Genomic DNA, 125,258 nt, shown 5'->3' on the forward strand with positions numbered 1-125,258 from the left:
AAGTGTTGGTCGCATGTTTCATGAGCTGAAATAAAAGATCCCAGAAATGTTCCATTACGCACAAAAAACTTAATTCTCTCAAATGTTGTGCAGAAATGTGTTTACATCCCTCTTAGTGAGCATTTCTCCTCCCATATAATCCATCCACCTGATAGGTGTGGCATATCAAGATACTGGTCAAACAGCATGATCATTACACAGGTGCACCTTGTTCTGGGGACAATAAAAGGCCACTCTAAAATGTGAAGTTTTGTGTCACATCACAATGCCACAGATGTCTCAAGTTTTGAGGGAGCGTGCAATTGGCATAATGATTGCTGGAATGTCCACCAGAGCTGTTGCCAGATAATTGAATGTTAATTTCTCTTCCCATAACCCCATCACCACCATGGGGCACTCTGTTCACAACATTGTCATCAGCAAACCACTCACCCACACCAAGCCATACATGCTGTCTGCCATCTACCCGGTACAGTTGAAACCGGGATTCATCCGTGAAGAGCACACTTCTCCAGCGTGCGAGTGGCCATCAAAACTGAGCATTTGCCCACTGAAGTCAGTTATGACACCAAACTGCAGTCACGCAGTCACGCAGATGAGCTTCCCTGAAACGGTTTCATCAGCTGTCCAGGTGGCTGGTCTCAGACGATCCCACAGGTGAAGAAGCCGGATGTGGAAGTCCTAGTCTAGCGTGGTTACACATGGTCTGCGGTTGTGAGGCCGGTTGGACGCACTGCCAAATTTTCCAAAACAAGATTGGAGGGGGCTTATGGTATGGGTAGACATAAGCTACCAATACTTTGATGAGATCCTGAGGCCCATTGTCGTGCCATTCATCCGCCGCCATCACCTTATGTTTCAGCATAATACATGGCCCCTTATTGCAAGGAACTGTACACAATTCCTGGAAGCTGACCTCCAGTTCTTCCATGGTCTGCATATTCACCAGACATGTCACCCATTGAGCATGTTTGGGATGCTCTGGATCAACGTGTATGACAGCGTGTTCCAGTTCCCGTCAATATCCAGCAACTCCGCACAGCCATTGAAGAGGAGACAACATTCCACAGATACTGATTGGTTTTCTGATCCACGCCTCTACTTTTTTTTTTTTTAAGGTACAGTATCTGTGACCAACAGATGCATATCCGTACTCCCAGTCATGTGAAATCCATAGATTGGGGCCTAATGGATTTCTATCAATTGACTGATGTCCTTATGTGAACTGTAACTCAGTAAAATCTTAGAAATTGTTGCATGATGCATTTATATTTTTGTTCAGTGTAACTATACTAATGCGTTTACTGCTCATCCACAATACATATGTTATTATGAATACAATTAGGCAATTAGAAGGGGAATGTTGCTTCGTAATCAGTGTCCCCAGATCCTTCTGGTCCCTCAGCCAGTTCTCACTTTTTCATGATTGAAGACAGTTCCAGAATCATGCTCTGAAAGATTGAAACATGCAACATGAGTTAGTCAGTAGTTATTTAATCCGAATCTTAGCCTTAAGAAACACATGATGAGAATCCTACAATGCATCCTCCATTTAAAAAAAATTGTGTTGTGTAATAGTTCTACTTACCATTGACATTCTTCGTCCACTGGCTGGAGGCGGGGTCATAGGTGGGCTCTCTCCTTGGGCGATACGCTTGGCCTCTGTGTCTGTCCCACTCCCGGAGTTCAGGCTATCAGAAGGACTGTCCAGGTTGGTCTGAGAGAGTCCTCGGGACATGAAACTAGCCTTCCTCCCTGTGGGATAGTGACCACTGTCAGGTGAATCACTCATGTCACTGTAATCCTGCAGAGCGCTGACCCGGCTCTGTTTGCGTAGCTGTTTCCACAGGGCTGCTGGTATCTCCATATGGCTGGCCATAAGGGAAGGCCGTGGCTGTGCTCCGCCGTGCCTGGGATGGCCTGAGCCTTTAGGCCCGTTGGAGTCATCACTGCTGCATGAGTGGTTCCTCTGGTCCAGGGTGTAGTGGTGCTCCACAGTCCTCAGCTGTCGCAGGGACTGGAGCTCAGTCTGTCTGAGGTACTGCTCTGAGTCGTTGGTGCCACCAGTATCGTTGTGAGGAGCTACCGAATGCAGGTACAAGGGGATAGCATCCACGTGGCTGTTAGGGACCATTGTGTAGGCCGTCTGAGTGAGTTGCATCATCTTTTGGGGTGATGAGTTTGTGAGGACACACACCTGCTGGACCATGGAGTTTTTCTTGGACCTGAACACTAATAAGCTTTCGTCATCTGTACCTTTATTTCCATACAGACTTTGCTTGACTTTTTTCACTCCCAGGTGGAATATCTCGAGGAGATTCAAGAACAAAGAAACTCCAGCGATGACAAGCATGAAGATCATGAAAATGTTCTTCTCAGTTGGTCTGGACACAAAGCAATCCACACTGTTCGGGCAAGGCAATCTCTCACATTTGTACAAAGGATCCAATCCAACTCCGTACAGCACATATTGTCCCACTATGAAGCCAACCTCCACCACTGACCTCGTCAAGATATGGAAAACATATGTGCGCAGCAAGGAGCCCCTGAGTGGAGCTTTCCTTACTCTCTTCTGTTCCTCCAGCTTCCTCAGCTCCCTCTCTATCCTCTGTCTGTCCTCGTGAACGGGCTCAGCGCCCTCTAGCTCCGCTTTCAGGAAGGCTTTTTTCTTGTGTCTCTCTTTTTCAAGGGCCCTCAAACGGTACAGTGCATGTCCCATGTATACCAGAGAGGGAGAGGACACGAAAATGATTTGTAACACCCAGTATCGGATAAGAGAAATGGGGAATGCATCATCGTAGCACACGTTCTTACACCCAGGCTGGTCCGTGTTGCACACAAACTCACTCTGCTCATCGTCCCAAACATCCTCTGCTGCCACACCAAGAACGAGCATCCGGAATATAAAAAGGATGGTTAGCCAGATTTTTCCCACGATGGTTGAATGAATATGTACCTCTTCTAAGATACTCCCCAACAAGTTCCAATCCCCCATCTTCTGAGTCACATATCCTTATGCTATAAAAAAGATTTTACATACATGAATTTCCACTGGGCCATGGTATTTTATAAATACCTCACAGGATAAGCACATTTTTCATAGTTTAGTGTGTATATTTTTCATCATTCCAATGCAATTGTCCTCTTTCAAATGTAGACTGTTCAAGCATGCAATATCAAAATAAAGGATTTAAGAGTAAGAAACAACTTACATGTCAACTAGGTTGTGTGTTCCACTTGCTTCAGAAATACCTGAATAGTTGGTAGAATGTACGTTTTGTTTCCACCCATTGACGAGATAGGCGACCCATCTCTGAGAATCGCTACAGTGAGTGTATCGCCAAATCTGTTGCAAGCAGGATTCATAGATTGCGAGGATCGATCCACCAAGCGACGGGACAATGGCCTGGGGCTTGTTTTACCACACATTTGTTGATGGCAGGACATGTAACGTTACCAACAGCGCCAATCAGCTCACGGCCTAGCTTTGAATGTCCAATACATGTCAAATGCATGCTATTTTTACTTTCCAAATAGCTCTTGATCTTCACTGTATGCTGGTGTTATGTTTATATGTGATCTAAATCTGCTAACTAAATGTTTTCAAATGACCAAGTCAAAATGAACAATCTATTGGGCCAGACAGAATGCTCAACGAGACATGCCCCATCTCATAGTTCACTACACGGTGGGCTATTTGAGGCACTGGACTAGTCTGGCAACAGACCAATCAGACCTCCCCAAAAGTTCTGTTAATTAAATAAATGAAAACTGTTAACAGATGACACAATTAGAACAACATATTCACATGGTTTCCATTGATATTTAGTAGCCCATTTAGATTCCTAAAAATGAGTTAACAATTTAATCATTGGAAAGAAAAATCAATTATGGAATGTATTGAACACTTACTTTTACATTGCGTGGTACTGTGTGGTTGCAATAGCCACCATTAAAGGGATAGTCCACCCAAATTATAACATGGCATATTGGTTTCCTTACCCTATAAACAGTCGATGGACAAGGTGTGACAGCAATCTATGCTTTGGTTTTGTTTACCTGGCCGTTTCAAAGGCTAACTTTTTAGCATTTGTGGTACAAATCCAACGCAAGTCAACGTTACCTACATTAGCGGCCAGTTAAACAATAACAAAGCCCGGATTGCTGTCATACTTTCTCCCTAGACGGATTACAGGGTAAGGAATCCAAAACATATTTTTGTGAAATATCCCTTTAATACACCCAAATGTGAGTCCCAACCCCATGATCCCATTCCATGACATTCATTTCCCATGAAAGAGAAGGTGTCCTTACAACCACTCTGCTATAACCAACTTCATTCAACTTTGTTTCAGTGAGCTAAGGCAAGTACATCCTTAGGCACTGACCTCAATTCCCATACTTCGTGGCCCAGTTTCTGGATATTCATATTAGAGCATGTATTACCTTGAAACATTGCCCTCCAGAAGGATTAATTATTAATGAACAATATCCCATGACAGCTGTTGCAGCAAAAATAAGTGTGCTGAACTATGACCATGAAGCTTTCATACTTTTGGCCAGAAGATATGCTGCCCGTTGCTAATAAAACCTAAGCAGCAGTTGAGAATGTGCCTAAAATATGCTGTACTCATTTGGGTGGTAAGTAGTCATTGAGTTCAATTTCCATTAATAAATCAAAACCAAGTTAAATAAATACACTTTATTTACAAAACCAAAATATGCACAATATACAGTGTACATTTGTTTAACCAGGTAGTCACTCATCCAAAACCAACCAACCAAAAATCTGACAGGAAATGTTCCCCTTAAAATCCTTAATTTCTATAAACATACCACCTTGAATCGTACATAAAATGGAACGTGTACGCCTTATTTATTCATTTAACTCACCATCTTGAAGTCAGTACAATATATATCCAAAATAGAATACTGTTGACATACCGTACAGTAAAATGTACTTTCTGCCATGTGACCGTACAGCATTAAATAAGATATAAATGTGACCTGAATTGTAGTTCCAATCTTTATTTCCAAACAACCCCCCCCCAGACGTTGTATAAAAAGTAACTTTAGTACATACGACAATGCTCCATAAAAGTATCAGAGACAACTCCCCATTTACTGCTAAAATGTGTCAATTAGTTCAGATTAAATGTATGATTGCAGCAGTGTTTTACTCCACATATGGTATAAACTTGCTGGGGGCATATTAAGAGTTGTGAAGTTGATATGGGATATTGCCCAGGATCAACATGGTAGATTAGATTTAACGCAAACAAAAAGAAAAAAATACTAGTGCAGATGTACCAAAACAGCTTATACGAGCTGTATTCATTTAGGCTGTGGGGAGATGATACATTGAAGCCTGTGTGGATGTTACCTCAAGGATATTCTGATCCTTGCTGACCACCCATCAAACAAACAAAAAACAAAACAAATTCAGTTTGAGATCTAGTTGGTTTGGCCTTCATATGTTCCAGGGCCATCAATTACAGGGATCAAATTCAGATGATCTGCTTCTGCTCATTCGTCAAATGGGAAATTCGAGCCTTGACCTTGCGACATCTGAGTAAAAAAAAAAAAAAAAAAAAGCATAGTACACGAAATCTTCATTGAATGAAGAAAAATTCTACGATTCTGGAAAGTCAACTTGCCATCTTCTTCTTCTTAAAAAGCTTCATCAGCTGGGAAAATCTCTCTGCAATCTAAAAGATATATATATATTTTTTAAATACTCAAATATACAGAACCGACATTAATGCTCAACAATAACTACTAGTCTCAAATCAGAAACATAGCATTCCATTACTATGAAAAAGAAAACTCCAAACACAGCAAATAGGTAAAGACATACCTGAGCGGGTGTCTTGTTCATCTTCTCCGATAGGGAAGAGAAAGTATCTGGAGAGGCACCTTTCATCTTCAGCGCCAGGAGAATATCTCGGTCTTCATCCCTTTAAAAGAAAATGACGGTTTTCAGTGAAAATCATGACACTTGAAGACTCCCCAACAGCTAACATGCAAGATGGTACGTAAACAAAAAGGCATGAATGTTAAAACCCAACTCACCTTGTCCAAGTCACCACCACTGCCCCCTTTCTTATGATGATATTCTTGGCAGACAGGCTGTTGGGTGATGGGGTAGATTGGGGTGGAGTAGTGACTTTACTTCTCTCGCTCTTGGAGCTTCTAGTCTCCTTTCCTTTGGCCCTTTTTGAGGACTTATTTTTATGCTTGATCTTCTCAGGGATCACCTCCTTTTTAGGCCGCTTTGCTTTCATTTCGACGTGGTGCCTTGTCCGCTTTTTCCCCGTCTTACCCTTGCTGTGGTCCCTCTCCGGTGTGTCTTCTATGATGGTGAGGCATGGTGAAGACAGCGCAGATGCTGTTTCGGTGCTTGTGGAAAGGTAGAAAGGAGGACTGGCCTCCGAAAAATGGGTTTTAGAAGGAGTTTTTCCTTGGTCTTTGCCATGTTGTTCTTCTCCTGGTGGTGTTTGAGGGCTTGAGACAGCCCTTGGATTGATGTCTGCACTTATGGGGTAGATAACTGGGTTGGTGCAGTTGACTTGTGGGATTGTGGAGTTGACACATGGGTAGCTTGAGTTTGTGTCTTTGTTGGTAGAGTTATTTCCTGGGTAGGTAGAGTTTACACTTCCTGGGCTTGAAGAGTTGACTCCTTGGCTCGTTGATTTAATTCCTAGGCATGTGGGGTTGACCACTAGGCTGGTGGAGTTGTTGCCTAGGTTGGAGAAGTTGATGCCTGGGTTGGTGCAGTTGATGCCTAGGTTGGTGAAGTTGACACCTGAGTTGTTGGAGTTGATGTCTGGGCTGGTGTTTGCATGCCGTATCCTCACAATGAAATGATCATTTGACTTCTCCATCACTACTGCCTGCATGGGCAAGTGAGGCTTGAAGTGAAACAGGGGGTTAACAGGAGCCTCCCTAGTCCTGCCACCACCGCTTGACGCACCGCTGGAGTTGTCTGTGTCCAGGGCAAGGTGAATGTCCTGCTCTGTAGCATCTTCCCCATCCATAAGAGCATCCTCACTGAAATGTGCACTGATGACACTATCTGGAGCAGACATGGGCTCCACGCTGGCTGGGTGCAAGAAGCTGAGGTGATTGTCAGACTTGAGAGGCGAAGGAATTGTGAGGGAGACAGCCAGATCTTCTGCCAAAATGGAATAAGATCTCTGCGAGAACACACTGGACTGCGATGTCATTTTGTCTTCTGGTAGGCTGGAGGGCACCTCCAACATGCAACTCTCATCCAACAAAGCTGGATTTAGTGGAATTTGGACTTTTGAATTTGGAGAGGAAAACTTGCATGGTGAAATAGAAGACCATGTGGCAATGACTTTAGAGGGAGTACCAACTTTGGTTGTGGTACAAACTTTGCTTGGGGTGGCAACGCCTCGGAAGCGCTCTCCTTTCCGAGGAGTACCAAGAGGCCAGCCGTGATTGTCCCCAGCTGAGACATTCGTTTCTAGCAGATCAGACCCTTGTAACAGACACTTGAAGATCTCTCCCATCTGGGAGTCTGTCACCAGGTTGAATGTTAGGTTGGAGGCTTGCTGTTCTGTGAGGATTTCGAAGTCAGACTTGTCATGGAGTGAGCCATTTTGAGACAGCCGGCGAACATAGGCAGCCGTTTTCTCAGCAGACGAAGGGCTGTTTGATGATAAGATCTCTAACTCGTGTTGCAAAGGAGGTTGCATAAGAGGATGATCTGAGGTTTGAGGCTCTGATTCCTTGTCTTCTTCAAATGACATTTTAATATTTTTGCCTCTTCCAAGACCGGTTTTGCAAGGGGGGAGAGTCTGAGCCCTGGTTCTTTTTATGTTGGGTTCAACACAGTCTGTTAATTCCTCTTGCGGTCTTTTACTTGCAGATGTTCTGGACACACAATTTTCGTTTTTTGTACCGCTCCCTGCGGTCTTTTAAGTTTAGAGGCTGTGGACACCGATGACATCACTGGCTGCTTGGGGAACTTCACTGGCTGCTTGGGGGACTTCACTGGCTGCTTTGGGGACTTCACTGGCTGCTTGGGGGACTTCACTGGCTGCTTGGGGGACTTCACTGGCTGCTTGGGGGACTTCACTGGCTGCTTGGGGGACTTCACTGGCTGCTTGGGGGACTTCACTGGCTGCTTGGAGAGACTCAAGTCCCTTTTTTCAGCTCCTGCAGACTGGTTTCCATTTGAGGATTTGCAAACACTTCTCAGAGCAGTCTGAATTTCCTTGAATAAGAAGTCTAACTGCACATTCACAAATTCCCACAGTTTCGACTTCATATTAAGTGGTTCCTGGTCAAAGATGCGGTTGACAATGCCATTATTTGATAACTTACTCAAAACAGACATTATGTTGTTCTTCAATTTCACTTTGAGGTCATCTTCTTGGCTGCATAGTTTAGTAAAGCTGACACTATCAACAAAGTCTGTAAAAGAGTCAAGGGACATGTCCATAACACCGCAGAAGCGTTCCTTAGAGAAGGTTGAACGAAGCTTCATGTACTTTTTCCTGCACGCATAGCGGATCTTTACAAACATGGCCATAACCTCCTCCACGGTACACAAGGCAGCTTTGGGTAACGGAGGTTGAACCGTTTTATAGCGAGCTTTTGACATGGGGCTTCCAACTGGTGAAATCAAGGTTTTACTTAAGAGTTTAGAATTCCCTTTCTCTTCAAGCGACTTCTTGGAAAGCCTAGGGGATGACTTGGGAATTTGTTGACTTTTAACCGGGCTTGTGGGCCTAACCGTTTTGGCTGGAGAACTTGGCGTGATTGGAGTTTCTTCCCCTTCACTAAGAATTTCACCCTCTTCCAATTCATCCTCAGGGCTAGAAGAACAGACAGAAGCCCGATCCACAGCTTGTTGTGTAGCACTTGCAATGGAGCGGCCAGGATTCTTGTTCTCCATATTCACATCTAACTTCTTTGAATTGGGATCCCCAGCAGCACTGGTAAACTCTGTCAAATACAAGATTTTTGGTTTCATTAGCTAAGTAAAAGGCATAACCTGTAGGCCTATGTTGACAAAGTAAATTCAGTATCATGGAATTAGGCAGATGATTAAAAACATAGGCTATTGCTGCATCTTCTTAACTTTGACAATAATTAAACATTTTCATAAAATTAATAAAATCTTAACCATACCCATGGTGAAATATCTTAAAGAGCAACTCCACCACTTTCCAACATCATTTGATCATCTCCAGGACAATACCATTGTCTACATGTGAAAACAACTTTTGAAAGTTCTACCCGATTACATCATTAAAAATTGCAACAGTTTAAACTGTGATGTGGGGAGCAAGAAAATACTCTTCTCTCTGGCTAGAAACTCGTTGTAGACTTTGAAAAACCAACTTAAAAAAATAAAATAATAATAATCCCACCCTGTTATGTCACAGAGAAGCATTTTTTAGGACCTTTCCCATCTTTTTAACAACATATCATAGAAACGCGCCTTAGATGTATGTACATGTAGACTCTGGTATGGTGCTGTAATGAATACGAGGTTCATTGTCATTTAAGTGATGAATTGTCATCGAAGTGATGCTTACCGTTGCGAAGACTCTTGACGTAAGCAGGTTTGCTGTGACATGGCGGCTGATGGCTTTTTCTCATTGGACGGACTGGGCTTGTGAGTGGGCTGATGGCATCTGGAATACCTTTAAGGCTGCCCAGTGTAAGCATCATCGAGTTCTCATCATGGGCCAATGGAATGGAGCTAGAGGGCTCAACATTCATGTCCTCATTCTCTGTGTGACTTGGCTCAGAATCGAGGGACTTCTTTGGCGTTTGTGACAAGCCACTGTTGTGCTGTGCTGATGGTGCAACCTCTCCCGTTGTGCTGCTCACCTTAGACACTTCAAAACCGCTCAACGGTGAACCTTGTTCCACAACAGTCCTCTCTTTCTCACACTCCAGAGGTATCTCTGTGGCATCTTCAACGATCTCAGATGTAATGCAGATCTCTGGAATTACCTCCATGCTAATCGTACTGGAAACACCATGCTTGGAAATATCTTGCACCTCTGCTGTCACGTCTAGACTAGAGGTTGAAATAACAGAGGCAGGCAGTGGCAATTGCAGAGATTCCGATGGTTCTTTTCCTGAAACACCTTCAACAGCAGGATGTCCCACACAGACAGCAGCGGGTGGAACATGTGTCACAGTTTCAACAGCTTGACTTTCACAGACCAAAGGACTGGGAGTTTTACCGTTTGGCTTACACACCCAATTGTCAGTAATAAGAACTACATTTCCCATTGAATGGTCAGGGGTAAATCCGTTAGACGATAGGCCAGTGTCAGTATTTGAACTGTTTCCACAATTCCCAGCCACAGTAGGAGCAGTGACATCAGCAGCAGTAAAATCCTCAGACTCACTCACTTTATTCGCAGAGGCACATTCTTCAGGTCTGCTTTTCAGTGGAGTTCTCAAAACAATGGCACAGTCTGGAGCTGAAACACAAACCTCCCTGAGAGGTTCTGGTGTGGTGGGTTCAGTCCTCTGATCCACTGTGGCCTCTGGCAGCTCAGGCTTACCTTCAGAGACACCTTGGACAATAGTGTCTTCCACTTCTAACTGGCACTTAGGTTGCTTTTTGGCCACTGTGGCCTCAGTCAGACCTTTGTTAGCATCCTGACAAGGTTCTTTGTCTGTATGTCGAAGGTCAATACTTCCAGGTTCCGAAGGCATTGGGATTTCTGAAGTGGGCTGTACCACTGGGTCCTCAAAGACCTCGTCGGTCTCTACCACACTGCTGTTGATTTCGTCTAAGATGAGTAACTTGTCTAGATCAGGCTGTCCACTGTCTTCCGCTGACTGGTCTTCAGAAACTTCCTCAGGTGGTGTGCCCTCCCGTTCCTTGGTTTCAGCAAGCGGTCTTGGTTTTTTAACTGGTGACAGGGTAAGATTCAGAGTTTCCATGAAACTTAACTTTCTGTTTGGACCAGTTTCCTCTACAGAGCTTTTCGCAGCCACTTTAGCCTCAGATGGAAGAAATTCAGACTTCTCACCTGTCTTTTGCCCCCCGACTTTACTGTCGTCCATTGTCTTGTCCTTACTGACGTCCTTACTGCATCGGCCACTTTCCTTTGTTCTTCTTCTCTCTGTACAAGTGCTTTTTCTTTCTCCTGATTTTTTTGATGTATTCTTTTCTTTTCTGACCTCATCCTCTCTTCTTCTCTCCTCTTTCCTTCGACGGTCCCTTGGAGGACTTGTCCCTCCCTTGCGATTAAAAGATTCACTGGATCGTTCAGTGACACTGGCTTGGTTCAAATAGGCATGCTTTCTGTTAGAGGAAATGTCTTTAGTACCTCTACTATGCCTATTACCATCACCCTTATCACGCCTGAGCTCCTGATAATGCCGACTAGAACCTTTTGATTGATAGGCTGCACAATCTTTAGACAATCCTTCGGAAGTGCGGTCAGAGGAAGCAGTGCAATGCAAAATGTCCGAGGCTGGATTTTTGGCCCGCTCTGATCTCCTGCGTACCTCAACATCTGAGAGACGAGGGCATCTGCTTGACTTGGAGTTATATTTTCGCTGCTCATTTGAGTCGGACAGCCTTGGATTTCCACCTCCGCCTTCTCTGTGCTTGGTTTGTTTCGGCTCGTCTGACGGGTCAAGTTCACGTGTAGGGTGTCTATTCACAGAGTCCTGGCTGGAACTACCAACAGTGCGTTTCACTGGAGTTTCTGAATCTCCTTTAGCGGTCTTTGAAGTGACAGGAAGAGGTGGTCTGAGAACTGTTGCATCAAGAAGAGGTGGTCTGAGAACTGTTGCATCAAGAAGAGGTGGTCTGAGAACTGTTGTATCAGGAAGAGGTGGTCGGAAAACTGTTGTATCAGGAAGAGGTGGTCGGAAAACTGTTGCATCAGAGGGGGTTGGAGGGAGAAGGGGGTGGACCACATCTCTGTCTTTACAGAGGAGCTGGCTAAGATCCTTTACAACACAATCCTGTCTAGGACCCGGGGGTTGGCTTGGTGGAGGCTGCCCTGTAAGATTCTGTCTAGTTGGAACTAGTGGTTGGCTAAGTTGAGACGGCCCCGTAGGATTCAGTCGGGTTGGAACTTGTGGTTGGCTAGGTTGTGACTGCCCCGTAGGATTCAGTCGGTTTGGAACTTGTGGTTGGCTAAGTTGAGACGGCCCCGTAGGATTCAGTCGGGTTGGAACTTGTGGTTGGCTAGGTTGTGACTGCCCCGTAGGATTCAGTCGGTTTGGAACTTGTGGTTGGGTAAGTTGAGACGGCCCCGTAGAATTCAGTTGGTTTGGAACTTGTGGTTGGCTAAGTTGAGACGGCCCCGTAGGATTCAGTCGGTTTGGAACTTGTGGTTGGCTAAGTTGAGACGGCCCCGTAGGATTCAGTCGGGTTGGAATTGGATTTCTCAGGCAGTTCATCTGAGATTGATGGTGAACTACAGGACCCCTCCTCGGCCTGAAACTAAAAGTTGAAACATAATTTACTCACATGCTTAGATTTACAGAGAGTTCATAGAAAGTATACATTTGTGTAAAATGTGTATTTTCTGTTCTTGCCTGTCCCCGTTGGAGATGTACATCCCTAAATAACCGTGAGTACCCTGCCAACTACGAGTTACCACTTCACAGGTGTATATGAAGGTCCAAGACACTTACCTTTGGCTCAACCTATTTATCTCCTCGTCCTTCCGCACAACCTCCATTTTAGCTGTCTTGATGAGCGCACAGATGTTCTTCTTCAGGCGGCTGTTCTCTGTGTTCAGCGTTGTATTCTTCAAAGGGAAAACGCATGTCAAGCACGTAAGTGGTAACACTAACTTACACTAACTGTAATGTAATTAGTTCTGGACAAGAGCGTCTGCTAAATGACTAAAAATGTAAATGGGATAATCAATGTAATAATTTTGCCAATTTAGCCTTTTCATCGCGACAGAATCACATTCATGATTGTCAAGGAACATTTTTATTTGTACAATCCAATTATTTCAAGTACTGGTTATTATTATTTCAAGGGGTACTACTAATACACGAGAGACACTTAAGACTTTCTATTACAAACCTGTGTTTCAGTCTGCTGCAACCTTCTCATTAACTCATCAACTTGGCTTTGTGCTGCATTGAATCTTGTCCTCAACTGTAATGAGATAGGGGGTACTGATGGTTATTCATTTCTAATGGGAAAAGGAGCTGTGTACCAGCATTCCATTTAAGACAAACCCGGGGGTAAAAAAAAAAAATGCATATATGAATTGGATAAGCATTATGGTACACACCTCATTGTAAGAAGACTCTCTATCCTGCTGTTCTTCTGTTATGATTTCTTCATACAAATCCATATATTTCAGATTCTGTGGTGAGAGGAGTGTGTAATTCCTTTCTGTAATAAGATTGCACAAACACAAAGTATGTTATCAGTTCTCATATCAGCAACGTGGGTATCTTTTCGACTTGTAAAAATATATATATATCTGACCATCTCGTAAAGAAACCAATGTGTGCGTTTGAGTGATGTTTACCTGCGTTCGAATTCATCTTTGGACTTTCTAAACCAAAATAAATATCCACAGAGTCTTCATTGAAAGCTGCTGTGGTATCTGTGGGGTAAAAGTATCGCAAAGTTACCCACATATTGCACTTCTGTAATTTCATCAGATGGAATAATATTACTGCAGAAATGCCTTGTGTTATTGGATACAGTACAGATAATATGCTTATGTAGTAAGGGATCCACATAAGATAGGTATGTGTATTTTCTTTGAGTGCATAAATCCGGTATGGCTCGACCCTTACCGAACAATACAAGAGAGAATAGGAGAATTCATACTTTTCCATAAGAGTGCTTTGTGACAGAACAGTTATACAATAAGAATACAGATCAACTCATGGCAGTAACTATACTGAACAACAATATAAAATGCAACATGGGAAGTGTTGGTCTAATGTTTCATGAGCCGAGATAAAAGATCTTTTAAAATGTTCCATATGCACAAAAAGCTTCTCTCAATTTTTGTGCACAATTTTGTTTACTTCTCTCGGCTACAGACAATTTTGTGAGAAGACAGATTTTTAGGGAGCTGACAAACACTGCTCTAGCTCTGTCAACTTTCACCGTAGATGTAGAAGTGCAGATTGAGACGCATCCAATGCAAAAAAACACATCTCTAGCTTAAACTGATTTTTTTATGGGGATTGTTTTTTATTATTATGCTAATTCGATTTTCAACCTTAGGGGGATGTATTAAAGTATATGTGACCAACAACTGCATATCTGTATTCACAGTCATCAGAAATCCACAGATTAGGGACTAATGAATTTATGTAAATTAACTGATTTCCTTATATGAACTGTAACTCAGTAAAATCTTTGCAATTGTTGCATTTATATTTTTCTTCAGTGTACTTTAGGGAAGTTGTACCATGTCTTTCAGCAGCCCATCTGTAAATAACCCACCCAACTACCTCATCCCCATATTGTTATTTATTTTCGCATTTTGCACCCCAGTATCTCTACTTGCACATCATAATCTGCACATCTATCACTCCAGTGTTAATACTAAATTGTAATTGTTTCACCACTATGGCCTATTTATTGCCTTACCTCCCTAATCTTACTACATTTGCACTCACTGTATATAGATTTCTCTATTGTTTTATTGACTGTACGTTTGTTTATCCCATGTGTAACTCTGTGTTGTTGTTTTTGTCGCACTGCTTTGTGTTATCTTGGTCGGGTCGCAGTTGTCAATGAGAACTGGTTCTCAACTGGCCTACCTAGTTAAATAAAGGTGAAATATATATATATATTTTTAAATCCACCATCTATGGACAGTGAAATAGGTTATAGCATTGTACTCACTATGGTGGTCTTGGCTGAGGTCACCATACACTTCATCCATCAAATCCCCCTCCATTCTCCTGATGCTCAATCAATGGCTCAGAGATGTAGCTAAAAGAAACGATGCATAATTTGTGAGGCAAGCCATGCATTACTTGCAAAATAGTCCAGATATCTTGAAATTGGTGAGGTCGATTGGAAAAGTGATCAGCAACACATTTGGACCTTCTAGAGACTAATGCCTGGATTTTAAAAGAAGTAACGTTAAGTTATCTTGTAGCATGATCACACAACTAGCTAGCTCTTATAATTATCAGTAAGCTTTCTAATGTCAACTACTTTAGCTAGTTATTAACAGTAAGTTGCCTAATGTCAAATAGCAAGCTACCTAGGATCTAAGAAGCATAACGTTACAAAACATGTTACTCTGGCTGGAATGGCTAGCACAAGGGCTTCTGCTGGGTTGGTGGTAGCTACTAACTATTACCAATGCCTAGATTGAGTAGCTAGTAAGCTTGTTAGTTAGCCAGTCATTTAGTTAACAACAAAACAATTATGTTTGTAGTTCATTGAGCAAACTTAAAATCAGCTATGTCGGCTCCTTGTAACGTCACATGCACCAAGAGCAAGGATATGATGGAATGACACAGCCACAAAATAGTTACCGTTACAATACTTTAGCTAGCGGACTGACACAAGCCAGCTAACGTTAGCTAGCTATGGGACCCACACAAACGTACCCATCTACAAACTCAAGACACGGAGGAACATTAAATCATGAAAAAACCTTGGAATGTGAATTTACACAAACTATCTACTCACCATATGACAATCGATTCTAAGAATGTTGTTTAGCATGTTATTATTCTTTATCATCTGTTTACAATCACTGTCGCGACGACTCGACAACCTTCTTCAGGGAGCAGGAAATAACGACATTTTCCCGCGGTCTCTGCAAGACACATGCAGCGCCTCTTCCGGGACTTTCAAGCATTCAAAATAAAAATATTAAATAAAAACAGCCTGTTGTTTAGGCCAGACTCAATCAAAGCCAAAGTCAATCAAATACTTTCTAATCATAGGACACCACAGTTTCACACCTCGAACACGTTGTCATTAAATTGTGAATAATCTTTAATTGGAACCTCCCAATAAATGTATTTATAACTATGTCCTTGTTCTATCTGTGCTGTTGGGTGTCTTTTATGAAATTTGTTTAGATTTATCCAAAGCAAAAAGCATCTATCTGAAGTAGGTATGCCTGTCGCTTCCATCGGCGTCATCTAAGCGACATAATTTGGACAATCGCCCGAACCGGAAGTGTTTCTGATTTTCTCACATGTGGACTGGATTTTAACAGTAACGGGAACGTGCTTGCGGTGTTGTGATACAACCTAGATAGACAAGTGATGTACCTCACGATTTGGTCAACGAGTAATATAACAACCTATTACAGTGTTTACCCATTATCGTTCATTTCCCTGTGGATCTCTATGTCCTAAACGACAAATGGTACGATGGAAAATTTAGAATTGAGCCTATCATCACTTGGTACCATTTCCAGACATATTGACAAAAGTCACAACGAACTCAGCAAGTATTTAACTAAACAGGTAAGATACATTTCTCCTTGACTTGTTAAAACCATAGTGTCTGTAATATGTCTCTTTATATGACTTATTGATAGGGGATGCATCCTATCTGCATATTCCACCATCTTATATATGCATAGATTAAACGTCTTATTAACCATCCAAGAAATTGCACCACGCCTACACACCATCTTAATGAATGCAAATGTAACCCAATTACAATTGTCTTTTATCAGGACGCTATTTACATGACATTGATGGATGTCCCTTGAGATTGGAGGGTATAGATTTAGCCAATGCTTGTCTACAGTTGCCTGGAAAGTCCTAATGAATTCAATGTCAATCTTGACTTTCACCTGACATGTCTTTCTGTTTGTCTGTAGATATGGAGCCAGCAGGACAGACAGAGCATCCTGGCATGTTTGTCTCAGCTGCTGTTGGAGAAGGACTACACATTGCTGCTCGCCCGCCACCTCCGGCCGCTGATCCTGGACCTGCTGGAGAGGAACGCGCAGAGGATCAAAGCAGACGGCAGAATCAACCATGATCTCCACGAGCGCCTGTGTGTGGCGCTCAGCAAACTCCTCGGCGTCAGTCCCGATGCACAGGCGTAAGTGAACCCTCTGATCTCCGACGTGACGAACACTTCATAAACACTAGTTATCTTTTCTGTTCTGGTCTAAGTGCTTGAAGTGGCATGAAAAAGCTGCCAATACTCACTTTATTTTTTACCGTACCAGAGTTTGTATTTTAGTGCTGGTATTCTGTATGAGGGGCTTGTACTCAAGCAGTAGAAAATTCACAGTACTACCGGCCCACTTCAACCACTACTTCCACGCTGTTACACTCCCCTCTTTTCTTTCTCAGGTTTGCTGCGAGGTACTTCAACGACGCCCCTCCAGTGTTCCAGAGGCTCTTCTTCACCAGTGAAGAGTCCTCGTCTGTCCAGTATGGCCCCAGGAGGATGAAGCTGCGGGACCTAATGGGTGCTACCCTCCGCTTCCTCCAGAGCGACTGTGCCAAGTTCCGAGTCCTCTGGGACTGGAGTGCGTGTGTTTCTCAACTGCTCACCAGCGACATCATGGTTCGAGGGTGCGTATCTACCTTGTCTACCGTTTTCACCGAGTCTATTCTCTCTCGGGCCTTGCGACAGGCTAGCTTCCTGTCCGGAGGGGGTGTACTTGTACATCAAGCCGCCTCACACCTCAGAAACGGGCTGAATGCTTTGATTGATGCTTTTACAACCGTCTGTTTGTTCAAATGAAGTCAACTTGAAGATGCTAACAGTGGTTGTCTGGGTTCTTTCCTGTGTAGTTACACTGCCCAGTGTCTGGCCCTGGTGTCGCACATGACTGACAATCAGAAAACCATTTTTTTGAGAAAGGTGCTGTCGAGTGACGAGATTCAGCACATGAAGATAAAGTAGGTTAATTTCTGTTTCTATTATTACAATCTGTTGCAAATGCATGAATGACCTTTTCAGTGTATAACCTTTGCTTGTATCGGTTTATAAACATCTAGGTCACTGGAGGAAACTCAGCAGTTTGAGGTAGAGAAGGCCCTTGTCCTGGCTAATCAGGGCACTGTGATGTGGCACCAGGAGAAGGGGAACAAATTCACCCGGGGTCAGGTGGGGTCAGAAGACCTGTCCCAGACTGTGGTGGCTGTCTGTGGGGTGGTGCTACCTAGGATCGCCCCCAAACAGACAGAACAGGTAAGACTTCCTGTTGAAATTAAGGGGCGATTTTTCTGGACACAGATTAAATCTAGTCCTAGACTAAAAGGCAAACTTAATAGGGAATCTCCATCAAATTCTTTATAGTTTTGTTATTTGAAGAAGTGTATTTGATATATGGTTCAAACAACATCGGTAGTGTTGATTTGATTCATGGAAATATATTTCAAAATCTAGGGTAACCTAAAGGATCTGGTGCTGGTGGATTCGACCTGTCGCAACCTGCGGAGACTGGCCATGGCCGTGGCATCCCAGAAGGCTGTCCTTCTGGAAGGGCCCATTGGATGTGGTAAAACTGCCCTGGTGGAGTTCTTGGCTGCTGTGACCGGCCACACCAAAACACCAGAGATTCTCAAAGTTCAACTTGGGGATCAAACTGACAGCAAGGTATAATATGGGCAACCTATGAAATCTTTTTCCAGTATCAGTCCATGTAGAGGGAGAGTCCAATGACACGAGTATGACCTCAACCTCCTGAGAGCTTTCTAAACGTTCTTTGAACGGTAGCAAATAGGAATTGTCTAATCTCTTTTGCTGTCTTTTTTTGTTGTTGCAGATGTTGCTCGGGATGTATCGCTGTACTGATATCCCAGGGAAGTTTGTGTGGCAGCCAGGCACTCTGACACAGGCTGTCTCTAAAGGACACTGGATCCTGTTGGAGGACATTGACCATGCTCCTCTAGATGTGGTGGGTATTTGCACACCTGAATCGCACATGGAATTACATGAAGTGGCCTGTGCGGTTATTGCCGTAGGAGTGGGTTCAAGCCTGCAAGGTATTTTCTAGTATGTCATCCTATGAGTTTGTATGCCTTGCAGATATCTGTACTCCTTCCCTTGATGGAGAATAAAAAGCTGGTGATCCCAGGACGGGAGGACTGCGTCGAAGTGGCCCCAGGATTCCAATTCTTTGCTACCAGAAGGTAAGAATATGATTATATGTGGCCCCACGTGTGACTCTATAAATGTCATCCTCTTTTTAAACACAGAAACTAACTGATGTTTGTGTTTGTTTGTAGGATGTTCCACAGTGCCGGAGGTTGGTACAGACCACAGAACACCCACGCAGCTCTCTTGGACAAGTACTGGACTAAACTGCAGATGGGAAACATGGCACGAGAGGAACTGAAGAAGGTGAGACGACTGAGGACTTGATCGAAACGGAGTCCACATCGATTTCCTGTGGTTTTATATTTTGACCGTTTGTATCAAGCGTAATTTCTGTAGCACGATGTACTACGGTACACATAATGCTCAGTACACTGATTCCGTTTAACCTTACTATACTAAAAGATGTCCCTGAAGCTACCAGTAGTGTTATTCTTTGTCTGTGCAGGTTCTGGTGAACAGGTACCCTAACCTGACGGTTGTTGTGGAGCGCCTCCTGGATATTTACTGCCAGCTGACTGGAGAGAGTGATCCTGACCCGGTGGCACTGGGCCACACAGACAGCCTGCAGCCCCCAGAGGTGTCCCATCACAGGCTGGAAGGCAAGACCACGTCCCTTGAGGGGAGGGGACTGTCCCTGAGGTAATGCCCAGTAACATGCTAACATTTTTAAATCTTAAGATTTTGAGACCTGGTACATGTTGAAGCTGGGGAAAAAAACTGTTAAAGGAATGATTTACCCATTTTTTGTTTTTTTTGTTTTTTTTAATAGTTTTGGTGCGTCTCTGAGTGATGTTCTATTGATACCCAGGGTCATTTCATGTTTTAATGTTTATCTGAGCTTCTTCCCTTCGTATAATGCAAAACGTGTCATACTGGCTGTATTTCTGCCCGCTTAAATGGCTAGCTCAGATACACATGAAAACCTGAAATTAAATTTCCTTTAAGCTTCATTTTATACTTTGTAGCTACTTACATTTATTAAAATGTCTTGTGGAAATGGATTTAACCAATCACCGCTAACAATGCCAACCCTCAAATTCCCACCAAGGGTGTCTACAACAATTTTTTCCCCCTGCTTTGAAAGATGACACAGTCCATCTGTCTATATGCCGCTGTTAGCTCAAGAACTTGTGATAAACTCATTGCCATAATTCCCTAGCTATTCAGCCCATCCCATCATATAGAGAGTCAAACCCAGCAAGCCCCATCCATCCCACCACGTGTCCCAGAGCAGAGGAAGGTTGTGTGGTTTACATTTGGCTCTGTTGCGGCCTATTGGGAGATGAGATGACCAGCCAGCCCTGAGGACTTTAATTAGCTTTCCACTGGGTGCTGCTGCCTGCGCTCCATGGCCCATTGATTGGCCCCATCTTTCTATAGAGCTTGTTTCACTCATGCTAGACGTCACACCAGGACAGCCCTTATCATTAGATAACTAGTTCAAGCCTGACCCTCTCATTTGTAGGAGATCCCTCGTTGTTGGCAGCACGCTTTTCCATATGGCCTCTGTGGCCCTCTTCAATGTGGTATATGGTTTAGCTGCATGGATCAATGCAATTAACTTACAGACTGAATGTATTTTTTCATTTGCAAAACTTAGCCTGGTCCTAGATCTGTATCTCAGCCTGGTCCTAGATCTGTATCTAGCCTGGTCCTAGATCTGTATCTAGCCTGGTCCTAGATCAGTATCTAGCCTGGTCCTAGATCAGTATCTAGCCTGGTCCTAGATCAGTATCTAGCCTGGTCCTAGATCTGTATCTAGCCTGGTCCTAGATATGTATCTAGCCTGGTCCTAGATCAGTATCTAGCCTGGTCCTAGATCAGTATCTAGCCTGGTCCTAGATCAGTATCTAGCCTGGTCCTAGATCTGTATCTAGCCTGCTCCTAGACCTGTATCTAGCCTGCTCCTAGACCTCTATCTAGCCTGCTCCTAGACCTGAATCTAGCCTGCTCCTAGACCTGTATCTAGCCTGCTCCTAGACCTGTATCTAGCCTGCTCCTAGACCTGTATCTAGCCTTCCTCCTAGACCTGTATCTAGCCTTCCTCCTAGACCTGTATCTAGCATGCTCCTAGACCTGAATCTAGCCTGCTCCTAGACCTGTATCTAGCCTGCTCCTAGACCTGTATCTAGCCTGCTCCTAGACCTGTATCTAGCCTGCTCCTAGACCTGTATCTAGCCTGCTCCTAGACCTGTATCTAGCCTGCTCCTAGATCTGTATCTAGCCTGCTCCTAGATCAGCATCTAGCCTGCTCCTAGATCAGCATCTAGCCTGCTCCTAGATCAGCATCTAGCCTGCTCCTAGATCAGCATCTAGCCTGCTCCTAGATCAGCATCTAGCCTGCTCCTAGATCAGCATCTAGCCTGCTCCTAGATCTGTATCTAGCCTGCTCCTAGACCTGTATCTAGCCTGCTCCTAGACCTGTATCTAGCCTGCTCCGAGATCTGAATGTCCTTAAGCCAACTCCTCTGTCTATCATTGTCATATTTATGTAACCTCTGCACTATATTTTACAGAGACCTGCTGAAATGGTGTGATAGGATCAGCAGTAACTTTGACAGCACCTCGTCTGCCACCGCTCAACATGTCTTTCTGGAGGTAAGCCTTGAGTCACCGCACAGGCTGGCATTCCAATGTTATCGCCCGCCTGCCATATTTACTTTGCTAATGAAGCTTTCTGCCTTGAACCGGTTTAAATCAGAGATCATTATGGTTGATGGGTGGTTGAACAAGGCTAGTATAGGATAGACTATGGATAGATTCATTGGCATAGCACAACATATCTTTGAATGGAAAAATCGATGTAGCTGTAACAGTCTCAGAAACATTTAACAGTTTGAATCCCCCGCTCTTCTTTACTGTACTGTTTTGTGGCTTTCCCCCTTTAAGGCCCTAGACTGCTTCACGGCCATGCTATCCCGACCAGAGAGTAGGCTACGCATGGCTGAGGTCATCGGGAGCAAGCTCAACATCTCCAAAGAGAAGGTAAGTGCAGCACCACTGGAAATGTCGGGCAGTGGCCCGTCAAGGTGGGCCATTTGGGACTCAGCCATTGTGACTGTTTGTTGTTGACGTGATGGCCGTGTGCCCCTCAGGCCGCACATTTCTGCCAGATGTACAAGCCTGGCATCTCTGGGACGGAGTTGGAGGCCTTGGTGGGCAGAGTGACCCTGGAACGGAAGCAGAACGAAGTGGTCCGCATCTGCAAGTAAGTCAGCAAACTGTGTGACCTAAAAATAACATTTGGGGGCATCTGATGCATCCCAATTTGTTTAAGCCAGTGAAGTAGCCGGGCGCACAAGGGTTAGTAGTCAGTTATTTGGCTGGCAGCTGGGGTTGATGGAACGCACTGGGTCAGGCTGCCTGTATGTGCACGTAATCTCTCTGTTTTACACAATCTAGTCACTGTGCCAGGCCAAACACTTACCCAACCTGGGGAAACAGCCAAGTAGACTCCCCGCTGGTTGATGGAATAAACTTTTAATCGATCCCTACAGATGTCGGATGTTAACTTGATCCCGCTTTTGTTGCCGAGAATTTTCCTGCTGCATCAGGGAATTCAAGTGAACCTATTGAGTCCCGGGAAAGGTGTCAGTGTGGCTCTGATTCCGACCCACACCCTTCTGGCACAAATAGCTCAATTCCCCTGATTTTACTTGATTTATTTACACCTTTCAAATATGGACATTCCAGGGATATTTTACCCCCCGATCCGGCTAAGAAATGACCACGCCAGACACTTTTGGATAACATAAATAGGACACAAATCAAATGATAACAATAGGCTACACCAACATTAGTTTCCATTCACTCAGTGTCGGGTTAAATTGACACAGTAGAAAACCTAGCGCGTATTGATGTTTTAACAAGCTGGCGATGGTTGCAATAGATCCCTTGTTATTTAATTATATTCTAATAGGTTACATTCTGTAGGCTACCCGTCAGCCCGGGGCTCTCCAACCCCATTCCTGGAGAGCTAACCTCCTGTTGGTTTTCAATCCAACCCCATTCCTGGAGAGCTAACCTCCTGTTGGTTTTTAATCCAACCCCATTCCTGGAGAGCTAACCTCCTGTTGGTTTTCAATCCAACCCCATTCCTGGAGAGCTAACCTCCTGTTGGTTTTCAATCCAACCCCATTCCTGGAGAGCTAACCTCCTGTTGGTTTTTAATCCAACCCCATTCCTGGAGAGCTAACCTCCTGTTGGTTTTCAATCCAACCCCATTCCTGGAGAGCTAACCTCCTGTTGGTTTTCAATCCAACCCCATTCCTGGAGAGCTAACCTTCTGTTGGTTTTTAATCCAACCCCATTCCTGGAGAGCTAACCTCCTGTTGGTTTTCAATCCAACCCCATTCCTGGAGAGCTAACCTCCTGTTGGTTTTCAATCCAACCCCATTCCTGGAGAGCTAACCTCCTGTTGGTTTTAATTCAACCCCATTCCTGGAGAGCTAACCTCCTGTTGGTTTTCAATCCAACCCCATTCCTGGAGAGCTAACCTCCTGTTGGTTTTCAATCCAACCCCATTCCTGGAGAGCTAACCTCCTGTTGGTTTTTAATCCAACCCCATTCCTGGAGAGCTAACCTCCTGTTGGTTTTCAATCCAACCCCATTCCTGGAGAGCTAACCTCCTGTTGGTTTTCAATCCAACCCCATTCCTGGAGAGCTAACCTCCTGTTGGTTTTCAATCCAACCCCATTCCTGGAGAGCTAACCTCCTGTTGGTTTTCAATCCAACCCCATTCCTGGAGAGCTAACCTCCTTTTGGTTTTCAATCCAACCCCATTCCTGGAGAGCTAACCTCCTGTTGGTTTTCAATCCAACCCTATTCCTGGAGAGCTAACCTCCTGTTGGTTTTCAATCCAACCCCATTCCCGGAGATCTAACCTCCTGTTGGTTTTCAATCCAACCCCATTCCTGGAGAGCTAACCTCCTGTTGGTTTTCAATCCAACCCCATTCCTGGAGAGCTAACCTGTTGGTTTTCAATCCAACCCCATTCCTGGAGATCTATCCTGTTGGTTTTCAATCCAACCCCATTCCTGGAGAGCTAACCTCCTGTTGATTTTCAATCAAACCCCATTCCCGGAGAGCTAACCTCCTGTTGGTTTTCAATCCAACCCCAGTTGTAACTAACCTCATTCAGTTGGAGTGAAAACCAACAGGACGGTAGCTCTCCAGGAACATGATTGGAGAGCCCTGCGTTAGCCTGTCCATTGTCACTTATTGAAAGGTGTAAAAAAAAAACAACAACCCGATAATAGGCTAGTTGATGAGCTGATTTGGGCCATCAGTTGATTGACAGGTGTAGTGCTACTGTAGAACGATAACATTCCCTCCCATAGTCTTGTGTATCATTTGTCAATATAGTTTTGGTCTTAGGCGTGGATTGAAGGCCTGTTTTGTGTGAAAGCCTGTATTAATTTTTCGTAACGCTGCCAAGATGTTTATGCATTTGAATCGATCCAAAGACGATTTTGTAGAGCTGAAGTATTTTTCATTGTGTAAATTATTAGAATATTTGTTTTACTTCTTAAATGAATGCTATTTGCTTGCAGGCCTAATGTAAGCTGAGATGACAAGTTTGGTTTCTTTGTTTGTAGGCTATTTTTCGTACATTGCGGATGTAATAGTGAAGAAAACTACACTATATCGCCCAGCGCTGGGCGCGAACTCATGTGGCTCGCAGTTGGAGCGCGCTGCTTAGACCACAATGCTACAGCAGGCACAAGAATACTGATTGAACATAGGCGGGTCGTTTTTTAAAAATGATTTTGTTTTAAGCGTTCCCCAAACCATAGATCCAACCTTAACCACTCGGGATGAATGCCTAAACTGTTAACCTTTTCTGAGTTGTTTTTGTTTTAACCCTGTAACTACGCGGAATGAATGTGTCAAAAATAGACCTTCATCCATGAGTCAAAGGTCAGTGGGCCGGATTTGAGCCTACACCGACTTTTGGCTTATGTGTGCCAGGGTCAGTGTCTGTAACCACTGGACCACACATGCACTGAGGAAACCGTTAATTTATTCTGCCTGTTGCTTGCCTTCAACATGCAGTGCCAGTCAAAAGTTTGGACACAAGTTTGGTTTTTCTTTGTTTGTACTATTTTCTACATTGTAGAGTAATAGTGAAGAAAACTATGAACTAACACATATGGAATCATGTAGTAACCACATTTCTAAATATTTCTTCAGATATTCAAACCCTCCCCCCGAAGGATTACTTTCCTCCGGCACCGAAAGGGGTCAAATTAAGGTCCGACGTCTTCAAATCAAATTTTATTTGTCACATACACATGGTTAGCAGATGTTAATGCGAGTGTAGCGAAATGCTTGTGCTTCTAGTTCCGACAATGCAGAAATGACCAACGAGTAATCTAGCTAACAATTCCAAAACTACTACCTTATACACATGTGTAAAGGGATAAAGAATATGTACATAAAGATATATGAATGAGTGATGGTACAGAACGGCGTAGGCAAGATGCAGTAGATGGTATCGAGTACAGTATATACATATGAGATGAGTAGTGTAGGGTATGTAAACAAAGTGGCATAGTTTAAAGTGGCTAGTGATACATGTATTACATAAAGATGCAGTAGATGATATAGAGTACAGTATATACGTATACATATGAGATAAATAATGTAGGGTATGTAAACATTATATTATGTAGCATTGTTTAAAGTGGCTAGTGATATATTTTACATCAATTCCCATTATTAAAGTGGCTGGAGTTGAGTCAGTGTGTTGGCAGCAGCCACTCAATGTTAGTGGTGGCTGTTTAACAGTCTGATGGCCTTGAGATAGAAGCTGTTTTTCAGTCTCTCGGTCCCAGCTTTGATGCACCTGTACTGACCTCGCCTTCTGGACGATAGCGGGGTGAACAGGTAGTGACTCGGGTGGTTGTTGTCCTTGATGATCTTTATGGCCTTCCTGTGACATCGGGTGGTGTAGGTGTCCTGGAGGGCAGGTAGTTTGCCCCCGGTGATGCGTTGTGCAGACCTCACTACCCCCTGGAGAGCCTTACGGTTGTGGGCGGAGCAGTTGCCGTACCAGGCGGTGATACAGCCCGACAGGATGCTCTCGATTGTGCATCTGTAGAAGTTTGTGAGTGCTTTTGGTGACAAGCCGAACTTCTTCAGCCTCCTGAGGCTTCTTCACGATGCTGTCTGTGTGGGTGGACCAATTCAGTTTGTCTGTGATGTGTATGCCGAGGAACTTAACTTACTACCCTCTCCACTACTGTTCCATCGATGTGGATAGGGGAGTGTTCCCTCTGCTGTTTCCTGAAGTCCACAATCATCTTCTTAGTTTTGTTGACGTTGAGTGTGAGGTTATTTTCCTGACACCACACTCCGAGGGCCCTCACCACCTCCCTGTAGGCCGTCTCATCGTTGTTGGTAATCAAGCCTACCACTGTTGTGTCGTCCGCAAACTTGATGATTGAGTTGGAGGCGTGCGTGGCCACTCAGTCGTGGGTGAACAGGGAGTACAGGAGAGGGCTCAGAACGCACCCTTGTGGGGCCCCAGTGTTGAGGATCAGCGGGGTGGAGATGTTGTTGCGGCCCGTCAGGAAGTCCAGTACCCAGTTGCACAGGGCGGGGTCGAGACCCAGGGTCTCGAGCTTGATGACGAGTTGAGGATCAGCGGGGTGGAGATGTTGCGGCCCGTCAGGAAGTCCAGTACCCAGGCAGCCAGGGTCTCGAGGGTACTATGGTGTTAAATGCTGAGTTGTAGCATTCTCACATAGGTATTCCTCTTGTCCAGATGGGTTAGGGCAGTGTGCAGTGTGGTTGAGATTGCAACGTCTGTGGACCTATTTGGGCGGTAAGCAAATTGGAGTGGGTCTAAGGTGTCAGGTAGGGTGGAGGTGATATGGTCCTTGACTAGTCTCTCAAAGCACTTCATGATGACAGAGGTGAGTGCTACGGGGCGGTAGTCGTTTAGCTCAGTTACCTTAGCTTTCTTGGGAACAGGGACAATGGTGGCCCTCTTGAAGCATGTGGGAACAGCAGACTGGGATATGGATTGATTGAATATGTCCGTAAACGCACCGGCCAGCTGGTCTGCGCGTGCTCTGAGGGCGCGGCTGGGGATGCCATCTGGGCCTGCAGCCTTGCGAGGGTTAACACGTTTAAATGTTTTACTCACCTCGGCTGCAGTGAAGGAGAGTCCGCAGGTTTTGTTTGCGGGCCGTGTCAGTGGCACTGTATTGTCCTCAAAGCGGGAAAAAAAGTTATTTAGTCTGCCTGGGAGCAAGGCATCCTGGTCCGTGACTGGGCTGGTTTTCGTTTTGTAATCCGTGATTGACTGTAGACCCTGCCACATACCTCTTGTGTCTGAGCCGTTGAATTGCGATTCTACCTTGTCTCTATACTGACACTTAGCTTGTTTGATTGCCTTGCGGAGGGAATAGCTACACTGTTTGTATTCAGTCATGTTTCCGGTCACCTTGCCCTGATTAAAAGCAGTGGTTCGCGCTTTCAGTTTCACGCGAATGCTGCCATCAATCCACGGTTTCTGGTTTGGGAATGTTTTAATCGTTGCTATGGGAACGACATCTTCAACGCACGTTCTAATGAACTCGCTCACCGAATCAGCGTATTCGTCAATGTTGTTTGACGCAATACGAAACATATCCCAGGTTTTACCAGCCCTGGTTGCGCAATCGATATGCTGATACAATTTAGGGACTCTTGTTTTCAGATTAGCCTTGTTAAAATCCCCAGATACAATGAATGCAGCCTCAGGATATGTGGATTCCAGTTTGCAAAGAGTCAAATAAAGTTTGTTCAGAGCCATCGATGTGTCTGCTTGGGGGGGAATATATACGGCTGTAATTATAATCGAAGGGAATTCCCTTGGTAGATAATGCGGTCGACATTTGATTGTGAGGAATTCTAAATCAGGTGAACAGAAGGACTTGTGTTCCTGTATGTTGTTGTGACCACACCACGTCTCGTTAACCATAAAGCACACGCCCCCGCCCCTCTTCTTACCAGAAAGATGTTTGTTTCTGTCAGGCGCGCTGCGTGGAGAAACCAGCATCGCGCACCGACTCGAAACCAGATGGCTGCACCGACTCCGATAACGACACACTATGATAAACCAGCAAATATTCCAAGCCTCCGCAATCGACTAAAAACACGTGGATTCTTTCCTTTCCAAACCTATCAGATCTATTGTACCCGGCTCTAAAAACCCGGAAAAAAGCAAATGCCCATTTGTTTTTGCCTCCATGTTTTCAGTGAGAAACAGACATTTGCTGCCACGCGACCCTCTGCGGTGCTTTTGGAACAGCTAGCTGTGTGCGTTACCAAGGGGGAACCCATCCTCCTGGTTGGTGAGACGGGCACGGGCAAGACGTCCACTGTGCAGTACCTGGCTGGACTCACTGGTGAGACACACAACACTGCCAGGAAGCTCCTCTCACAGACAACATGGTACAATACGGAAACCCACTAACCACCACCTCTGTTCACCTCCTGTCCTCGCTCCCTCTCCTCTCTCCAGGACACAGGTTACGGGTGGTGAATATGAACCAGCAGAGCGACACAGCTGACCTGCTAGGAGGGTAAGTGAATTACAATAGAAGACCTAGCAAGTCCTTTTCTTATATGACCGTTTCACCTATACCAGCATATTCAGACTGGGAAAATGCCTGTGTTGGTACTGAGTACGCATATTCTCTTCCCCGATCTGCAGTTATAAACCAGTGGACCACAAGCTGATCCTGCTGCCCCTGCGTGAGGCCTTCGAGGACGTGTTCTCCCAGACGTACTCCCGCAAGCAGAACCTGACCTTCCTGGGCCACGTGCAGACCTGCTTCAGGGGCAAGCGCTGGCCGGACCTGCTCAAGCTCATGGACCACGTCTGCAAGTCGGCCCTCGGCAAGTCGGAGCTGCAGGAGAAGAACAATGGTACCGTCAGACACTTTAGATGCTGTCCTAAGTGGCACCCTATTCCTTTGAGGATCTGGTCGAAAGGAGTGCACTATTTCGAGAATAGGGAGCCATTTGGGGAACAACGACAGAAGTACCTTAAACCCCTGTCATCTTGAATAGCTTAGCATTACTCTCACTGTGACAGCGATGTGAGTGTTGCCTCAGGCTATTCTCAGTGTGTGGTTTTGTTGTCTCCTCCAGCTGCCTTACTGCAGGACCAGTGGGAAGCCCTGGCCGTGAGGCTGGCTCAAACCCAGCAGCAGATCAGAGCCTGTGAGACCACACTGGTCTTTGCCTTTGTGGAGGTAATGGCTTACCTAAAGCCTCTCCTTTCTTATACACACACGCTACACATCCCTGTTGCTCACCAACCTGTTATTATGATGCTAAACTCTGTGTGTGTCTATCTTTCCTCAGGGGACTCTGGCCCAGGCAGTGAAGAAAGGAGAGTGGATCCTGCTGGATGAGATGAACCTGGCTGCAGCAGAGACCCTGGAGTGTCTGAGTGGCCTGCTGGAGGGCACCGCCGGCTCTCTGGTGCTGCTGGACCGCGGAGACACTGGTGAGGCTCCCACTGCTCTCCATAGCATGTTATGACAATTTATCAAATCACATTTTATTGGTCGCATACATGTGCAGTAATATCTAAAAGAAAAATCACAACAACTACCTTACACTTGTGTGTATAAAGGAATGAATAAGAATATGTACATATAAATATATGGATGACCGATGGCCATGCAGCATAGGAAAGACACAGTAGATGGTATAGAGTACAGTATATAAACTCAGCAAAAATGAAACGTCCCTTGTTCAGGACCCTGTCTTTCAAAGATAATTTGTAAAAATCCAAATAACTTCACAGATCTTCATCGTAAAGGGTTTAAAAACTGTTTCCCATGCTTGTTCAATGAACCATAAACAATTAATGAACATGCACCTGTGGAACGGTTGTTAAGCCACTAACAGTTCACAGACAGTAGGCAATTTAAGCTCACAGTTATGAAAACTTAGGACACTTAAGAGGCCTTTCTACTGACTCTGAAAAACACCAAAAGAAAGATTATCGGGGTCCCTGCTTATCTGCGTGAACGTGCCTTAGGCATGCTGCAAGGAGGCATGAGGACTGCAGATGTGACCAGGGCAATAAATTGCAATGTCCGTACTGTGAGACGCCTAAGACAGCACTACAGGGAGACATGACGGACAGCTGATCGTCCTCGCAGTGGCAGACCACGTGTAACAACATCTGCTCAGGATCGGTACATCCGAACATCACACCTACGGGACAGGTACAGAATGGCAAATGGCGGAGTTACACCAGGAACGCACAACCCCTCCATCAGTGCTCAGACTGTCCCCAATAGGCTGAGAGAGGCTGGACTGAGGGCTTGTAGGCCTGTTGTAAGGCAGGTCTCACCAGATATCACCGGCAACAACGTCGCCTATGGGCACAAACCCACCGTCTCTGGACCAGACAGGACTGGCAAAAATGTCTCTTCACTGACGAGTCGTGGTTTTGTCTCACCAGGGGTGATGGTTGGATTTGCGTTTATCACCGAAGGAATGAGCGCTACACCGAGGCCTGTACTCTGGAGTGGGAACGATTTGGAGGTAGAGGGTCCATCATAGTCTGGGGCGGTGTGTCACAGCATCATCGGACTGAGCTTGTTGTCATTGCAGGCAATCTCAACGCTGTGCGTTACAGGAAAGACATCCTCCTCCCTCATGTGGTACCCTTCCTGCAGGCTCATCCTGACATGACCCTCCAGCATGATAATGCCACCAGCCATACTGCTCGTTTTGTGCATGATTTCCTGCAAGACAGGGGTGTCAGTGTTCTGCCATGGCCAGCGAAGAGCCCGGATCTCAATCCCATTGAGCACGTCTGGGACCTGTTGGATCGGAGGGTGAGGGCTAGGGCCTTTCCCCCCAGAAATGTCAGGGAACTTGCAGGTGCCTTGGTGGAAGAGTGGGGTAACATCTCACAGTAAGAACTGGCAAATCTGGTGCAGTCCATGAGGAGGAGATGCACTGCAGTACTTAGTATCTGGTGTGGCCACCAGCTGCATTGACGGTTACTTTTGATTTTGACACCCCCCCCCTTTGTTCAGGGACACATTATTCCATTTCTGTTAGTCACATGTCTGTGGAACTTGCTCAGTTTATGTCTGTTGTTGAATCGTATGTTCATACAAATATTTACACATGTTAAGTTTGCTGAAAATAAACGTGGGTGACAGTGAGAGGACGTTTCTTTTTTTGTTGAGTTTACATATGAGATGAGTAATGTAGGTTATGTAAACATTATGTATATCAAATCAAATGTTATTGGTCACATACACATGGTTAGCAGATGTTAATGCGAGTGTAGTGAAATGCTTGTGCTTCTAGTTCCGACCATGCAGTTATATCTAACAACTAATCGAACAATTTCACAACTACCTTATACACACAAGTGTAAAGGGATGAAACAAAATACTTCATAGTTTCCTAAGAACGCGATGCGGCCATCTCTGTCGGCGCCGGATGTATATGTGGATGTAAAGTGGCATTGTTTAAAGTGACTAGCGATACATTTTATTACATCCTATTTGAAATTATTAAAGTGGCTAGAGATTTGAGTCGGTATGTTGGCAGCAGCCACTTAATGTTAGTGATGGCTGTTTAACAGTCTGATGGCCTTGAGATGGAAGCTGTTTTTCAGTCTCTTGGTCCCAGCTTTGATGCACCTGTACTGACCTTGCCTTCTGGATGATAGCGGGGTGAACAGGCAGTGGCTCGGGTGGTTGTTGTTCTTGATGATCTTTATGGCCTTCCTGTGACATCGGGTGGTGTAGGTGTCATGGAGGGCAGGTAGTTTGCCCCCGGTGATGCGTTGTGCAGACCTTCCTACCCTCTGGAGAGCCTTACGGTTGTGGGCGGAGCAGTTGCCGTACCAGGCGGTGATACAGCCCGACAGGATGCTCTCGATTGTGCATCTGTAAAAGTGTGAGTGTTTTCGGTGACGAGGAAAATTTCTTCAGCCTCCTGAGGTTGAAGAGGCGCTGCTGCGCCTTCTTTACCACGCTGTCTGTATGGGTGGACTATTTTAGTTTGTCCGTGATGTGTATGCCGAGGAACTTAACTTTCCACCTTCTCCACTACTGTCCCGTCGATGTGGATGGGGGGTGCTCCCTCTGCTGTTTCCTGAAGTCCACGATCATCTCCTTTGTTTTGTTGTTATTTTCCTGACACCACACTCCGAGGGCCCTCACCTCCCCCCTGTAGGCTGTCTCGTCGTTGTTGGTAATCAAGCCCACCACTGTAGTGTCGTCTGCAAACTTGATGATTGAGTTGCATGCATGGGGCGTGCATGGGTGAACAGGGAGTACAGGAGAGGGCTGAGAACGCACACTTGTGGGGCCCCAGTGTTGAGGATCAGCGGGGTGGAGATGTTGTTTCCTACCCTCACCACCTGGGGGCGGCCCGTCAGGAAGTCCAGGACCCAGTTGCACAGGGCTGGGTCAAGACCCAGGGTCTCAAGCTTAATGACGAGTTTGGAGGGTACTATAGGGTTAAATGCTAAGCTGTAATCGATGAACAGCATTCTTGCATAGATATTGCTCTTGTCTAGATGAGTTAGGGCAGTGTGATTGCGATTGCTTCGTCTGTGGAGCTTTTGGGGTGGTAAGCAAAATGGAGTGGGTCTAGGGTGTCAGGTAGGGTGGTGATATGATCCTTGACTAGTCTCTCAAAGCACTTCATGATGACGGAAGTGAGTGCTATGGGGCGATAGTCGTTTAGCTCAGTTACCTTAGCTTTCTTATGAAGAGGAACAATGGTGGCCCACTTGAAGCATGTGGGCACAGCAGACTGGGATAGGAATTGATTGAATATGCCTGTAAACACACCAGCCAGCTGGCCTGCGCATGCTCTGAGGATGCGGTTAGGGATGCCGTCTGGATCGGCAGCCTTGCAAGGGTTAAAATGTTTAAATATTTTACTCACGTTGGCCACAGTGAAAGAGAGCCCGCAGGTTTTGGCAGAGGGCCATGTCAGTGGCACTGTATTGTCTTCAAAGCGAGTAAAGAAGTTGTTTAATTTGTCTGGGAGCAAGACGTCGGTGTCCACGACGGGGCTGGTTTTCTTTTTGTAATCCGTGATTGACTGTAGACCCTGTCCTGAGCCGTTGAATTGCGACTCTACTTTGTCTCTATACTGACGCTTAGCTTGTTTGATTGCCTTGCGGAGGGAATAGCTACACTGTTTGTATTCGGTCATGTTTCCGGTTGCCTTGCCATGATTAAAAGCAGTGGTTTGCGCTTTCAGTTTCACGCGAATGCTGCCATCAATCCACGGTTTTTGGTTTGGGGAAAGTTTTAATAGTCACCGTGGGTACAACATCACCGTGCACTTGCTAATAAACTCGCTCACCGAATCAGCGTATACATCAATGTTGTTGTGAGGCTATCCGGAACATATCCCAGTCCACGTGATCGAAGCAGTCTTGAAGCGTGGAATCCGATTGGTCGGACCAGCGTTGAACAGACCTGAGCACGGTCTGTTCAACACTTTATAACACTATTATATTACATGTAATAAATTAATATTCTCAATATTTTGGTCATAAAGTTGTTTGTTGATCATGACCTTGGAAATCTTGGAAACCGTCTGGTGTTCAACCTTCCCAAGTTCTCTCACGTCACCCCGCTCCTCCGCTCTCTCCACTGGCTTCCAGTTGAAGCTCGCATCCGCTACAAGACCATGGTGCTTGCCTACGGAGCTGTGAGGGGAACGGCACCTCAGTACCTCCAGGCTCTGATCAGGCCCTACACCCAAACAAGGGCACTGCGTTCATCCACCTCTGGCCTGCTCGCCTCCCTACCACTGAGGAAGTACAGTTCCCGCGCAGCCCAGTCAAAACTGTTCGCTGCTCTGGCCCCCCAATGGTGGAACAAACTCCCTCACGACGCCAGGACAGCGGAGTCAATCACCACCTTCCGGAGACACCTGAAACCCCACCTCTTTCAGGAATACCTAGGATATGATAAAGTAATCCTTCTCACCCCCCTTAAAAGATTTAGATGTACTATTGTAAAGTGGCTGTTCCACTGGATGTCTTAAGGTGAACGCACCAATTTGTAAGTCGCTCTGGATAAGAGCGTCTGTTAAATGACTTAAATGTAATGTAAATGTAAATCACTTTGATGCTGACAGAATAAAACTTTTTTGCACAGAACCCCTGGTTCGCCATCCAGACTTCCGTCTCTTTGCCTGCATGAACCCAGCGACTGACGTGGGGAAGAGGAACCTGCCCCTGGGCATCAGAAACAGGTGAGAACAAGAGAGAACCAGGCCTGGTGTGGGGCTGAAATGTCTTTAACTTACCAACAACCCTACTAATGGTGGTTTGACTTTGTGACCTTTGTCTTTTCCCAGGTTCACTGAGCTGTATGTGGAAGAGCTGGAGAATGAGGGAGACCTGCTCATCCTGGTGACTGACTACCTGAAAGGATTGAACCCTAATAAAAATGTCATCAACGGCATCATAAGGTCAGGGGTCAGAACACAGACTGTCGTAGCCATCACGTGGCTCACAAAGTCACGTTGAATGTCATGTCATATTGATTGCTGATTTGATTGATTGAATTTATTTTGTTGATGCAGCTTTTATCTGGCGGTGCGTAAGGAGGCTACCTCCAAGCTGGTGGATGGGACAGGACACCATCCCCACTACAGCCTGCGTACCCTCTGCAGGGCGCTGAAGTACGTGGCAGCCAACCCCTGCCACAGCGTCCAGCGCTCTCTCTACGAGGTAGGAGGCCAAAGGCTCTGTCACTGTTGATATCCTTAGTAACATGAACCAGAGGTTCAGACGTCACCAGATTCTCCATTGGTGTCTTTCTCCAGGGCTTCTGTCTGAGTTTCCTCACCCAGCTGGACCGCAGCTCCCATCCCATGGTCCAGAAGCTGGTGTGTCAACACATCATGGGGGGAAACCTCAGGTGTCTAAAGCAGGTAAAACAGCAGTCCCGTACAATGACTAATTAGGTCAGAAGACATTTTATGCGATTTCTGAGAGTTTTTGAACATTTTAAAGGCACAATCTGGGGTCATTTCAAGTGCTTAATGAATCATGATTTCAGGATTGAGCCGTGTCTCCTGATCTGTGTGTTTTCCCCCAGCCCATCCCGGAGCCCACTGGGCGACCCTGCATCCAGATGGAAGGCTACTGGGTTTCCCAGGGGGAGATGGAGCCAGCCCTGGACCCCAGCTACATTCTTACCACCTCCGTCAAGCTCAACCTGCGTGACCTGGCCAGGGTGGTGTCAGCCGGGTAGGAAAACCGACCTGCAGCCGTCAAATAACCGTGGGAGCCCAGAACCATTTATTTAATTGGGCCATTGAAGTTTCTGCATTGTACATGGGAGATATTAAATAAAAGTCCTATAAAACTGATGGCTCTGGAAGAGCCTATTCATAGTGGCCGCTATCTGGCTGCTGTATTCAGGGTTGATTCTGTTTCTTTAAAGGGAAATTGTGTCGTCAACCGGAGCGTCACACGAGCTGTTGTTAGCGGAATATTAGTTGCGTCATCACTCGCTGCTGCCATAAAGACGACGTGGCTGGTTTTCGCACGTTGTCGCGTGTTTCCATGCCCGCGCCACACCGTCCCCACTAAGTACTTGATTGTTTCTCGGCCCTTCATTAATTCCGTCCTCTCTGGGCACGTGGGTTTGCATTCCAAATGGCACCCTGTTCCCTACGTAGTGCGCTACTTCTGACCAAAACCCTGTGCGCCATTTGGGAAACAGCCATGACCGCTACTCTCGAGGCCAGGGGGGGGGGATCAATCAACTCCTCTTCCACGAATTGCACAGTGGGACACCGCTACAAGCAGACGGTGACCAAGCGCCAGTAGAAAGTGTTGTGTTTTATGTATTTCTGTTTGTTCTTCAGGAGCCACCCGGTCCTGATCCAAGGAGAGACATCGGTGGGCAAGACCAGCCTGATCAGGTGGATAGCGGCCGCCACGGGGAACCAGTGTGTGCGGATCAACAACCACGAGCACACAGACATCCAGGAGTACATCGGCTGCTACTCCTCTGACGGCAGGGGCAAGCTGATCTTCAAAGAGGGTACGGCCAGTTCCACGCTGTAGCCCTGCAGTGTCTCACACGGCCTGTAGTAAACACTCTGTTCATGATTACGGTGTAATGTCTTGTGCCTCTGTGTATTCTTCCCCTATAGGCGTTCTGATTGACGCCATGAGAAAAGGCTACTGGATCATTTTAGATGAGTTGAACTTGGCCCCTACAGACGTCCTGGAGGCCCTGAACAGACTGCTGGACGACAACAGGGAGCTGTTTGTTGCAGAGACACAGGAGGTGGTCAAAGCTCACCCCCGATTCATGCTGTTCGCTACCCAGAATCCTCCTGGTTTCTACGGAGGCAGAAAGGTACGCGTCACTCAGGCCATAGTGCGATATTAAGATTCAATTGGAATAGTGTAGTTTGGTTATTTCAAGCAAGCACGCAGATTTTCTCACTGAGTACGATGTGATCTCTCCCTTAAGAGAGCCAAAGCGGGATAGTGATAGTGGTAGCAGTGTTAATTTCATCAACAAAAATGGTGACAAGAATATTCGTCAAACACACTTTTTTTGTGGCAATTGACAAGACTATAACTGAGTAAATAGACCCAGAAAAAAACTATTGACTAAAACAAAATAGATTTTGTAATTTCAGTTGACTAAAATGAGATGAGTCAAAATTGTCTCTACCTAAAATCTGACTACTGAGTAGACTGGACAATAGTTTTTAGAGAGATTGAGAGCTTTTCGGTGATGAGCACAATATTAATATTTGCAGCACTGATGTGCAGCGCAGTTTTGTTCAGCGCTGAGAAGGACAGGCCACACCTGGTACACACAGCCTACTGTACATCAGCTGGTGAGCTGCGGAGGAGCAAGCGAGGAGTGTGGGCAGACAGGCTACGCCTCCGATTATACACATCGCCAGGCGACTGTCTTGCTTCCCCGTAGCTAACCAGTCACCGCCAGCCTTCTAGTTAACTACCCTTTGCCAGGTTAAGAAACACAAGCTGCTTTACAAAATTCAAAACCGATAGCAGCATTGAGTTTAATAGTAAAACAACAGTGTAGCTATGTTTTTCTCTCCCTTGAGTTTAGAAAAGTAGGCGGTCTTTGAATTTGTAGTCTTGTAACCCTCCCACTTTCCCCACTGAATTTCATAGCCAGGATATGCAGCCAAATCTCCCTCTGTTCCTCAGAGAAAACATCTTGATTCTCGTCCTTACCATTCAAAAGATATGACTCATAATAGCGGCGCTACTTTTCTTTTTTAGTCCTTCTATCGTTCATAAAGCATATCGCGGGCCATTCTGAAAACTAGGCTACTAGCGGACTCGGAACGTTAACCATTTGTTTAGGCTACGCCTAGTTCAGTCTTGTTACCTCATTAGCTAGCAATACCTAACAACTCAAGGCGCGTTCAGCAGGACGCAACGTTTTGGAATGTTCAGATAGCATATTTCTTTCTGACATGTTGAATACGGAACAACATTGGCTCTATTCATGGGATTTTGCAAAGAACGTGGCCCTGGTAACATTACCAGTAGCCTACAAAGAACGTGGCCCTGGTAACATTACCAGTAGCCTACAAAGAAAGCAAGGAAAAGGGATAGCAAGCAATTTATTGACTAAATCCTTCTAGCCAATTCACTATATCTGACTGGGTAAATCACTTTATTTTGAGCACTTGGTCCAGGACTCGAGCACTGGGACTTGGACTTCAGCGATGGGGACTCGTGACTCGAACCGACCATTGGTGACTCAGGGGACACACTTGCTCTCACTCTGCGCTTCTGTGTGTCCCTGTTTGTTTTGTATGTGATGTGCGGTATCTACGCTGAATATATCATTCTCATATATGTTAGTCATTATTTCTTCTGTTGGGAAGAGAATAGAATGTTATGCAGAAAAGTATTGGTTGGACAAGGTTATGTATGTTTGTGCACATGGAATAACTAGACTAAATCATTATTGAAACGACATGATATTTTAGTCAGAATGATGTAAGACTGGGTGAAATCTAAAAAAATAAGTGTCAGAAACAAACTCTGCGGTGTAGTTTGACAGGCCGAGTCTCATCGATTGCAATGTAATCTTAACCCCCCGTCAGGTGCTGTCCAGGGCCTTCAGGAATCGTTTTGTGGAGCTTCACTTTGACGAGTTGCCCAGTGACGAGCTAGAGACCATCCTCCAGCAGAGATGTAGTCTTCCTCCGTCCTACTGCTCCAAGCTGGTCAAGGTCATGCAGGATCTCCAGGTGAGTGTCACATATTTGAGCCTCCCTTTCACATGCTAACTCGTTGCTTTTGGCATTAAGGTAATGCTGTGTGTGTGTGTGTGTGTAGTCTCTTCGCAGGGGATCCACAGTGTTTGCTGGGAAACATGGCTTCATCACCCTGAGAGATCTGTTCCGCTGGGCCGACCGCTATCGGCTGGAGGAGCAGACGGACGCCTCTCGCGATTGGCTGCAACATTTAGCTGATGATGGTGAGGCCCAATCGAATCACACCCCTATCTTACGCAAAAGGCACATTTTCGTTTTTTGTCTCTTGCTTTTTCCGTGCTCTTTTTTAAAATATATTTTTTATTTGATTGTGTCGATGACATCCACTTCATATAATGTAATCAAACCCTGTCTCTCTCTCTCTCTCTCTCTCAGGGTTCATGCTGCTGGCTGGGCGAGTGAGGAAGCCAGAGGAGGCCGCTACCATCCAGTCTATCCTGGAGAAACACTTCAAGAGGACGGTGAACCCTGACAACCTGTTCTCAGAGGAGCAGCTCACCACACAGTTTAGTGAGTGGAGCAGAGCCTGGTTCACACAGACAACAATTGAACCACAACCCAACTGAGTGCATGACCCTGTTCGTTCACAGACAATTCCTATTGGAGGAGAGTGTCAACGACACAGGAAAGCATTCAACTAAAGCTATAATGTCAAAAGTGCAGAATGTGGTGTGGAGAATGTTCAATACAATGCACTCACAGGACATTCAATGTCAGAGTAACCACAGATTACCCGCGGTTGTACGTACTCAATATGTACTTCAGATGTTGAGAACACGAGGTGTCACTGTTCTCCATTATTTGGGGACAATAGTGTGTGAACATGAATATTGAGTGTGAAGTGGATGGAATGTGTGTCACGTGGCGTTGTCCGTCTCAACTGGAGTGACTTTACCCACCTCCCTTTGAGTAACGCACTCAAATGATTTCCATCAAGTTTAGCCCGGCCATTTTTATTGGTCAGCGTGTCCGAAGAGTAAATCTGGGTTATTGTGATTGGCAGGTCCGTCCGTGGACAGCATCGCGGGAGTGCCCGAGGAGTTCCGTCACGTGGTGTGGACGCGGGGGATGAGGAGACTGGCCGTGCTGGTGGGACGGGCCCTGCGCTTCGGGGAGTCTGTTCTATTGGTGGGAGACACTGGGTACGATTCATACGGAGTCCCTGATTGTCCATTTGAATTAGAAATATAATTTCCAAAGCGAACATGGTAAAGTGAACGGCTCAGTAGTACCTACAGAACATCTCTGTGTCTAAAGTATTAGCCTCCAGAATGACAGATCAGTTAGAACGTAAGTTCTCCCCCCCCCCTTCAGGTGCGGTAAGACCACCATCTGCCAGCTCTTTGCTGCGCTGGCCGGACAGAAGTTCTTCTCCCTCAACTGTCACCTGCACATGGAGACGTCTGACTTCCTGGGCGGCCTGCGTCCTGTCAGACACACTGGGACACAGCAGGTAGATGGGATACCACACTGATATTGGGCACAATCTAAATGGAACTATGAACGTATAAGTCTTAATGGAGCCGTCATTAAACTCTTCATAAGGCATTTTTATCTTGCCGAGGTCAAAAAATACATTCAGTAAAATGATGCTGTATGGGTAAAGATCATGCAGTCACAAATGATAATGCAACAGATAATGCAGTCCCACTGACCCCCTCCCGTCGTTGTGCGTTTGTACAGGCGGACGCTGAGGACGGCAGGTTGTTTGAGTGGCACGACGGGCCCCTGGTCCTGGCCATGAGAGAGGGAGGGGTGTTCCTCATGGACGAGATCTCCCTGGCTGACGACTCTGTGTTGGAGAGACTCAACAGGTACACACCCGGACTATGCTCCAATATCGGCACTGGTATACGACTTAGGATCCTTCCCCGATACATGACTTCATTCTAAATGGAATGCTAGTGTGGATATGGGAATAGGGCCACTTTTTCACGAGAATTAGCGTATAGCACTTCATTAGACGGCATTGACCTCTAAGCTCTGACCCTGCTCTCTGATTGGCTCAGTGTCCTAGAGACGGAGAAGTCTCTGGTGCTGGCAGAGAAGGGAAGTGGCGATGACGATGACGTGGAGGTGATTGCAGCAGGGCAGAACTTCCGCCTGGTAGCCACAATGAACCCTGGGGGAGACTTCGGGAAGAAGGAGGTGAACCGTCTATATTCTAATCTTTTCTAACTCTGCCTCTGAAGGACCACAAGCACGTTTGTTTGTTAGGTGGATGATCAGTCCAACTTGTTAACATTTCTCTGCGTGTGTCCAGCTCTCACCTGCGCTGAGGAACAGGTTCACGGAGATCTGGTGCCCCCAGAGTAACAGCCGCAGTGACCTGGTGCAGATCATCCAGCACAACCTGAGGACTGGCCTCTCATTGGACGATAGCGACCACCAAGGTACTCCTCTCCTCCACACACCACAGACATAATACAGCTATTCATCTAGGAGTAGCATTTGATAGTCTAGAATAGTCTGACTGCATATTTTATATAGTCTTCTCCAGTTTTTGTTGTGTTTTGCTTCAAATGTGTTGCACCCTCTGTGTTAATTTGGCACCAGTACTTTCAATATCCATTTTACTTCCTTTTTGTGGCCATCTCTCACCGTGACCCTTTGACCCCCAACCCAGGAGGACACATCGCCGAGCTCATGCTGGACTTCATCGACTGGCTGACCAACCAGGACTTTGGGCGGCGCTGCGTGGTCAGTGTCAGGGACATCCTGTTCTGGGTCAACTTCCTCAACCTGGTGTGTGAGCGCGACGCCGACGGCTTCATGACCATGGGGGAAGAGGGCGAGGAGGAGGCCGAGTGGGACCTCCGGCTGGACACGGTCACTGCCTTCATCCACGCAGCGTGCCTGGTCTACGTGGACGGCATCGGCTCAGGTAAGACACTGAGACACAGACTGTTGTTGGTGTGTGGGATTACAACAGCAAATGATCTGTTTTGCTTATGTGTGGCTAGAATACACAGCACGTGGAAGACGCTGGCTGCTGTTGTGAGAGGCTTAGTAACTACTAGAATAGTTTAATCACGCAACCCCTCCTATGGTGTCACAGGGACCACGGCGTCTGCTGCGGAGAACGCCCTGGTGGCGCGCAGGGCCTGTCTGAGCTTCCTGAGTACCAAACTGGCTGGGATCACCAAGCTGGACCAGGAGATGCTAGACGCGCTGAGGGTCTACGACACCAGCCTGTCCAGGGAGCCCCATTGGGGGGACGACTTCTTTGGCATCGACCCCTTCTACATCCCCTCAGGTGTGGGACGCTTTGATCCTAGACGAGAGCATGGGCCCATTGGTCAAAAGTGGTACACTATATAGGGTGCCATAGGAAGCAAGACTAGAGCGTGTGGTTTAATGGATCTGTTTTTGTAAAAAAAAAACATCCTTCAGTTTCTGTGTGTCGTTGGTGTTGAATGTGTTTACCTTTTTTCATAGATTTTTGTTTCCTTTTTCCATCCGCTTTTTTTTTTCGTCCTTTGATTCTGATCAGGCCCGGAGAGGGAAAGCAGGAGCCTGACTGACTATGCCATAGCCGCAGGCACCACAGCGGTCAACGCCCAGAGGCTCCTACGGGCCCTGAAGCTGCAGAGACCCGTGCTGCTGGAGGGCTCCCCTGGAGTGGGCAAGACCAGCCTGGTGGCCGCCCTGGCAAAGGCTTCTGGGAACCACCTGGTCAGGATCAACCTCTCTGAGCAGACTGTAAGACACTGTACACTAACTTTCACTGGGGATCTTGTGTTAATATAGAAGGCTTTACTACTATTATGCCAATTTCAAATGTTACTTGAAGGTTTCTGGATTCATATTTTGTATATGTGTGTACTATATAGTATTATTATGTCATTTCTGAACTTTCAACTTCAGGTACATGTTGTTGTCGTATCGTTGTACTGGTATAAATTCATAAGATTGTGGAATTAAATGAGCAAGGAATTAACAACACAGTAATGGACAAGTGGAAGCACTTTTAAAACCTATGTGTACGATGTCATATCCTTTCCGACAGGATGTGACAGACCTGTTTGGGACCGACCTGCCTGTGGAGGGAGGAAAAGGGGGAGAGTTTGCATGGCGGGATGGCCCTCTCCTGGCTGGACTGAAGTCTGGACACTGGATTGTCCTGGATGAGGTGGGGGGGCTCTCACTGTTTTTTATTTTTATTAACTCCCCAGCAAATAGACATTTGTATAAACTTACTTGAATTTGTGTTGTTTTAGGTGATATAAATGAGATGTTTCGGAGAAGAATGCGATTTTATGAACACGTCTATTTTTCGGTGTTTTTCTGTGTAGTTAAACTTGGCATCACAGTCGGTCCTGGAGGGGTTAAACGCCTGCTTTGACCACCGTGCTGAGATCTACATTCCAGAGCTGGGCATGAGCTTCCAGGTACAACACCAGAAGACCAAGATCTTTGGCTGCCAGAACCCCTTCACTCAAGGAGGTGGGCGCAAGGGCCTGCCCAAATCCTTCCTCAACAGATTCACGCAGGTAAGTGATTAAGAGCCAGTGTTTTAGATATATGTAATGATACGTTGAATAAATATTATGGTTGATTTGAATATATTTTAGTCATTTGGGGAAGAAATCAACAGACATTTCACCCGTTTTCTTCAGGTGTTTGTGGATCAGCTGACCAGTGAGGACATGGAATTCATAGGAGACTCCATCTTCCCAAACATTGACAATCAGATCATCTCTAAAATGGTGCAGTTCAACAACCGGGTAGGTAGAGCAGTCCTGTTACACTGACTCCCCCTTCAGCCCTTTTCAACTCGTTGTTTTTCTGGCTCTCTGTGACCGTTGGGGAGGTGACATGTGTCCATATTTGACCTCACAGCCAAGGACAATGCCCGCCAGCCTGTAGAGCTGCGGCCGATGTTCCTCACATTTAGTGCCATTTAGTGCATGGCAAAGTGACAAAAAAACACATTGTCCTTGTCAAATGGGTCACGATAGTCCCTCTGATTTATGTTGAGGACTTGTTTGATAGAGATTCAATTCTGTTTTTGTCTTTTCCACCTGTAATATCATGAAATGACTGAGGCCCCGCCCCATTTCTTTGTTGGCCACCATATTTCTCCTAATCCTTTTTTGGCTGTCTTAAATGCCATTTTGTCTAGCCACTCATATTCCTTAACTCTGTTCCCCTAAAAAAAGATTTCTGTTTTTAATGGACAAAGTTGTATTGCATTCTTATTTTCTCACAGCTGGTCCATGAGGTGTCTGTGGAGAGGAAGTGGGGTCAGAGAGGAGGCCCCTGGGAGTTCAACCTGCGTGACATGTTTCGCTGGTGTCAGCTGATGCAGGCCGACCAATCGCCAGGGTTCTTCAACCCGGGTCAGCATGTGGGGTTGGTGTACGCTGATAGGATGAGGACCGAGGCAGACAAAGCCCAGGTATGTAGACTACAACTCCTGTACATATGTAGAACCTTTACTCAGTGGGTTTGTGTTCAAACTTCCTTTTTTATTGATTTTTTATCACTTGACGTGTTTTGTGTCTTCAGGTGCTGTCTGTGTTCAGGAAGGTGTTTGGTGAGGACTTTGAGCCCTACACCGGATCAAGACAATTCCACATCACTCCACTCAATCTGCAGGTCAGTCATGTTGCGAACTCCATCCAATTTTCAAAAGATATTAATATTATTATTATTATTGAAAGATATTATCAAGAAATGTTTTGATTGTACTGATAAAATGGTGTCATTCAGAGCTAATTATCGAGACAGTGAATTGGCCCTTCTTCTCTGATCCCCCGCCTCTCTCCCTCTCGTCCAGGTGGGCTTCTCTGTGCTCCAGCGTAGCGGAGGTGCACCTGTGGCCCTGGACCCTCCTCTGTCCATTACCCACCAGGCGCTGCGGCCCCTGGAGTCCCTGATGAAGTGTGTGGAGATGGGCTGGATGGCGATGCTGGTGGGCCCCACGGCCAGCGGGAAGACCAGCCTGGTGCGCCTCCTGGCCCTGCTCACCGGACACCGCCTCCGCGTCATGGCCATGAACAGTGCCATGGATACCACCGAGCTGCTGGGAGGGTTCGAGCAGGTAGACTATCACAGAGAGACTTTTGAGAGGATCCGTTTAAGCAAGGCGATGAGCAGAGTGGTTATGTGATCAAGACACCTAATGAGTAGTAATTAGGAACACAAGGTGATTTGTAGATCAGTGATTCCGTGCAGTCCGACTGCAATTTAGTCGAATACGCACACTATACACACTTCTTTGTAGGGCCAAGTTCTTTGTAGCGTTTGTGAGCTCTTAGTATTGAGTGTTGAGTTATAGTGTTGGTTGAGTTGGGATTGCAGCACGGGTCGGGTCGGCTTCCGTTTTCCTTTCCGGAGTGCCGAGTTGGGTCCGTTCTCTTTCCAGGTGGACATCGTGCGGCCCTGGCAGCAAGTGCTGGAGAACGTGGACTACATCGTCGCCATGGTGACGCGGCGGGGCCTGATGTCGCTGGACGGGGCCGGGGTGCAGGACACCGAGTTCCTGTTGAAGACCTGGAGCCTGTTCTACCGCTGGCTGAAGGAGGAGGGGCTGGAGAGGACCGGGGGGGCGGTGACCTCGGAGGCGCTCAACAAACTGGAGGTCATCATCCTCCTGCTGCAGAAGCTCAACACCAAACTCAAGGTGTTCACAGGTACGGTATATTTGTGCACTTTATTTTGATTGAAGAACACAAACGGGCAGGAAGGTACAAGTGCATCTTCCTCGAGGTCATGTCAGGACCAGGCAGCTCCCTCTGGAACAGACAATCATTATCATGATGACTGTGTCTGAGTAGTGGATTAATGAAATGTTTGACGCAAGTAGTAAAGAAGGACAACACTGGGTCATTGTACACTGGGTCGTTGTACACAGGGGCTGTGGGGAAACTCACCATAGCATTTTGCTCACGGCACATATCGTTGCTCGAGGAAAATATCTACCCGTCTTCATGTGATAAACTCTGGTTGAGTAGTGTAAACTCTGTTCTGTGTCCCCACCCTCTCTCTCCAGACATGTCCAAGCTGCAGATGGACTTCACCCTGCTGAAGGAGCGTCTGGCCCAGCTGCAGGACGGCTGGAGTAACGGAGGCTTCGAGTGGCTGGACGGCATGCTGGTGCAGGCCCTGCAGGCTGGGGATTGGCTGCTCATGGACAACGTCAACTTCTGCAGGTGAGAAATGGCCTGCATCTGAAATGATCACATTGAAGGAAAATATACTGTTATATTTACAGGGAGTTCCTGAACCCCTTGGTTTGAGTTGACCCTTGGTTTGTGTTGACCCTTGGTTTGTGTTGACCCTTGGTTTGAGTTAACCCTTGGTTTGAGTTAACCCTTGGTTTGAGTTAACCCTTGGTTTGAGTTAACCCTTGGTTTGTGTTGACCCTTGGTTTGTGTTGACCCTTGGTTTGAGTTAACCCTTGGTTTAAGTAAACCCTTGGTTTGTGTTGACCCTTGGTTTAAGTAAACCCTTGGTTTGTGTTGACCCTTGGTTTGAGTTAACCCTTGGTCTGATGCAGGATGCCACCAGAGTGTGTTGTAGATGGTAAATGGCTGTTGTGTTTCTGTTTGTGTTAAGTCCCTCTGTGTTGGACCGTCTGAATGCCCTGCTGGAGCCCGGCGGCTGTCTGACCATCAACGAGCGCGGGGTCATCGACGGAACCACCCCCTCCATCACCCCACACCCCAACTTCAGGTACAATACAAAAGGTTACACACACACACACACACACTCTGTTTGGATAGTCCGGTCTCAACTCATCACGTCTCCCCATCTCCTTTAGGTTGTTCCTGACCATGGACCCAGTCCATGGAGCGATCTCCAGAGCCATGAGGAACCGAGGGGTGGAGATCTACATCCAAGGGGAACACGAGGGGGTCTGCTGGGACACGCTGGACCTGAAGACTGTACTCCACACCGCCGGGGTGACCGGAGACTGTGTGTCTGACCTGCTGATCGAGATACACACCGACATCAAAGCTAGCATCTGGGGTAAGCCCTGGGGCACTGCGAGAAACCTCTCCAAAAGATGGAGGATGTCAGTTAGATATCAGCTGGGGTTGGCACGTTGCTTGTTTCTTCCAAATCAAAGGTATCCGTAGGAGGAGTCATCTGATACGAATTTCTCTGTCCACCCAGACTCCCCTGCGTCATGCGTTTCCTCCCTGCTCCACGCTGCAGCCCTGCTGTCCTGCCAGCTGCAGAGAGGGGTGGACCTGCCCAGTGCCCTACAGCACGCCTGTGGTGAGGCTTACTCCCTCTGCCAACGCACCAACGCCAGCCAACAGGTACCAACCAACACCACCGTGTCTATTATAGACCACCGTATGAAACTCTCACCGCTACCCTCAGCCAATCAGCCTCTCCCTGTTACTCTGTGATGTAGGATACCCCGGCGACCAGTCTAGATCTACGTAGTGACATCCCACTGTCCAATACGACTTTTATTCTCCTACATTTATATTCTATCATATTTATAAGCTTTACATGTCTTGTCCCCTGCTCTGTGTTGTTCCAGCAAGCCCAGGAGGTGATTGAGCGTCGCCTGTCCATCCTGGACACAGAGGACTGGGGCAGCGGGCTGCTGTGTGCCGGGGTGTGGCCCGACGGCTTCCCCTCCGCCCTGCTATCCACGGAGGACTCCTGCTTCTCCTCGGTCCTCCGCGACGGACAGGTCCTCTCCTTCTGCCTCAACACGCTCAGCATGCAGGGCAAGAGGTGAGACTCGTAGGTCACAGGTCGGGGTGCCAGGAGTTTTTACTGATCATATGATCAGAGGCCTGGAGAAACCGATTAGAACTAGGCCCCAGAGTTTTACCGGGTCTTATTGTAGCTATAATGCAAACCTTTTGGATTGACGTGTGTCTCTGTGCGTGTGTCACCAGGAGCCGTCCACTCAGCCTGTGTGACCTCCAGAGGGCGCTTCAGAGCGGGACAGCGCTGCACGAGGGTCTGGTGTTCTCCGGCGGCGTGGTGGACCTGGTGGAGGACGGTGACGCCCTACGCCTGCTACCCACCGCCGTCAGGCTGCTCATCGAAAGGGCCTCACACTCCGACTGGATGCTCCGCACCGCCTGGCTCTCCAGCCTAGCCAAGAGCTACAAGCACGCGCCTGGTAGGGGAGCTCCACTCACTGCCATTATTCCTTCGTAAAAAAAAAAAATCCTTTATGGAGCTTTGTTGCTGCCTACCAGGGGTGTGCATTTGGTGTATGTTACTGTTTGTGTCAAGGGGACTACTCTGTGGTCAGTGGAGCTTTGTAGCCGTCTGTCTGTGGTGCAGGTTACTCTGAAGGACGTCTCTGAGATCCGTTTGTTGTTTCAGAGGTGGCACTGGTGCAGCTGGAGGCAGGGAACAGAGCTCTGAAGGCCATGTTCAGCAGCAAGCTGACTGTGAAGGGGAAGTGCCTCACTGAGCTGCTGCAACCACACAGCACAGGTAGGCTAAACAAACTCAATTCCTCAATGTATACGTTAGATACCCTCCAGCTCTTTTGCACAGATCTTACATACCATAACTCCCATCAAAACAATCCCTTTTCACAAATTTTCACAATTGACGTTAATGGTCACGTCTGTTCTTGTTAGATGACTACAGGATTCTGGTGGACATGCGTTGGAACAAGCAGTACCTGGACATTCTGGCCAACACGTGCAACTTTGAGGACGAGGAGAGGTACATGGAGTTCATGGAGGCTCTCAACGCAGTGGCCAACAGGTATGTGTCCGGCTGTGTTCCATATTGGACCCTATTCCCTATGTAGTGCACAGCTTTTTTTTTGACCAGGGCATATTGGGCTCTGGTCAAAACTAGTGCCTTTCACATATAGGGAGCCATTTGGGATTCAACCTCCGTCCGGTCGTCTGGATGTTTAGTGACTGGGTTTACACCGGGGGCTGTGGTTGCTGAGTAACCTGGGTGTGATGTGCGTCCTAACAGGATCATACTGTTGACGGACAGAGAGGAGAGGGCTGCGGTGGGGAGCTGTGCTATCAAGACATCAGCACACAACAGCGCGTTGAGGCTGGCCACTGCTTTCTCCAAAGGTACAGCATTCGTCTGTACAGTTACACCATGTTGAACAAAACCCAGGGGAAGTCCTCGGTCAAGTATATGGTAATTGGGGGGGGGGGGGGACTGTGGAAATATGAGTTTTAATATTGATGGCGTTTTGTTTTGACCGTTAAAGGGACGGTGGACATTGGTCGTCTGCCTCACCCAGTGTTGATGCACCTGCGCTCCTTCTTTGACCTGTGGGACACCTTCACACTGCAGGCCGTGCAGACTGGACAGCCCTACATATCTGACCACCTCATGTTCGAGGTTGGTCGTAATACCGTCGTAGTCATTGCAGTTGCGTTTTAGTTTCTCTCGTTCAGCAACCGTCGTCAACATTTGCGTGCGTGTGTGTGTGTGTGTGTGTGTGTCCACCACGGAATGAAATAGAACGATGGTAATTAACAGGATCTATGGTGTCCACAGATCCTGCAGCTGCTGCAGTGGAGAGACCGGTTCTGGCAGGTGTGTAACTCGCTGCCTGCCGACTCCCAGGGAGTGTCGGTCCTCTCGCTACACTGGCAGTGGGTCCAGAAACACCTCATCCTCCGGCTGCCACAGCTGCTACTGGGAGATGGCACCCATGAGTGAGTGACGTCTTCCTTTCTTTCTTTTTTTTACCCAGGAGTCAGTATTTCGAATCCTCCGACGGACTTTCTGGACATTTAGAATCAAACACTTTGACTTGACAGTAAAAGTTGTCACGTCACCTATTCCCTACATCGTTCACTACACTTGACCGGAGTCAGCGTACTAACATAGGCAATTTGTGGAGGCAGACTTTGTGTTTTCTGGCTGCAATGTAATGACTGACAACTACCCTGTGCTGCCCTGCTGTTCCAGTGGTCAGCAGGAGCTCCAGACGGTGTCGGCTGCCATCCAGACCGTCCTGTCCACCTCTGTTACCGTGGCCACCGCCCTGAAGGGGATCCAGAAGACCCTGGGGAAACCCCTTCCATTCAAGGTACAGAGGAAGAGAGCATTCAATCCACTCTGACAAACACCTTTACACTGCCCTAACTGTTATTGGCACTCAAGTGGAGTAGAGGTGCTAACTGAAGTTGAAAAATCTATGATTTATTTTACAAGTTAAAACATTGCATAACGGTATTTGTCAGACACCTTCATCGGGTAGAGTTCATGGAGATCGTCCATGTTATATGACGCTGTCTCCCTCTCCATCTCCCATAGCTGGAGTCTGTGGCTGAGTGTGCTTCCCAGCTGAGGGTCCTGAGCAGGGCCCTGGACGTGGGCGACCTGAGGCTGGACAACACAGCCTCCCTGTGGAGACAGGAGCTGGTCCGCCTGCAGGGAGCCGCTCTGGGCCTGGACACCAAGGAAAGACTGCTAGAAGCCTGGGGCCTGGTCCTGCTAGCCAACAACCAGCTAGAGCCCCAGAACTCCGGTAACCTGGTGCTGCAGAGTGAAGTGTCTATGTGTCGATCTGTGTGTGTTTGCATCTGTGTAACTATTCATTATTCCATTCTATCCTGGCCCCAGGTGTCCTGGAGAGGCTGGTGTCATGCGTCCAGCAGCAGCAGGATCACATGACCTCGTGCGGCCTTCTGGAGGTACGCCCCTCCTCCGTGCATGACGAGGGGGACCAGGGGGACAGCGCGCCTCCCTGTAGAGAGGTGCTACAGCAGCTCAGCCGCAGGGCCCAGCTCTGGCCTCTCATGGAGGAGCTGGCCGTCCTCAACCAGCTCAGGCTCAGCACCGACCTGCTGCAGCTGGCTCTCACACAGGGGTAAGGGAACGGCCAAACTGGGTCAATGGAGGAAGTACACCTCATGACGGATGGAGGACTTATCTCCCTTTACTGAATCAGAGTTTGAATCATGCCTGAAAGTATGTAGCGTTTCAAATGTGTCATCTTTGGCATATTAGACACCTCACACACAAGCAGCAATAATGCCATCAAAAATAAGTTTGTTGTGCCATGTAGTTGTATCGATAACTAACCAGTGTTTACTTTTGCCCACAGGGACAGGGAGTCAGAGGACAGCCTGCGTCGCGAGGTCTCCCAACACCTGCGCTTCTGTCTCCAGTCCACCCCCATGAACGTCACCCAGCTCCAGCCCCTCTGGTTCCTCCTCAGCAGTGACCGGGTCAGTGGTTCAACCAGTTTACCCTCCGTGTAATTGATTTATCATGTTGATGTATTGTCCTTCAAGAGGACATCCCTGTACCTGTGCCTCAAACAGAACAGAAGATGTGGTTTTGTGTCATGTGTTGTTGACTGTGGTGCCTGCCTGCATTTCCCCTCCCAGCCTGTGGAGGAGCTGCAGTTTGTGTGGTGTGATCTGCTGTCGGAGGCCCTGTCGGCCCTGTGGAGCAGCAGTGTGACCGCTGACCCCGAGCGCTGGCTGAAGTGGGACCCCCTGTGTCCTGAGGGCCAGATGATATCATCCAAGTCACCTCTGGGACCTGATAAAATGGTAGCTAATGTAACATGTAGGATATTAGAGAGGCTCACAGCTTGCCAAAACAATCTCAATGTGTGTTGATGTCAATGATGTTGGTTTGATTTGTGCATCAGGATTTGGACCCATTTACATCACTGAATTGAATTCCATTTCCTGCCATTCCGATTCCAATATGTTACTTCTTAACCTTCTTACTCCTTAACCTCAGTTGTACCACATACAGAGCCGGCTGGTGGACGGGATTTAGTTAATTATTTAATTGAATTGGAGTTTTCCATAAATGAGGCGTTCACTCTCCTTGCGTCACCTCTAGGGTCCTGACATGCTGAGCAAAGCAGTGTGGTCCAGGTGCATGTTAGGGGTTCTTAGCAGCAGCGAGACAGGGGGACGTTGGGACCCCACGGGGACGTCCCTCCTGTCCTCGTCCCGGGTCACCCTGGGGGAGTGGAGGGAGAGGACCGAGCAGCTCCAAGACGTCACCGCCGTGCTGTGGGACAACATGGCTGTCCCGGCCCTGGCCGAGTTCAGGTACACGCGCTGGAGAAAGACACGCGCACCCCAGGCTTATAGATGGGAATCACCACAAACGACATAGAACGCTGACACTATCAATAAGAAAAGTCCTTACCCTACCTATATCAAGAGTGGTGCACACAATCTATGGTTTTGGTGCATATCTACAAGGCCTACTATCGATATCCATTTGACTCGGCTAGATTATCTCGGTCTCACCCTCTCTTTGTTGGTTCTCTCAGGAGAACTGACCTGCGGCTGCAGGGCGTGGTGCTGCGCAGGCAGCTACAGGCCCTTTCAGAGCTGCTCCCCCCGGGGCTGCAGGAGGGCTACACCGAGACCTGCGAGAGCCTGGTGGAGGACCAGGACCCTCTGGTAGCTGCCCAGGAGGTCCAGACCGCCCTCAGGGACTTCCTGCCCCCCAACCTGCTCCCCGAAGGCCTGCTGGACGCCCTCCTCACCTGCCTGCAACAGTTTGTCCAGAACAGGGTCCAGGGCTCTATCCGCGTCCAGGGCTTCAGCCAGCTGGTCCGCTCCGGGGTCTTCTGGGTCAACATGGGCCTGCTGCAGATTAAGACCTGGACCCCACAGACCATCTTCGACCCGGCCGTGAAGAGGGCCTACAAGCTGGACTACGCCCAGGAGGAGGTGGGCCACTGTCAATGCAGCAGTCTCTGAATCCAGTTGAATCCAGCAGTCTCTGAATTCAACCTTGTAGAGTGTAGTAATGACAGGAGATATTATTTCTCTGGTCTTTTTTTAACATTGGAGTTGAGGGTCATTCTCTTCCCCTATTATGTGACGTCGACAGTGCCCCTTTCTTCTCTTTCCCAGCTGGCTTTGCTGCAGGAGGAGTGGCGAGGACGCAGTCTGTCCTCTCAGCTGCTGACCGGAGCTGAGCTGGAGGAGAGCAGCACCACCGACGGCTTCCAGCATCCTCGCATCAGGTGAACAACCGTCCACAGTATCAGAACTCAACGTGTCCACAGACACCATGGCAATATATGTTCTGGTTGACTGGTTTGGTGCCAGATGGGGTCTTTTTAAACGTCATTGTCTCTGTGTCCGCAGGTACCTGTGGATCCGTATGCAGCAGGTGAAGGAGCAGATAGCAGAGCTCTCCAGGAAACAGGCCTGCAGGCCCAACGAGCCCCAGTACGGCAGGCTGTTCCAGGAGCTGCAGCACTACCTCTGCAGCATCGGCCAGCCGGCCGCTGTGGAAGACCTGCTCTCCCACCTGCTGAAAGCCCTCCAGGGGAGTGGCCCCAAATTCAGGTCGGGGACTCAGAGCTTGCTGAAGGAGGAGGCTGTGTGGCAGGCATCGCAGCACCGCTTCGCCCAGAGGCTGGTGGAGGAGTACCCGCTGTACCCTGATGTGGTGGGGCCCCTGAGGACCGCCATCCTCCAGCTCCGGCACGGCATGAGGCTGGTGGCATCCCAGGTGGACTCCTCCCTAACCCCCATTCCTGGCCTGCCCAAGCTGGTGTCCTGCCTACTGGCCTTCCCTTCCATCTCCCCCAGCCTGCCCTCTTACCTGGCCAGGGCAGACTACCTGTGCTCCAGGGGCTGCATGGATGTTCTGAGGGGCCTAGGGAAGCTCTTGCCCCAGCCGGACCCAGATCACGTGGTCCCAGAGCCAGGGACGTTACTCCTGAACGCTCTGCTGTACCTGCAGTGTCACGCCCTCTCCACAGGCCAGCTCAGCCAGGACACACTCAAACTCTTCAGACACATCTGTCAGGTGGGTTGTCACACGTTTTGATTGGATAACATTGGATGTCGACTTTTTTTTTGATTGGCTTTTGTTGATCTTATTGATTGATAGTCAGGTGGACCAACCAGTGTTCATGTTGTTTGTCATGCGGTATGTCCAGGCTCTGGTGAACGAGTGGGACGAGCAGGAAAGACGTGCACGGGAGAGAGAGCAGCTCGAGGCCAGTCTGTACCGTCACCGCAGCAGACTCCACGGAACGGGCCTGAGCGAAGACGAGCAAGAGGAGAGAGACTTCAGACGCTGCTTCCCCCAGTTTAACAAGGTACAGTCACGTCAGGGCTAGCCAATGGATCCAATGTAATCTCTCTTTAGTTTGTTACATTTCACTATCACCTAGTCAACTTTTGCAACCGTAAACAACCTGCCTCTCTAACTCTCTCTCACTTTCTCTTCTGTCTCTCTCACTTTCTCTTCTCTCTCTCTCCTCAGGACTTTTCTGACATCACTGCCCAGCCCAGTCTAGAAGGACCGGCAGACAGGGGAGAGCCAGAGGAGGAGGAAGTGACCGAAGATCCCAGCGAAGCTGGCTGCCTGTCTCCAGCCTGTATGAACACTGTGGTACAGGTCCATCAACGCCTCTGTCTGGGTTACACCCAATCACTGTGGTACCAGGCCAGTGCTCCAGCCATTCACAGCAGAGATCACATCCGAGCTCTGGTCTCCTCCTATCAGACCACAGCCCCTGTGATGTCACGCTTCTACCATCTCATGGGTGGGTAGGACACTTAGTCATGCCATGTCTGTATTTATATCTACACAATTACACAAAACATGAAATTGAGAGGTGTCGGGACTTTTAAGCCCTTCCTACAGGCATGTTATACTGTTTACGACTTTGTCTAAATCGGTATTCCCCCGCGTGGCCCTCAGACTCTGAGATGGACCAGCAGATGACAGGCACCCAGCTGCTTCTCAGCGCCCTGCTCCAGAACACTGTCCAGGGGACCCCGGGGCCCCAGAGCCTGACCCTCCAGCCAGACGGGCCCTATGACTTCTACCAGCAGCCCAACATGAGCGAGGCCCGCCTGTGTCTGCCTGTACTGGAACAGCTGGCCCTGGCTGTCAGACAGAGGCTGGAGGAGTGGCCCGAGCACCCTGCCCTAGTGCAGGTAAGAACCATGAGTGACCCAACCTATGGGCTTATAAGTGTCTCGTATCTCATATCCCCATGTAAGGGTTTGCTGAACTTAGTAGTTGAGTGCTATTTTGAATGAATATTACTTGTTACTTGATCCACTTAATCCAAAGGCTTTCACAAGAGAGACATTTAAAATGGGGTTGGATTCAAAATGTTGAACGTTGAGATATTAAAGACACGATAGATCAGACACATAGTATATTAAGGAGTGAGATCGGTAGAAAGACAGAGCGGCTGTGGAATGTGCTGGGTGGACGGAGATCAAAGGATTGCTATACGGGAAGCAGATGAACATCTGTGGATTAGGCGAAGGAGGGGTTGAGGTCATGTCAGATCCCCTGAAGGGAGTAATACAGGTTTTACTACCCTCTTCCTGTTTAACCATAAGATGTAAGGATTGGAGAGAAGGAGGAGTGTCTTAAATGGGATATATATATGTATGTGTATATATATATATATATATGTGTGTATATATACACATGTATATATATATATACATACATACATACATACATACATACATACCTGTGATGGTGAGAAATGTCTGGTTGTCTGAATTACAGCTGTCACGACCCTTTTGGGAAGAATTAAACTTGGTTAAAGCGTCTGTAGTGTCCGTGAGTTATTTACTCTGATAAAATAAGAACCTAACAGTAGGTTAATGCATCCTGCCACCAGCGTCAGTAAGCATTCAGGTGTTTAGTGTTGCTGAGCTTGTCTCCGTCTCTCTGTTCCAGTTGACGGTGGTGATGGAGAGGATCATGGGCTTCAGTCTGGCCAGCCCACTGGCCAAGTTCCTCAACGGCCTGGAGATCCTGCTCAGCAAAGCCCAGGTGCGTCCTCCTGCCACTACTGCTGTTATTCTCCCTCTCTTAGCCTGGTCCTAGATACAGTATGTTTGTGCAGTATGTTTATGCTGACTATAGGAGATGGCAAGAACCATACAAACAGACCTGTGACCAGGCTATCCAGCGGCGGCAGGTAGCCTAGCTGTTAAGAGCGTTGGGCCAGTAACCGAAAGGTCGCTGGTTTGAATCCCCGAGCCGACCGGGCTCCCTATAGCCCTGAGCCCTAGTCAGAAGTAGTAGCCTTATAAAGGCAATAGGGTGCCATTTGGGATGCAGGGCCATCTCTTCCTATAATGGCCCTAACCCTGTTCTAACTTCACCCCCTTTTCCCTCCTCAGGAGTGGGAGAACAACGCCAGCCGCAAGGTGTCTCTGAGGAGGGAGCTGGAGCCTGTCACTAACCTCATCATCCAGTGGCGCAAACTGGAGCTCAAGTAAGGAACAGCGGGAAGGCAGGGTTACACTCCTGGTTATGATACTGTTACCTTTGTTTTCTTCTTCATCATGCGTATCATTTTCTGTTAAGAGTTATTGTAGTGTAGACGTGGTGAGCAATTGGCATGCATTTTGACACAATGGGAGAAAAATGGATCCGGTTTCCCACAACCCGCTAGACTTTAAGGTCTTTCTACTTTCTTTCTTTCTATGTGTCAACAGCTGTTGGTCCAGCAGTCTGGACAACGCCTTGAAGCGTCACACAGAGAGATCCACCAAGCACTGGTTCTCCCTCTACCAGCTGGTTGAGAGGTACCTGGAGGAGCAGAGGACGGACACCGGCACAGGTATGAAAATGTTGGGTCACATTCATACGGTACCGAACGGAAGTAAACAGACTAAAACAAGGAAGGGACTACCTGGACCTGTCCAATAAGAAACACACATTTTTTTTTTTGGTTTCCGTTGGGAGAAAAAAAATTAGACGCCGTTTTCCATTGCATGCCCTAATGAACACTGGAGTATTAGCCAGCTAACTCTCCCTGTCCTCTGTTGTCTCCAGTAGAGGGTGATCTGTCCCTGGAGAGTCTGTCCCTGTCCATGGTGTCGTCCACGCTGCAGGCCTTCATGGAGGGTTCCACGCTAGGGGAGTACCACACGCGGCTGGCCATGCTTCTCAGCTTCCACTGCCACCTCCTCCTGGCCCCCAGCCAGCACGGACAAGGTGGGACCCAACCCAGCGTCCCCTCACATGCATACTTTTACAGACACACAGTAGTCTTTTTCAAACATGCAGATGTAGTCCTGACTAGGAAGTCCTTCCTGCTTTCACAGAAACTCTCTGCAGTCTCCTCTGGAATCTGCACAAGTACTACACGCAGTTCTCAGAATGCATCCAGACCAAAGTCACTCAGCTCCGCCAGCCCATTGAGAAGGAGCTCAAGGACTTTGTGAAGATCTCCAAGTGGAACGACGTCAGTTTCTGGTCCATCAAACAGTCGGTGGACAAGACCCATCGGTAAGACTGCCTGTTGAATAAAAGATCCTCATTTTCTTGTGTATTAAAAAAAATGACCGTTACGCCATACCATTTGACCTTTGATCCCCATCCAGTAAATACATGACAATATCCACCACTCTTATGGTTTCCCAGCACCCTGTTCAAGTTTGTGAAGAAGTTTGAGGCAGCGCTGAGCGGGCCGTGTGCCCCGGCACTGATGGAGCAGGGGGACAGTGCCAGCCTGGACAGTGTGGATGCCAACCAAGAGAACACCCCGTTGCACAGGCTTCACCATGCCCTGAAGAACGCCCTCCCTGGCAAGGCCAGAGACCTACAGGTGCAGTACAAACCACCCTCTAGCCACAATCACTCGGATCACACAGACGAGTGGCAATAATATACAACGTCAATATGGCATGTATACTATGGCATCAACATCAGTGTTCTGTTCTGACACAAAAACATTATTGTTCTGACTCAGTTTGGACCAGTATTGCTCTCCACAAAGAGCGCTTTCATTACATTCTGATGATGTTGGCAATGACTGTGCTTGTGTGTTACAGGGTGAGTCCCCAGAGGAGGGCCTGGCAGGTGTGGAGCCCTCATCTCTGCAGGGCCGTCTTCCCCTCCTCACCAGGAAGATGAGGAAAATGTGTGTGACCCTGGTGAAGAAGAACCCCCTGCCCGAGCTCTCTGAGGACCTGGACGTCTTCACCGGTAAGAGCTGGAGAAAAACTATGGCCTCTCACAGGTTCTAGATGAGAAGCGTCTGCTTGTGCTGCCTCGTTGAGAATCCATCACGAATGGCAATGAGAAAAACAAAAGATATCAAAGGTTTTGGATGAAAAGCTGAAGTTCTACTGCCTCGGATTAGATTGTGGGAAAAGTCCCTCTATGATTATAGTTTTGACTAAAGATATGTGTTTTTTATTTCAAGGGGAGATCATCAGCAACCTGCGTGACCTCCAGAGCCTCGCGATCGACCTGAAAGCCGAGAAGGAGAAGCAGAAGTCCGAGGTCAAACACATCCTCCAGCAGAAGCAGAGGGCCCTGTCTGACCTCTTCAAGATGCTGGCTGAGATCGGTGAGTCCCTCCACATAGAGACTTTGTATCCCAAGTACATCTTTATGTCAGCGATGCTGATGCTGTAAAGTACATCTTTATGTCAGCGATGCTGATGCTGTAAAGTACATCTTTATGTCAGCGATGCTGATGCTGTAAGTACATCTTTATGTCAGCGATGCTGATGCTGTAAGTACATCTTTATGTCAGCGATGCTGATGCTGTAAAGTACATCTTTATGTCAGCGATGCTGATGCTGTAAGTACATCTTTATGTCAGCGATGCTGATGCTGAACAGTATTTTATGACCGGCGTTTACTGACGGGGGCTCTGCTGTCTTTGTGCAGGTCTGTCCTACCGTAAGGGCCTGAACTGGAACAGGACAGCGGACCCAGAGGAGACCCTGTGTCTGCAGCCGCTGGATCTGCACACCGCCCTGGCAGCAGTCAGGACCCAGGAGCAGGCGGAGAACAGGTAAGACAAGACGCACCCACCTGGCTGCTGCACACCACACGTTAAAAATATTATACTTTGAATAGCCGCGCGGCACGTCACGGAGTACCCGGTTGACTGTGGCATGGAACCGTGTCTGTTTCAGTTTGTTTACTGAGATGAACGCCGCGTGGGACGGCTGTCAGAAGTACTTCTACCGCTCGTGGGCCCGCAGAACGGCCATGATGACTGCTCTCCAGAGCGCTGCTAAGGTGAAAGACTGAAATGGAACGACCGACAGGTTGACTTGGTTATTTTGTGTGTTCTAAATGGGGCCTAAAACACTGAGTTACTACGTGCCAAATGATAAGATATCCATGGCCTTAACGGCGTCTGAAAAACTGTGACGTAGTTTGAACTGTGTGTGTGTGTTCCAGGAGCTGGGGATTGGGAACATTGATCGGTGCCGAGGCTTCTCCTCCCACCTGTTCAAGCTGCTGCTCAGACAGAGGCGACGCCTGGCCAAGCTCACAGAGCAGTGGGTCCACCACAGGTGAACCTTACCTTCTAACCTATGACCTTACTCCTCGGAGCTTACAGTTTGGCTAGAGGATCTGTGTGTCTCTTAGTATGGTTGCGTCCAAAATGGCACCCTATTCCCTATATGGGACCTTATTCCGCATCGGGCCCTGGTCAAAATCAGTGTACTATATAGGAAATAGGGTTCTATTTGGGAGACAACTTGAGTATCTCTATCTGTAGTTGTCCTTCTAACACTCTTTTTGGCTTGTATCCTCTAACACATGCAGGAGGCTAACAGTCAGTGTTCAGGGCATCCAGGCTCACCTCCGGGCCCACAGTGAGGATGCTGGTGGCCTCCCCCCCCAGGCTTCTCTCCAGGCCTGGGTGATCAAGGCCCAGGGCCTGTCGGCGCAGTGTGTCACCCTCCTCCAACAGCTCTCCTGGCTGCTGCAGTGTTGCCCCGAGGGGCCCCAGCAGACGGACGGGTCAGGCGGGCAGAGGGAGCCCACCCTGAGGTGCCCGTCCCCCCTGGCGTCTCAGAGGCAGCCCCCTGGGTGTCTGCTGAGGAGGGGAGACCCGGCCTGGAGCCAGCTGAGTCAGCGCGTGGCGGACATGTTGGGTCAAACCCAGAGCCTGAAGGAGGAGCTGGATGCAGTGGCACTGCAGTCCACACAGGGGGCGCTGCACTCCTGGTAAGGCCTAGGAGCACAAGATAGTATTAGGAATACTGATAGTACTAAACAGGAACTTAACCCAGATAAGACCATTCAGCTTGGGTCTTCATGTCTTTCCTCCACATCTCCCCAGGAGCCACTTCTCTGTGTGTTGCTCGGGCTATGACCGGCTGGGTTCCGTGACGGCACAGATGCCCGCGGTGGAGCAGCTGTTCACCACCCCCGAGGGCACGGCCGACACCCAGCCTGGGCTGACCCGGGGCTTGCAGTACGTCAGAGGAGAGGTGGAGGCCGCCCTGACTGAGTTCACCACCTGGAAGACCCAGCTACTCTCCCTGGGCCACGGACACACAGGTGAAAACAGACCGATCATGCTTAGTTAATCAATCCGTCACATGTATATTATAATGCCCGTTTCAAAAAATATATATATATTCCATTGGTATTACACTGGTGTTAAAATTGTATCACAGTGTTATTACATTGTTAAAATAATTTTCCCTCCACCTCTCCCCCCCCCCTCAGATTACCAGCAAACATTCCGCTCAGAGTTCTCTGCTGAACTTGAAAAGGCCATCAACACAGTGCTGGTTGCCGTGCAGACCCTGGTGAAGAGGAGGGAGGGAGAGCAGCAGGGAGAAGAGCAGACAGACACCAAGAGAGGTGAGGAGAAACCCCTGCTGTCTTCCTCCAATAACACACCTGGGCCATATTCGCTAGGCACCAAACAGAAGAAAAAGGACTGAAACTGGGATGGGCTTTTCTTTGTGTCCTTGTGTGGTTATTGCTGGAGAACTGTAGGAGAAATAGCTGTCTAAAAAGCAAACCAGAGTGAGACTGGGCCAAGATTTATTAACGTGATCAATCCTAGGGTCCCGTAAAGTGTGTTGATCATTGATAGGACAGGAAATGACATTCCCAATCTGCCTGTTCCAGAAGGTGAGGTGGAGGCGCCCCAGGAGGACCTGCTGAAGCCTGGTCACCTGAGCCGCCTGCTGGAGGAGGAGCTAGGAGCCGAGGTGGCATCTCTCTCCCTGGGGGAGGTCAGCGACACGCTGGAACATTTAGTGGAGAGACTCCGAGTCCACCGAGACTCCTGTCCGTCTCACCAGCTCCAGGTGGGTGCAGTCAACACAGCATATACTGTAGCCTATACCGCCCTCTAGTGTAGTGGAGATATAATACTGAAACGCAACGGTTCCGTAAGGACGCCAACTATGTCAAAGTCGCCATAGGAGTTCATTACTTCTTTCTCCTGAGGTTTTCTGAGCGATGATGTCCTGTCGTTTCAGAATACTTTGTTTGTGATATTCATACGTCTCCGTTGACCTTCTGTTTTACTCCTTTGTCCCGTGTGCTGTGTGTTTAGGAGCTGAGTGAGGCGTGCAGGCTGCTGGCGCGTCTGGAGCCCATGCTGGGGCTGTACTCAGAGCTGGTACGCTACTACCTGGCCGTGTCACTGGGAGCCCACAGGAGCACTGGGAAACTGCTCTCTGTCCTGGCCGGCATCTTCACTGAGCTAGCCCAGAAGGTAGTGTACTGTATCCATTCTACTGGGATCTGCTTTAAAACATATTATCAGGTTCTCTGTGAAACTTTTTTTAAACATTTGATTTAAGTAGTGAAAAACAGTAGGACAAACTGTAGTTTCAGTACCTGTTTATTTCTACTGTTTGGGTAAGTTACCTACGCTGCAATGGTGCCTACAGTACAGCAGTTATTTTTTTCTGGTTGATTGTCCTGTTGTCTTGTCCTGCAGGGCTTCTGTCTACCCCAGGAGCTGATGGAGGGAGGGGATGGAGAGGGGGCCACAGAGTTCCATGACTATGAGGGCGGTGGCATCGGAGAGGGAGAGGGCACCAAAGACGTCAGCGACAAGATCGAGAATGAAGAGCAGGTGATGCCTACAAGAACGACAATATAATGCAGACACTATAAGATCTATGTTTTTTGACTAGCGTTGCTCGTGAAAGGCCGAATCCTAACTTCCACTAAAGTCTATTTTCACTTAGTCATGTATTGATGTCAGTGGGAGACTAAGTAAAAACAATATACTTGGTGAGAGTTATAACGTTTTGCTAGCTAAAATGGCTGTTTCTGTCGTAGGTGGAGGACACGTTCCAGGAAGGCCAGGAGAAGAAGGAAGAGGAGCCTGACAAGAAGAACATTGAGGAGGAGGACAACGCCATCGAGATGTCCGAGGACTTTGACGGCCAGATGCATGATGGAGACCAGCAAGAGCCAGGTGGGAAGACGGACCACTTAACGCACACAGCCTCATGGCAGTCTGAACTTTCTCCTGGGTCATGTTCATTAGGCAGCAACGGGAGAAAATTGAAACATTAAGGGACTACCTCGAATTTGTCCAATTAAAACGCTCATTTTTCATTGTCTGTTGCAAAACGGTTTTCTGTTGCACGCCCTAATAAACCCAACCCTGGTCTCACATCGCAAAGCACTCTTGGTTATTCCTTTTCAGGTGAAGATGACGAGGAGGAGTCTGACAAAGAGGAGGATGAAGATCTGGATAAGAAGATGGGTGACCTGGGCGAGGGCCAGACGGACACGCTGGACGAGAGGATGTGGGGTGATGATGAGGATGAGGATGACGAAGAGGAGGGCAGTGACAACGAGGAGGAGTCAGGCCAAGGAATGGACCAGGTACGGGGAGAAAGAATTTGATTTAAACTGTTCACATATCTGACAGCGAGTGCAGTATCTACCACTTGCGACCAGTCAGCATGCTACTGTATTCGTTGTTTAGTAATTGTTCTTCTGTTTGTCTTCAGGGGGAATCAGAACTGGTCGCCAAGGATGACAACCTGGATGCAGCAGACCCCAAAAAAGACAAGAACAAAGACGACAAAGACCAACAGTTGGACGAGGAGGAGAAGATCAACGAACAAGGGGACGAGGTAAGCTTTAACTAGGAAACAATGTTGACTTCGAAAGACCAATAGTTTGGTCAAACTGTCCCTGGCTGTGTAATGAGCAATCGGCCACTAAATCTCAGGCTGTAGCTGGGTGTGTTTTAACAGGACTGCCAGACCGTATCTAATTAGAGTTTTTCTGTTTTTGTGTTCCAGCGGGAGTTTGATGAGAACGAGGTGGACCCGTACCACGGGAAGCAGGAGAAGAAGCCTGACCCGGAGGTCATGGACCTGCCTGATGAACTCAACCTGGACCAGGAGGAGGAGCAGGCTGGGGACGAGGGGGATGGAGAGGGAGAGGGTGAGGCTTTAGCAAGGGTCAGGGGTCAACAGGGGAGGAGAGGAACATACCTGGGTTCAAATATTATTTGTCTTCATACAAATACTTTCAGTGTTGGAGTGCCAGGTAGGCAGGGTTTGCACTTTGGGACTATTGTATTGGGTCCATTGTGCCAGGCAAGCTTAATTAAAGCCCCCATGCAGTCTCTGTAATTGTATTTTTAAATCATCACTTTGTCTAATAAATTACTGTGTTTATGTAATGAAAATAACTCTAATATATATTTCCCTGATCCTCCTTTGGCCCTTGAAATGCTCAGTCTGATCGTCTGGGCTTTAGGAAACACATTTTAAGATATTTACATACACAGCCCTGATTGGCTGATAGGTCTAGAGCCCACCCCCTTACCCAGATGAACAGTCATTGGTCTATTATAATCAGATCACATTGTGACATCATGATATGGGCCAAAAAAATAGATCTTACACAAAAATGGCATTATCAATTTCGGTGTTATTTTGACCTTATTTTGACCAGGACAATCGTGTTTTTAACTTTACTGCCCCTTGAAGCGCAGCTAAATTATTTGAAAGAAAACAAATACTATTTGAAAGACACAGGTGGAGACACCACAGAACCAGTGTGTGACCATTGTTTATTTCCTCCAGAGGAAAACCCGTTCGACATTGACGAGAAGCCCATGGAGCTGGACGAGAAGGAGGGAGCAGAGAAAGATGAGGAGGGAGGAGCTGAGGAGATGGCTGAAGATCAGACGGACAAACAAGGAGAGGAGGAAGGCCAGGAACCCAAGACTGAGGAGGAAGAGGGAGGTGGAGGAGAACAAACAGAGGAGGACAAAGAGTCACCCGAGGAGGATGAGGAGAAGGATGAAGGACGGGAGGCAGGGAAAGAGGAGGACATGGCCATCCCTGCAAACGAAGGCCAGAAACCAAAGGTTGTTTGACGAAGAGAAGAGACCTTCTTGCACATTGGGAATTCAGATGTACCTAGAGCAGGTAGTTTTGCTAGTCGGGTGTTTAACGCCTTTCTTCGTCATTGCCCACAGGAGGAGGAAGAGGAGGGAACGGGTGAGGATGAGGAGCAGCCAGAGTCGGCAGAGAGGAAGGAGCACAACACGGCCGGTCAGACGGGAGAGGAGAACGTCCAGAGTGAGACGGCCGTGGAGCTGGCAGGAGAAGCATCCGAGAGAGACCAAGCTAAAGAGGTACACACCCACCTCGCCCAACCCATTCACAGCCCATGTAAATGTCTAAATCCACACATTTGACCCTCTTGTTTTGTTGTGTTGTTGTCCAGGAGCACGGTACCGGAGCAGCTGATGCCAGTCAGTCAGAGGGGCACGAGTCCAAACTCATGGCAAGGATGTCCTCTCAGAAACAGAGCCAGAGCAAGACACAGGTATGTCTGGTCAACGAATCTCTCCGGCCCGGTGTCAAACTCATTCCACGGAGGGCCGAGTGCCTGCGGATTTTCGCTCCTCTCTTGTACTTGATTGATGAATTAAGGTCACTAATTAGTAAAGAACTCCACTCACCTGGTTGTCTAGGTCTTAATTGAAAGGGAAAAACTAAAAACCCACAGACACTCCAGCCCTCCGTGGAATGGGTTTGCTCTGCAGTGTGTTCTTGAGTTGAAGTGAGACCGAAACATTTCAAAACGGGCTCAAAATCCGTTTTTTTGTGTTTTAAGATGAGCAATATATTTCTAAATGGGTTCTAATTCCGACCTGGCTGTTCCAGAGCTTCAAGAGGAAGCCTGGGCGGGCGGACAACGAGCGCTCGACGGGCGACTACAACGAGCGCATCAGCAAGCGCCTGCGAACAGTGGAGAGCAGTACGGAGAAGACGCAGGAGAACAACCAGACTGAGGCCCAGCGGGAGTCGGACCTGTACGAGCACATCAAACAGGGAGAGACGGCCTACGACACGCAGACATACGGTGAGGCAGTGATCGCACCACAGAACACTGAGCTGCACAGATATCCATCCCGCGGAGTTCACTTCACACTTTTATCCTCGTCCTCGAAGACGACAGCCGGTAACGTTCTAAAACCATCGTGTCTCTTGTCATGTTACAGATGTTGCCAGTGCAGACCAGCAGAAACCAGCCGGAGCCCCCCAAGAGGAGGACCAAGAGGATGAGGACATTGCTATGGATACAGAGGAGCAGGAAAAGGACCTGCAGGCTGTTGAGGCCCAGGAGTTGAAGCCAGAGAAGCTGGAGTCGAACAGAGCATCACAGAAAGGTGCCCCAGCCATCTACTCATCTCGTGTGTGTGCGCGTTTGCGTGCGCTTGCCTGTTGTTAATGTGTCTTACTGTGTCTGTTCCCCACCGTAGGTCTAGACAGCGGAGAGCTGGAGGCTCAGAGGCAGTGTGAGGGGGACGAGGAGAGGCCAAAAGACACACAGGGTCACAGTGACGAGGAGCACCCAGAGAGGAGCACAGAGTCTACCTTCCACACCGTCCCAGAGCTGCTGATGGACACACTGCAGGTACCCGAGAGATGATCCGAGACCTGCTTTGTGCTCTACTACTAAAGAAACGGATCTGCCAGAAAGCTCTGGCGCGCTCTGTATAAGATTAGCTGAATGTCTTGTGTGTCCCCAGAACCCAGTCCGCGACCCAGAGGAACTGAGGAGGGAGATGGAGCTGCAGCTGGAAGCCTGGATGAAACAGGCCCCTGGAGAACGGGAGGAGGTACCAGCACTTTGGATGTCCTGCAAAACATTCCTAATACCGGAGACTATTTACCCTGTCATTCTCTGTTCCCATTACCTACCACTCGAAGTTCAGATCTCTGTGTGCAACTAAGATGTGTAACTCATGCCGTGGTCTTGACCTACAGGAGAGTGCAGCGGCAGCCATGTGGCACCAGTACCAGACGTTGACCTCGGCCCTGTCCCAGCAGCTGTGCGAGCAGCTCCGTCTCATCCTAGAGCCCACGCAGGCGGCCAAGCTCAAGTGAGTACCTACCGCAACCCCTAGACGATCATTCAGGGAGCATGGTCATTGGTCAACTATTAGACAACACTCAGACTAGAACAGGAACAGGCTTTTGCAACCTTTTCTATTCATTCATTCATTTCTATTTTTTTTTAATCATTTTTTTACATTTTTAATCTCAGTACAAATATTAGCACTTTTTAAAATTTATTCTGTTTTCTCGCTGTGTCACAGAGGAGACTTCCGCACAGGGAAGCGTTTGAACATGCGGAAGGTGATCCCTTACATCGCCAGTCAGTTCCGTAAAGACAAGATCTGGCTGAGGAGGACCAAGCCCAGCAAGAGAGAGTACCAGATATGTTTGGCCGTGGACGACTCCTCCAGCATGGTGGACAACCACTCCAAACAGGTACAGTAGGCCTTCTCAGAGGGATGAGTGGATACAATAACCTTAGAGCGCGGGCCAAAACCGACCCGCAAGGGATATTATTTGGCCCCCCCAAAGTTTTTAGCAAAATAAAAGAATCAAATCACCAGGAATTAAGCTAAAAATGAGTTTAATTTAGGAAATCTGTTGATCAAGTATTCTCACAAATAAAATAAAAAGAGACCTGATTGTGTCTCAATGTAATGAAGGTATGAAATTATCATTTTCAAATACTATCTCTTTTTGGTCCCCCGAACAGCCGCTCCGAGTCTAGTTGCCTTAGTCATTTTGCTGCAGGAACAATGTATGAATCCCAAATGGCACGCTATTCCCTTCATAGTTCACGACTTTTGATCAGGGCCTCATAGGTGTCTGTTCAAAAGTAGTGCCCTATATAGGGAATAGAATGCCATTTGGGAAACAGACAATGTCTCATTAATGTCTCACCTCTGTCTCCCGTGTGTCACAGCTGGCCTTTGAATCCCTGTCTGTTATTGTCAACGCTCTCACTCTCCTGGAGGTCGGGCAGGTGTCCGTGTGCAGGTGAGAGGAGCGGCCCTCTGTAGATAAATGAATATTTATGTCCGGGTGTTGCTCTTCCCCAGACAGTGCTGTTACATTTGTGAAATGTTTTGGTTGTCACCTCAGCTTTGGTGAGACGGTGCAGCTGCTCCATCCGTTCCAACAACAGTTTAACGACCAGTCTGGCGCCAGGATACTGAGGCTCTGTCAGTTCCAGCAGAAAAAGACCAGGATAGCCCAGGTGGGGTCCCGCTTTTTTTTTGTTTTGTGCTTGATATCTTTGTTTTCATGAACTGAACGCCTTCCAGGCCCATTTGTTTTACCGTCTGTGATATTAGATCACATCTATTTAGTGGGCTACTCTTGTTTGAGACTGACCGCCACATTGTGCTCATGTCCTTCAGTTCCTGGAGACCTCAGCCAACATGTTTGTAGCAGCTAAGCAGCACAGCCCTGGATCCATGAACACAGGTAATGCATTGCGGTGGTGCAGAAGCTCCCTTTCACTTGATCAATGCAATAAGAATGTTTAATATGATTACCGTACAAGAGAATGGCCTCCCCTAGTCCATTCTTCATTTGCTAATGTATTCAAGTGGGTTTAGAGCCCACTATCCCTGACAGTAATGAGTTTACATATTAATCGATGCCTGATGATTGCATCGTACTCTGAGCCTGTGGGGTTCCGTGCCCTGGTTGTATTTGATGTCAAACAAACAAGCCCTGAGGGAAACAGTGGGAGAGTAGGGGAGGAGCAGAGCACAATGACTGTTATTCAAAGGCAAGGTATTGTTCCTACTACAGTGGTCCCCTGGTGAAGCTAACATGCCCTCTATGGAGCCGTGGTGAAGATCAGAGCTGGTATCTGAGTTCTCACTGCTCTCCCTCTGCGGCTCAGAGGACTGGAACCTGTACACAGACACCCAGGGCCATTGTGGTGCCAGTGTAAACTGACCGCCTCCTCTTTCTCTCTCGTCTCGTCCCCCCCCACACACACACACACACACACACAGAGACAGCCCAGCTGCTGCTCATTGTGTCGGACGGCAGAGGACTCTTCCTGGAGGGGAAGGAGAGGGTGACGGCGGCTGTGCAGGCGGCTCGCAGCGCCAACGTCTTCGTCATCTTCGTGGTGCTCGACAACCCAAACTCCAGGGTAAGGGACTTAAGCCGATTTAGATGGAATCCATGTTATGTATCAATGACTGTGGATGGTAATGCAACATCTAATGTACATGATACTTGTTACATGATATTTGTTAATGTGAATAATGAAATCACTACAAGATATGATGTTCATATAGAACTATTCCCTTAAATATAACTATTGGTGTTTCCTTTGTCATTTTTCGACAGGATTCCATCCTGGACATCAAGGTGCCCATCTTCAAAGGTCCAGGAGAGATGCCTGAGATCCGCTCCTACATGGAGGAGTTCCCCTTCCCTTTCTACGTGATCCTGCGGGACGTCCACGCCTTGCCAGAGACCCTGAGTGACGCACTGAGGCAGTGGTTCGAACTCGTCACGGCAACCGACCAGTAGAAGCCATCTTAGAAGGCAGCAACCAACCGCACAACGGCACTCTGCTGCTAGCCTCTCGACAGCACACGGACTCAAAAACAAAACAGGACTCGCAAAGAAAGACGGACTTGGCCGCTGTGTATGTGCCTTTTTTAAATCTCGTTAGATTTTTTTTTACTGTCATTTCAGTAGACTGTAGAGTTTGATAGCGACTTCCGCCATTTAGTCCTTGACTTCAGACCAGGGGGATTCTGGAAGTTCCTTCGTAATGTAATAAGCATCACTTTAACTTGCACGTCTGTAACAAACGATAGATGAGGATACAAAATGTGATTCCCTTCTGTGTAAACAACCTCAGTGAAGAGATACTGTACCTCTTTCCCCTGTGTAGTATATAACCCCTCCATGTTGTGTGGGATGTTTTCAGTGTTACATGCTCATCATCAAGTCATTCTACTTCCATGTGAACACCTCAACTGATAGTGTGTGGAGCGGGCAGTAGTGCTGCGATGAAGTTGTTTTTTGACAACTGTTTTGCAAAGAGCAGAAAAAGAAGAAAAGCACCCTTTTTCGTTATGTCGTGGCAAAACAAAAGCATGCGGATATGGTCTCGATCCATTTCGAAAGTAATCCCAAAATTGTGCCTTGAAGAAACGTTATTGCATCTCACTTTAACGCCCATGTGCTTATAAAATAATCCGTTGTTTACATGGAAATGATCATTCTGCCCCAATGTGTTATTCATATAAAGCTTAACCCTCTCTCTCATTAAAATGTCAAGGTTTTGGGAAAATTTAAGCACAAGGACTGCTAATAACAATTTTGATAAACGCTCCAATCGATACCATTTCTCTGGTCTAAGAGGCATATCCACTACATCTTACTGTAGATAAGGTTCATTCACTGACATGAAGACACCATTAGGAAATGTCATTGCTGTGGCCATATGGAACACCGATGTAACTCAAAGTAAACGTGATATTCATGGAAGTTTTTTTTCTTCATACCATCCATAAATCACATCATATGACATGATACATTGTATGATGATAATAAACTTTTTAATCTGTGTTTTGAGCACATTGTTTTATGTAATATGTACTGTATTTGGTAGTAGCCAATGTGCATACAGTATTGGTTTATGGCCCCTAAAAGAAATATATTTTCAATAACCCTCCACCCCACAAGAGGGCGACATTTATATTTATCTATGTTGACTGCCAAAACCGGTCAGCTGTGGAGCTGCCTCTACAACCATGTTTGCTACAATTCACATCATGGCTAGCTCAAGGTTACCCGCGGCAGCACTTACATTAAAACAGGTAATACATATTTTGTCGGTTTCATGACCTGTAAACCATGCGGTTCGAGTACTACTGCCAACTAGATAGTATTCTCTTTCATTCACACTTGGGAAATAGCCATGGCAGCATGATGAGCTAGCTAGCTAACGTTAGCGTTTCAGCAGCAGCTCTAGTTAGCTCATCTGACAATTTGGTCTTACGTGTAATATCCTCACTGCGTCGCTAATACTATGCCTTTTTTTGTTAACGCTTTCTCCTTCAGCAGATTGCTCTGCTAATATGATTGTTGATAAATTAGCCAGGTAACTTGCCAGCGAGCTTGTTTGTTTTGCTTCCTCTGGTCTATATTTCTACAGTTTATACAGAGGCAGAAAGTGTTGAGTCTCTACAGAAACATGATGAGAACCATCAGACAAGTGCCAGACGAGGGAGACCGAAAATACCTGCGGGATTGGGCGAGAGATGAGTTCAAGAGGAATAAAAATAGCACAAATCAGGTGAGATATGGTCTGAAATGACGTCATTCTGTGTTCAACCCCTGTTCTTACCTTCATGGTCTCCGTATTGTCTAGGACGCCATCCGAATGATGATCACACAGGCAAACATGCATCACGATGAGCTACAGTCATCCCTTGCATTGGCTAACGTTAAGAAGTAATGTCACCTGTCTGGGGCTGAAGTAATCCACCGATTTCTCCTGCAAGTGAATGCCAGAAGCTTTTCTATGCTGCCTCAAATGGACCGTGAAAGCCATTGGAATCAGTACTTGGACAGTACTTACTGTGGAAGCACCTTGGCATTTGGCCAGACCAGCTCGTTGCAGGTTCATAATGTGATTTGGACCATATGAAATCTGTCATGAGGAGTCCTATATCAGATGATTGCCATCAACATGTCCATGTCTAGCAGTGGTGACGCTTTCAAATCACTTTTGAGGAAAGCTGTGTGAGCCATGTGTGTGATGCCATTTGCAATCATGTCTGACATAATACCCTCGGTCTCATGTTGGGCTATTGTAAAGCTGTTTGTGTCCAGAGGATCCTCATGAAATGTTATGTACATGTTGAACATAAAACAATGACAGTTGTTTTTTTACAAAATCAATTTGAGATCTATTTTACTACACAGAATGTGTGTTCATATCAACAAAGGCATCAATGTACACGACTTCACACCTGAACAGGACAAATGTCACACATGAGCACTAACTAATACACTGTTTGCACAGGTCTATTTCAGAAGATTAAAAACAGACTTTCCACCATGCAAACGGGTTCTTCTTAACAGTACCTCGTTTTAGTGCTAAGGACAAGCGGTAGGGTGTTACGGTTTTTACCATTAAAGAAACATACATTAGTGGGTTGGAGTAAAGGTTATGATTACTAAAGTTTTCTTAATAGTTAAGCCATTGCCAGTTTGGCTGTATTCTCTTGAGTTCTGTTACCCTTGTAAGTCACATATCTGTATGAAAGCTTTGCAGTAGCGTATTCTACTGATATTTTAAGCATCCTGGTTACCTCAACTATTTCCGCTGTCTGCGTTTGTCTTTCTCTACTCTCTCATTGAATACACGTGAAGAACGTCACGAAAAATATGACCCACATTTTCCACAAGCAAACCTCCAGAATCTTTCACATAACAGGCTTTCTCATCACAGGATAAAAAACACTGGAGTATTGGCATGTTGACTTAATGACCACATGACACTGTGCCCAGGTGTGTGCGTGTACCAGTTCTGTGATGGCCCCATGACATAATACATTATAAATAACTATCAGTAAATCTACTAGGGGTTTTTACAAAGCAGGAGCTGCCCAAAACAAATGAATAACAAGACCACATTATACTGAATAGTCTTGGCATGCCATAACATGCCTTTAAAATAAGTTACTATACAGATTATTTTCTACTGTTGCATGACATTATTTACCAAAAGTATTACATATGCTAAATTCAGTCAATGACATTTTTTTGGGTCGGTGGGTCCAGTTGATCTGTAATGAGCTCAGATGATGATTTTTTTGCTGTTCTGAAGGTGTAGCTCTATACTCTGCAGTGGTGTCCCTGTGTTAGCTGTCGTCGTGCCTGTTAGTCCTGAGCGTGCGTAGCTCGTCCTCCAGGTAGGTGATCCTCTCCACCAGGGCAGCCCTGTCTGCCTGGGCCCTCTGGTCCGCCTGCCACCTGGCCTCCTGGATCTTCCTCTCATACCAGTGCTCCATCTGGGTCGACACCGCCTCAAAGAAGTACTGTGTCACCTCCAGGGCGTGCATGTTCTCCCTCTCCTGTGCAAAGCCCTCCCCCCCACCTCTCTCCACGGCTCTCTCCCCAAACACCCCCAGAGTCTGAGTCCCCTCGGCCTGCCCCACCGAGGCCCCCTTGGCCTTAGTTCTGCCCTGGGAGTGCCTCTTGTGGTGCTTGTCCCTGCCCCGCTCCCTGTCTCTATCCCTCTCCCTGTCGCAGTCCTTGTCCTGCCTGGTGCTGCAGCGGCGCTCGGTGGCTGGGGACAGGCTGCTGGCCCGCTGGTTGTTGCCGCCTCTGCTCGGCGCCAAATCCAGCAGTGCCATGTCCTGCAGTCCCTGGTATGGCCTGCGGGGGTCAGGAGAACACAGCGAGCGTTCCTTGGGCCGCACCACTTGGGGAGATGGGGACAGGGACTTAGCGGCAGTTGGGGAGGAGATCTTTTCTCGCTTGTGATGTTTACCACCGTCTGGGAGATTTCCGAGAGCCAATTATTAAGTGAATTAGAATTAAAAAGTCAACCTTAGAGCACGGCACACAATAAATCATTTATGATTATTCAAATTAGTTCCAGTGAGATTGCCATCTTCAAATGCAGTGTGATAGATTAGGATGATAAATTAATTAACCTGCCAAAGGCAACTTTATATTTTGAGCATTTCTGTGAAAATGTTCTATTTGGGCAACATTCTCTGTTATTTACTTCAAAAAAAAAGGGTATGACCTAAGAACAATATATTTAGATTACGTAACGTTTACATAAGCCTGTATCTGTGTTAAATGAGTTCTCCCTCCATTGTGTGTGCGTTCGTGCATGTGCATAAGAGTAGTAATTCGGAGCGCTGGCTATTTCACTGAGTTCTGTTTTGAACTGTACCTGGAGAGCTGTCCACCTGAACCCCAAAGTTGTGATTGGCTGAGTGGTCCTCTGTGGCGGCCGCATTGGGGTCTCCCTCTGTGAGGTCAGTGGTGTGGGGGGCCAGACACTCGATGCTGCACCCAGGCCCTCCTGCAGGCAACACAGTGAGGCTCCCAGGGGCCATCGCACACAGGCCTTCAGCCATGGACGAGGACTGACGCAGCTTGGCGTTGCGGGGGTCTCCAGTGACACGCACCTCAATGTTCTGGAGCTTGGCCAGGCACCAGTTTCTCAGCTCGCTCACCACTGATGCCTGCTGGAAGGGCAGGCCAAGACAAGAAAAGATTTTGTGACGGAGATACAGCAGGGTAGATACAGCGCCTTCGGAGAGTATTCAGACCCCTTGACTTTTTCCACATTTTGTTAGGTTACAGCCTCATTCTAAAACGTATTAAATTGTTTTCCCCCCTCAATCAATCTACACACAATACCCTATAATGACCCTTAATACCCTATAATAACAGCCTTAATCTAAAATGAATGAAATAAAAGAAAATCCTCTGCAATCTACACACAATACCTCATAATGACAAAGCAAAAACAGAAATACCTTATTTACATAAGTATTCAGACTCTTTGCTATGAGACTTGAAATTGAGCTCAGGTGCATCCTCTTTCCATTGATCATCCTTGAGACGTTTCTACAACTTTATTGGAGTCCACCTGTGGTAAATTCAATTGATTGGACATGATTTGGAAAGGCACACACCTGTCTATATAAGGTCCCATAGTTGACAATGCATGTCAGAGCGAAAACCAAGCCATGAGGTTGAAGAAACCAAAACATTTCTGCAGCATTGAAGGTCCCCAAGAACACAGTGGCCTCCATCATTCTTAAATGGAGGAAGTTTGGAACCCCAAAGACTCTTCCTAGAGCTGGCTGCTCTGTCAAACTGAGCAATCGGGGGAGAAAGGCCTTGGTCTGGGAGGTGACCAAGAACCCGATGGTCACTCTGACAGAGTTCTAGAGTTCCTCTGTGGAGATGGGAGAACCTTCCAGAAGGACAAACATCTCTGCAGCACTCCACCAATCAGGCCTTTATGGTACAGTTGCCAGAGAGAAGCCACTCCTCAGTAAAAGGCACATGACAGTCCACTTGGAGTTTGCCAAAAGGGACCTAAAGACTCAGACCATGAGAAAAAAGATTATCTGGTCTGAAGATTAAACTCTTTGGCTTGAATGGCATGTCTGGAGGAAACCTGGCACCATCCCTACAGTGAAGCATGGTGGTGGCAGTAGCATGCTGTGGGAATGTTTTTCAGCGGCAGGGACTGGGAGACTAGTCAGGATCGAGGCAAAGATGAACGGAGCAAAGTACAGAAAGATCCTTGATGAAAACCTGCTCCAGAGTGGACCTCAGGACCTCAGACTGGGGCAAAGGTTCACTTTCCAACAGGACAATGACACTAAGCACACAGCCAAGACAACGCAGGAGTGGCTTTGGGACAAGTCTCTGAATGTCCTTGAGTGGCCCGAACTTGAACACGATCAAACATCTCTGGAGAGAGCTGAAAATAGCTGTGCAGCAACGCTTCCCATCCAACCTGACCGAGCTTGAGAGGATCTGCAAAGCAGAAAGGGTGAAACTCCCCAAATACAGGTGAGCCAAGCATGTAGCGTCATACCTAAGAACACTCAAGGCTGTAATCGCTGCCAAAGGTGCTTCAACAAAGTACTGAGTAAATGGTCTGAATACTTATGCAAATGTGTTTGTTTTTTTTCATTTCTAAAATTGATAAATTAGTAAAAAATTCTAAAAACCTGTTTTTGCTTTGTCATTATAGGGTATTGTGTGTAGATTGATTGAGGGGGAAAAACAATTTAATACATTTTAGAATGAGGCTGTAACCTAACAAAATGTGGAAAAGGTCAAGGGGTCTGAATACTTTCTGCACTGAACAAAAACATAAATGCAAAGTTTAAAGTGTTGGTCCCGTGTTTCATGAGCTGAAATAAAAGATCACAGAAATGTTCCATATGCACAAAAATCTTATTTCTCTCATGTATTGCACAACTGTGTTTACATCCCTGTTAGTGAGCATTTCTCCTTTCGCCAAGATAATCCATCCACCTGACAGGTGTGGCATATCAAGAAGCTGATTAACCAGCACGATCATTACACATTGTGCTAGGGAAAATAAAAGCCACTAAAAATGTGCAGTTTTGTCACACAACACAATGTCAAAGATGTCTCAAGTTTTGAGGGAGTGTGCAATTGGCATGCTGACCGCAATTATGTCCACCAGAGCTGTTGCCAGAGAGGTCCAGGACCAAGTTTGGGGAAACCCTGTTCTAGAGGAGGATGAGCTGGCCAATCAGCTGTCTACATGGGTGAATATTTTTAATGACCGGTATACGCCCACACCATTCTGTTGTTGGGGTACGCACAGACCATTCCAACATAAAAATATGCTTTTTAACATAGTTTTCCTTCCCAAATTGTTTTAATTAGCTATTTCACTCATATAAGTCATTACAGGTCATATTTCATAGAAATCTGGAAACACTGGACAGTTACTTTTTAAAGCATTGTTAGCTATGTTAATATTTTAACGACAACCTTGAATTAAAAAAGTTTAATGACAGCACGTGACGGTATAGGAACTAGTGTTAAGTCCATCTGAGACCCGCCTCTCTTGCGGTGTTGAGTGAGTTTGACACTGCTGTTAGTATTACCTGTCTCTTCTCCCCCTCCTGTCTCTCCTGCATGGCCCTCTGGTCGATCCTGTGTTGGCACTCTGTCCTCTCCGCTGAAACTCTCTCTACTGTCATCTTATCTAGGGCACGGATCTAGAACCACACAATCACAAACCACATAGTTAAATGCCAGAGCCTGATAAAGCTGTCATGGATAATGCAAGACGCCGGTTGTGAAACAAAAGCTCACAGCTGCTTATGACTTTAGTAACATTACACTTCATTTCATTAATAGGCAAAATCAGCAAATTATGAATGCATGCCTGCCCCACATCCACTGCTGTGACTTCAGAGGCTTGTGGGATGTAGGTCGAAAACTATCATTTTCAGTTTATGTTGCAAAAAAATTGAAAACGCCCTAATGAACAGGACCCTGGTCTACTGCGTACCTGATGTTTGTTCTTGCGGTCCAACTGTCCCATCTTGTTGTTCATCAGGTCCTGCACCGTGTGGATCTCCGTCTTCATCTCCTCCTTGGTGGCCTCCAGCTGGTTCTCCAGCTTGATGATCAAAGGCTCACAGCGGCAGCCATTGATAGGTGCCTGGGACACAGAAACCAACCATGGGCACTGATCCACTTGATAGCAGACACAAACTCAGTCTGAAATTGTATTAATTACTAAGTATGTAAGTCTTGTCCGAGCCAGAGTGGCCCATAGGACAGGAGCCTATCATGTTTATGTAGCGTGAGGCAGCTAGATGTACAAGTACACCTCCTGGACAGGATGTTAGTCTGTCGCAGGGCCTTGCTCCGACTGAAATATGTGTCTTCTACATAGAAGAATAGAGCAGCAAAGCCCGTTACAAGGTTTCAACATGACAGAAAATCTCTGACAGTAGCTACTTTCCCAGTGCTTTCACAGCAACACACTTTAAATGTGAAGTGAAATCATAGCATCACATGAATAATGTCAAACAAAAGCACAGGCGTCTGTGTGCTCTTTTCTATCTACCTGCATGATCTTGCCATCCTTGCCGCGGTACAGAGTGTACAGCTGATAAGCCTTGTAGTTGTGAGGCGGGGGCTGGGGGGAGGAGCCACGCAGTTGGCCCCGCCTCTTCTTTCCGTGTTTGTTCTCTCTCCGGCGGAGGGGGTCGGAGAGCGAGGGCTGCAACGACATCACATATTCCATCTGTTTAAATATTGATAACGTTTCTCACCTGGGTAAAGATGTGCGGGTTGTTTTAGAAGGTTAAGGTCATAGCTGACCTTCTCTTTGAGCTTCCTGTTTGTGCTCTTGCCGGCGCTCGCCTCGACCACCTCGTGTTTGCGGGCGACGAGGTCGCTGCTGTGAGTGTCGTCAGCAGCAGATGCACTGTCCTGTGAGGCACAACGAAAATCGAACATCTCCACATCTGTGTTATAATATGCTGCCGCACACGGTAAGAGTGAGACGGTTAGCTGTACTGCAACTGTACCTTCCTGGGGAGCATCTCATCCCTGGGCACAGACTGTGCTCGGCGCTCAGCCTTCAGCTTGTCCCTCCTCTTCCTCACAATCCTGCCTCGGGTGAAGCTCTGGACCTGAATACACGCAGGGAGAGCAGTGTGAGAACTAAGGGCCAGTCGTATTAATCACTGTACGTTTACTGATGGCCATTGATTGGTTGAAGGTCCTGTTTTTTGTTTACTTCAGCCTGTCCAGCTCTTTACATGGAGCAAATGCAAATTCTTCAATTAGTGAATGTTTCTTGATTAAGTAGGGATATAGCTACAGCTAAAATAGCACAAATAATGCTAAATAGTTTAGCCTCTCCATTTCCCTATCACTTCCATGTGCCAGTGCCTATCTAGATCTATAGCAGTCTCCCATGGACTCTGCCCATACTTGCACTTGATGCAGAAACACCTTTACTGCCAACCCACAGGAATGATGTCAGGTAGGCGTTATGGAGATATGATCATTTCAGACAGATAAAAACGCCAGTCAAACACCTGAAGTATCGTAATTCAAGTCCAAACACAGTCTGCAGCATACATTTTTTCTATATAAATATATAGATAAGGTTGGTATGTGAGGTGTGAAAGTAAAATAATAACACTGCCTGGGTGCCCCTGTTGGACAGACTGGGTAAACCTGTACTCACCTGAGGTGCTTTGGTCAGAAGCAGAGCTATGTCTGGGTTGTTGTGGTCTTTGGCCTGGTCCAGTGCAGTCTGGCCTGCCTGCTCACACACAGAGACAAGAGGCAAGTCAACCAGGGCTACATCGCCTAGTTAGAGATACATAATTCAACTGGCTATGGCACTATATGTTCATTGCTTGGCTACCCAAACTCCTTGCTCTGGCCAAACAGACGTTAGCTTCTTCTCCGCAATGGGTCTGGAACGGAGTACTCTCCTGACGTTTTCTAGAAAGCAAACACATTCTAACCATTCTGATTGGTCCCAGAAACTGATGTGTCGGGCCAGAGCCAGAACATAAGTGGGTAAAGCTGCGTTTTGAAAAAGTGTCATTGGCTTTCATACTCTGATTGGTTAAAGATTAGCCGATCGCTGATGACTTGGTTTCGTACAACAGCTCTCGTTTTGACGTCACCACAAACGACTTCAACGACGTCAGTCTCAGACTGAAGACTGTAGCGAACGTAGAGCAGCGGAGGAATTCCGTTTGAGTCGTCAGGCAACGAAGTGAAGGGTAAATATAAATAGATATTTCCAAGTGGCTATTTCAGTTGTCAGTATGTCAAAACGACATTTCTTGAACAACATACTGTTGTTACTCATCAAAGTCTGCATGGCTTTACTGTGACTGAGGAAAAAACCACAGCCATGGTTCCAGAGCAGCTTATTCACCAAACAGAATGTGCGGGGACATTAGTCATGATTAAGACGGCCTTTAGAAATGCATGACTGCTCCAGAGCATAGTGAACATAGCACCTTTTTCCCCCCTAAGAGTATACTATACTATCTAAAACCTAAAATAGTTATTTGGCAGTCCTCATCGGAGAACCCTTTGAAAGAACCCTTTTTGGTTCCAGGTAGAACCCTTTTGGGTTCCATGTAAAACCCCTTTCCACAGAAGGTTCTACCTGGGAACCAAAAAGGGTTATCCTATGGGGACAGCTGAAGAACCCTTATTTTTCTCCTAAGAGTGTAGAACAGAGCCCGGTCCGCGGGCCCCTCCACTCACGTTGTTGCGGATGCTGCTCTCTGTTCCAGCCTCTAGCAGAAGACGCACCGTTTTCTTATGATTCAGCGCTGCTGCAACATGCAGCGGTGTGTCCCCAGCCTGGCCCAGAGAGAGAGGAAGAGAGAGGAAGAGAGAGAGGGAGAGGAAGCGAGAGGAAGCGAGAGAGGGAGAGGAAGAGAGAGAGGAAGCGAGAGAGGGAGAGGAAGAGAGAGAGGAAGCGAGAGAGAGGGTGAGGAAGAGAGGGAGAGGAAGCGAGAGGAAGAGAGAGAGGAAGCGAGAGGGAGAGGAAGCGAGAGAGGGAGAGGAAGAGGGAGAGGAAGAGAGAGGAAGAGAGAGAGGAAGCGAGAGAGGGAGAGAGAGAGAGGGAGAGGAAGCGAGAGGAAGAGAGAGAGGGAGAGGAAGAGAGAGAGGAAGCGAGAGAGGGAGAGGAAGAGAGAGAGAGGGAGAGGAAGCGAGAGAGAGAGGAAGAGAGAGAGAGAGAGGAAGAGAGAGAGGGAGAGGAAGCGAGAGAGAGGAAGAGAGAGAGGGAGAGAGAGATATACAAGAGAGCGATATACAAATATACAAGACAGAACATAAAGAAGGAAAAGCCCTCTTGTGTGAAAGTAGTGTCAGTCACATGCTCAGACCAACCTGGTTCTTCTCTCCCACAGAACAGAAGGCTCCCAGGAGGATGCGGAGCATGGACACGTGGTTGTAACGGGCCGCCACATGCAGACACGTGTCACCCACCTGGAACACAACGAAGAGAGACCACCAACGCCACGCGCGTCTTGAGTTTCCTTTCACGCAGACGTTGGGAGAGCAGTCAATGGAGGAGTAGAGTAGCGCTGCATGACACTGGGAAGTGGCTGGTGTGGCAGAGGACTAACGAACTGCATTGTAGAGCTACTTCCTCTGCTCAGCAGCTTTGTTCAAGTCACCCATGAGGGGCGATTATGCTCGAAGTGCGGAGCAGAGCACTCGCATGCATACGTCGTTTCATAATTAAGTGACTGCAATGCAAACTGCTCTGTGGTAGTAGTTAAATGTAGAGCGGCTTCTGTTGTCAGCATGTTTTCCTCAGCAGTGGTTCAGAGATACCTGGGGTTTGTGTATCAAATCATGGGAAGGCTACTTTGGAGTGCCACTTGTTATCATGCTACATTTTGTGACACGGAATTATTGTTGTTCACAAATTATAGGACGGTACAAACGGCGCCCCATAGACTAGCCAACCCATGGAGGAGGGGGACTTACATGGTTCTTGCTGTCGGGCCTGGAGCCACCTAACAGCAGGACCTTGGAGCTCTGAGCGTGGCCGTTCTGACAGGCCAGGTGGAGGGCTGTGTTCCCTGCCTACATGGACAGACAAACAGACAGACACCAGGGTTGTGTTTTTAATAGGGAGACAACATTTTGGAACAGGGTGAAACTGGGAGGTATTGTACAAAACTCAACTTGTCCAATTAGAGCACAGCTTTCCGTTTGCAGTTCTATATCTCTGCTATGGTGTGCCCTACTGAAAACCACCCAGGTCAACACTAAGCACCACTAAAAGCTCTCCAATCGTATAATAATCTGCAGTCACAGCACAGGACCTATAGGAACCACAGCTGTTTTATAACTACAGTATTGGCAGTATATTTGCAGTACCTTGTTTTTTGAGTGAATGTTGGCTCCGGCCTTGACCAGCAGTTTGACAGACTGGCTGAAGCCGTGCCACGAGACCTCATGCAAAGCCGTGTTACCGTCCTGCAATAACAAACAGTCAAGAGCTTCACACATCCACAGCCTGACCTCTGGATTGGTAGGAGATTAGTGAGGTAAGGTAAGAGGCTGCATGTCTAGGCCTAGCTATAAACACACTTTCTATTCACATGGACTTCCATGGGCTATGTATGAATCCCAAATGACACCCTGTTCCCTATTTAGTGCACTACTTTTGACCAGGGCTCATAGGGTTCAGGTCAAAAGTAGTGCCCTATATAGGGAATTGGGTGCCAGTTGGGACAATTCCTATTTCTTTGCTGGGAATGAATGGGGGTTAAGCAGATTACAGGCGCAGTGTGTTCTCTATAGTTTTAGTGCTGTCTGACAGTTAGTTGGGGGTTTAAAATCCCTCTGTGCCTGTGAGTGCATTGGGCCGTGCTTTTAGCCGTGTGTGTGTGAGCGCTGTGTGTGATATGTACCTTGTCCTGTCTGTCCAGAGCACACCCTTCCTGGATGAGGGCAGAGATAACATCACTGTTTCCCACCACGGCTGCCCGATGTAAGGCTGTCTGCTCACCCTGCACACACGCACACACACACACACACCCACAATGATCAGTTAGGGATTTACACAACAATGATGAATACAAATTACCACATCCACTGGTTAATAACTTTCCATTCCATTGCAGTTGGAAACCTTGACTTGAATATGATGGGTGGACTTTTTAGTAGAGTTTCTCAAGTGCAATGTTTCAGGTTATTACTAACACAGGAAATGACCATGATGTTACAACAATCATCCAACACCGCAGTTTGACACCAGCCTCCATACTATCACAGTCTACTACAGTGGGCATCCTCCATACAAAGCAGTGAACACAGCAGCAGCAGCAGGTAAAAGCACTCCGTTCAGACCAGCTCATTTATGCTCTACCATAAATGGAATTCCCACAAACATGGAGAACCCCCTCCTAACAGCAGCTCAACAGAGTGACGTTTTGCAGACCAGAGGTTCGACATGTCACGGGAAAGGGTGGGAAGAAAGAAGAGCAAGAAGAAGCGCTGATTCCTGTGAGTGGGCGAGGTGGGGTTGTGGTTTGTTCATTCCAAGTGAAGATAACCAAGAGGCGTGCCCAACAACCAGAGGACGTGCAGTAGTAGAGGATTGGGAGAGTGAATATTTTCCACAGGCTCAAAGTAGCTTTTCTCTAACCTTCTTCACTCTCCCTGACCTTCCAGTCTCTCTCCCAGGCCCAGGTCCAGCAGCCTTCCTCCACTGCCGTCTCTCTCTCTCCCCTCCTCCTTGTGACCACTCCCCCCCATTGGTGGCCGAGGACGCGCTGTGGCCCGTTCGGGATCGGGAGCTCATTGACCAGATGGAGAGAATTTGGGAGCGCCAGAGCTTTGGACCATTATCTGTGGCTGTGGGACTGCGGAGGGGGAGGAGGGTTGACCTGCACCCAGGGGGCGAGACCCGTAGAGGTCTGCTGCATGCCTCAAGCTGGCAATCCAAATAATCCCACTCGAGGCCACTGGAGGTCATTATACTACTAGCGTGACAGTCTTAGAGAAATGGAAAGGGCGTCCGCACGCAGGAGAAACTACACTGCAATCAAAACACACACCAGGCAGCCAGACTCAGAATCTCCATGCAGATGTCATGTCGTTTGTGCGCTTCAAAAAGTGACCTGGTTCACACGTAAAGGTCTATGTTACATATTCTGGTGTTTGTTTGTGTGATTGTACAAATACTACATGGTGTTAAATGGGTGTGATGTTCATTTGGGAAGATGGTGAGCGACACTAATGCAACGCCAGCGAAAACCAAGCGATGGTCCACACACAAATCCATCATCACAATCATGACTGTGGTGCTGGAAACATGGAAAGAGGCGAGTGCAAATGAAAGGCAGTGTACAAACAGACAGTCTCTGGGTACTTGCATCGTCCTGGATGTCCAGATCGCAGTCGGCCTTCAGGAGAATGCGCACAACCTCGGTGTGGCCCTTATAGGAGGCCAGATGCAGGGGACTTCTGCCGTACTGTGGACACAGAACACAGCACTCTCACACACAGAAGAGAGGGCCACAGCAACTGAAGAGAGAGAAACCAAGTGAAGCCAGCCACACAACCAGACCGTATATCAGTGTCCCCAACTGAAGCCAACCAGACTGTATGTGACAATGTGTCTACAGTTCAGCCATACCCAGTAACACGTTGTGCTGTCATCGTGGCACAGCATTTAGCCGCATGCAATCTGTCTGTCATGGCCACACGGGTCATTTGAATAACGAGTTGCCAGTAAACAAACAAATATTTAATCCACATACGGTTTAAACAAGCTTGAATGGAAGGGAACCTATATAGCTGCTTATGGATAGGCCTCCCACATCCTCCGACTCTTAGGCCCAGACTTATGGACCTGCAGCCTGCTATGGAGCAAATGTGTATTTATAGTTTTGGGAGGTTTCTCTTTCTATGGTAATAATGGATTGTTTGCCAGGTTAAATCAGTGATACTACCCGACGTTACGATCATATGCTGTATTGGATTAGATGAGGTTAGAAATGTAAAGGCATGCTGGATACTCGTCATGGGAAGGTTCCTTTTCTTTTAACAACTGAAAGGAATCCAAACTGTTGCTCTTTGGGAAAACTAGATTTCCGTCTTGGGAGATGTGTTTCCTAAATGATTCTGTGTTTGGTTCATGATGTTTGTCTCCCATTAGACACTGTAGACACAGAAGCCTATTTCACTTCCTCAATATCCCCAGAATGAATCTAAGAAATCTTTAATACATTTTGACGTTTTTGCCGAGGATGTTTTAGTTGTGCAATTTTACACCTAAGGTGTTAAGTACCAAAGTTCTCAAGTAAAAAAAAAAAAAAATGTGCGACGTGTTCTCTTATGTAAGCAAAGTCGGAGCTGCTTGGCAGGTCTGTCTCACTGTCTATGCTATTGGATGTATAGCAATCACCGCAGCTGTTCACCCCATAGTGGGCAAATGGACATCGTCAAATGAAAACCCAACTTTCATTTACCCGTTGTGACTCACGGATGTTCCAAACTCAGTTTTAAGACGAGACTGACTTTATGACCCAAATTATCCTATTTACACTGTAGTCAATTTTGACACTAGAATAACTGTTTCTGACTCTAATCGAAGCCACATAGGCAGTTTTCAAAACGATTTGTTGCTTTTTTGAAGGCAGTCGCTCTTTAAGAGGCTTAATTGGGGTTAAGCTAATGTGAACAGATGCTCTCAGTAAATCTTAAAGCATTATTTCAAAATACCGAACCCTATCTCCACATAGGCTACAGGAAAGGAAGGCCCTAAAAATTGTCAAAGACTCCAGCCACCCTAGTTATGAACTGTTCTCTCTGCTACGGCACCGCAAGCGGTACCGGAGCACCAAGTTTAGGTCCAAAACAGCTTCTACCCCCAAACCCATAAGACTCCTGAACAGCTAGTCAAAGGGCAACCCAAACCCCTCTTCTAAGCTGCTGCTACTCTCTGTTTATTATCTCTGTACATATTACCTCAATTACCTCGACTAACCGGTGCCCCCGCACATTGACTGTACCGGCACCGCCTGTATATAGCCTCCACATTGACTGTACCGGCACCGCCTGTATATAGCCTCGCTATTGTTATTTTACTGCTGCTGTTGAATTATTTGTTCTTCTTAAAGCATTGTTGGTTAAGGGCTTGTTAGTAAGCATTTCACTGCAAGGTCTACACGTATTCAGCGCATGTGACAAATATCATTGGATTTGATTTTGATTTAAAGCACAGTGACAATCTGGAAGTGAGAGAATAAAATGCAAACGGCCTGTCTGCCTGCGGCAGAATCCCTCTCCTGTAACTGGCAGCCATATTGAATCATCCATGTTAATTCAATGTAATTAGAGATCAGGTGTGCAATCACAAAGAACCACATCAACACAACCCCCTTATCAACGCCTAATCCTCACAGCCCTCCATTAAATGGGTAGAGACGGGAGAGACCACAATCACTTTAGCAGGCGAGTGTGGCCTGATATATGGGTGCGGCTCGGCACTGCCTGGTATTCACTATGGCCAGGCAGGGGTTGAGTTTCACTGGGCCAGGCTTGGATGTCTGCCATGGAAGCGTCTCAGGTAAACAGAGTCAGGGCCCAGCCAGGGTGAAGTCTATTATCCCAGGAGACTGTGAATGGAAAGGGCCTGCTCTCTGCTCTGTGGCCTGGTACGACCTTAGATAGACTCACGACTGGTTCTATTCTAAACTCCTCTCTTTCTCATTCTCAAAAGAGTTTCTCTTCCACAGACCTAAAACATCCATCCAAAACTTGACACTTTACCTCACATTTCCCAATACAATACCCTTCTCACCTCCCCTCTTCCCCTGAAGCACCGGAATTTCCAACTGAAATATAATCCTCATGTTTCTAGTTTGTTTTTTGTTACTAGGGAACCCAGCCAAAATGTGAAAATCCAGCTGAACGTAACATTATCAAAGAGACAGGTAGACCTGATAGAAAAAAGGACAACTTTCATATATTCAGTCAGTCATGTATTCATATTTCACTCATATTTCAGCTGTTAGTGTAAGAATTGCAGTTCATTTCCTGAAACAATGAAAAATGCAGCATTCTTGACAAATTAAAGACGATTGAAAGTCTTCCTTAACCCAGGACTCTTGTGCGCTCTTAAAGGGGCACACGGCATTTAACGTGAACATCACAGAGAGCGGAAAAAAAAGCTTCTGCCCAGAGATGTGTTATTGAGGAAGTACATTTATGAGGCTCAGGGAAAAAGGCCTCTGCCTGCCTGTCTTATCGGCCAGTATCACATTGCAGTCTATCAAGAGAAAGACTGGAGATCTGAGGAAGGCCTGACCTAAATACTATCTCCACACCTCAGGTTTGTCTTAATTACCAGAGCTGCTCTGACAGAGACACAAAGACAGGCTATTCACTTCACAGACAGATAGGATTGCTACTGCCGCACATTACTTCAATCAAGCATGTCTGTCTGTGACTCTCACAGCAAACACCCAGGTGTTAATCTGATATATATATATATATATATATGAATTTTGTCAATCTCGGGCATCTTTATACTGTATTCCTCCTCTGCTCCTTTCAGTGAAGTGGCTTGGGGCTACATTTCATGTTTAAGAAATCTTCTCTCCCAGCGTTGTGTGGTGTGACCTCAAACAGAGGTTTACACTGTGTTGCGTGTGTCAGCGTGTTTACCCAGATCTGTGCTCCCACAGCTGTGGTCGCGGACAGCCAGATGGAGCGATGGACAAGCTCCTTCGCACAAGTGACACACACACATGGGTAAAATCAGCATCAGAGAGAGTCCCTCATGGCCGTGTTCATTTGTAACCTCTTCCTCTCCTAATCCTTCAAATTCCAACTCCTCCTCCTTCCTGTAAAATACAGCTACTCTAACTTATTGTGAGGAAACAGGGTAGTTTAATAGATAGTCCATGAAAGTGAGGATTATAATAAATTCATATACTGCCCCAGTCCCACTAATCTGCCCCATGGTCATTGCCCTGGTGGCCCAATGAGGCTGCAGTTGAGACACAGTACCCACACAAACCCACCCATATTGGCTACACACAGAAACAGTACACAGCAGTGGAGGCTGCTGAGGGGAGGACGGCTCATCAAATGGCTGGAACGGTGCAAATGGAATGGCATCAAACACATGGAAACCATGTGTTTGATGTATTTGATACCATTCCACCTATTCCACTCCAGCCATTACCACGAGCCCATCCTTCCCAATTAAGGTGCCACCAACCTCTTGTGGTACACAGTACACTTTTGACAGAAAAAAAAGCCTGGTGGTCCAGCCTGTGTGACCGCCGCTACTTGGCATAATAAACACATTGAAAAGACAAAAGTCTTATGAACACACCAGAAGACAACCTCCTCTAATCCACTCACCTTGGTGACGGCTACTTTGGCGCCCTTGTTGATGAGCTGGACCACATTGTCGGCCTGGCCCTTGTGCGAGGCTACCAGGAGGCGCTCGGAGAGTGCGAGGACCGCAGCCGCGTCCTGCTGGCTCATGTAAGCAGGGCGAGTGAAGCACTGTCTCCAAGATGCAGTGCTCCAAGGAAGGGAGGGTGGGCTCACACCAACCCTAAGTCATGACCGTCACACACACACAGGTAGTGGGCAGAAAGAGAGGAGGAGAGAAGGAGAAGAGAGAGGGCTCGGACCTCCGGACACAACCAGGTTGGCTCCCTCATGTCATCCTCAGCGCCTGGAAGAGAACAGGAAACACGTGTGTGGTGATAACAGGCAAGCGCGTGTCACATGGTACAGTAGTAGAATGGCAAACAGGAAGCCAGGAGGGAATGGGGGAGAATATATTGAGATTTTAATTGCTGCTAGCTATCTAGTTTCAAGTTTAGTAGTCGTATGTACGGGATACACATGGAATACATTGTCCAATGAAATGCTTACTTGCAAGTTCCTTACTGACAATGCAACAATAAGACATTTTTAAAAAGATACGTAGTCTGATGGCCTGTAGATCAAAACTGTCTCTGAGCCTGTTGGTATCAGACTTCATGCCCCGATACATCTACCCGACAGTAAGGGAGTGAACAGCTTATGACTGGGGTGTGTGGTGTCTTTGATGATTCTGCAGGTCTTCCTCAGATACTGTTTTGAGTAGATGTCCTGGATGGGTGGGAACACAGTCCCAGTGATGTACTGGGCCATATGGAGGGCCCGCTGGAGGGCCTTGCCATCGTGGAAGGACCAATTCCCCTACCAGGCTGTGATGCAACTGGTCAGGACGCTCTCGATGGTGCAGCAGTATTATTTGGAGAAGACCCAGGCTGGCATGTAGAATTTCTTCAGCCACCTCAGGAAGTACAGGCGCTGTCGTGTCCTCTTGACAAGAGTGGTGGTGTTGTTGGTACATGACAAGTCCTCTGTGATGTGGACGCCGAGGAACTTTAAACTGCTGACTCTCTCTACTGCAGTCCTATGGATGCGGATCAGGGCATGTTCCCTCCTCTGCTTCCTGAAGTCAACAATAAACTCCTTTGTTTTGCTGACGTTGAGGGAGAGGTTGTCCTGGCACCATAATGCCAGTTCACTTACCTCCTCCCTATAGGCGGACTCGTCCTTGTTGGTTATCAGGCCTACAACTGTGGTGTCGTCAGCAAACTTGATGATGGAGCTGGAGTCGTGCAAAGCCACGCAGTCATGGGTGAACCTTACCAATCCTCGCAGCCTGTGGTCTGCCCATCAGGAAGTCCAGGATCCAGTTGCAGAGGGTGGTGTCCAGACCCAGGGCTCTAAGCTTGGTTTCGAGCTTGGCGGAAACAATAATGTTGACTGCTGAACTGTAGTCAGTGAACAGAATTGTCACATAGGTGTTCCTCTTGTCCAGATGTGTTACGGCCGTGTGAATAGCGATAGAAATGGGATCTTCCGTGGATCTGTTGGAGCGGTAGGCAAATAGAAGTACAGTGCCTTGCGAAAGTATTCGGCCCCCTTGAACTTTGCGACCTTTTGCCACATTTCAGGCTTCAAACATAAAGATATAAAACTGTATTTTTTTGTGAAGAATCAACAACAAGTGGGACACAATCATGAAGTGGAACGACATTTATTGGATATTTCAAACTTTTTTAACAAATCAAAAACTGAAAAATTGGGCGTGCAAAATTATTCAGCCCCCTTAAGTTAATACTTTGTAGCGGCACCTTTTGCTGCGATTACAGCTGTAAGTCGCTTGGGGTATGTCTCTATCAGTTTTGCACATCGAGAGACTGAAATTATTTCCCATTCCTCCTTGCAAAACAGCTCGAGCTCAGTGAGGTTGGATGGAGAGCATTTGTGAACAGCAGTTTTCAGTTCTTTCCACAGATTCTCGATTGGATTCAGGTCTGGACTTTGACTTGGCCATTCTAACACCTGGATATGTTTATTTTTGAACCATTCCATTGTAGATTTTGCTTTATGTTTTGGATCATTGTCTTGTTGGAAGACAAATCTCCGTCCCAGTCTCAGGTCTTTTGCAGACTCCATCAGGTTTTCTTCCAGAATAGTCCTGTATTTGGCTCCATCCATCTTCCCATAAATTTTAACCATCTTCCCTGTCCCTGCTGAAGAAAAGCAGGCCCAAACCATGATGCTGCCACCACCATGTTTGACAGTGGGGATGGTGTGTTCAGGGTGATGAGCTGTGTTGCTTTTACGCCAAACATAACGTTTTGCATTGTTGCCAAAAAGTTCAATTTTGGTTTCATCTGACCAGAGCACCTTCTTCCACATGTTTGGTATGTCTCACAGGTGGCTTGTGGCAAACTTTAAACAACACTTTTTATGGATATCTTTAAGAAATGGCTTTCTTCTTGCCACTCTTCCATAAAGGAAGAGTCACAGTGCAGGTGCATTTATACGGAGACTTGATTACACACAGGTGGATTGTATTTATCATCATTAGTCATTTAGGTCAACATTGGATCATTCAGAGATCCTCACTGAACTTCTGGAGAGAGTTTGCTGCACTGAAAGTAAAGGGGCTGAATAATTTTGCACGCCCAATTTTTCAGTTTTTGATTTGTTAAAAAAAGTTTGAAATATCCAATAAATGTCGTTCCACTTCATGATTGTGTCCCACTTGTTGTTGATTCTTCACAAAAAAATACAGTTTTATATCTTTATGTTTGAAGCCTGAAATGTGGCAAAAGGTCGCAAAGTTCAAGGGGGCCGAAAACTTTCGCAAGGCACTGTATGTCCAGTGTACCTGACATGCTGGCCTTGATGTGGGCCATGACCAGCCTCTCGAAGAATTTCATGATAACCGATGATAGTTATTTCAGCATGTCACCCGGTTTTTCTTGGGCACTGGGATGATCTAACCCACTATAGTCAGCTGTGGGAATTGGGAAAACAGGCTAGTTCCTGTTGGGGGAGACAGCAGCTGTACACGGTAGATCTGTCTGTCAAATGAGTTCATACAGGTTGAATAGGGGTTAAGGATTGACATTTCCAACAACAGAGAGTACTTTCTACACAAACACTGTTTTGTTTTCACTTTTATGCCATGTCATTAGACATAAAGCTATATTAAAAAAAGCAAATAAAAACAGCTTTAACCAACCACATACAGGAGTCAGACTTCTGCGGTTCGCTGAGCGAGAGTTGGTGTGACCGCAGGCAGAGTGACTCACAGGAAAAAAGGTTGTCTTTCCTGGAGTTCCTACTACCATCATTACAACCCATCAATGTGTCAAGCTGTCAATGTTTTCAACTGGCTCAGAGGAACTAATGAATTGATGAAACACACCAGCATCTGGTGAAAAACCACTATAGTCCATTGAATTAGCTCAATTATAAGGCTGATCATCTGCCAGGCTGTATTCAGGTATACTTGTTGAAACTAAATTAAGTATTGTGACGGCCCTGAATTTTTCTGAACCGTCTCAGTGCTTCTCCTTCCAATAGGGCGCTTTCCCTTTAATTCCCAATTAAATAGCCAGCATCAGATGCGCAAAAGTGGGGTTGTGATGGAGACGTGAATGAGGATGTGTTCAACCCTCAGTTCCCCTATTTCGTTTGTTTTGTTGCCTTTAAATGTGTGTTTTGTAGCCTAATAGAGTTTACCCAGGATCCACTCTTTGCGTCCGTGGACTACACCTCTCTGTTCTTCGTGGCCTTTCTGCGCTGGAGATTTGTTGGCGGATTGGATTGTCTGACTGACCGAGTACAACCTTTTTGTATACGGTATTTCATTTGTTTTGATGTCATGTATACGGTGATGATTTATGTAGTTAGTTGTAGTTGAGGACTTTGAGAGTTGATACGCTTTAAAGTTCTGTGGTAAAATAATTGTTATTGATTATGATTAATACTGGGTTTACGCTACACTTGAATGAACGGCCAAACATTGCGTGACAAAGGTCACTTGAGTTCCCTGAACTCCTTTACCGGGCTGGACTCTTTTAGGCCCGAGGTACAGGACATTTCTGGAGGAATCAGAACTCATTGTGTTATATTATTATATGTGTGTGTAATCATTGTTGTTGCTAATACAACCCACGCAAAAGAATATAGTTGTTTTTGAAGTTCTTTTCAATGTTTTAAGGGTTTATGAAAAGTTTATTTCCATCCTGACTTTTACATAAGTCCTTTGTATTGGTGTAGACTTGATGGACCAGGTGGGACTCATTCCCTCCCAAACCAAAAGGAGAAACCAATGTTTTCTCTGGTAGGCACAACCTACCTGGCACCCCTATAAATAATAACCTCAAGTCAAAACCGTTACAGTATGTTGCTAATAATTGTTAACAAACTATAGTTTTGGCAAGTCAGTTGGGACATCTACTTTGTGCTGGAAACAAGTAATTTTTCCAACAATTGTTTACAGACAGATTATTTAACTTATCACTGTATCACAATTCCAGTGGTTCAGAAGTTTACATACACTAAGTTGACTGTGCCTTTAAACAGCTTGAAAAATTCCAGAAAATGATGTCATGGCTTTAGAAACTTCTGATAGGCTAATTGACATCATTTGAGTCAATTAGAGGTGTGGATGTATTTAAAGGCCTACCTTCAAACTCAGTGCCTCTTTGCTTGACATGGGAAAATCAAAAGAAATCAGCCAAGACCTCAAAAAAAAAATCGTAGCCCTCCACAAGTCTGGTTCATCATTGGGAGTAATTTCCAAACGCCTGATGGAACCACATTCCTCTGTACAAACAATAGTACGCAACTATAAAACACCATGGGACCACGCAGCCGTCATACCACTCAGGAAGGAGACGTGTTCTGTCTCTTAGAGATGAACGTGCTTTGGTGCGAAAAGTGCAAATCAATCCCAGAACAACAGCAAAGGACCTTGTGACGATGCTGGATGAAACCGGTACAAAAGTATCAATATCCACAGTAAAACTAGTCCTATATCGACATAACCTAAAAGGCAGCTCCGCAAGGAAGAAGCCACTGCTCCAAAACCACCATTAAAAAAAGCCAGACTACGGTTTGCAACTGAACATGGGGACAAAGATCTTACTTTTTGGAGAAATGTCCTCTGGTCTGATGAAACAAAAATAGAACTGTTTGGCCAGAATGACCATTGTTATGTTTGGAGGAAAAAGGGGGAGGCTTGCAAGCCGGAGAACACCATCCCAGCCGTGAAGCACTGGGGTGGCAGCATCATGTTGTGGGGGTTCTTTGCTGCATTAGGGACTGGTGCACTTCACAAAATAATGTCATCATGAGGGAGGACAATTATGTGGATATATTGAAGCAACATCTCAAGACATCTGTCAGGAAGTTAAACCTTGGTCGCAAATGGGTCTTCCAAATGGACAATGACCCCAAGCATACTTCCAAAGTTGTGGCAAAATGGCTTAAAGACAACAAAGTCAAGGTATTGGCGTGGCCATCACAAAGCTCTGACCTCAATCCCAGCTCTGCCAGGAGGAATGGGCCAAAATTCACCCAACTTATTGTGGCAAGCTTGTGGAAGGCAACCCAAAACATTTGACCCAAGTTACAATTTAAAGGCAATGCTACCAAATACTAATTGAGTGTATGTAAACTTCTGACCCACTGGGAATGTGATGAAAGAAATCAAAGTTGAAATAAATAATTCTCTATTATTCTGACATTTCACATTCTTAAAATAAAGTGGTGATCCTAACTGACCTAAGATGGAATTTTTACTGGAATTAAATGTCAGGAATTGTGAAAAACTAAGTTTAAATGTATTTGGCTAAGGTGTATGTAAACTTCCGACTTCAACTGTATGTAAATAAGGTATTTCTGTTTAGTTTTTAAAAATCAATTAACAAAAATGTATAAACCTGTTAACACTTTGTCATTATGGGGTATTGTGTGTGTGTGTGTGTGTGTGTGTGTGTGTATATATATATATATATATATATATTTTTTTTTAAATTTTTTAATCAATTTTAGAATAAGGCTGTAATGTAACAAAATGTGGAAAAAGTCTAGGGGTCTGAATAATTTACAAAGGCACTGTGTATAAATTATAGCATTTTTAAAATATATTTTCCGTTATTATTTTCCCCTAACCCTACCATCCCTCTCCTAATTGGAGTAAACTGATGGACAACAACACTTAGGCTTGTACATACTATATACATTTTACGGAAACAACTATTGTAAAAATATACTATCTTTTTGTTTGTTTTTAGTCCCATATTTCAGCTCCACTCATTACATAGATGAGTGGTTAATCGGCATGGCCGATTAATTAGGGCCGATTTCAAGTTTTCATAACAATCGGTAATCGTCATTTATGGACGCAGATTATGGCCGATTACATTGCAATCCACAAGGAGACTGCATGGCAGCCTGACCACCTGCTATGCAAGTGCAGCATCAAAAGGACCTTGTGGCTGCAAGGAGCCAAGGTAAGTTGCTAGCTAGCACTAAACTTATCTTATAAAAAAACAATCAATCTTAACATAATCACTAGTTAACTACACATGGTTGATATTACTAGTGATATTATATGATATTACTATTAACTAGCTTGTCCTGCGTTGCATATAATTTATCATTGAATCACAGCCTACGTCAACTTTGCCAAACGGGTGATGATTTAACACCAATGTACCAATGTACCTAACCATAAACATCAATGCCTTTCTTAAAATCAATACACAAGTATTTATTTTTAAACCTGCATATTTATTAAAAAGAGATTCGTGTTATCAGGCAATATTAACTAGGGAAATTGTATCACTTCTCTTGTGTTCAGTGCAAGCAGAATCAGGGTATATGCAGCAGTTTGGGCTGCCTGGTGCACAGCACTGTTTATGACTTCAAGCCTATCAACTCCTGAGATTAGGCTGGCAATACTATAGTGCCTATAAGAACATCCAATAGTCAAAGGTATATGAAACACAAATGGTATAGAGAGAAATATTCCTATAACTACAACCTAAAACTTCTTAACTGGGAATATTGAAGACTCATGTTAAAAGGAACCACCAGCTTTCCAATGTTCTCATGTTCTGACCAAGGAACTTAAACGTTAGCTTTTTTACATGGCACATATTGAACTTTTACTTTCTTCTCCAACACTGTGTTTTTGCATTATTTATACCAAATTGAACATGTTTGATTATTTATTTGAGACTAAATTGATTTGATTTATGTATTATATTAAGTTCAAATAAAAGTGTTCATTCAGTATTGTTTGTCATTATTACAAATATATATATATATAAAAATCAGGCCGACTAATCAGTATCGGCTTTTTTTGGTCCTCCAATAATCCGTATCGGTGTTGAAAAATCCTAATCGGTCGACCTCTAGAAAAAAGTAATCAATGTAAACTGCTGTTTTGAGGATGTAACCACAGGATTATGTCATTGTAACCAATTTTCAACATATTTTATACAAGGTTTGTCTATGTTGAATTTGTATTGTACCTAGATATTGAATTGTGTTTGGTTGTCAACGGAGATGTATCTTCTGCTTGGATAGTTCCATCTTTGCCACTGACTTAGTTCTGGCTTTAATTCCAGTTTGTCTACAAATTGATATGTTGGATTCACGTCTCCATCTCAACCAAGAATCAAAGTTAAAGAATATGACTAAATGTGCATTTAAAGTTTGATTATATTATATTTAGTCCTATTCTTTAACTTTGATTCTTGGTTGAGATGGAGACGTGAATCCAACATATGAATTATTAATTTGTATCCAAACTGGAATTCGTTGACAACCAAACACAATTCAATATCACTTTTGCAATACAGTAAATAGCCACAAGTTAACAAATGATACGTTGGACTCACCTCCAACTAAACCAAAAATAAAAGTTAAAGAATAGGATTAAGCCAGTGGCTCAGATGAAACTATTCAAGCAGTAGGTACATTTCCATTAAATGTTGATATTTGGTTGCATTGTCAACCAAACACATTCCAATATTACTTTTATAATACAGTAAATAGCCTAAAGGCTATCTTATAAACTAATTTAACAGTATTTAGGTATTGAGGTTAGCCTACTGTAACTATAAATGTATTCTTATGCAATCATAGAAAGCGTGCATGTTCAAGAAAGCATGCAAAGGTCGCAGGTCGGTGGAGAGATTCACAACTGCTGTAATAATCTATACAGAACCTGAAACAGCATTGATCACTTGCACTATGTACTTTTAATGTAATCTCGACTACAATCCACGTAATTTGTTTGTGCTATTAGATGAAAGCACAGCGATAACACATTAAAGCTGCAATATGTAACTTTTTGGGTGACCCCGACCAAATTCACATGGAAATGTGAGTTATTGATCTGTCATTCTCATTGAAAGTAAGTCTAAGAATCGATAGTTCTTAAGTTTTGTTTTTACGTCTGGTTTACTTTCGGGTTTGTACACCGAGCTTCAAACAGCTGAAAATACAATATTTGGGGTTATGTAAAATATATTTCACAGCGGTTTAGATTCTCTACACTATACTTGCTTGTTTTGTCACATAAACTGAAATTAGGCAAACCTATTAGAATTTTTGCAACCAGGAAATGAAAGAGCGATTTTTGCACATTGCACCTTATTTTGTTTTTATACAATAACAATATCTGACATTGTATTCCCATTTGAACTTTGTTGTGTTTTTAAATGTTTGAAAGCGCAGTGATAACACATTGTGAATTCAACAAATAAAGGTTGAAATCTCTTTGATCGAAGTCTCAACCAAATACTACCAAAATGTCCACGTTGAAATGATGAGGTGTGCCCAGTGGGTCCTTACATGTCTTAACATAACTCACTATTTGATTGCAGAGCTTCCAATTCATGCTATTTGCTATTTGTGCTGTAAGTGGAGGCAATTATTTGAGTATATTATGTTCCCCCTTTTGTCACGCAACATATAGGCTAGGTCTACAGCAGGTGAATGAAATTCAACGATTCAAGAAGTAAGTTAATGGGCTGGTAAGTCTTAAATTACACATTCCAGGGACAGCTGTAAATCTATACCACGAAAGAACGTTACGCTTCCAGAGAGACAAAGTAGAGTTACATGACGAAAAAGCTCACCATGTCTTTGTGTAATCCTGGAAAAATACAGGTCCCTGCACTAGTTACCCGGTTTATTTTCCTGATGATGGACCTCTCATTTCTGCGTCTGAGACGTATGGCAGATGATCCTAATTATAGAGCCCTGAGGACTCTGTCTACTGCTTGGTCCATCGCACCTCGTCTAAGGTTTCAGACATTCCTATTTCGCAGGCAACACCGAACCAACCAAAAGAACCAAACAAGTCGGCTGTCATGCTATGTCTTAATAATTGTTTGGATAAGCTGGTCTACGTCTCCCTCAGCCCCCTACCGACTTCAACAGATTGTCTAGATAAAGCTCTTTGAAAAGCGAAATAAATCAAACCAGCAGACTATACTGTAGCCATATAGACCATAAGTCTGTTGATAAACACTTCAAAACATCTGTTGCATCAGGGACATATGCTACATACCTTCCTAATCTCCATATACTAAGAGTAGTGGCTCTCTGTCAGATCTTCTGTCATGAAGGGACTGGGCATGCTCAGAGCAGGCCGGTCCCTCTGATCATGCCCCGGGGCTACAGATCAGCGGGGCCCACCTGCTCCTCTCTCACTGTGGCTTTAATCAAGCTTCTCACAGTCCCTCACACCTCTAGGCCTGGCCCCAATGAACCAGATGAATGTTGGTGTGTATGATACAGCGCTGCGATTAAAGCAAAGATAACCGTCGGGTGTCTCTAATCCGGAGTCTATTGAATCTATACGCTGTGAAGCCTCAAGGTGGCTGGATCATTACACAGCTAATGGCACCCACCTCGGTGTTATCTGTGGCTTCTGTCAACCATTATAAAAGGAAGGGGCCAGGGCACCTCTTCACCAGTCAGTTCCTCTCTCAGTTCAGAGGAAGTGAGAGACACCAAGAAAAATCAGAACAATTTTTCTGGAACATTGTTCAGTTTCAATCTGGAGAGGAACATGCATGTCTCATCAGATTCCCCTGAGTCTAATTCACTTTGACAACTACTCTAGTGGCTCTGTTGAAATGATTCCTCTGCAAATAGTTGTCACACGCATGTATTGCATGTGTGACGTACACTGTACATCCTACTAACAGCGTTCTGCATTACTAAACATATGAAAATATATATTTAGAAATTAAACTCTACTCTTCTTTTAATGACCTGTTGCACAGTGAATGCATTGCAGGCTATTCCTGTTTAATATTTTGCAAACGTATTCCAGGATGTATCACAGATGCCAGGTTAAAATAATAGATTACTGAAGTCATGTCCTTTCTATTGTACACCGGGGGGACCTCATTTAAAAAGAGTTAGAACTAGGCCATTGTCAGGCCAAGGTGATCACACCAGGACGACGAGCACTAACACGTCTAACAAATATAGCAGACCCAAAAACGTCTGGGGTGTTTAGAAAAAAAACACTGTGCCTTTTCTGTAACCCTTCATTACCTACGATGCATCATTTTCACATTTACTGTGCCTTCAGAAATGATTCATACCCCTTGATTTATTCCACATTTGGTTATGTCACAGCCTGAATTCAAAACGGATCAAATCAATTTTTTTCCTCACCCATTGACACACATTTTTTTTGCAAATGTATTGAACATGATATACAGAAATGTTTCATTTACATAAGTATTCACACGCCTTGGTCAAACATGTTAGAATCACCTTTGGCAGCTATTTACAGATGTGATTCTTTCTGGGTAAGTCTAAGAGCTTTGCACACCTGGATTGTCCAATACTTGCACTTAAAATTCGTCAGGCTCTGTCAAGTTGGTTGTTGATCATCGCTAGTTAGACATTTTCAAGTCTTGCCATAGATTTTCAAGCCGATTTTAAAGTCAAAACTGTAACTAGGCCACTCAGGAACATTCGATGTGGTATTGGTAAGCCACACAAGTCTACATTTGGCCTTGTGTTTTAGGTTATTGGCCTGCTCAAAATTTTATTTGTCTCCCAGTGTCTGTTGGAATGCAGACTGAACCAGGTTTTCCTCCAGGATTTTGCCTGTGTTTAGCTCGATTCCGTGTATTTTTATCCTAAAAATAACTGAAAGGAGGCTGGTTAAAATAAAGTGGCTGTTCTGCCCTTGAGAAAGGCAGTTAACCACCACAACAATTGCTCCCGGAGTGCCGACGACGTGGATGTCGATTTAAGGCAACACCCACACCTCTCTGATTCAAAGGGGTTGGGTTAAATGTGGAAGACTCATTTAGGTTGAATGCATTCAGTTGTGCAACTGACTAGGTATTCCCCTGTCCCCTTTCTTTGTGAGGCATTGGAAAACCTTTCTGGTCTTTGTGGTTGAATCTGTGTTTCAAATACACTGCTCGACTGATGGATCTTACAGATAATTGCATGTGGTACAGAGATGAAGTAGTCATTCAAAAACGTTTCAATTTTTAATAAAAAATCTAAAACCATAATTCCACTTTGACATTATGGGGTATTCTGTGTCGGCCAGTGACACAACCCCTCAATTGAATCCATTTTGAATTCAAGCTGTAACACACCAAAATGTGGAAAAAGTCAAGGGGTGTGAATAGTTTCTGAAGGCACTCTAGCTGTGCTGTAATCTTCTGTCACTTGAAAATAGAAGCATAATAAATATTTTTTGTTCCCTAATATGCTATGACTAAAAATGTGAATCTGACCAGGGAATATCTTCCATACAAGCATTACATCTTAAATCCATTAGAATCAAACGGAGAACATTACTTTTTATGAAAACAATATTGAAAACAATTACTGGAGTCCAAGAGCAGATTTTCTTGCAATATCAACCAATATCTCATTCCACAAACATCTATGTAACTCTCAATGATGTCATCATACTGAAGCGTCTGAAGGAGGAAGCCATTTCCTCTGTCTAGATCTTACAGGCCAAGACATTCCAGAGCTTTCGATCTAGAAATGGTGAGTCTCTGAAATGTCCTAAGGGGGGGGGGGGCATAAGAAAAGCAAGGCAGTGATTATACCCTTACAAATCTGCAGAATGCCATGCATGGATAATTCACACACAGATTAAGACACATTGAAATGTTTCTGATTGACAAGGGCTATTTTAACATGTCATAAACTTGACATGGAAAAAAAGTCACCTTTCGTTGGCTATTTAGAAGAGTGCATGTGCACAATGCAAAAACTACTATTCATCAGGAATGCACTGTAACTAGTCAAAGAGGAGTTTCTTTCTGAAATACATTTTCTTTGAGTTAAAATGGTTGCTAAATGTACTATGGTAACATTTAAATGACTCCCTCCTGCCAGCTGATAAATGAATAAGATGAAGTAAGGAGAAAGTCTCTCCCCCTCTGCATTCTTGTGGATCTCCATAAGAGGTCTGTTCAGCCATATAGCCACACACAAAGGCTGACGGAACAGGGATCCCCACAGGCAGCTAGGCAACGGGGCTTTTGTGCAAACCTTTCAGGAACTCAGGCCTCGGTTCAAAACTAAGGAATGCCAAGCTCTCTTTGATTTTCATAACAATTTTGAGAGGGAGGAGGCCTAAGGACACAAAGTATTTTTTTTATACAGGCATGTTTCGAGACTGCTAGATTTAACCTTCTCCCTCAATGTAGTTTGATCTATCCCTGGATTGGCATCTAGTGAATCTGAGGGAAAGTCAGGTCCCCAGGCAGTTTCCATCCACACCACTGGGAAGATGGGTGGACTTGTCTGGGATAGTCTCTGAGGTGATATATTAATAAATCCTCTTAAATGTAAAGTTCCCTGTTTAGGGGACCTGCGTGGTTATGGTACCGGCTCCGATCAAACATTTTCGCTTATAAATCAATCTGTGGATACCGTACATCAAAATGGCTAGCATTGAGCGATAACCCTGGTTCCCACGGACACAGTAGTATAATTAAGCCTGTAGGATGTGAAATCTGAAACCACTTGTAGCTGGAATGTCTCTCCTACCGTTTTATTCGCTCTTCTGACTGTCCATCAACTCTTGGCTGAACCCTATGTCACAAACCAACAATCCTTACATCGTAGCGCAGCAGGAGAGAGGGGTTTCATCATGGTAGCACATTCAGAGATCGATTTATAGCCATTAATGTCAAATAGATTTGAAACAAAACACTTTTGGTTTGTCATAGACATAAAGTTCAAGAAGTCAAGCTAGAGCTCTGTGAGACGTTCACAGTAATGGGGGCAGACGTTGTGATCAAGATAGACTTTTAGAAAAGATGCACATTGTCTCAAACACTAAACATAGAAATATGTATTTTACAGCGAAGGAAGGTGAAATCTTATAGTTAGTAGTTTCATAATTTGATTATACTATATTTAGAAAGCATATGTAATTTTAAGCATTATTCATACAGTTTTGTTGACTCTGTACCGGTACCCCCTGTATATAGCCTCCAAATTGACTCTACCGGTACCCCCTGTATATAGCCTCGCTATTGTTATTTTACTGCTTCTCTTTGATAATTTTTTATTTAAATGTAAATGTTTTACTTACCTATTTTTTTTTTACTTAACACTTATTTTTCTTAACTGCATTGTTGGTTAGGGGCTTGTAAGTAAGCATTTCACTGTAAGATATACAACTCTTGTATTTGGCGCATGTGACATAACATGTGATGTGATTTGAACACGATATATCACCCAGTCCTAGGTGTTTTAACACCTCTAGATCGGCTTTATTTTCCAGCGCTTAATCTTCAATGGAACTTAAGCAGTCAGTTGTCAGTTGGTAGGTGCCAAGAATGATAAGTGAGGAGAACTGCACACCTCCTGAATAACTGCACAGCACTTGATATCTATGAAGCACGTCAAAAAAAAACACAACCGCTATTCTGGTTGACAGAAACAAACGGTTCCCCAGGGAGTCAAGCGTAATGTTTTCAGACACCTGGCAACAGAAACAGTACGGCGAGCCAGCCAACACTGCCGGGCCTTCATGTACTGCAGAGTGAGTCAGAGCGATGCTCACCTCCACCTGGGACATGCACACAGCACAGCACAGGATGGAGCCGGTCCAAACGACAACATTACATCCACACAGGACAGCACAGGATGGAGTCGGTCCAAACAACAACATTACATCCACACAGCACAGCACAGGATGGAGCCGGTCCAAACAACAACATTACATCCACACAGCACAGCACAGGATGGAGCCGGTCCAAACAACAACATTACATCCACACAGGACAGCACAGGATGGAGTCGGTCCAAACAACAACATTACATCCACACAGCACAGCACAGGATGGAGCCGGTCCAAACGACAACATTACATCCACACAGCACAGCACAGGATGGAGCCGGTCCAAACAACAACATTACATCCACACAGCACAGCGCAGGATGGAGCCGGTCCAAACAACAACATTACATCCACACAATGAGACATATAACGAACGCACTAGAATGAACGTGTTTGTGCTCCAAGTCGCTGCCGGCTGTCTCTAACATTCCCATCAGTGAGGGCACTTTCTCCCTCCATTTGTTTAAGCTCACATCCATCCACCACAACAACAGTACGTCTTTCTTTAGCATGCTCTGGGGCATAGGCTAGCCTAACACACAGGGATTTGACCTCTTGAGTTCTGGACCAGGTGTAGCTCTCCTCTAGAGATCTCCCTCTACTCTTACATAAACCTTCTAGCACCGATGGGGACAGAGGGGGTTACATAAGAAGCCATGAAGCCACAGCAAGATGAGAGGCGCCTCTGGATTGAAAAAGAAGGCCTTGCTTGTGTTGTTTTTTTTATGTCTCAGGGCATCTGCTGGACCAGTTTCACTAGCTCAGTGAGCCGCCAGCTTGGCTGGGACCCTTATTGCTTGGGTCAAGCATCTTTGTTTGTAATGAAGTAAGCAGAGACTAGATTCCTGAGTCTGACCCCAAAGGATTGTGATCTATTTGATTTTCTGGCAGCACATTTAAAAAAATATATAAAAAAATTTGACGGAAATACAACTTGTAGCTGTGGCTTCTGTGGTCATGCTCCATGCTGGAGTGTTGTTCCCTAGCGGAGTATGGAACAGGGATCAGTGACGTGATTGGACAATGATTGAGACGAGCACTCAGTCCAGAGCAGGATTGGCTCCCCAGTCCCCAGTATTTAGTCAAACTCAGCCATCTGTCTTTCCCCACCCCCACTTCCAGCAAATAGAGGCAGAAACGGAGAGAGAGAGAGACAAAGGCAGAGAGAGGGCAGATAAAGGAGATGGCAGAGAGAAGAGGGGGCAGAGAAAGAAAGGGCCAAGAGAAAGAGTGAGCAGAGAGAGAGATAAGGAGAAAGAGAGGGATTAAATCAAAAACTTTGACCCTTTCTCTAATCCCAAGATCTATTTCAGAGCTCATAGCCCCGGTTCCTCCAGGGGTGGTGCCTTGGAAACCTCTGACACACACAGATCAAGGAGTTTATTTCTGAATCAGAGATTTATGGTCATCACTAATCACAAAATCGAAATAGTCAGATAGTCAGTTTAAATAGTCTAAATACAGATCATATACTTTCAAATGACCCAATTCCAAAACTCGTGACTCGTGAGTGTCAGCCTTGAAGAAAGACTCCTGGGCTGTTGTTACACTGAAGTAGTTGGGACAGTGATAATTGAGCTGTTCTGTGTGTTACTGATGCCTGCCAGATGTGAGACTGGAGATAACGCTAACAGCACTTCGAAGAAACTCAACATCAAAGGTATTACCAGGGGGTCGTAACCTCTATAGCAAGCCAAGACTTCAGCCTCATATGCAGACATTGACAATGAATAAGTGAGGTTTAGGATGTTGTCACAAGACCAGCGCTGCCACAGTAGTATACACACACTTCCAGCTGTGGGAAGATACTGTACTGACCAAAGACTCTAGACTCTGGCCAATCTAGTTATCATAATCATCTGATTTGGATTCATTGTCCTGGACCACTGAACAGAAAAGGCCCCTTGTGTTAGTCAGAGAGAGGCCAGTCAAACACATCTCTCTCTCTCTCTCTCCCTCTGGGTAATTCAACGGTAATGGAATCACGCTTTGACTCAGATTTCTCACTTTAAAATGGATGCCAGACAAAAAACACTGATTTCAAAGTTTAACAAACCATACAACTCTATGCACAAGGACTACTTTGAACACAAACAATTTTCCAAAAACACATTTACTGGAAGACAAAAAATTCTGTTAAATACATATGGAGGATCTTAATTTGAGCCAGTTTCTACAGCAGAAATATTATACTGCAGCAACAGAAAATGTTAATTATTATATGGATTATAACTCATGGAATTTATTTTGTATTGGTTGCTACATTTTTCATTAGGACAAATCAAGTCTGACATTTTAAGGTGGAAATTACAAACTTTAAAAGATTTTGTAAACCTCACATACACTACAAGTTCTCATTTCCTGTAGCGCAGGGAAATTCTCAGCAACAAGAGTGATCAAATTAAGATCTTATCTGTATCTGCTCCGATTGCGTTTCAAAGATGTCTGCAGAAAGAGTGTCAGCTATAACATTACACTTTGAGTTGGAAACAACTATTTTGGTTATCGAACTAGAGTTGGAGAAGTGGATTTACATTCGGTAACGGAATTACAGTAACGGAATTACATCATGGGTCCCTGATCTGTACTACACAGAAATGCATCATTATGGATATGAATATCATTCTCTTAAATGGTGATGTTTCCTGAATAAGGCACACAAAGGTAGAAATATGCATCATCCTTATTTTGCATATTTGGATATTAGCCTACACACGGGCTATTATTGTAATGACCTCCGCCCCCAAACAAGACCACATTTGGTTGGTCCGGACCAGACCAAATCTGAAACAATCATAGACAAATATGTTTCAAACGTTTGGAAATCACGGTACAGCAACGTAGATAGAGTACAGTAGAGTACATACAATAAGATATGTTCAGTAGAGTAGGGTATAGAACAATACAGTACATAATACTGTACTCTACTGCACTGTACTGAATTACCCAAACTCGTGCAACATAGACGTCCATGATTGGTTCAGATTGGCTCCGGCCAGGGTCAACTGACCAAATTTCAACTATTTTTCAACGTCCACGGACGTCCGTTGTCGGTCGGTGCTCAGTGGGTGAGAATGCTTGTTACAGTAAATGGAAAGAGGTTAGGTGGTAGGTGTCCCGGGAGGTGTCAGTAAGAGCCAGGAGAGGTGACATTAACTGGAGAGAGAAGAGAGTGGCAGTGCGAGAGAATGAGAGGGAGGTGTTGTCCAGACTGTTTTCACAGTCTTGCTTTAGCCACCAGACGACAGAAAGCGAAGGAACAAAATGATGAGCTGAACATAACAGTATGCCAGTGGAAGGGAGGACAGTAGCAGGTAGTTTCTGTTTACTATGATTTACCATTGTGACCAATTCAATGGCAGTAATTATGTTTTAATCACTTCGTTTTTTTTATAGCTTTGGTACTATTTTCACAAGTATATGGTAAAATTTCACTTCTCTTAGTACAAAAATCAAAATAGATATTCAAAAAGGCTGTTTAAAATAACTTTAAAGCCCATTTTCAATTGACTAAGTACAACACACAACACTCACACAGTAACCTTTCTTTATATAAAATACCTTTCAGAAAAAGTTAATGGCCTTTCACAATGCAATGCTCACAATACTCACAAATGTGTGTTTGTAAAGTTTAAACAAAATTACATGTAAGATACATAACCATACATAATGACTACTCGTTATTACTAATTGAACCACAATTGGCCACCATATAAAAGTGGGTGTGTGAACATTTGCAATTTCTTTCAACCCGGCGCAGGATAGACAGCAAGGGAGAGGAAGAAATCAAAGAGCTAGTGGGAAAGGGGCCCATCAGAGAGAGGGAGGCAGACGGCAGGGAACTGTTGTGTCTAATGAAGTCCGGACCATCGTCGTTGACCACGTGGTAAACAGAGGCCTTACAATTGCAGAGGCGGTCAAATTTTGTTCACCTCAATCTGAAAAGATACATTCAATCTTGAACATTTTGCCAAGAAAACTGGTAAGTCTGAAGGATATGCACTATTCGTTACCATTACATTTACAGTAAATGAAATTGTAACGTTTGTAAATTCACAAAACATGTTTCAGTATGATCTATTGACAGTAGACTCTGTTCTACCATCAGAATTGACAGAAGACCCCATGGTGTTGTCTGTGGCCAGGTGTTGAACAACCAGCAGTGGTGGAAATGCTGAGGGCCAGGAATGACATACGGCTGTCCGAAATAAAGCAGGCCATTGGGAAGAACGATGACACCTTTGCCAATGTGGCATCCGTCAACCTACCAACAAACACCCGCCTTTTGAAGAGACACCAGGTATCTATGAAACCCATTTACCCGGTGCCTTTTGAGAGAAACGACGACCGGGTGAAACAACTGCGGGCCGAGTATGTTCAAGTACAACACTATATACTGTATTACTGATACTATTTTATGCACATGCTATTTCACAACATCATAATGGAACTATACTGTAAAAAAATGTATTATTAAAGGGTGATTGTGTGTGATGCTACTGTGAACCATCACAAGTATACACTACATGACCGAAAGTATGTGGACACCTGCTCGTCGAACATCTAATTCCCAAAATCACGGGCATCAATATGGAGTTGATCCCCCCTTTGCTGCTATAACAGCCTCCACTCTTCTGGGAAGGCTTTCCACTAGATGTTGGAACATTGTTGCGGGGACTTGCTTCCATTCTGCCACAGGAGCAATAGGGAGGTCGGGCACTGATGTGCAAATAGGCCTGGCTCGCAGTCGGTGTTCCAATTTATCCCAAAGGTGTTCGATGGGGTTGAGATCAGGGCTCTGGGAAGGCCAGTCAAATTGTTCCACACTGATCTTTACAAATTTCTGTATGGACCTCACTTTGTGCACGAGGGCATTGTCCTGATATCCAGAAGCTCTTTTCGGTCATTAGAGACGGTGGCAGAAACATTATGAACAAACTAGGTTACAAATCATTCGAAAACACACAATGGCACAATTGGTTATTATGTAGTGAATGAGGACATTCACTGTGATGTGGATGAGAATTTATGGCCAAATGCTCAAGACAGGCTTGATGCAAATGAATGTGTGACCATTAGACCTACTGTACGTGGCAAATATATCTGAAAAATGACTGATTAAACATTGGGTATATATTATGGAAATGATAGATTTTCTGTCAATTTTGTTGGGTAATGTAAGTCTATTGCTTAAAACTGTAATCTGCTGTAATTTACAGTACTATAGCATATTACTTTCAGCATTTCTAAGGGCGATTTGAAACGTTTATCTTGCATTATATGCTATTGGATTAACTGGTAGTTAAAATGACTCAATTGAAAATATATTATGCTGTGTTTTGGTGATTAACCCAATGTTCTATTACATTTCCCAATAAACTTGTAATATGAATCAAATGGTTGTGTGATGAGATGTTTACATCCAAACGTATGCACAAAATGACAGGTTTTGGATGAAAGACGGGCTGCTTCAAGTCGGACCAGTTTTGTACTAAAATTTGTGAAAATGTACCACATACTTGTGAAAATAGTACCAGTACCAAAACAATAAAAATAAAATAAAAAATTCATTACCAAACTTTATATCAGTGAAAACACTAATTGGTAGGTCTACCTTTATTGCTTACTTATGGAAACTGTCATTATCCTCCCTCATGAGGGTGAGAAATTAGATAATATCTTAGATATGTGGAGTTTTGGTAATATAATTACAAGGCAATGTTTCTTCAAGGCAGTGATATTTTTGGCCAAGGGTATTTACTTCAGCATTATTATGTTTTGATGTATTTCAAAGACCCGCTTTCCATCTGTTGACCAGAAATCAAAGCTTTTGCTTATTTAAAAAAAAAAATGTAAGATGAAAAAATATATATATATATATTTCTCTAAAACAGACTCTTAGCTTTCCTTTGACACGCTCCTGTGAACTTCACGTTGGTGCTCACGGGTTTGTTTATATGGAAATGCCCCTCTCCCCACACACACTAGCAATTGCACAGCAATGGGCCTGCCAGCCTTGTCACCCAGTCTCCAGCTGCAGAGGACTAACAAATGTTTGTGTGAAATGAAGGCTGAGGCGCAGCCTGAAGAGAAGACTTACTCCCCCCACTGCTTTGTTTGGAGCTTCTCCTTTCAGCCTGCCTCTGAAAAGAAGGACCAAACATCAATATGTTTCAGCAGCGTGGGGTGGACCATCTCCGACCCACTTTTTTTAAAGGACCTCTTGGCCGCAGAGACTCAATGTTGCTGTTTCAAAGCTAATGTCTACACATTTTGCCAATGCTTATGCCGTGTTCTTCATGCTATGTGAGTGACTGAAACATAAATAAATCAATGGTGGCCCCATGTCATGACTGTCTTATTTTGGTGATTGTTAGATCTCAAAGAATCTTATTTAAAAATACACTGAACAAAAATATAAATGCTACATGCAATGTTTTGGTCCCATGTGTCATGACCTGAAATAAATATCCCAGAAATGTTCCATTGGCAGAATCTTTTTTTCTTTATCTCATTTCTTGCACAAATGTGTTTACATCCCTGTTAGTGAGCATTTCTCCTTTGCCAAGATAATCCATCCACTGGACTGGTGTGGCATATCAAGAAGTTTATTAAACAGCATGGTCATTACATAGGTGTACCTTGTGCTGGGGACAACAAAAGGCCACTCTAAAATGTGCAGTTTTGTCACAACACAATGCCACAGATGTCTCAAGTTGTTGAGGGAGCGTGCAACTGGCATGCTGAGTGCAGGAATGTCCACCAGAGCTGTTGACAGAGAATGTAATGTTCATTTCTCTACCATAGGCCACCTCTAACCTTGTTTTAGAGAATTTGACAGTGCGTCCAACCGGCCTCACAACTGCAGACCATGTATATGGCGTAGTGTGGGCGAGTGGTTTGCTAATGTCAACATTGTGGATAGAGTGCCCCATGGTGGCGGTGGGGTTACGGGCAGGCATAAGCTACGGACAACGAGCACAATTGCATTTTATCGATGGCAATTTAAATGCAAAGAGATACCGTGACGAGATCCTGAGGCCTATTGTCGTGCCATTCATCCGCCACCATCGCCTCATGTTTCAGCATGATCATGTACGGCCCCATGCCGCAAGGATCTGTACACAATTCCCGGAAGCTGAAAATGTCCCAGTTCTTCCATGGCATGCATACTCACAAGACATGTCACCCATTGAGCATGTTCGGCATGCTCTGAATTGACGTGTATGACAGTGTGCCAATTCCCGCCAATATCCAGCAACTTCGCACAGCCATTGAAGAGGAGTTGGACAACATTCCACCCCTCCTACCCTTTAATTTAAGGCATCTGTGAACAACATGCCTATCTGTATTCCCAGTCATGTGAAATCCACATATTAGGGCCTAATGAACTCATTTCAATTGACTGATTACCTTAAATGAAATATAACTTGGAATTTTCGCATGTTGCGTTTATATTTTTATGTATAATTATTCCACTTTTTTTTTTTACATTACAGCCTTATTTCAAAAGAATATTATACATTTTACTCATCAATCTACACACAATACCCCGTAATGACAAAGCAAAAACAGGTTTTCGATTTGTTTTTTGTGTGCAAATGTATAAAGTATTCAGACCTTTTACTCAGTACTTTGTTGAAGCACCTTTGGCAACAATTACAGCCTTGAGTCTTTTGGGTATGGCGCTACTTGCTTGGCACAGCTGTATTTGGGGAGTTTCTCCCATTCTTCTCTACAGATACTCTCAAGCTCTGTCAGGTTGGATGGGGAGCGTTGCTGCACAGCTATTTTCAGGTCTCTCCAGAGATGTTCGGAATATGGCTGGGACACTCAAGGGCATTCAGAGACTTGTCCTGAAGCCACTCCTGCATTGTCTTGGCTGTGTGCTTAGTATTGTTGTCCTGTTGAAAGGTGAACCTTCTCCCCAGTCTGAGGTCCTGAGCGCTCTGGAGCAGGTTTTCATCAAGGATCTCTCTGTGCTTTGCTCCATTCATCTTTCCCTCAACCCTGACTAGTCTCCCAATCCCGGCCACTGAAAAATATCCCCACAGCATGATGCTTCCACCACCATGCTTCACCGTAGGGATGGTGCCAGGTTGACTCCAGAAGACACTCAGCTTGACATTCAGGCCAAATAGTTCAATCTTGGTTTCATCAGACCAGAGAATCTTATTTCTCATGGCCTTTTAGGTACCTTTTGGCAAACTCCATGTGGGCTGTCATGTGCCTTTTACTGAAGAGTGGCTTCCGTCTGGCCACTCTACCATAAAGACCTGATTGGTGGAGTGCTGCAGAGATGTTTGTCCTTCTGGAAGGTTCTCCCATCTCCACAGAGGAACTCTGAAGTTCTGTCAGTATGACCAGTATGCAAATTTCTTCCATTTAAGAATGATGGAGGCCACTGTTCTTCGGGACCTTCAATGCTACAGAAATGTGGAGCCTGTCTTGGAGCTTTACAGACTATTCCTTCAACCTCATGGCATGGGTTTTTGCTCTGACATGCACTATCAACTATGGGACCTTACAAAAAAAACTTTTCACTTTGTAATTATGGGGTATTGTATGTAGATTGAAGAGGAACATTTATTTAATCCATTTTAGAATAAGCCTGTAACGTAAGAAAATGAGGAAAAAGTCAAGGGGTCTGAATACTTTCCGGATGTAATGTATAGCTCCATTATCTTTTCTACATACTTTATCTGGTTTTAGTCATTGAAATTTACACTGAAAACGTTTTACCATTCTCAACATATGTGTGTATATATATATACTGTATGTTTTTTCAAATATTTTTTGGAGTGGTGGCCTGTCGCTGCTAGATTAATATAGGCAAAACACCTTAAATCCTCTGCGCTAAAACACTTAATGATCGCAGATGTGGCTGTGCTGAAAGAGCAAGGAGCTGTGGATAATGACAAGCGTTTACTGTACCAATAAAGAGGTTTAGAGCACCTGCAAGGCAAAGGAGTAAAGAAATATATTTTTATTGTCCCACCAGGCTATTCACTTGCTCATTCAATGGCCTACTATTTATGTCAAAAGGTGCACTTCTGTTTTACAATCACACAATTCCCTAAAATGTAAAAAAATATATATATATATACACAACATAGCAGTAATAGGCTAGTAGCCCATCATTAAATGGCCCCTTCCTTCCTCTCCCTTCTCATTTATCTTGTACGTTGATAATAGGCATTGTCTCACCACCTGGGAAGTGAAACCGTAATCAATGTAAAAAGAATCTCATCCATATAACACTATCTGGTTTCCTCATCTCATATAAGTTTAATGGGCCCCCAGCCCCAGACGTCCATTATGGGTCATCCTTTCCCAGTTACACACCTGGTGCCGCGCTGACCTCTCCATCACACTGGCACGCTAATCAGCTCCCCAGGGAACCCAAGAGACAGCCAGGCGGGGGAAACAGCTAGGCAACTCCTACACACACTGACTGCATGATGAGCGCTTTCATGATAAACACAAAACTGAAGACACTGGCTATACTCCAATGCACAATTAGGCGAGGCCTATGCATCACCCTCAGACAAACATAATTCAATCACACATACTGTATTAAGATTGATTGGATAAAATGGGGATATTATTTACAGCACAATGCATGAGCGCATAATTTCCTTCCGTTATGATCCCTTTATGTCACAGTTTTAATGTCTCTTGTCACATTTAATATGTAAAACTGAGTAGTTGGTTCTGGTTTATCTCTGCATTACAATTTTAATATGGTTGAGGAGAATTCTGATTAGCCCTCATAAAGGCGTCCGAATGCTTCCCAGCCGAAATGGTTCGGAAGAGTTTGTTCATATAATATGACAACATTTTGAAGTTTTTTAAATTTATTTTGGGACTTTGTTAAGGGTTTTTTCAGCTGTTCGGGCACATTACATCTTTTATTTTTGAGGCAAGCCGAAATTGGTAGCTGAAGTCTACGCCCCTTCGTCGGTAATTGGTCAACAGTAGGGATTCTTCAGTAAAGTCTTTGTCATTCTATAAGAAATGAATGAAATACTGCACCAAACATCTTAGTCAGATGTAAAATTGCATGACTAAGACCTTCTCGTCAAAAACATCAACTCGAGAAATCTGTCATTGATGATCTTTTATTAATTCTGACTTTTGAGGAAGTGTATACTGGCTACAGTGTCTCTAAATGGACAAACAGTACTATTGCCGCTTTTTTTCAAGTTTTTCAAGTGAAGGTCTTTTAAAGGAGTAGCCAGTATACCCTTCCTCAAAATAATCTGAATCTGAAATAACTCAAGAAATCTGTCATTTAATTTTCACAAGGAGATCTTAGAGATCGCGCAATTTTACATCTAACTAAGAAGAATACCTCTCTCAAAATATTTACTCTCTCAAAGTTCCAAGTACGCAGGCACCTAGCACTGTTTGGTTAGCATGTTTCTGCAGTGCACATGAGATGGAGTTTGCTTCCATCTCATCGTCCCACACACAATGGCAGACCGAAGGGAGGGTGGTGCAGCATCCTCCAGATGCTGTTATTTTATCTAAAACATCAGGTGTACGCCGACTCCAGCCAAGTAATTCTTGCAAAGATTTAAAGTACAATTGTGTTTTATCTCCAGTACATTGCCACGATTGTCAGTTATGTAGCTGCTCTACTGATAATCTCAGTGCGTCCTTGCTGGGATGACACAACCAATCTACTGTCGGGGAATGCCAACATCCCAGACAAACACATTGGTTCACCGTTCCATGGGAGCGGACAGTACACAGCATACTGTACCATAATGTTCTGAATAATGGCCAAGTGTACCTTGCTCCCTATTCTACTGAATCGCTTAGGAGTAACAAACACAAGTCCAACATATATCGGAAACTGCTCAACTACAACAATATTAGCCTATCACTTGTGAATTATGCCCAGCATAAACTGCCTTTTGTTTGTGCGACTTTTCAAATCAGTCGCCCACCTCATGTAGCCTAACCCATAGGTCTATATGTTTTGATAAGGTTTGTATCACAACTAAAGTGGCCAAATAATAACTTCTCAAAATTAAACACATGAATCCGCTTTAAAAGGGGTTTAGAGCCTAACTGGCACACATAAGCAGAGATTGAGTTTCAAGTTTGGGGAAGATCATTTTCGCCATAAAAATGTTATCAATTTTGATAATGGTGTTTTCCCGCTCATGGAACATTTGTGCTTATAACCTACTGCCATGTGCGCATTGCTGTACTCTATTTTGGTTAGGTCAGGGTGTGACTAGGGTGGGCAATCTAGTTTTCCTATTTCTTTGTTTGGCCTGGTATGGTTCCCAATCAGAGGCAGTTGTCTCTGATTGGGGATCATACTTAGGCAGCCTTTTTTCCACCTTTAGTTCGTGGGATCTTGATTTTGTATAGTTGCTGTGTAGCCTGCAGAACTTTACGTTAATTTGTGTATGTTGTTTTTCGTTGTTCATTTAAATAAAAGCAAGATGTTCGTCTACCACGCTGCACCTTGGTCTCATTCAAACGACGAGCGTAACACTAATAGTCTAACATTTTAAGGTAAATGTTCTGTTACGTCAGCCACGTTGTTTAAAGATTTTTTTAATGCTAGTGGTTGTATTAATTTGGGATCTATTGCATCCCACAACTGTGACAGACTATGTTTGGAATATTTATTTATCGCATAGAATAGGTTGACTTTTGTACTATGGGTGATAGTAGATTGACATAGGCTAGTGCTTTTGCTGTTCGTTAGGCCTACTCATCTTGTTGGCTGACGAAAAGTAAATGTGGACAGTTCTTCCAATATCTTCAATATGCACCTCCAAATTGGATAAGAACGCGCACAGTTGCATCCCCGATGTGTCTGTCTTCACTTGTAGCCTGTGAGAAAGACCCAATCAAGTGATGGAGAGCCATGTGAGTGAGGGGTGCTTATGCGCACAACAGCCACTGACCGCAAAAGGTATGTATTTTTTGGGGTGCATTTCGGCCACAAAGGCATTATCAAGTGCTTGTCAAATTGTGAATGAGAGACTAATGAAGAGTGTACAACCTGTGAAAAAAAACTGAGCAGAGAGGCCTCCCAGGTGGTTAAGGGTGCTGTACTGCAGCGCCAGCTGTGCCACCAGAGACTCTGGGTTCGCGCCCAGGTTCTGTCGTAACCGGCCGTGACCGGGAGGTCCGTGGGGTGATGCACAATTGGCCTAGCGTCGTCCGGGTTAGGGAGGGTTTGGCCGGTTGGGAAATCCTTGTCTCATCACGCACCAGCGATTCCTGTGGCGGGCCGGGCACGGTGTTTCCTCTGACAGATTGGTGCGGCTGGCCTCCGGGTTGGATGGCGCTGTGTTAAGAAGCAGTGCGGCTTGGTTGGGTTGTGTATCGGTGGACGCATGACTTTCAACCTTCGTCTCTCCCGAACCCGTACAGGACTTGTAGCGATGAAACAATTGGATAACCACGAAATTGGGTAGAAAAAGGGATAAAAAAATAAAACTTTTTTCAAATCAACGTTTGTAGAACAACTAAAGTTACCTTAATAACTCTACCTATTTCTTTAACTTCTCAACACAGAATAGTTATGTGCGCACTTCCTCTAATCATTTGGAGGAAATATTTATATTTCATTCAGCTTTGTTCAATTGTTTTCTTCATACTATAAAATAATGCTAAGAATTCTAAAACGCTTGTCTGCTAAATGAACTAGTGTAGCCCACAGCCATTTGGCATAGCCAGATCAGTATCTAACATAAGGACAACTCAGAGTATGCTATTCTGTTCTTCTGAAATAGACTAGATGTTCTTCATATCATGCTTCTTTAGACCTGTCCAAAATCATGTCTTTATTGTGAAGGTGTAGGCTATATTACATGGATTTATTAGACTTTTTTAAATGTAGATGTTCCAAAGGTGTGTGGAAGCCAGGAGAGCTAAATATGTTTGTTAATTAACAGTCAATTACCGTGAGACCAACAGTTATTTGCTTGACAATCACCGACTGACAATTTGGTCACCGCCACAGCCCTGTCCCCGACTCTGCAAGCTGTTTTAAATAGTTCCCCGCCTCCAGTGCAAGCGCAAGGGATAGTTAATTGTACTACCGAACCGTCCCTAATCAAAACGGCCTAAACCCAGCCATCAGAAAACACTGAATTTTCCTTTTTTTCTATGTGTAAATCCTGCTTGAGTCATCTGGGAAATTCTGAAAATTCGCAATGTCATTCCAAAAAGTGATCAAATTACAACATCTTCTCACTGACTTCCGCTGCCTTTCAGAGACATGGCTCCATCTGCTGCTTTGATTGTGCCTGTCTACAATGTTATCCGGAGAGGCAGGATTGAAGGAAGAGGGGGTCTGATTTATATTAAAGAACATTTCCATTGTAAACAAATTGATAACGTGATAATGAACTAGTGGTTAGAGTGTTGGACTAGTAACCGGAAGGATGCAAGTTCAAATCCCCGAGCTGACAAGGTACAAATCTGTCGTTCTGCCCCTGAACAGGCAGTTAACCCACTGTTCCTAGGCCGTCATTGTAAATAAGAATTTGTTCTTAACTGACTTGCCTAGTTAAATAAAGGTAAAATAAAAAATTTAATAAATATGTATTGGCCTAAACGTTACACTGTCCCCAAATGTCTTCTACCCTTATTGGAATGTACACACCACCTTCCACCAAAAGTGTGTTTTGTTATCAGTTTAATAACATGCTTAGGGAATGTGATTTTGGCAAAGAGGTCATCTTAATGGGAGATTTTAACATTCATTATGAAGACAAGTCTTTGTAGGAAATCCCTCAAACGGATCACTAATACCTTTGAACTCACACAGATAGTTAAAGGGCCAACCAGGGTGACTAAAACACGTCTGGTGTTCAGTAATAAACCAGAAAGAGTGACTAAATCATTCAATATGGTAACTGGGCTGTCTGATCATAACCTGACACTCATAGCCAGAAAGCTTTCTAAGTACAGGTTTAACCTCTCTACTGTTAGAAAGCCTGATCCGCTCAGAATACCTAAGAGTGAATTCAATCATTTTGAAAACTTAATTAAGGGAATTATCTGGAATGATCTCTTGTCCTATACAAATTATGTGGAAGCTGATAGTCAGTCAGGTTTCTGTCCACAATCCAAACTACAATAAATGGCTTCCTAAAGAAGATCTAATACAAACCTGGCCAAAAGAGCACTCTTCCTTGGCTAAATGGAGAAATCTGGAAACTGATGAAAGAAAGAGATCATGCTCTAAAATCAACTCTAAAGTCCAAATTAGAGGGAAAGTGTAAATGTATCTGGGATAATCTAAAAAAGTTAACAGGGAAAGACCATAGTAACACTGCAAAAAGACTAGAAATCGATGTGAATGACAGGATGCAGTCGAAATGGGTAACAGCCTTCAATTCCTACTTTGTTGACTGTCAAGGTACTGACACAGAGCCCCTCCACTGGTTTCTTGTGCTCAGTGCCAGTGAATGTCACTCAACCTGTCTTCATCATAAGGGTGGTTTCTGAGTCAGAGGTGAACAAGGTGATTAGCTCACTAAAGAACTCTAAAGCCAAAGATGTATTTGGGCTGGACTCTACCTTTAACACATCTATTGGTCGGGGGGGGTTCCAAGGGTCTGGAAGTTGGCCATAATAACGGCCATCTTTAAAACAGGTGACCCTGTGGACATGAGTAACTACTGGCTCATTAGTATACTACCTGTGGTGTCGAAGGTTCATGAAAAGTGTAGCAGAGCAACTGATTGCCCACCTCAAAAACAATCCCTTCACATTACACTTCATGCAGTTTGACTTCAGAGCAAAACACTCCACAGAAATGGCCAACTGCTTTATTCTGGAAAATGTGAAGTCCAAGATGGGCAAAGGGGTGTTGTTGTGGCTGTATTTCTAGACCTAAGGAAAGCTTTTGATACTGTTAACCATGAGGTTCTTGCAATGGGAATGTGAATGTTTGTGCTTTTCTTAGAACTAATTTCTGTCTTCTATTCATGTGCTGTTCTAATAACCAATTTCTGTGTTCATGCAAGTGGCTGACTGTACAAATCCTCACTATCAGTAGCTGCAATTTGGCACTACGCCCAGACTGTGTTTTGAGAAGGAATGAAAGATATCTCCGTTTCAAGGACTCAGTTTAGAGAGAAAGAAGCCTCGTGAGGTGTTGGTCTGTCACAGGTTATGAACCAGTATTGGTCGGTCACATGAATGAAACAAAACAGTCATGATTAATTAATTATGCTAAATCATGCGAATATAACTTGTCTGTGTATAGTCGTATATAAGACAACTTCTGGGTCTGCCCAGGTAGAGCTCCTGATTGACATGTGTAATATGGTGCATTGAGTTGGTTGGAACCTCTCCAGAGCTGACAATAAACAATTATTAATTTAAGATTGACTTTGTATCCCTGTGTATGAATTTCCATGACATTCTCATCACAAAACTGTCCAAGTTCAACATTTCCCCCGGTGCCTTGAGATGGATGAAATCATACCTTGAAGGCAGAACCCAGTGCGTCAGAGTGAGCAATGAGCTGTCTCCCACCCTCAGCTATGATGTGGGCGTGCCATATGGGTCAATACTGGGGCCCCTCCTGTTCAGCCTGTACATTTAATGATCTGCCTTCTGTCTGTACTGGGTCTGAAGTTCAAATGTATGCAGATGATAGTGATATATGTGCATGCAAAGAGCAAACAACAAGCTGCACAAGAACTCACTACTACAATGGTCATCTTACAAAGTGGCTCAGTGACTCATGTTTGCATCTCAATGGGGAAAAAAACAGTGCATTTTCTTCACAAAGAGGGAAACTGATGCTTCTGAGCCAGATGTCTGTCTATGTGTCAGGGGAGAAGCTCTAGGTGATATACAATTTAAGTACTGTACCTTGGCATAATACTTGATTCCAATCTCTCTTTTAAAAAGCAGGTTAAAAAGGTAACTCAAATAACCAAATTCAACCTATCTAATTTCCAATTCATATGAAATTGTTTGACTACAGAGGTAGCAAAACTGTACTTCAATGCTATGATACTCCCCTACTTAACACACTGCTTAACTAGTTGGGCCCAAGCTTGTTGTTCAACATTAAAACCCATTCAGTCTGTATACAAACAGGCTCTCAGTGCTTGATAGAAAGCCCAATAGCCATCATCACTGTTAGATCCTCAGAGGGCATGATCTCCTGAGTTGGGGAAAAACTTGTGCAATATTAAAGATCCTAAATGGTCTGGCTTCCCCTCCACTTAGTACTTTAGTCAAACAGAAAACCCAAACCCATGGCAACAGATCCACAAGGTCTGCCATGAGAGGTGACTATAGTTCCCTTACAGAAAAGCACCTTTAGTCAATCTGCTTTCTCTGTGAGAGCTTCCCATGTCTGGAAGACACTGCCATTAGACACACGCAACTGTCGAACCTTCACAAAAAAAAACATAAAGACATGGCTAAAGGTCAATCGGACTTGTGAACATAATTCCTAGCTGTGTATTGCCACTTTCCATGTTATCTGTAGCTTGTGAGGCGTGGAACCACTTTGCAGCTTTTATATATTTAGTTTTTTTGCATTTTGTGCCATTTCTCTGACTGTATTCTACGTGTTGCTTGTCCTATGTTGCACCTGCCTGTCCTCACTGCTCATTGTTCGTCTGTATTGTTAATGCAATTGTTTTCAATGACCTGCCCAGCGACTGCGGTTGAAAATTAGCCGGCTGGCTAAAACCGTCACTTTTCCTCAAACGGTGCACTGACCATGTAAATAAAACTCAGTATGTTTGGTGCTGTATTTCTCAATGAAACAAATGTGCATGAAAATGAGTCGTCTCTCGTTGAAAGACAACAAAGACTATGGAGGAATCCCGACTGTTGACCAATCACCGACGAAGGGGCGTAGACTTCGGCTCTGAACTTCGCCTTGCCTCTAGAAAAATGCAGTGTGTGGCTGCAGCCAAAAACGAGAAAAAAAACATCTTCATAATATACGCACAAACGTTTCCGGTTGGGAAGCATGCGGACACCTTTATCCTCTTCTGACAGAGCTGTGACTCAGAAATGTCTACCAAATCTGTCATCACTAAGGTGTTCAGCAGCTCCATTTTTATTACCTTTATTTAACTAGGCAAGTCATTTAAGAAAAAAAATCGTATTTACAATGACGGTCTACACCAGCCAAACCCAGAGGACACTGTGCACTGCCCTATGGGACTCCCAATCACGACTGGTTGTGATACAGCCTGGATTTGAACCAGGGTGTCTAGTGACGCCTCAAGCACTGAGATGCAGTGCCTTAGACTGTTGAACCACTCAGGTGCCCAAGGAATGCTTCAGAGACTGTCTCAGAGTTCCCTTCCCCAACAATAATGTTTAACAGAAAATTACAGCATTTGACTTCTCATGTCCTTATTTCTTACCATACATAAAAACACATAAAACAATCTAGCTGGATGAGGCCAATGTAATGAGGGGAAAGCAATTTGTTTGTAGTTCAAGAAACACAGATCAAATCTACTTGAAAAAGACAGTTAAGCCCTTGGAGTGTGGATGACGCTCAATCATGCACCTATTTACATATAGGCCTAGATATACAGTATATGGCATTGTCGTTGGTACCCCTTGGGCACGTGGAATTATACTACCTATCTGGGACCAGGGATGTCCCGCTAAACATAAAACTGTTCAAAAGGCATCAACTTTGGTCTCAAATTATCAATAATCCAAATGGCCAAGAAATATAATTTGACCAACGCAGCATAGGCTACACATAGTCCCAGATTTGAACATTATTAAATAAAGGAACCCAAGAAATTATTTGATCTGCTCGGGGGAAAAATACATGATAGCAAAAAGTATTAGATATTGAGCTCATACCAAAATGTTCCGCGCGTAATTCGCCAGACGAACTCTCCGTCCGATTACAAATCCTTGGAAAATAAACCCGATTCGAAGCACGAGAAGCGGTGCGGGCTATTTACATTGAAAGACAACAAGAAGCTTGAGGGGACTGTCGATGGCTCCGTAGTTTATCCAGGCGGAAAGTAAATGGGACGGGAGCTACGCGCACTGAGACCCAACTCGCAAGTAAACTCAATCCGAGTTTGTCTTCACACTACCACCCGCTCTGTCCAATTTGCATATCAATAGATCTTGTGACAGCCTCTGCTAATGAGGTGAAATGAAGGAGCGCTGATACAATCCCCCTATTTGGGAAGAGAAGCAGTCCATCGGTTCTGCACCCGGCGCCACCCTATGGGACAACAACCCTCTCACTGGCCTGTCACTTTATTTCCTACTAGAAAGTGAAAGGGAATTCCGGTTATTTCTGTGCTATCTTCAACAGGCTACTCATGTCATGCTATGAAATGCATCTTACTGAGTAGACTAGTTTATCATTAACCAGCAATGACCAACATTTTTTTTGGGGGGGGGATTGTATACAAGCAACTAAATTAGGTGAGTGGGGTATGCGAGATTATCCAAATATGGATAATAATTTTTACTACATCTGAACTACACTGTTAAAATGAAGTGCGTTCTAGCACTAAAACTAGTGGCAACTGAGCTGCCACCACCTTAGATGAGCCGAAACCTTAACTTTGCTGGAGTATTGAAACACATGTTGTGAGACAGATGGAAGGTGTGCTGTAACATTCATCCTGAGGTGTTCTGATACATCATATTGACATGGTGTGTTGTAACACAACATAATGAAGAATTGTGCAACACCTTGCCAGAGATGGGTAGCATGTACACGGATAGGGTTGAAAATACTTATGGTGTTTCGAGTCCTGCCTAGAGCAGAATTGGCTCCCTTTTTCTGGAGTTTCCAAAATCTGTAAATGGGAGTCCATTTTCATATTGCATATTAATTATAATGGCAACCCTTTATTTTAAGGGTCCAAAATAAACCATTAAAAGCCATTAAGTTGTGTCTTCATCATTTATTAATCATTACTCCCACATGAATAAACCTGAAGACTGTCTGAGCGCACTAAGGCAGTGTTTTGACAAGCAAAAGCCCTGGGTTCACATCCACTTTCTCACGTGAATACCAGTGACGAAGGCCCACTTTACACATGTTCAGAAAGTATTCACACCCCTTGACTTTGTCCACATGTTGTTCTATTACAGCCTGAATTTAAAATGCATTATATTGAGATTTTGTGTCACTGGTATACACACAATAGCGCATAATGTCAAGGTGGAATATTTTTTTTTTTTTTTTTTGACATTTAGAAATGTCTTGAGCCAATTACTGTATATTGATCAACTGAGAAACAGCTTCTGTGAGAGAGTGTGGCAATCACAAGTTCAACTTTTTTGAGAGGTGGGTATCTTTCTATCTCCTCACATTCCAGAAGAAATGGTGTGAAATAAAATAAAAGTTTGGGTGTCCTACCCTTAGTGAAGGGATACAGTTTCATACACAGAAACCACATCATGGAGAGTGGCAGCCTGTCCCCATGATGGCAGCTTCTTATGAGCTAGCCTCCGTCATATCCTTTCACCTAGACGATGTGAGCCAAGCTTGGGAAGTTATTCAAGTGCCACTGTTAATAAGAGCGTGAGCGTGCACAGATATCTCTGCCTGTGGTAGAGCGAGCCCTTTGTGATTCCTGCTCTACGCCCTGGAGATGTGGAGATGGTTGTAACCTGACCTACCAGCAGCTCTCATCCATGGGAGCCGTGAGAGATTCTTGTGTTGGGTTGACCTGTAGCTGAGGCTAACGGTAGCACAGCGGCTTTGTTTAACCACATTAGGCAGGGTTATAGCTGTCCGCCTAAGCTGCCTTTGCTTTGACCTTATTTTATTGTTATAATAACAATAAAATAAGGTCATATATATATAATATATATATATATATATACTTTTTACCCTCAACAACAAGGTGGATGAACACTTGCTACTCATGGTTATTCAAAACTTTTTAGAGAAGAAAAACGTACCTTGCCGACATAATTGATGTGAAATTATTTTGGGTGTGTGCATCTGACAGACAACGCAGCCTAGCAAACCTATTCACAAGGAATTATTAGAGAAAGTTCAGCTCAACATTATTTAATGGAGTGCAGATATATCACCGCTCTCAAGCGCTATCTGGTGGTGACTGGGGTGAGTCTCCTTAAAACTGTGGGCAAGTACACTATATGCGTTTTTATTCTTTCTTGTGGTAACAGGATTTTAGGAGAGCAGTATAGTAAAGTCTAGGTGATGCCAATTAGTCTGATGCCAAAGGAGCTTCCTCTGCTTGTGTCCTTTCCTTCATCTGGCAGGTAGCCTAGTGGTTAGAGCGTTGGGCCAGTATCCGAGAGGTTGCTGGATTGACTCCCCAAGCTGCACAATGTACAAATCTGTCATTCTGCCCCTGAACACTGTTCCATGCAGGCCTTCATTTAAAAAGATAATTGGATCTTAACTAACTTGCCAAGTTTAATAAAAAAATCTGCACCTATGTGGAAGAACCTTGAAGCACACCTGTTCAGGTGAGAAGTAAAGCGGCAAACGTTGAAGACTGAGGATTTCCTCAAAATGGATTCTGCACATTGGAATATCCTGCACTGCCTGTGTTCTAGGACTGACGGGTGTCTGATGTTATGTGACATAGTTCTGCTTTAAAAATGTATATTGACATTTCACACAGAATGCCTATTACTTTTGAGAATGCCCCATTCGTCTCACTCTTGGACACTCACAGCAATTTGGAGTGTCCAAACACTGACTTTGCAAAGTGCATATAGTTTTATAGGTTTCCCTGAAAGACTAGATCCAGGGCAACACTATTCATACATTGACCAGCAAGTGTCAGCATAATACAAAGAAACAGCATGGCAGCAAGGTATACTGAACAAAAATATAAACGCAACATGCACCAATTTCTCTATATTTTATTGAGTTACAGTTCATATAAGGAAACCAGTTATTAAAAAAAAAATCATTAGGTCCTAATCTATGGATTTCACATTACTGGGAATGCAGATATGCATCTGTTGGTCAAATATACCATTAAAAAAAAGGTAGGGGCGTGGATCAGAAAGCCAGTCAGTATCTGGTGTGAGCACCATTTGCATCATGCAGCACGACACATCACCTTCGCATAGAGTTGATTCTGGCCTGTGGAATGTTGTCCCACTCTTCTTCAATGGCCGGGCAAAGTTGATGGATATTTGCGGGAACTGGAACATGCTGTCGTACACATCAATCCAGAGCATCCCAAACATGCTCAACGGGTGACATGTCTGGTGAGTATGCAGGCCATGGAAGAACTGGGATATTTCAGCTTCCAGGAATTGGGTAAAGATCCTTGCGATGTGGGGCCGTGCATTATCAAGCTGAAACATGAGGTGATGGCAGCGAATGAATGGCACGACAATGGGCCTCAGGATCTCGTCACGGTATCTCTGTGCATTCAAATTGCATTGATAAAATGCAATTGTGTTGTCTGTATCTTATGCCTGCCCATACCATAACCCCACCACCATGGGGCACTGTGTTCACAACGTTGACATCAGCGAAGCGCTCACCCACACAACGCCATACACGTGGTCTGGGGTTGTGAGGCCGGTTGGATGTACTGCCAAATTCTCTAAAATGACGTTGGAGGCGGCTTATGTTAGAGAAATGAACATTCCATTCTCTGGCAACAGCTCTGGTGGACATTCCTGCACTCAGCATGCCAATTGTATGTTCCCTCAAAACTTGAAACATCTGTGGCATTGTATTGTATGACAAAACCGCACATTTTAGAGTGGCCTTTTGTTGTCCCCAGCACAAGCTGCATCTGTGTAATGATCATGCTGTTTAATCAGCTTCTTGATATGCCACACCAGTCAGATGGATAGATTATCTTGTCAAAGGAGAAATGCTCACTAACAGGGATGTAAAACAACACACTTTACATGTTGCGTTTATATTTTTGTTCAATGTATTATTTATATATTTAACCTTCATCTGACCAGGAAGTCCCTTGAATGAAGACTTGGCCCTGGCCAGGACAAGGGCAAACCAGCTCTTAGAGGAGAAAGGCTCTGTGCTGTGTCATAATGCCCTTTGTGCCCATACAGGACAGATAATATTGATCTGAAGGACAGAATGTATGAGAACACAAGCATTGAAGCAGAATAACAACACTTGCAGTGGGAATTCATATGGGAACACAAGTCAGTCAAGGACCACCCCCTTCATAGTACTTTGTCAGTTGATCTGGAAAGATACCATTAGGAAAACACTGTGCCCATGGTGTTTGTTTGTGATATATATATATATATATATATATATATATATATATATATATATATATATATATATGTGTGTGTGGACATATATATTTTTTAACAGCACCGTTGTCCTTTCAATAAAGTATGAAAGCTAAAGTAGTCTCTCAAAGTTTCTCTGGTTGAAGATAAATGCGAAAATTAAGACAAACTAAAATAGTGAGAACCAAACGATTGTAGATTCAGTATTAAGTGTATGATTGGCCATTTGATTCTGTACATATTCTGGTTCAAGATATTGAGGACATGAATCTATCATTAAAAGTATAGACAGGCCTTACAACCTTGGCATGGATAATGTTATTTTTCTCGCCCATATTTTCTACCCCAGTTTCTCAGAGAAGCATCTGAGTTCTCTTCACTTTTTCTACAAGGGCTGCTCCAATAAAGTCATATGTTCCAGCCTTTTGATCAAATCCTCCACCTGAAAGAACACTGCCTGATCCTGCCCAGACAATTCCATATGGTTTATTTACATACAAGTAAATGAGATTTTTTAAACTTTTCAATCTACATTAAAAAACATGAGCTGACGCACACCCAGAAAAATAAGTGTGTGGAGGTGCTGACTAAAGGCGAATAAACTATAAACTATCAAAATAAAGAAAGTCACACACTCAATGTATAAACTCCCAGAAATGTAATGGGTATTTACCAACGTTTCGGCATCACTGTGCCGAGCTGTTAGTTTGTTTTGCCAATATCTAATTTGTTGTCAGGTTAAGGTTTCTTTTATTTTCAAATATCAGTTTTACAGTGATGCCGAAACATTGGTAAATACCCATTAAATTGCTGGGAGTTTATATATGGAGTGTGCGACTTTCTTTCTTTTGATAGTTTATAGTTTGTTCGCAGTTAGTCAGCACCTCCACACATACTCATGTTTCTGGGTGTGCGGCCAGCTCATGTTTTCGAATCGAATACTCATACTAACCACACCAACCTTACTATGTGTGACGTAAATGGAGTATGTAGTATGCTTATTGGTCATAGTATGTATATAGTTAGTGTTAAAAGAAATCCCAGATGTCATACTACATTCCCCAAAATACAAAGTCTACAAGCAGTGGACAGTATTTCTGTGCTTTTAGGGCCCATAATGCAATTCTTCGTGGCTTCACAACGTTTTCAGATTTGAAGAAAATGGTGGAAAATATGCAGCTGAAATCCGACAAGAGCTAATACAAATTCATTGCTTTAACTAATTATGACAAATGTTAAGAAAATGTTTAGCAATGTAATAAAGTAATGGTTTTTCAAATAAGTTACATTACACCTTATGTCTGCTGACAATTTGATAGCTACGCTATCCTTACGAACCGCATAGCATATCATTACAGCAATTGCTTGTATGAACCAGTATGTTAGCAAGCTACCTAAAGTTGCTTGGCTACTAATATGCCAGTATATTAACTCTATGCTATCTAACTACCCAACATTTATTGACTTGATTATTCATTTCATTCTTAGCTTAGCTACGTGGTATAGTTGTGCATTCTCAGTGGACATTGTTAATGAAGTCGTAAGATGTCTAGCTAGCTAGTAATTTGTTATGCCAAAAAGCTAACAAGAAGTTGCATAGCAACAGCATCAACTTCCGGTAGACAGGAGGAAGCACTTGTACACTCAACTGAAAGGATACCGTTCATTTACAGTGTACAAAAATTAATTTATAGTATATACTCATTAAGTATGTTTGTCTGGGTATTCAAACACAGCTAAACATTTTCAGCTACCCCTTTAAAGGGATGGGCCGTTACCGTGGTAACTTGGTCACTCCATTGTCTGATGAAAAAAATCTCTGACTGCAATGTCTTCCTAGCAGCAGGCAGTTGCAATAAACTCAAACTAAAATTGAAAACAATCTAGCGGGTGAACAAAACGATGTAACTGGCAAAGAAACACTAGAACAATGTCACACCTTTCTTGTCAATTCAACCAACTTCTACATGTGGGTTTTTCATTTTTTTTTTTTTACTGTTCCCAGATGCTTTGTGTGACCACCCGCCAACGTGGCTCGTAAAATAGACATTCTTATTTAGCCGCCAATTACAAAATCTACCCACATTTGGAGGATGGCGGGTGTCAATATCCAACCCTGATTATGTGCTGTCTTTTATGATGATGTTATAAAATGGGAGTCAGCTATGGAATGGCCGGCCACATTAGTAATGCACACATAGCTAGAAATTTCCTGCTGGGCACTCGTTGATTTTGAGTGTGATATCAAAAAATGATGTCATGTATTTTTTTGTGAATCATTTGAGGGGGATTTAATCAATTGAAGATTAAAAAACACATAATCCTGTGCACTCATTTTTCTCTTGATGCAAATTGGCAGGCTGATGTGGGGGACATCTGGCTGGCAGGCCAGAGACAGAGTCGACTGGAGGGCAAAGAGGTAGAAGGGAAGGGCCCTGGGGTACTGTAGAGATGACATTAACCACAGCTGCTCAGCCTTCCCTTTAATCCTATTTCAGCATGGAGCTATGAAGGGGCACTGCAATCCCATTAAAAGTGTTTCTGAATAAATAGCTAATATCATGCTTTGGCTCAAATGATAGAATATGCTCTCAGTAAATTTTGAGTACAGTTTTGTTGAATAGATTTTGAACATAATCACAATGATGTATCAATTTTAATTCAAATGGCTTTATTGGCATGGGAAACATATGTTTACATTGCCAAAGCAAGTGAAATAGATAATAAACAAAAGTGAAATAAACAATCAAAAATGAACAGTAAACATTACACTCATAGGAATAGAGTTATAACAATGTGCAAATAGTCAAAGTACAAAAGGGAAAATAAATAAACAAATATGGGTTGTATTTACAATGGTGTTTATTCATCACTGGTTGCTGTCACACCTGCTCCCGCTCTCCCTCTGGCGCTCGAGGGCACTAGGCTGCCCTTCATTTTATGCATACCTGTCACCATCATTATGCGCAGCAGCAGTCATTGGACTCACCTGGACTCCTTCCCTTCGTTGATTGCCCCATCTATAACTGTCTGCTCCCCCGTTTGTTCGCTGTGTCTGCATTAATGTTGTTATGTGTTTATGTCCAGATGCTGTCCTGTTCGTGCTAATTAAATGTTCATT

At 45.2% G+C, this 125,258-nt stretch overlaps 5 protein-coding genes across 11 annotated transcripts in view; 2 read left to right on the forward strand and 3 right to left on the reverse strand.

The window, feature by feature from the left end:
• The window catches only part of LOC115139522 (gap junction alpha-10 protein-like), a 4,094-nt gene extending 625 nt beyond the window's left edge, over positions 1–3,469 (reverse strand). The window contains exons 1-3 of the mRNA XM_029677018.2: positions 3,213–3,469; positions 1,589–3,018; positions 1–1,451 (exon numbers count right to left, since the gene is read on the reverse strand). The exon at positions 1–1,451 is cut by the window's left edge and continues 625 nt beyond it. Coding sequence (XP_029532878.2) covers positions 1,413–1,451; positions 1,589–2,995 — 1,446 coding nt within the window. The 5' untranslated portion in view covers positions 2,996–3,018; positions 3,213–3,469 and the 3' untranslated portion in view covers positions 1–1,412. The remainder of the gene's footprint in view (positions 1,452–1,588; positions 3,019–3,212) is intronic.
• A 1,218-nt stretch (positions 3,470–4,687) lies between these two features.
• On the reverse strand, positions 4,688–16,039 carry LOC115140433 (CASP8-associated protein 2-like). The gene is given in 11 exon segments (XM_065026445.1): positions 4,688–5,708; positions 5,858–5,957; positions 6,073–7,910; positions 7,913–8,976; positions 9,573–12,463; positions 12,658–12,773; positions 13,061–13,135; positions 13,275–13,378; positions 13,518–13,595; positions 14,858–14,947; positions 15,659–16,039. Coding segments are annotated over 10 exon segments (6,381 nt in total). The 5' UTR covers positions 14,913–14,947; positions 15,659–16,039; the 3' UTR covers positions 4,688–5,648.
• A 135-nt stretch (positions 16,040–16,174) lies between these two features.
• LOC115139584 (midasin) lies at positions 16,175–68,940 on the forward strand. 3 transcript variants are annotated; one of them, XM_029677136.2, is made up of 101 exons: positions 16,175–16,449; positions 16,812–17,038; positions 17,296–17,520; positions 17,743–17,850; positions 17,950–18,142; positions 18,341–18,550; positions 18,720–18,851; positions 18,983–19,086; positions 19,183–19,297; positions 19,500–19,693; positions 21,571–21,652; positions 21,944–22,039; positions 22,150–22,262; positions 28,304–28,452; positions 28,569–28,629; positions 28,761–28,975; positions 29,201–29,304; positions 29,417–29,561; positions 34,219–34,315; positions 34,421–34,534; positions 34,649–34,796; positions 34,892–34,999; positions 35,167–35,318; positions 35,942–36,120; positions 36,233–36,441; positions 38,186–38,332; positions 38,421–38,562; positions 38,735–38,869; positions 39,363–39,501; positions 39,674–39,812; positions 40,043–40,173; positions 40,369–40,507; positions 40,623–40,752; positions 40,986–41,243; positions 41,418–41,615; positions 41,853–42,061; positions 42,369–42,491; positions 42,655–42,852; positions 42,979–43,086; positions 43,572–43,760; positions 43,871–43,960; positions 44,142–44,405; positions 44,730–44,997; positions 45,357–45,516; positions 45,923–46,039; positions 46,128–46,336; positions 46,484–46,632; positions 46,863–47,062; positions 47,230–47,459; positions 47,669–47,782; positions 47,932–48,061; positions 48,284–48,390; positions 48,534–48,667; positions 48,827–48,987; positions 49,244–49,364; positions 49,592–49,805; positions 49,901–50,147; positions 50,385–50,508; positions 50,671–50,838; positions 51,140–51,354; positions 51,582–51,987; positions 52,174–52,286; positions 52,411–53,080; positions 53,214–53,375; positions 53,543–53,825; positions 53,984–54,222; positions 54,989–55,084; positions 55,438–55,532; positions 55,756–55,880; positions 56,096–56,257; positions 56,368–56,551; positions 56,687–56,870; positions 57,097–57,250; positions 57,471–57,617; positions 57,944–58,070; positions 58,195–58,300; positions 58,466–58,581; positions 58,838–59,242; positions 59,358–59,578; positions 59,750–59,887; positions 60,161–60,342; positions 60,594–60,755; positions 60,984–61,121; positions 61,331–61,469; positions 61,704–61,885; positions 62,014–62,139; positions 62,311–62,455; positions 63,103–63,389; positions 63,501–63,659; positions 63,752–63,853; positions 64,195–64,393; positions 64,533–64,700; positions 64,794–64,948; positions 65,064–65,153; positions 65,302–65,417; positions 65,634–65,808; positions 66,296–66,369; positions 66,475–66,589; positions 66,753–66,819; positions 67,362–67,504; positions 67,705–68,940. In XM_029677136.2, the coding sequence occupies exons 1-101, from the start codon at positions 16,354–16,356 to the stop codon at positions 67,888–67,890; spliced, it is 16,626 nt and encodes a 5,541-aa protein (XP_029532996.2). In that variant the 5' UTR covers positions 16,175–16,353; the 3' UTR covers positions 67,891–68,940. The 3 variants fall into 3 exon arrangements, with proteins under 3 accessions (XP_029532996.2, XP_029532998.2, XP_029532997.2); XM_029677138.2 differs by having other exon boundaries at positions 60,164–60,342; XM_029677137.2 differs by having other exon boundaries at positions 56,099–56,257.
• A 153-nt stretch (positions 68,941–69,093) lies between these two features.
• lyrm2 (LYR motif containing 2) lies at positions 69,094–70,278 on the forward strand. Its single transcript, XM_029677144.1, has 3 exons — positions 69,094–69,191; positions 69,530–69,670; positions 69,746–70,278. Exons 1-3 carry the CDS (start codon positions 69,126–69,128, stop codon positions 69,830–69,832), a joined length of 294 nt encoding a protein of 97 aa, XP_029533004.1. The 5' UTR covers positions 69,094–69,125; the 3' UTR covers positions 69,833–70,278.
• ankrd6b (ankyrin repeat domain 6b) lies at positions 70,275–118,137 on the reverse strand. Of its 5 annotated transcripts, none has more exons than XM_029677143.2 (16): positions 117,755–118,137; positions 85,804–86,125; positions 81,801–81,899; positions 80,334–80,432; positions 79,798–79,896; positions 79,402–79,500; positions 78,796–78,894; positions 78,163–78,261; positions 77,117–77,194; positions 76,449–76,553; positions 76,240–76,350; positions 75,983–76,138; positions 75,419–75,571; positions 75,009–75,122; positions 72,290–72,584; positions 70,275–71,881 (listed from the first exon to the last, which is right to left on the reverse strand). In XM_029677143.2, exons 2-16 carry the CDS (start codon positions 85,927–85,929, stop codon positions 71,244–71,246), a joined length of 2,370 nt encoding a protein of 789 aa, XP_029533003.2. In that variant the 5' UTR covers positions 85,930–86,125; positions 117,755–118,137; the 3' UTR covers positions 70,275–71,243. The 5 variants fall into 5 exon arrangements, with proteins under 5 accessions (XP_029533003.2, XP_029533001.2, XP_029533002.2 ...); XM_029677141.2 differs by having other exon boundaries at positions 72,290–72,587; positions 117,755–118,136; XM_029677142.2 differs by lacking the exon at positions 117,755–118,137 and having other exon boundaries at positions 72,290–72,587; positions 85,804–87,339.
• Positions 118,138–125,258: the final 7,121 nt, after the last annotated feature.

The sequence above is a fragment of the Oncorhynchus nerka genome, linkage group LG13, assembly GCF_034236695.1.
Source record: "Oncorhynchus nerka isolate Pitt River linkage group LG13, Oner_Uvic_2.0, whole genome shotgun sequence".
Classification (NCBI taxonomy): domain Eukaryota; kingdom Metazoa; phylum Chordata; class Actinopteri; order Salmoniformes; family Salmonidae; genus Oncorhynchus; species Oncorhynchus nerka.

What these genes read in the sequence shown, in the direction of transcription:
- LOC115139584 (XM_029677136.2), top strand. Translation starts at nt 16,354, where the DNA reads ATGGAAAATTTAGAATTGAGCCTATCATCACTTGGTACCATTTCCAGA. An exon ending in CAAGCTGATCTTCAAAGAGG is followed by an intron (nt 36,121 to 36,232) that starts GTACGGCCAGTT and finishes CTTCCCCTATAG; the next exon opens with GCGTTCTGATTGACGCCATG. An exon ending in CCCCAGCCAGCACGGACAAG is followed by an intron (nt 56,258 to 56,367) that starts GTGGGACCCAAC and finishes CTGCTTTCACAG; the next exon opens with AAACTCTCTGCAGTCTCCTC.
- lyrm2 (XM_029677144.1), top strand. Translation starts at nt 69,126, where the DNA reads ATGTTTGCTACAATTCACATCATGGCTAGCTCAAGGTTACCCGCGGCA. An exon ending in CAGCACTTACATTAAAACAG is followed by an intron (nt 69,192 to 69,529) that starts GTAATACATATT and finishes ATATTTCTACAG; the next exon opens with TTTATACAGAGGCAGAAAGT. An exon ending in ATAAAAATAGCACAAATCAG is followed by an intron (nt 69,671 to 69,745) that starts GTGAGATATGGT and finishes CGTATTGTCTAG; the next exon opens with GACGCCATCCGAATGATGAT.
- ankrd6b (XM_029677139.2), bottom strand. Translation starts at nt 81,400, where the DNA reads ATGACCTCCAGTGGCCTCGAGTGGGATTATTTGGATTGCCAGCTTGAG. An exon ending in GGCCCGACAGCAAGAACCAT is followed by an intron (nt 78,895 to 79,401) that starts GTAAGTCCCCCT and finishes GTTGTGTTCCAG; the next exon opens with GTGGGTGACACGTGTCTGCA. An exon ending in ACAGGAAGCTCAAAGAGAAG is followed by an intron (nt 76,139 to 76,239) that starts GTCAGCTATGAC and finishes ATGTCGTTGCAG; the next exon opens with CCCTCGCTCTCCGACCCCCT.